Raw genomic sequence first — 144,179 nt, forward strand, 5'->3', positions numbered from 1 at the left:
AAATCCCCAGGAGATGCAACATTCAGTGAGCCCTTGAGGAATGTCTGTCCTTTCTGAGAATGCTCAGAAACTGAGAAAAGAAGGACAGAATGGTAAGAGCATGAACAGGGAAAAGCAGAAAAGTAGCTCTATGCCCCACTGTGCTAGACAGAATCAAAATCTGCCTTTCTGAGGTCTTTCACTCACTTTTTTTTAATTGAATGAACAAAATGCAATATCTCTGAGCTGTCAGCCCTCAGTCTTTCTAACTAAAACATGATTTTACTGATGATAGCTTGTTTTATCATCTACTTTTTAAAACAGAATCCAGTTGTGCTGTCTAAACTGTGGTATCAGCCAGTTGTTACTAAAACTTCATCAGCACTTTAATCTTTACAACATTTTATTGTTACAGGGCTCAAACCACACCTACCACATGAATTGGTATTGTCTCTGAACTGTGAAGTGTTAAGGCTTGTTTCTGATAAATGCAATGAATTATAATACAGATCTGTGAAAATCACAGATCACATTACTCTTCCTGCTGTGAGAAAGTGATTCTGGTTATTCATTAATTCCACTGAAATGCAATTTAAACCAAACAAACAAAAACAGATATGGATTTTTTCCCCCCTGATTTTCAGTGAAATGCTCCCATGGACAATGTCCAGCAAACCCTTAATGATCAGATACATACACAGTAGTTAATTTGGTAAGCACTCCCCCATGACTAGACAGGATGTTGCTATCAGAGAACTGTGATTCAGCATCAAAGTAGCCTCTGAAGAGAGAACTGTTTTTACATATTTTGTAATGTTTTCTAAAAGCTAGTGGTGATATAAAAGTAATAATCTTTGTCTTCTAGGAAGTTTTAATACAAATGCTTACTAGGTTCTCAGGAAGTTAATGTGAATCATTTATAACTGTGCAAGACCATAAACTATTTGGGTTACAAGAATAAGTTGTACAGAGGAATTGCTGGAGAGGAAGAATGGTTAGATGAATGAATGAAGGTGTCTTTCAAATTTATTTAATGTCATGAAGACAACTCTGTGCCAGGAAGTCATATGATCTTCTAAAAAGCTTTCAAACATGGAAGTAAGCACCAAGTCCATAAATCTAATGACAATGTATTTCTGACAGCTTGACCACATGAAGCTTTCCTGGATGTTATGCTGTGCAATAATGCTTGTTTCTACAATGCCTTTCCATTGACAGTTAGATGATTCTGTTTTTTGGTACTGAGATGATTGAATACTGTTCTTATATCAATAACAAGCAAATAAAGTACACAGGAGACTTTTTAGGCTCTTAATTTCTTTTTTAATCAACAAAGCACATGGAATACTTTTACAGGAAAAAGAAAATGGTATGCAGAATGTTGTGGTTTTCTTAAAAAGTATGTAAATCCCCGTTTATTCCTGTTAAGTGGTATAGTTAAAAGCAGTACATTCTGATTATCTTATCTGCTTTTATTTTTGAATGGGTCATCATCTATACAATAGGCAATCAAAGAAAATAACCAATTATATGATGTGGAATTCATTAGAAGAGTATGACCCCAACTCCAGCCTCTTGGTGCCAGGTGAGATGAAAACCTGTGGCTTCAGTTTAAGGTGGATTCCCCTGACTCAAGCTCTGAAGAAGAGGAACACCATGCTCAAAATGACTCAGCACAGGATATGTACTAAAGGGTTCAGGTAAGGGGTCAGGTACGTGGGCTGTGTCTGTAGTAATGGCTCATAGTAATGACTTAGAGTGAAACCAGACAAGCAAAGGAACTGCCCACAGAGCATAAGCAGCTGCTCAAGGAGATTGCTCTAATGGAGATGCTGATTCCTAAGTCTTCTAAAATCATATATGGGATCAGCAGTCTCTAGAACAACCTGATACTGATGCAGGAGTGTGCAGAGAATCCCTGCCCTATAGAAAAGTAGCTTGTCCATTCCCACTAAATTACCTACTTCAGTGCTGAAGTTAGCAATTGAGCTGGGTGGGCCAGAATCCTTTGCCTAGTCTCTGGTTACACACCCAATTTATTATTAATTTTTACACATTTTTGCTCCAATAAAAAATATTTATCTTCATAGTTATTAGAACCACATTACAAGCCCAATGTATCTGTTTTTAGGAATAAAACTGATTACATGCTGTAAAATTAGGTTCTGATACCTGCCATATTTAAGTGAGATGTTCCTGATATTTGCAATATTGCTTTGCTCAAGGCATTACTTTCAGTAGGCTTTTCTGTTGTATATTACGAAAAGCAGTAAAATACTGCTCTTCCAGTGCTGTGTGGAAAGGCTGGTATGGATAAAAATAACAACTTTACTAATAGCTAAGAATCGTGTAAGAATAATGTGCTATAGTGCTATCCCCTTGACATACTTATATGTATGTATGTATACTTATCTTTTAAATAGATATTATAATTGAAAACATGATAATAGGACACGTGAAAAGAAAGAAAGCATCATGAAAAAAGAAAGCAGTGTGGTTATAGGAAGCTTATTACTGTTTTTACAGTGCAAAGAAAGTTTAAAATGAAACACTGATCTTAAACATACTCTACAAAGATAAATACTATTGATTTATTTTTGCATAGGCTTCATCTAGGGAAATAGACTGTTTTTTTGACTTATATATTTTTCAGTTAGGCTGATGCTTTAAAATGAGATATGGAATGTCACGGGAAAAATGAAAAGCTCTGGTTAACAGCCTATTAAAACTAAATAGTGAAACACTTTAAAATATGCTGCATAAGAATTATGTGTGTCTTACACAACTTGTGAGTAATTTTACGAAGCCAGGAAAAGTGACCTCATTGTTAACAAACTGAATGAATAATAATAATAAATACAAGTATTTCCTCTGCTACCATAGACTTCCTACATGTGCATAGGCGAGTCACAATTCCTTCAAAATTCTTTTCCTTTACAAACTCATAAGAGGTTAACAACACTGCTATGCCTTCTCAGAGATAATGTGAGAAGAAAAAAAATATACAATTGTGATAAGTTCAAATGCTATGGTCACAAGTGCTATTCAAATCTTTCCAAAAAATGGGCAAAACAATACATCTTCCTGAAGTAAAACCAGCATCTTGCTTAGGGCTGAAATCACCACTGTATTAATCTATCTTCACAGTTTACCAAATAGATTTTTGGCTTCTTTCACAATGAATGAAGCAGGGTTTTTATCCTCAATTCCTCTACGTCACTTTTTTGCTTCCATTCACGTGTTCTGTGCTCAGGCCCACTCCAGGCAGGGTGCCTTTCCAGCTGTCCAGACGAGCACAGCAGCCGTGTCCCAGTGTCTCAGCAGATCTCCCAGGCTCTGCAAAGCACAGCCACCCACAGTGTTCCCACGGAGGGCTCTGCCCTCTCCTCTGACTCATACTGCTACCTTCAGCAGACTGCTGCTATGAAATAACCACCTTTCCCACACACACGAGGAGAAATTGCCAACACTTTCAAACTCAGTCCTACTTGTTGCCTTCACATAAGCCAGCCTTTCCCAATAACTTTGCTTTCTCTGGATTAGGAGCTAAATAAAAGGTTCTGAAGAGTGACAACATCTTTCAAGCCATGACGCACCTTCTGGCACACTTTCAGAGTTTTACTTGTCAGCATGTTCAACCCAATCTATATTTTCTTCCTGAAAAATAAGTCTTCATAAAATTCATTACTCTTTTTGAAGCTGTTACTATAAAGACAGTGATAAGCAAACACATTTTGCAAAATTACCCTTTTTTTTTTTTTTTGTTTTTGTTTTTTCCTCAGTGATATTTGTCCCAGGAGGAGGAACTCTCCTGGAATTTTCCTGGCTTTCTTGGCAAGGCAAAGCTTTTCTGCCAACAAGTATGTCTTACAGAACTTAGAACACCTCCTCAGCATTTTCTGATCTACTGGCAGTCAATACCGAGTCATGCTGAGGCAGCATCACGCTTTGCCAGTATGCATCCTTTTTCTACTGTTAATTTCATGTGGCTCCAAGAAACACAGGAAGCTCTCAAGGTCACGGCACAGCCGTGAGCCCCAGGGAGAGATCCTCATGGGAGGAAGACAAGTGCATGAAAGAAAGGAAGAAATTGAATGATCTAAACAGAAAGAAAAAATTTCTTAAAGAAACCTTTTGCTATCTACATTTCAGTGTATTCTCATATAAACTTTTAATCTTTGACACAAAATAAACATCATTTTTTAAGTGCTTATTTAGTATGCAAATTCTTCATCACTTCTTAAATTCCTAAGTAATAAAGATGAGCTGTGACTTATAATACTAGAAGAAGCTTGCCAGTGCTGAATTTACTATTTGATAATTTTCATTTTGTACACTTTAAATTCATTGGATTAAATAGCTACACAAGAAATTTACAGTGACAGTTTATGAAGCACCCTGCTGGCTACTCCAAGATATACAGCAAGAGTCAAACTTTCAGGGTGCCTCTAAACATTTTCCGCATAAATATGGACATTTCAATTTGCAGATACAATTATGCCCCTGCTTATTTGAGTACAGTGTGCAATCAGATAGGCTTGAATGATTTGAGAATTTTTAGGCCTGCCAAAAATATATTTAAAGTTCAAACAGTTATGTGATTTAATGGATTGACCCTTTATGGTCCACTTGACCATAAAAATCTTCTTCTTAGAGTATCCTTCATTCAGCTGGACATGCTAAAATGAACAGAAAGAGAAATCCACGGTGTTTCAGTAATTTTCGCCCAGTATTCTGGAGGTGTTTTTGTCTTCTGAGTTGCTGTTGCATCAGATATCACACAGTATTTGGTGTATTCTCAAAGTTTACATGTTCTTCCTTGTGAATTGAGAATCTGCTTCCACAGAACTGACAGTAGGAGGGAATTTTGAAAATGATGCATTTTCCTTTTGAAAATCATACAGTGATAAAAAAGACTGGGATTGCTACATATAAGCTAACCTTTTGTGTAATTTTGAATGAAAAATTATTCCACATGCATAGGTATGTAAAAATATGATTACAAACTTTCCATATTCAAAAATGTTAGAATCTTTGAACTCAGTTACTCTCCAAAAATGAGTAACGCTTAAAGGTATATTCTTGAAGATCACAAAATGCTGCAAGTTTGTTCATTCTTTTTTTGCATCATTCCTTTGCATGTGTGCTTGATTTTCTTCTTGTTTTTCTGTTTCTTGGGGGTTTTTCATGCACCAGCATTTAGAGAGTATTGTAACCACTGCATCTAAGTTTATAATTTTACAGTAACATTTTGGAGGCAGACCTGAGCAAAAATTTCTGCTTTTTTTTTTTTTTCTTTTTTTATTTTCATTTCTCCATTTTCTTCTTTAACGGCCTTTTGAAAAATCCAGCCTGCAGAAAATAAAAAAAAAAATACTAAGAACTGCTCACAGCATACAAACCATACTGGTTACACTCATGTGCCAGTTCTTACTACTATTTTAATACTTGCACTGCTGTACAAAGTTAATGAATATTTTATCATGACACTGTTTTTCCTGTAATAGAAAAACTAAGTGCAGTTAATAAACAGTAGAGTGATTGCTGAATCAGTGTTTTGCTCACATATTGTCAAGGGCTAAAGTGTTAAATAGTAGTATTTGTTACTGCATTGAATAAACAATACTTTATTTTTTAATGTGAAAATTTTCAAGAGATTATGCATGTTGAAATTTACAAGCTGTAACCTTATAATGTAATTATGAACAAAATGTTTAGCCTGGAGAAGAGTGCCCACTTGTGGCAAAACTTACACCCCAGGCCCTAGCATTTCTTGCACAACAGAGAAAACTTAGTTGACAAAGGTCACAACCAAAGCTGACAGAAAAGTCCCTTAATAAACCACTACTCATAATAAAATGTCTTGTTTTTCTTTCTTTAATATAATGGCAATATAGTTTCCAATCAGGTAGGCTGCTCTGCTCCACATCAGAAAAATGCAGTGTAATTAATTATTTTGTGATTTTTTCAAGATTTCACAATACTTATTATATAGGATTATTGTCTGTGAGGTTCTAGTTATGAGAAAGAAATGATGGAGAACTTAAGAACATTTATTTATCAAGAAATGACGACAAGGAGGTGCAGCTTACCTTCCACAGAGCGAATATAAGCAGTGCAAGAATCAAGAGTCCGGCAAAGATACTCAGCAGGATAACCCATAAGGGGACTGTACCCGGTGGGTGTTCTTTGGAAATCTTAATCATGGTCTGCAAAGTGTTCAGAACATAAGCAATAAATAATTTGTCCCTCTAAAATACCAAAACAGCATCAGTGATTGATCAGTATGCAGTGATATTCCAGTGTATCACTTCATTTTACCTACAGGAATTAATAGGAGGGAATCAAGAAAATAATCTCCAGCATGAAAGGCTGTGTTTACACAATACTTTCACTTTCTTAAGTGCATTCATTTATGAGAGTGGCCCCTGCTACAAGTCAGTAGCCATTGTTTTAAAGGACATGGGACCAAAATCATGAGCAGTGGAAGAATAAGCTAAGTATACTCTTTCTCACTCAGTGGCAGCCTCCCTGAAAGATGGAGGTAAGCATAAGTGTTAGAGCCTGTGTGGACAAGTTTGATTTTAAGCACAGAATATCTGGTATAAACTGAAGAGAAATAAGTAATATTCACTTTTAAATAAATGTGACCATGTAGGAGTTTCAATTAACTTAAGAATTTATTAGAAATCAACTTTATAGTTAAAAAGAGCATTGAAGAACTGAACACTAAGCAGGAAATTATGTCCCTAAAAAAGTAAATCTGAAATCCCTTGTCTCATTATCTGCAAGCCTCTCAGCTGTGTTTTTACTCCTGGACTGCATTAAACTAGCTAACAACAGACCTCTGGTTTTTGTATTTTCAAAAATATTGAGTGCAAGATGTAGTTCATACTGAATATTTCTTTTCTAAATTTTGGAGTTTTAACAGTGAGAATTCATAATAAGACTTTTGCTTAAAAAAATGGACATTGAAGTAAATAGGCTCCTCCATGTACAAGTTATCACCAAAGACCAATGTTTAAACATTATAAATACTTCAAATTGAGAGTATTTAAAGGATGAATAATACCTCTAACAAAATTTAAGATGTTTCTCTTTAAATCTGATGCCAGTACTACAATGTTATATATTTCCTTATCTAAGAAAATCATAGTGAACTTCTGAAAAATAAAAGATCCTGTATTAAATATATACCCTGGGTAACAAAGTGGAAAGAAAGAATAAATAAGGAAATAGTAAAGGAAATACAAAATATGGTCAATTTTAATTGATCCAGGACAATGTTCAAATACTACTGATTCCTTAAAAGAATTTTAATTATATTTTAATTTACATAGCTGCAGGAAGAATTTTTATTACAGCAAGCAGAAAAAAATCAGTTAGAACTTATCCTTACCTAGGTATATTGGTGGGTACTGGACTTTTGGTGTTATTTTCTGACTAATTTTGACATTTGTACTGTAATATGAAATCACTTTTGTTTAGAGTGGGATAATGCATTACTAAAGGTAACAATCAGTACATTAGTAATGGATGAAAATGAATGATTCCATAGCACAACAAACTATATGAAGAACAAATACATCAATTATCTCGTTCTTACCTCCAGTTTTTGATGGTCATTTCTCAAAATCAGTGATGAGTTCTCACTCCTAAGTAATGCTTTCACAACAAGGGTTAAACTGTGAATACTGGCCTGAAAAATAGAGTAGTTACTGCGGGTTACAGTTAGGTATTTTTAGGTATTTATATTTAGGTATTTTTAGGTTTAGGTACTTTTAGTAGAAAGATTTGTAGCAATGAGAAGGGTGAAAGAAAATCTTAATGCTTGGGGGGGATGCTGAGAAACATGAAAGTATGTAAGAAGGTATGTCACCTTCAGCACATCAACACATTATTGCTTCCTAGACTGCAATACTGCTTTGAACGGGTAGATTGCAGAGATTTCAAAGAAATATTAATTAGTCCTGGAATACTACTGTCTCTCTTTTTTTTTTTTTTAATCAAAAAAATCCTTTCTAGAGTTGAGAAATCTTCACAGATTAAGACCTAAAAAATATGTGCTCCTTCTTTCATCTGCTGGGTTAACCTTTGTGGATGCATAAGTAAGCATTAAAAAAGGACCATCAATACAGAATAAGTAAGGGATGTCTTCTTACTATGGTTTTAAACTCCTGCTAAATTACAGGTACTTAGTTTAAGGATAATAAAGTGCTTTTCAGTCAAGCAGTTTTAAGGAAATTTTAAAACAGCAAAAGAAACTATTTCAAATACTAGAAGGGACACTTAAAAAAATGAAAGACACAACTTGAATAGAGATTTGAAATATTGGCTTAAGTTACTCAAAAACAAAAATATTCTGAATACAAACAGGATTTACTTTACTTACTTTTATGATGGTAGGTTTCCATACTCTCAGTGAGACATTCACTTGATATACGTCAGATGGGACCAGGGCACAATTAATAGAGGCACAGCTGTACGTATCACAGTCCTGTTTAAAAGGGACCAGCATGAGGTAATAGGAAGACACTTTTCACATCATTAAAATAAAGATATGTAAACTACTATATATACGAATCACTTGCCATGACACCAATAATAAACTGGTATTAATTACTATAGTTTTTTAATGCAAAAATGACACTGCAGTATATAAAACAGGTTGAGATATTCATGCTGTGGTAGAACATACTCAGTTTTTGCAGGCTGGCAAGCCCTGAGGAATCTGTGTTGCTGCATCTATGGAGCAAAAGTCATCACGGAACTCCTAAGGGAGGCACAGCTTGTAAAAGTAAGTGTTTTTCTACAGCTTCTTCTGCAGTGTTTTTTAAATCTTGGGACACCAAGAATCTCTCAAGCAGGGCAATAAGTGTGTGTGAAAATTCAAATATCTTTACTTAGTATCATTTGCTAGCTGCAAGTACAGCAGGATTATGTCATAAAAGAATAGAAACACTTAGCCCAGACCTTTGTCACCTCTGTGAAGAACAGCAATAACCACGACAAAAGACTCTTCCCATGACATAATTTCATTTGCACCAGAAACTCCACTTGCATCTCTGTGCTGAGGACACCTTCCCCCTGACATGCTAACATAACTACAGCAGCAAAATATCTTTATAACTCTTTCCTCTAAATGTGAAGGGCTAGTCGTTTCCAAATGGGATCATCAATTACAGCTGCATGGAAAGTCTGTCAGGTCACATTTGAATGTATTTTCTATTAGTAGTCTAAACAAGTTGAAAGGGAGATAAGCATTTAAAATATTGTTATTTATTAATTACAATGGAAACATAGATGGTAACGATTTATTCAGCTGTCATATGTGCTACTGCTATCTACATATTTTTTAAATTAAAGAAACACCAAACTATCTAAATTCAGTTCCACATAGAGTTTTGCAGCCAAATAAAAAACACACTCTAGTCAACATAAAAAAGGTTTTCTAAGCTATTAAAACAAACTGAGTTTCTAAATGATACAGTTTCAGAGCAGCTTTTATACATCTTTTTCAGAAGTACTCAGCTCCAAGATCTGGATTAATGTCTGGGGTGAATATATATACTATACATAGGCTTACCATAATTGTATCCCTTGTAGGTTCTTTTATTTTTGACAACACAAATGGTTTCCCACTGCCAATCTTTAATGGATCTACAGGGTAACTAGTTTGGCAGATGGCATTCTGTAAGCAGAAATACAAATAATATTCTTATTCTTATTCTTATTCTTATTCTTATTCTTATTCTTATTCTTATATATATTAATATTCTGGATATGAAATCTGTTATGAAAAATGATCTGAAAACAAGTCAACATTAATAATATTTAATATTTAATAACAATTATAATGTTTACTAACCACTAAAATAAAATAGCATATTGCAAGAGTGCAGAATAGGAAATTCAGATGTCTATGTATCAAAGTATTATTATTCAAACAGCATATGAAATATTTATGACATAATTTAACCTACCTATTTTACTTAAACATCTGTACAAGCAAACAAGAGCTTCCTGCAAGATGACCATTATGTGAACCAGCAAGCTATTAATGGCTTGCTACCAATGGCTATTAAATCAGTTAAACAGCTTTTGCATGGGAAGCCACAGAGGTTCCACTCTAGCAAGCAGACAGGCAGGTTAAGTGCAGGATGCAGAATCCTCATTTGCAATATCCAGGGAGGGGGAGCAGATGCTAGAGCACCTCTGGATCTCCACAGGCAGCTAGGAAATCCTTTGGTGTCTTCAGTGTGGGGGAATTGATTTTTTTCAGTCAGGTTGTTGATTTTCACATTGCTAGCATGAAAAGATTACAAATACTCTGTAATGCACTTTGGCACACTACTGTCACTAGGGTGTAGGTTGCGGGACATGACATTTATCTTAGAAAAAACAAGATTTACTGAGTTAATGTCTAAACATATCAAATGTGATGATTGACTAGGAATGACAAGAATGGGGAAAGGAAATCAAGAACAGACTTTTTTTGTATTCTAAATATGATTTGCTCTTTTTCTCATTTGATATTTGTTTTGTTTTAAAGTGAACTTTGAACTTTCATTCATATATTTTGGTATATTTTTCAGTTGGGCAAAACTGCAAAACTAAGTGAAATTGTTAGCATGGAGGTACACATGTGCATGTCTCTGAGTGAAAGAGAAAAAGAAAAAAGAAAGTTTAGGTCACCACTTAGTCATATCTAGATTTTTCAGCCATATAGTTATTGATATAGCTCTAACTGTAATATCTACAGATCTAGGATAATGGAATTTGTTGGAATTGTGATCTCTGCCAGTTGCACTGGAGAAGTGAAATGGAAAACTCAAATGAGGGCTGCAGTGAAGAGCATTTGAAACATAAAACCTACCATCCCCTTCAAGATGTCTCAGTGCCCCAGAGAAGGAAGAAGCCAGAGGACTGCTAGTGGTGGAGAGCAGACATGCACAAAAGTTAATTTCAGCACCAGAAAGAAGGAGGTTGGGCTCTAGATGCACACAGCAGGATTCGAGCATTTGCAATAAGCGCTGCTGACAATGAAGAGAATACGAGGCTCATATCTGAGTCTGGACATCTCAGCACTTGCAATATAACAAACTAGCCTTGTTAGAGTGCAATTATTGTTCAACATCATTTTAAATCTGCTTGTTTCCTTCTATGAAAATTTGTCCCTCTGTCTTCTTATGCACCTCTGTACATACACTTAAGACAACAGCATCTTGTTATTTAGACTAAAAGCAATGAATAATTCCAAATGTTTGCAATTTTCCCCTCCTTACAATATAAATTTCAAATTTAGATTCGTCAGAAAAATAGAAATTTCTATCTTACCTGGGAATGTGACAATGCAGTAAGGTAGAGAAGAGTGTTTTTGGCAGCTGTTACATTGGGAAATAAGATCTGCAGTGTGAGGTTTGGCATTGGAAAGTGCTCACCTTTTTCAATCTATTAAAAAAAAAAAAAAAGTTTTGACTAGCACATTCCTCATTTTGTTAGTATTTGACTTTGAGCTTTTTTTCCTTTCCTGTGTTTTTATTTTCTTCTGTTCATTTTTACATTTTCACAGTTATGCAAAGAGTGCTTCAATGGGCAAGAAGCCACTGTATCAATGGTGGCTCCTACTAGTTATTCCTCAGGTGTCCTTAGGTAATTGCTCTTGTGCTCACCTGTCTTCTCAGAAGACAATAGAACATATCTGTAAGCAGCAGCTCTTTCTGCAAAGGCCTGCTGTGGCTAAGGACTGGGTAACCACCTAGGTGGAATTGCTGGCAGGGGAATTGATGATACCATCTCTGAAGTGGACACACTTAGTAAATGCTCAAGAACCTTTTAAACTTTTTCGTCTTGGCTACTTATTTGTGATTAGCTGCTTGCAAAGATGAGTTTTACTTTACAAGATCATAAATGGTATGCTCTGCAATCAAGTAGCTTTTTGACTCAGAAATGAAGATTGGCAAATTAGATGAATAATGCCTTAGACATCCACAGTAGACAAAAAGAAAAGACAGCTGAGTAAAACACTGCAACGGCCTAAAAGAATACAAAATCCTATGTCATTGTAAATAATTTTACCATATTCTATTTTTTACAGATGGAAGCTGATTTAGAGATTTTTATGCTTTTATATGGGACCCTTGTTCAGTTTTGGATTTGACACTGGGAAACAGGATACTCTCAAGATTACTAAATTCAGTTTTGCTGCAACTTTAAGCTGGGCTTTTAGTCACAGAATCATAGCATTGTGGACTGGTTTAGGTTGGAAGAGACCTTAAAGATCTTCTAAAATTCCTGCCATGGGTAGGGACACCCTCCTTCCACTAGAAGAGGTTGCTCAAACCTGGCCTTGAACTCTTCCAGGGATGGGGCATCCACAACTTCTCCAGTGCCTCACCACTAATAATCTAAATCTACCCCCCTTATATCTAATCTAAACCTACTCCCCTTTCATTAAAAGCCATTCCCCCTTGTCCTGTAATTACAAGTCCTTGTCGAAACAGCTTCTTCTGTTCTCTTGAAGCCCCCAGTAGGTACTGGAAGGTCCCAATGTGGTCTCCACAGAGCTTCTCTCCTACCCTGGGTTGAATAGCCTGGACTGTTCCAGACTGTCCTCACAGGATTGGTGCTCCAGCCCTGTGATCATCTTTAAGACCCTCCTCTGGACCCACTTCAGAAGGTCCATGTCCTTATTTTGGGTGTTCTAGAGCTGGATGTAATAGTCCAGCAGGGATCTCCGAAGAGCAGAGTCCATAAAATATCTTTCCCATGTGATTTTACTTTGCAGGATCCATTCAGCTAGGAAGACCACATTCTTGGAGCATGGCATCTGCCTGTTGTATACCTGACTGGATTTTGGAAATGGCTGTTCCAACCTGCAGCAGGGGTAGTCCATTTACCAGGGCATGCTCTCTTTTCCCAGCTGAGGATAGAAGGTCTAAAACCCAGCAGAGCTACTCTGCAGGAGATGGACCATCTGACCCTCTAATTCACTGTATTCCAAATGAGGGAAGGAAAAAATGGGTTTTAAGTACAAAATATGCATGTAGAGGCTTTAACATATTGTATACCTGGTATTTAAGTAATTCAAACCAAATGGAAAAAAAAATTAAGACAGTACCTATGTCACACATTTTTAATTGTTTCTTACCCTATAATGCAGAGTAACTTCATCCCCGATCTGCTCTGTTGTGTTAATAGCAGTAGGGACAGTATCATTTGCTGCAATTATAATATGGTGTTCTTTGAAAACACTGTGGGTTAAAAAAAAAACAAACACAGGAAAAAAGTCAGCACACAAATGTCATTAAAATGCCTAGGAGTTAATAGTATAGGAATTTTCATTATTTCATGAATTTCAGGACTAGTCTTGCAGTTAAGAGTACACTGCTGCATCCATTAAAGTTCAACTGCTCTGTTCTCTGAATAGACCCCACTTTTTACCACATACATTTAGAATGAATTTTATTCAGATATAACTACAAAATAAGAAAATACTATTTCTAAAATTAATACATTAGGATCTGATTTTGCTGTCCTTATTCTAATTGTGCAGTCCCTTATCCAGGGCATTGACATTGTGAAACAGGCAGGATCCTGTAAAAGACAGAATCAAGCATAAACAGAACAAAGCCAGCATGTTCCAAATTCAGCCTTATTCCCTATGGACAAAGGCTGTTTATGAACTGTGAAATGCAACCAAAATAAATTTGGCTTAATTATTTACACCTGCACAGCACAAAATATTTTTTGCCAATAATATACAGAATGCTTTTCAGGGATGGAATCTAACTGAATTCTGTCTGTTTCTGAAAATCAAATGTACTACAAGACCTGCATTAAAGTATAAGCCTGAACGTAAAAAAAACAAATGCCCAAGAACCTAAAAATTAAGGCTAATTTTTGAAGATGGAAACCAAACACCATGCCATGCAATATTATAGTGATACAAATCCATGGCCATCAAGAAGCTGGAAGTATTTGCTTTCTTATGTACTTTGAACGAATATAGTAAAATACAGGAACCAAGCAAAAGTTGCTGCTGTACTTGCAAACTTCAGACGAAATTTAAATAGATAAAACGGAACTTTATCAAGTTAGGGACAGTAACTGCTCCATTATTCCATGACTAATCTTTTCAGTGAAGCCTGTGCTTCTGCTTTATGAGCTTTGAAGTTGTTGTCTGTAGATACTGAGCACATTTCAAAAAAAAACAACACTATTCTTTGAACACCTGCAATTTACTGTGCTAGCAAGTGAAGTACAGAGAAGTGTCAGTACCTTACAAATATTAGCCCTATTTCATATTTTACTGGAATTGTAACATGTCCTCTGTTGTCACTCAGGGTCTCAGGTGGTTCTTCACTGTCACTGAAACAAAACAACATATGTCACTCAGATCAGACTGCTGCAGACAGTACAACTGGAAAGGGATCTTAGAAAATGAAATACCTACAGCTCTGGGGATTAAAGCATGCTACTCATTTCCAGATAAGTATTGTCTTCTAAAAACAAACTAAAAATACTCTTTCCAATAACTAATGATTTAAGCCCTGTGCCAGCCCCAGATCATAAATGCATCTCTGTTAAAAATTACAGACAGCAGGTGACTGAATGAAAACAGATCAGTTAAAAGCTACACCATCCCTGGTTTTGCAGGGACAGCAAACACTGAAGGCAAGTGCATTCCTTTACCCTATCAGGGACAGCTTCTGCAATGCTCTTACTCTTTGAAAGCTAAGCTTTTTGTTAACTGTGATTCATGCTAAAGTATGCAGTAATTCTCTAGGAGAATAAACCTTTGCTGAAGGTAAAACAACCGGAAATTATCACTCACTTGTAACTCTATGGCTGTAGAGAGTATCAACTATTTATTTAGTCCACTCAATCCACTGCTGGACTGAATACATCTGTAAGGCTACCAGCTCACAGAAAATTTAACTCTTTGTGAGTCCAGAAGTTTCATAGTGTTTTACTGTGAAACACAAAACCGTGGAGCTTTCAAAAAAAAAAAACCAACAGAAGGGAAAGACTACAACTAACCTTGTTGCATATACATGAATAGTTGCATTTTCCAGGAGATAAGATGCGTTGAATTGGAATGATATTTTGAAGGAAATCTGTGTAGAGAAATACATGACACATTTTGAAATGAAAAAAAAAAAAGCCTACCATAACAGGGATTGATATAATGAAAACATGTACAAACTTTTACTTTTATCTAGGGAATCCTTACTCATATTTTACTGGTTTTCTATGAATCTGAATGAATCCACTATTTGGAATTTGCCCCAGCCAAGAAGAAAATCAAATAGTTATCACTTACTAAACAGGAGCCCCAAGTTTTCACAAACATCAAGAAAAAAAATTATGTACTGTATTAGAAAATGGCTAAATAGTTCTTAATTGAAAGCAATTGGTCTTACAGTCAATTTATCAAAACCTCTTTTTTTTTTCCCTCTAATGAGGAGGAAAAAAAGCTTCAAAGCCTGACTATTGCAGTGGAGGTGACCTGTCTGTAGAAGGCTGCTGGAATATAACTTTATATATGGTAGAACCCCTAGAACACCAAAAATAAATGTTTTAAATGTAAATAAAGGAGAGACCGCTAGGTATTAAAAAAAATCTCATTGTTATTATAATCAGGGCAAATCTATCATAATCTGAAATTACACAAAGTTTAGGAACACTGTCCCAAATGTTCTTATATCCTGACACTCATTAATTTTAAATGAAGCAAAGGTGTTCTTATTTGTTACCGTATGGAATTTTCAGCTCAGATTTTATTCTTTCCTTTTAGGTGTACAAATCTTTATAACAAAATGGTCCACAGAAAGTTGTCCTAGATATTAGTTTTTAAAACAAAAAGCAGTTTTTGAAAGGAATATATTAGGAATGCTTATCAGTGAATCAGAGATTTTCTGAATGCAAAGGAAAGTGTGACATTTCTAAATTTAGGGCTTTATAGCTACAGACAAACTAACAAGCAAAGCATGAAAGGAAAACATGAAAAATCCAGTAAAGCTGGGAATGGAACACTGTGGGGAGAGGCATTGGACAATAAACTTCTTTGGCTTCAAGAAGGTAACAGCTGACTTAGTCCCTACAAGTCCAATACACAAGCTGGAATGTTTGTGTGGAAGGCAGTGTAAGAAGACATCTCTTATGATCCTCCTGGTGCATGACAGAGGCGCAAACAAGAATTGCCAGGAAAGATTGTCTTATTTGCATGCAAACTGACATTTTCCAATTCAAGTTCTAAATAAGTCTTTTTGAAGCCTTAAACTAAAGCTCCCTCTCCTTTCCAACAAGAGAGACAGACACCACTGGAACTGTTCAAGATGGAGTTTGATTTTAAGTGGACTACTTGATGGAAAAGCCTCTCATTTCCACTGAGCAGAGGTGAAGTCTTGATGCCTGACTTTAGTGGATCTGGGTTAGCACTTCCACATCACATCTTGTTCTGTCTTCAGCCAAGGGATTACATTTTATGTACAAAATAAGTAAACTTATAGGCCATGGAAAGCCTCAAGACAGACATTTCTGGCCAGGTGGGCCACTTGTGTGTCACTTGCGTTCTGACAGTGTCAAGGATGGCAATATGCATCTATTACATCCTCACATACCACATCTGACTGCCCAAGTACTGAATATCTGATGGTTTCCCATCTGGCTCTGTGCAGCTGATATCAAGGATAGCTTGGGAAACATGCATGGAGAGTTTTTGGGATGAAGACAAGCAAAAAGAACTTCAGAGGTGATATGGACTGCCCTGGATTTAGAACATGGGGGAAGGAAAACTTGCATGCAGGGGGACCTTTTACCTCTTCTGCAGGTTTTAGAAATGGATATCCCACTTTACAGGTGATGTTGTGATTAGATTCACAGCTATCTTTCTGTATATCCTGAAGGGAAAAAGACATTGAAAGCATGGCTTAGTGCAAACTCCTTTTAAATTTTGACTGAGCATCGCAGACCTGTTAAACACATATACCACTGCCACTTTTCAGTGCCAATATATTGTAAGAGTCAAAGCTTTAGTTGAACTAGAACAGAAATATGAAGCCACAAATTCTGCAAGACAATTTTCACCCATGGACATTTATACCAATTACTTGCCATTATGCTTTTCCAATGGCAGTGCTTGGAACACTTATATGACTTACAATCACAATTATATGCCTACTGGACATCATGCAAATTAGTCATGGGATCTAGCAATCAACTGTGTAATTACACAGTCTTCAAATTTTGTAAATGTGTTCCTAATGTAGCAATCAAAGTCACATTCATACTCCACCAATTATTGCCATAGAACCAGCAACAGTGCTATGGATCCCTGACTTCTCCTAATGTGCAGCATCCGGACTGCTGACAGAAAAGAAACTGCCCTAAATGCTTCCCATCTGACCTCAGATGTATTGGTACCATATCTGCTGAGGCAGGAAGGTAAAACAGCCACTTTTGAAATGCTGTCTGAGGTAGCATAGATGCAGGCACTGATACCATGACAGTGCTTTGTCTATACATGCACAAAAGGAGAATTCTAGAGGCTATGGAGTTCTACTGACAAAGAACAAGGCATTTCTGGCTATACAGATGGACAAGTGATTCATAATGCTGATGTTTGTCTAAGAGGCAGGCACTATTTCTAAGTGTCATTGTGAAATCTGCATCTGTATTTTATGGACAGGGCTAGGCAAAAGTCCACTCATGTCAAATAAATACACTCCTTTAGAGGCATAAGCAAGAAGAGCAGCCCTGGGAAATCTCTTTCAAACAGCTGAAATGATGCCCAAGCAGTCAAATTAAGATTTAATAAAAAGACTTCCTCATTATATGTTATTATAATAGCATTGTACGTTATGATAGTTGTGATATAATGTGAAAAAAAAAAATCCCACCTCAATGCCAGCAAAAATAATATTTGGAGAATACTGAACCAAAACTCTGGTATTATAGGCACTGTCTTTTTTGTTCTTCACAGAGAGCTGGATGGTGAACTTATCGTTGCGTGACTTTACAATGAATGGAGAAGAGCTGTAAAATAAAGTAAGAATGTTGGACATCCTAACTATTGTATCTGTTTTTAACATAAAGAGAAACTTCTTTCAGTCTCCAGACTACCTTGTTTCTGAATTAGAAAGGAAGCCCCAGCAGAATTTATAATTCACCAAGAAACAGGTATCAAGCAATACATTACATCCAGTGTAGTTACCTGTCTCCAGCTATGCTTGCTTTCACAATCAGAACAAGATCTGAAATGCATTTATTTTTGGCTCCACAATCTTTTGTGAAAGGAATCTGCAAAAAGAATATGTTTATTCTTAATTTTATTACATTTATTATCAAATAATTGCATTTTAATGCATTATCTAATTTTATGTAAGACTTTCTGTTTAAAAAAGAAGTCTTCCCTAATATTAAGCAGTTAAACATGCCAATATCTTGCAAAATGCATGGGTGAAACATAAGCTTGCACACCATTCCCTTCTTAATGATTCACCTAGATTCTGAAAAGAGGCATTAATAGAAGTATGAATGATGGCAAGCCCCGCCAAAGTAAATGGATAACACACTCTGCCCTATCTACCTAAAACCTGACAGTAAAATTGTCGGTAACTCTATTCTATCTTCAGTCAGATGAAGATAGAAGATACAGACAGCTTTGAAACCCCAGCATGGTTCACAAGCACAATGAATTAAGCTTTTCGTTCCTGAGTACTCATTTGGAGGAAACATCTCCTGGACAGGCTCAATGACTCCTCCTCTCTAGCCAATTTGTGGGCAATAGTTTCAGCTCTTGTGTGGGCTATGATTTTTACCTTAAATACATTGGTTATTGATACAGAATCTTTCTGACTTACATATTCTGCTATTGAATTTGGCAAGTTGGTATCAAGAACAGGTCCACTCTCTGGATCAGAAAAATTGAATTCCAGCAAAACCTTTACCGAGTCCTGAAAATCAGGCTTATCCTAGAACATAAGGAAAACAGAACTACTGTTAGGGAAATTCACTTTAGTATCTAAGAGACCCAAAAATTGCTGAGGTAAAATATTTTTCTGTCACACTGTTGCCATTCTTGCTAAAAAAGCATCTGAATGCTTGCAGTTGATGATGAAAAGTTCAATGTGCCAGGCATTCCTTATAAATACTTACAAAGATTTTTGTGCAACTTATCACAAAATTTCACATAGCCTGAGCATGTCCCACAGAGTTTCATTAAAGAATATCTCAACTGTTGCCTCACAGACTTTTCCCTTCTTGTTGTGCTCAAAGGATCAGTAAGATAAGCATCAGCAGCATCACCTTTTGTGAAGTCAAACTTTGGTCTGCTGTTAGGTGAAAAAAGTTCTGGGTATCATGTACCATTAGTTTTGCATTAAGATACAACTGTAGGTCATTAAACATTGCAAATGTGAGTAGCTTACAGTATGCAACTCCATTAACTCCACCCATTAGCTACAATCTGGGCAAATTCATACTCACAGTTGCTAATTACGCTTCTGTTTTGCATTGAATAAATATTCTCTATATCAAACCTAAAAGTTTATTTACTGTATTTTATTAGAGGGAATTGCACCAATATGCAAACTGAAATTTTCTCACACGCTGCTGCTGAATTTTGAGTGCATCTAAACTACTAACCATGACAGCTGCTTGGCTCCATCAAGTGAAGTATGCTTTTTCTTAAGACAGACACAGAGACATAGCTAAAAAGACTGTACATATAGGTAAATTGTTAATACATGTATAAACAAATAACTAAGTTTTAAACAAATTTTATGTACACTTCTTAAGATTAATTCTGAACACAGATTTTGTTGTCTGATTTGCAATTAATGGAATACATACTTGGGTTACTCTAGTGTCAGCATGAAAAAAAATATTTTAAATGATTTACTTGCCAACATGTAGAAGTTATGTTTTGTACATTCTGATCCTTTGACAGTTATATTTTTTTGCATTTTCCTCTCATGGCTTTCTGTGAATAAGCTTCGAGATATCTGTCTTTGTGCATCAAGGGTAATCCAATACTGCAGACCTACAAAGGAAGTTGAGATCAATATTATGAAGCATATTATAAAGCACTTTGTCTCTACACCTTCTTTTTTCCCAAAATATCTCAGATGCACTTTGAATACTGAATTTAGAAAAGCTGAATTCCATTTTTTAATTACTAAGTGCATGTAAGCATAGGAATTTAATAGCTTAAAGCTTCCATAGCTTAGTGCTTATCTACTTACTGGATTCAAATATATCTTCTTTTGACTTTAGTCTGGTCTTAAAACAAATTGTGGCATCTATGCATATCGTTTTTCTTATATTTATCTGACAATTTTGTTGTTGAATATTGATGCTTTTAGGTATAAATTGCATGGAAACGTTTACTTCAGCCACGTCACGAGACCTTAAAAAAAACACAAATAAAGTGCTTGGAACTTAGAAAATAGAATAATAAGAAATAAAGAAATAAGAAAATATATTTTCTTATATTCTTAAAGAAATAAGGAAATAAGAGCAGTAACTTTTTTAAATCTATGAATGAACTTACAAAATATGCAGCATTCAACATTCAGATACAGACACAGAATCACAGATTCATTGAATTGTTTAGGTTGGAAAAGACTTTAAGATCACTTGAGTCCAACTGTAAAGAAGCTTATAGCTAAAAAGAAAAAAAAATCCTTAATGTTCCAAAGAACATTATTTATTATTATTTTCCAAGAAAATAACAGAAGCATAAAATCCACAATTGAAGTGAGATTCCTGGGGCATATGTTGATGACACCATGCTGCAGTACAGTAGCAGACACAGCGTTGGCCATGTTGTGCCAATTAAGAAGCTATCTATTATTTCACATCTTCTGTCTTTGCTGTGTGATGCTACAAAAACAGCTGGCAGTTGTAATGCACTTCTCTGGCACATTTTCAGTCGGCATTTGCCTTTCTTCATTTGGACAGATTACTGCATGCCTGCTAACTGCCATCACAGAGAGAACTCATCATACAGAAAACCAAAAAGTGAGCAACAAAAAGAGGCAAAGAAATGTCCTCAGTAGCCAAAGCCTATAAAGCACTAAAGCATTTTTTAAAGCTTAGTTGTCACTCAGGAGGGAAAGCCCCTGAAGAATTTGGAACAAGAACAGCATGATGGTCTAGAAGAGTAATTAATTATATATCCTATACCTAGTACCAGTAAAAGAGGAATTATGGAGGAAACAATCACAGGATTTCTCCACAGTGCTGTGCTTGCTTCAGAAAAGATATCAGGTGAAATATTTCCAAAAGAATTTAAGCAACTCTACAGAAACAGATCCATTTTAAAAGAGACTGAAGGCCCAGACCTATCATTGACAGTATCACAGATGAGCATAACATTATATGTAAGCTGGAGGATTGCAAGCCATCCCTTAGCTTGTGAGCAGACAAACAGGCTAATATTTGCCCCCAGTTTTCTTCACTTTAAATATTTTTCACCCCTGCAATGCATTCCTGCCTCATCCCTTGTTCTGAATTGGTTACCTTTTGGCCATGAGATGCAGCATGTCAGTGTATGAAACCAGCAAAAAATTTAGCTGGCAAACTTTCTTCAGAATTGTGTTCTCAACAATGTAGTGAAGGGCGTCAGACTGTGTTTACACATGGAACATTTACAAAGAAAATACCAGGTGAAGTTCAGAAAAAGCTTGAGGATGCTAGGAAGCCTTGACAAACTTGATCACCTACCAGGTGAGCTAGGTGAAACAGCAGGACAGGGAAAGCAAGGATCTGGGCAGGCCATTTCCTTACCAGAGACAGAAATAGTTTTAGTTGTGCTTGAGAAATAAGGGATTTATGTTTAAGATTGTTTGTCTTCTCCCTTAAAAATGATAGTGCTCACTACTAGATCTGAATAATCCTCTCATATAAAGAAAATTAGTTGACTGTTACTGTAAACTGTAAACTAAGCAGAAGGCTTTGTTTAATTTTACAGATTTTCTGTAGGGACTCAAATTGCAGTTTTTCTATTTAGAACTAAAATCAATTTTCTTAGTTACCCCTTTACATTTGAACCTGTTCTTGATATTGTTAACAAAATAAAATGCAATATATTGTGAAAAAGAGAGAAATTCAGGTTTTTTTACTATTTTAATTAGTGCCACACGTGGAATCAGTTTCTATTTTGAAGGTGGTCTAGGAGGGCAAGTTCTTCATTCTAGGCCAGCAAGAGTTCTATAACATTCCAGTATTTCTAACGGTATACATTAAGTTTTATGCTTAGTCCTCTAGAGAGATGTGAGAAGATGAATATTTGCAGTCAGTGTCTAAACATGAGATGAAACCAGTAACCTTACAAAGTCCAAACAGTCATGCATGAGAGTTACACCGGTATCCCAACAAGTTTTTTTTCTGTCCCGACTTGCTGTGAGTCTCCGTACCAGAAGAGGGCAGCCCCACCAAGGCCTCCGATGGTAACATCAATCAGCCCGTCATCGTTTAAATCCATTTCTCCGTGCACAGACTGGCCAAAAAATTTCACTTTTTCCCCATCTCCACCTGATGCAATACGCTGTGAAATGCACAAAGAGGTTAATGCAGTGCACTTTGAAGGGTTTTGTAACAGTCAAGATGCATTTGATGGCAGTGAGATGGGGTTTAGGCTCTTTAACTGTATTAAATTTTCATTACAGTACTCCTAAAACAGTTACTATGGTGATGAACACACTATAAATTTTCAGATTGCAAAATATCTGCTTTTCTGGCTGTTCAGAAAATGTCAGAAGGTTTCTAATAAAAACACATGGATATATTGTTTAATATCCATTAATATTAAGACTCAGATTCAGTTAAACCAGTACGAGTTTAAAAGTATATTTCAATTTAAAAGAGAAGCTGTTACAACTGGTCAAGTCACAATCTCATCCAGTATTGGGAAGATAGGATTATAAACATTATATACATTAGAGCAGTTGGATCAACCTGTGGAGATTTACTTCATACCTGTGAATATTTTTTACTGATTGCCTTGCCACGGCCATGATAAATATAAACAGCTCCCCGATGGTCATCTTCTAAGGGAGAGCCTATCACAATGTCATTGTACCCATCCAGGTTGAGATCCTTCACTGCAGCAATCGCAGTCCCAAAGCGTGCACCACAAGGCTCATTCTTAAGAACTTTGCAGGTGTCTTGTTTTAATGGAGAGCAGCACGTTTGCTTTATGGGTTCAAGACTCATCTGATATTCAAACTTTGTCTGTGGAGGAAGAGATTTAGAGATTTTGAATTTCCACCAACATTTCAGTAATGCAGACTTTTAAGAGCTACTGTCCAGAAGACAAATGGATGAATTAAACAGAGAAATTACAAACTATTCCTAGTGATTACGTGCACTGTAGAAACTGATTCTACAACTATAATTCAAGTGTTTTTTCTGAGCAGCATGTGGCAATAACATTCTTGCTTCTTCTCTTTCTGCTTCTAGATGTTTCTGCATATTTCTTGAAATTAGAGGTCCACAGGAAAGTGCAGTATCATAACAATATTTGGATGCTGTTGTAAGTAAACTGCATTCTTTAGGCAGAATGAAGAGTTTTTCTAAAGGCATTTTCTTAATCTGAGAAGTTTCTAATGAAACACAGATGGTGTTCCACAGAGGGAGGGGAGGGGAGACTCGAGGGGAGGGGAGACTCGAGGAGAGGAGAGGAGACTCGAGGAGAGGAGACTCGAGGAGAGGAGACTCGAGGAGAGGAGACTCGAGGAGAGGAGAGGAGACTCGAGGAGAGGAGACTCGAGGAGAGGAGACTCGAGGAGAGGAGACTCGAGGAGAGGAGAGGAGACTCGAGGAGAGGAGAGGAGACTCGAGGAGAGGAGACTCGAGGAGAGGAGAGGAGACTCGAGGAGAGGAGACTCGAGGAGAGGAGAGGAGACTCGAGGAGAGGAGACTCGAGGAGAGGAGAGGAGACTCGAGGAGAGGAGACTCGAGGAGAGGAGAGGAGACTCGAGGAGAGGAGACTCGAGGAGAGGAGACTCGAGGAGAGGAGAGGAGACTCGAGGAGACTCGAGGAGAGGAGACTCGAGGAGACTCGAGGAGACTCGAGGAGAGGAGACTCGAGGAGAGGAGACTCGAGGAGAGGAGACTCGAGGAGAGGAGAGGAGAGGAGACTCGAGGAGAGGAGACTCGAGGAGAGGAGACTCGAGGAGAGGAGAGGAGAGGAGAGGAGAGGAGAGGAGAGGAGAGGAGAGGAGAGGAGAGGAGAGGAGAGGAGAGGAGAGGAGAGGAGAGGAGAGGAGAGGAGAGGAGAGGAGAGGAGAGGAGAGGAGTCATCCTCAATCTAGTCAGACATTTACAAGCTGTTGGATGTATGGAGTTTAGGTAGCTAAGCAAATAGCAAGGATATCGGAGATCACACTTTTAGAATGGATGAGCCTCATCATTCCCTAATCCATGAAAGAATAAAAATAAGTGATAGAAAAGTAATCCTGTACATTTGAATCCATGCCAAACTTGAGTTTACAGGATATAATAGTTATCTACATAATACACTCCATGCTCAAACAAGATTTCGAGAATGAAATTTAAAATTAAATTGCATTATAATCTCAGTTGTCAAAACCATTTTCCCCTATTTTCAACAGGTCATCTTCCCCAGTTCATATTACTGTATTTCTTTAAAATAAGGATAGGAAGGCAGTAAAGAACATGCTCTATTCCTGTTCAATAAAATCATCACCTTACCTTGTTCAGACTATAAACATATACCTTCCCTTGCTCCTCTTTCTCAGTTCCCATATACATAGGAGCTCCAACAAGAAGAAGGTCTGTAAATGAGTCCCTGTCAATGTCGACTGTGGTGATAACGCCCCCAAAGTATGACCCAATCTGTAGGAAAATATAAAGTATACATCAGAGACAGAGTCAGCAACATCGTCCTTAATTTCCTTTTCAGAGACCAACTTCTTGCATCAATGACAAATATTAACCACTAGGCAGAAATTTTCTTTACAAGCTAGATTTTTTTTTGTCTGTATGCCTGTAAAGCTTGTTTTCAGTTTTAGCATTTGTTGTCGGATTTTTTTTTTTAATTAAATGTTTTATTTATAGTGGGCCATTCAACTTTCAACTCCTCTGAGTCTGAAACTATAAATGGGTGATTTCTACCAGCTATGGGGATTAGGACCTCTTAAGAGAACATTGGAATAAGAGTACCTCGGGCAAGCTAGTTTTCTCAAAAAACAAGTAAAAAAAGCTTGGGCAAAAGCTCTGAGATAGCTCAGTGCAGAGAGCTGCCAAAATTCTCAAGTTACTATTTTCACAGGAACAAAATCTACATGAAGAGATGGATACATTAACAAATTGGGTACAAGCTATAGGATTTATCTGATTACTTTCACTTCACAGATAAGCAAGATACCCTGCAATTCTTTCACACTTAACAGGACAAGCAGCCTCTTCTAGTCCAAGATACATCTCCTCTCACAGAGATGTTTCAAGTAGTCCAGATGTCTCAAACCTTAAAAATCACAGAGTCAGTCAGGCTGAAAGGGACCACAGTGGGCCATCTGGTCCAACCTCTCTGCTGAAGCAGGGTCATCCCAGAGAATATGGCATGGATTGCGCCCAGATGGTTCTTGAGTATCTCCAGTGAGAGAGACTCAAAAACCTCTCTGGACAATCCATTCCAGTGCATGGTCACCCACAAAGTAAAGCATTTAAGTCCCACGTTCAGGTGGAACTTCTTGCGCATCACTCACTGCCCCTTGCCTCTTGTCCTGTTGCTCAGCACCTGGAGCCTGGTCCCTCCTCTGAACCTTCCCTTGCAGACACTGACAGACACTGCTGAGGTCCCATCTCAGAAGTCTCTTCCTGAGGCTGAGCAGGCCCAGATCCCTAATACCTACTTTAGCTCATTGACTCTAAAATGTGTTTGATTGACTGACTGATTAGCTGAGTTGCAGACATCAGCTACAGAAGAAAATTAGGTAACCTGAATGCTCCTGAGAGAAGTTGATACTGTAGCCTGGGGAGATGAGAATAGGCAGTCCTCATAAGCATAGTATTATCTTAATAATACCATCCTTAATTATGCAGTTATGTGGGGATTTTTCCTCCTACAGCAACAGCTTTCAGTGAGCTCCTACTCTGTGTAACCAGCAACTATTCAATACTTCAGTCTATCCCACAAGATGCCCTTGCACAGAACCCTGCTTGTCAAAACTCTTTCCTGCCAGTGACATGCTCTTCCACTCAGCAGACAGACAAAATTGCACATACAGAGATGGCAACAACCAGTTTGACACTGGTTAAGATTTAACCCTCAAAGACAAAATTTCCAAAGATCTACTGAACACTCTACTTCGCATTGCTAATTACACCAGAGGATCTGCCTAACTTTTCCTCCTGATCTTGCTTACAACTCCCAGTTTCATGTGCTCTTCTAATTAATTCTCATTTGAAATACTTATTATGTCTTCTGCTGTATTCCTTTTGTATGTTAATTGTGAACGTATACTTACTTGTTCTCCATTTAATCTCTGAATCACTTGCACCTCTTTTCCTTCCATCTTATAAACAATAACTTGGCCAGTGTGATTGTATCGTGGCTGTCCTGCTATGTACAGCACACCTCCAGGTGTCAGTGCTGAATTCACAGTATATCCTAGGAAGCAGAAAGAAATCAAGTTGTAATACTCACAGAATGCATCAGAAATACTTGCTGTGATTCAGAGCCTTTGTAAGGTTTATTCCACAACTAGATGTTTACCCCTATTCATGGCAGAAAGCAATAGCAGTTAATTATAAGGCCTTTTTTTATTTATCTAAAGCCTGACAGTGAGCACACTGGGTTGTTAAATCTCTTCCCAGGCTGGTGAGCCACGTTAACTTAATTCTCACACAGTGTAAGAAATAACTCATGAAAAGCTCCTTTCAAAGAAGAGTTGTCACTGGCCCACTGTCAAACTCACCGAGTCTTCAAAAAGTGACTCTGGTTATTTTGAACTCTGTTCTGCTTAACATTAACAACAATTTAACAACATTGGTGAAAGAAGACTTAGAAATTTTGCAGTGAAATCAAAACTGTGAAAGAGTTGAAAGCTTTATAGGAGGATACAATCTTAGTTTAAAAATTACCTAATTAGAATTGTAATAAAAGGCAACAGCTAAAGGCATTTGGCAATGAAGAAAGTGTACTTAGGGAAAAAATCAAAATATTCTAGCATTGATTCTTTGTCAATGGAAGTGTGACTTAAATGAGATAACAAACAGAACCATGAGGTATAGAAAGCAAGACCTAGACCAGAGAGCAAGGCTACTGAAGCTTTTTGGTAAAAAAAATAACCTGCCAATAGGCAAAACACTATTACAAAAAAAGATGTTGGTCTTGTTGGTTTTGTCCACCGAGTGAGAGAAAACAGCCTAATTTTAAGAAAACATTTGGACTTAATATTGTATAAGACTTTTTAACTTATCAAGGCATAGAAAAACTTGATAAGAATACTAGAGGAATCTGTGAAATTTTTTTTAAACAGATTGAACATCTCTGTTGAGAAAGTCTAGATATACTTAGGTCTATGTTTGGACTAGTTCTCTAGTTTTAGGAGTTATTTATTTTTTTAAAAGAACATGAAAATTAGAGAGTAGACTTTCTCCCAGGCTGCTGGAATATAAAATATTCTGTAAGATACTCCTTTTGAATGAGCTTTGAGAGAGGTCTTGTAGCATTTGTTGAAAAGTGTTGCAAGGTGGGTTATTTTTCTTACCTAGGTAGGCTGCAAGAGGTTCATTTCTCTCTGAACGCCGGTCACGAAAGGTGTCATTAGTTGGCATTGAAATACCACTGTCTTTCACCATGAGCACTGTGCCATTCCAGTCATACGCTCCAACTGCTCCGAGCATGATCCAGTCCTTGAGGAGAGGAAAACAAAAAGACAGTTCTCTACATCCATCACCTTTTCTCTGTGAATCATCTGTAGACATTCATGGTTCAGGATGCTCACATCTGGGTAATGCTTCCTGCATACTTACATAGCTGGTCTTGTTTTTCCTATTATGTTATGGATCCTACAATCATAGGGTCACAGAAAGGCTTGGGCAAAAATGTCCTCAAAGGTCACCCAGTTCCAGCCCCCATTGCCATGGGCAGGGATGTCACTAACTAGACCAGTTTGTTCAGAGCCCCATTCAACCTGTCTTTGAACACCTCCAGGGATAGGGCATCCACAGTTTCCTGGACAATCTGTTCCAGTGCCTTACTTTGCTCCATGTAAAGAATTTCCTCCTAACATCTGACATAAACCCCTGCTCCTTTAGTTTAAAACTGTTTCCCCTTGTCCTATTGCTAGCTACCCATGTAAAAAGTCATTCTCCCTCCTTTTTATCAGCCCCTTTTAAATACTAGAAGGCTGCTCTAAGGTGTCCCTGGAGTCTTCTCTTCTCCAAGCTAAATAACCCCATCTCTCTCAGCCTGTCTTCACGGGATAGGTGCATCAGATCTCTGGTCATCTTTGTGGCCCTGTGTCTTTCACCTTAAAACATTGCCCCTTGTTCTGTCACTAAAGGCTCTGGTAAAAAGTCTTTCTCAATCTTTCTTAACATATTTTTAGGCTATTTTCCTGACAGAAAATGCTATGGGAATATTAAGTTTAGAGTTCATGTGAAGTATATACGTACTCTCTTGAGCTCTTGTTGTTCATACTCTTTACATACATTTTACTCCAAAACTTCCAACAGCAAACAGGACTATACAAAGAAACCTGAAACCTGAATTTATTCCAAATTCATAGAACCACCAGCAAAAATCCACTTTGTAAAATAACTTCTATATTCAAACAATTTGTTTACCTGAGAATAATGAGCACTGAAACCAGCTTGAGACATTTCCATTTCAAAAGAGGAGGCCTGCTGGTCTGTTGTTGCTATTAAACAGAAAAAAAATAAGTTTCAAGAATAAATTTGTTCCAATCTGAAAAAGTAACTGAAGAGTGCTATGAAAATGATCTTATGATAGTAAAGGATAGCACAATTAACTAATCTATTCAGTGAATATAGTTTACCATAGATTTTTATAATAAACACAGAAATAAAGACCCATGTTGAATGCTACTATTAAGTATGGGAATTTCCATTTTAAAATCATGTCTCAGAACTTGTCAACAAAGTTTCTGGACTAAAACTGACCAGATTTGAACTCAGGCTGTTGGTAAGTATGTTTGGAATGTTTGATTAATATGGTTAAGCCATTTTCCACTTGAGCTAAGTGAACAGTAGAACACCAGCCATGTAACCCTGGCCTTGTATTCAAGCAACTAAAGTTTTGTAGGCAGCTGGAGAAACTTTAAATGAAAAACACTTGATGTTTGTATGAACCTTTGCAAAAACAACACAGGAAAATCTCTGCTGTCCAAGATTCATAAGCCTCAGTGAAGTGGTGGGGAATGGTAATCCTGCCCAGACAATTACATGGAGATCTCATTCACTCAAATGACTTTGTATAAAAAAGGTATCAGGTGATTTTTTACTAGCTTCAGTATCTTGTCAAGTAGTCATATGCTAGTTATTAAACTTTGATGGTCTGTTTTGCTCCCAGGTAAACTTGAAATACCTTTGGAGAAGAAAAAGTTCTGTCTTTCCTCCATTTAAAAGAAAGATAACCAGCCCTTAATAGTCAAGCACTATTTTGCCACTCTAAGCAGCCAAGGGAACTATATTCTGCATGTTGATTCTTCTTTGAGAGAAAGTAGAGGCAAGCTATGAAATCTGCTCTGATGCTGGTCCAGGAAGAGTTCACAGTTTGCTACCAGCTGAGTGCTGCAGCAAGCCTTCAGTGGTGTGAATGAAAATGAACCATAGCAAGCACAGTTGCATGAATTTCAGGCATCTGGACTATTAAATAATGGTGAACTTTTGATACTCAGCAACTAAACCCCAGCAGCTGCTCCCTGGGACATGATGACTTTCCTAATTACTGCAATTTACAGCCAGTTGTAGGAAGGAGACATGATCTCAAAGTGTTTGACATACAAACTTAGACTATCATGTTTCACAAGATGTAGCTGCTTTGCTAAATCTGAAAAAGTAATTTTTAGACATATAACTCTTAAGCTGCACATCTGCTGATGAACAATATTTTCATGCAGTAAAAGATGCCCCTTAATGAGCTGAGAAAGGCAGGATTCTCACAGTCTGAGGCAGAGGACAAAGCTGGTACTGTTGGTGTGTGCAGCTCAAAATACTACTTAGATAATGGCCCTTAGCCTAACTTTCCATTCAGTTCTAAACTGCCAAGCATCTTACAAAGGATATTTTGTGAAAAAACATTTGTGCCTGCCTACGGGTTGGATAAAACATAAAATTGCTGTTAAAAGCAATGTCCATGCCATGAGACACAGAGGCATATGAAAAAGATTATGTGTAAAAATCCACTGGCTGTCAAGCAGGAGTTTTTGTTGGATTTGATTTTTCAAATCTCTCTCAATTTTTCTTTGCATTTTTTGAAGAACTAAAATGAAAATAAGAAATCCAGGAAAAAAAAAAATCAAATGTACTACTACACAAGCAAGAAGCAATTGAGATTGAGAATTTAGACAGATTCAGATATGAAATTTCAACAACCAAGGCTCTTCTGACGCACAGAAGTCACTATGTACATAGCTGATTAATCTCCAATTAAACACATCCAATAAACTGGCTTGAAAGCTGCATGGTACATAATTAATCTGCCTGCTTCCACCACCAGAAAAATGCATGCATGGACACAGTTGTTAATCTAGAATACAAGTGAAGAGCTTGGGATAGGGCAGGAAACTATGCCTGAAGAATCAGCATAAATTGACTCAGTCAGCATTATCTAGCTCCAACCTACTGGAGCAGCTTGACCTTGCTATGTTTTGATAAAAAGCTAAAATATCATTTTCATTTCTATTCTGATTCTCTTGCAGACAGGTTTCTGGGACTTAGGTGGAGGAGGAGAATTTTCATGTCTCATGTTTCAGGTGTCTTATATAGAAATCTTAGTGCATCTCTGAGTTCCTACAGAAAATCTGCAAACCAAGAAGCCTTTTGGCAGTAATGAAATTATTTGGATTTCCAGAAACTCAGTCATGTTAGGTCTTACATACTTCATCTGTTGTTGTCAGGTTAACTAACTTATTCTATATTCATTATAGCTAATGGACAAAAAACTAACATTTTATTCTGACAATGAAATGTAAATATTTTTCTCACTTTTTAAGAAGTATAAAGGACAAAATGAAGACTAAGTTTTCAATTTCTGTTTGAACATGCCCACTGAAAGTGTATTCTTCCTAGTATAAAGGCTTAAGAAAAGAGCACCTTATTCAATGAACTTTGAAGTACTCAATTACCCTAAGTAGGCTAAACTTTGTGCTTTAGAGAGACTAGATTCTCCTCAAACTATTTTTTTTTGCAAAGCTGAGGAAACCAAACTGTCCAGAAAGTAAAAAAAGAACATATAAATTATATTTTAATAAACTATTTATGGCTGAAAATATTTAGTAATAGCTGAAAACATTAATATTTGATCAAACTAAATAATACATAAAAAAAGCCCCAATCTAAATATGTGTGATAAATGTAACTCCATTGTAAAAAAAATTGAAAATACTGTCTCAATTTTGTACATTCAATATTTTCTTTTGTTCCAGCTATAAACTACTCTATTGTAGCTGCTTGGAAAGTTGACGTGTTGAAAAAAATAGTCCAAATAGATGGATGTTTTCTTTGTATTACATGAATCCCATCAGAGTTGGCCAGAATAATTTATAACTAATAAACTCTGTCTCCTCTTACCAGTAGTGTACTTGAAACAAACATGGTTTGGACAATGTTGTCTCGTTTGGAAGGAGAATATAAACAGACATTATGAGAGAATGACTTTTCTGTGTTACAGTCTGAATACTGTGAATCTTCCCAAAGGAAAATTATATCTTGCTAACTTTATACAGCAAGCCCATGCTAACTTTTAGAGCAAAGTGATATGCTGTAATTGATAAATAACCAAAGAGAGACCCTAAACAACTAGGCAGAAAAACAGATGATCATGGGGTAATTGGGTTATGATCTGGCAATATTTTTTACCTAAAAGAGGGCAACTTCCTATTTACCACATTAAAACAGTTCGGGATACCTACCCTTTCAGGCTATTGTCTGTACAGGCTCTAAGTCCTATGAATATAGTCACATCTGTATTTACTATTTTGATGTGTATTATAAAGTCTTTTTGTAACAAGCATGGAAGAAATAATTGCACAATAAATTTAATGCAGCACAATTCAATCCAAAGGAAGGTAAAAACAGGTGTTCTTCTATTTGTTTCAGTTGTAATACAGGCATAAAGTAATATTTTAAATAATGTCATACCTTCCAGGGCAAATATTCTCTCTCCAAGTGCTTCAACAATGGTATAAAGAGCTAATTCATCTGAGACATTGAAAAAATGCTTTTCAGTAGGCTTACTGGCAATTGATCTTATTTCCTCTACAAATTTCTCAGTGCTTAAATTTCCTCTGCTGTAGCTGCCAAGAATCTAAAGAGAATATAAAAAAAAAAAAAACCAAACACAAAACAAAAGACAAATATATATTTCATAACCTGTTTAAAAAGATATCATTGAGGTAGGTTGCCACAGACTAGTGGAAAATCATATCTAACCTTAATTTGTTCTATTAAAACCTCACTCAAATTAATTTGAAAGCATTCTTTCTCAAGGAGAACAGAACTGTATGACAGCTCAGTTGTTTGAAAATACCATTTGACAGGAAACAAAGCAACTCTACGGTGTGATGTCTGCTATCCTCAACTGTACTTTTCACCCTTCTTCAGAAAATTCTAATAATTTATCTTCTGACTTGTTGAAGTAGGCCAAAGTTAAGAAAAAACCAAGAAAACACTGCCCAACCCAGAATTACACTGGGTTCTGCCAGTTCTTATCATAACGTGCTATACAGTCAATTAATGACAAGCTGATTAGGCATAGAATAGTCCTTTATTCTGTGAAGATTTGCACTATAAATACATATAAGAACAATACTTGCATTCAGTGTTAACAACTTCAACACAACACAAGACTTTAGATTTGGTTAGTAGTTTTAACAACACTGCTGTAACAATTCATGATACCTCAGAAAAAAACACCTCACTTCTCTAATTCCCAGACAAACAGATTTTTTTTCTTTTGAAAAGGGCTCTATAGACTAAACTTGATTTGAGAGGGAGACAAAAAACAAATTCCTATGCTCTAGCATCTCAGCCCACTGGATCAATTCAAATTTGGTTCTAAACTGGGACATTATATTAAAATTTTTTTGCAGTGTCAAGGACAACTTTTTCTTCAGTTACCTCTAATTTTTTGAAGAAAACCACTGAAAATCTGTGTGCTGCTGGACTCAACTTCTGTCTTGTATCTTTCTTTAAATCAAGTATAACACCTTTCTTTAAGTTTTGTGTTTTCATACCACCTTATTTTACCAAAAAATAAGATAGCAAAACAAAGAAAGATCACAATGGAGAGGCAACAAACCATTGTCCCTTCAAAATTAATAGCAGCAAATAGAAGATTTGTGTATAAAATACACAAATATAGTGGAGTATTAACACTAAATCCATAACTAATGCTTTCATATTTCTTGATACGGGTTAACCTCTATTCTCATTCAGCTACTGTTTGCTCAACATGAAAATGACAGCTTTAGAATGCAAGCATACAACACAGACATAATGAACATTTTTTTGATGGTTTACATTTGCTGCTTTTTTTTTTTTTAATAGGTAATGTTTCTGCAGAAGTTGCTTAGAATTGTAATAGTCCACTTTGCTCAGTGTTGCTTTTAACAAAAAAGGATTTGATTTGTCCCTCAAACTCTTCCTCCTTTTTCCTCACACAGACACACACCTGTCATCATCTGGAAGACAGATAAATTGCTTTTCTTGTATGCTATAAAATCAGAAAGCAAATTTTTAATGGTTTTTTTTCCCCAGCTTTTTCCTCTCTGAAATAATTGTATTTCCATAAAGATTCTGTGAAATGAACTTCTAAAACTGAAATTACATTTAGAAGATGAAACATGCTTTTAAGATTCTGAATTTTCCCATTAAATTTCACTTACAGCAATAGCAAATCTCTGAATGTTTTCATCTTCACAATCATCAATCACTTCTTGTAATCTGTAGTTGTCATGTGATTCCCCATCAGTCACAATAACCATTACTTTTTGTACTCCTCTTCGTGCACCGTGAGCCTCAGTAAAAGCTTCTTCCCTAAAGGGACCGTAAAGTGTTTTGGAGAAAGGCAATGTCAGCATTTAGCACATGCATCATATTTGCATAGCCAACCATAAACTAAAAGATTTTATATTAACCAGGAAGCAGGAAATTGAGATTAATGTTAACCATGAACAAATTCAAACAACTGCAATTGGAACTTACTTGACAGTTCACAGCCAAAGTTTCACAAGCATTCATTCATCGTTCACTCGAGAGCAATAGCAGAAAATACAAACCTGGGTAGTGAAAAATTCTTTCCCTCTACAAATTAAATTCTGGCACTTTAAAACAGCTTTTGGCATCTTAAAAAAAAAAAGACACCCAGCCAACACCCTCCTTTCCAAAATCCTGTGTAGAAAACCCTCACCTACTTCCACCCTTTAAAGCAGCACTTTAAGTGGTCAAACTACTCAGCTACCAGCACACCTCTGGCACCTATGCTAATTAACACTGGGTGCTGGGGATGTGGCAGAAATAGGTTGCAGGTAAGGTTGGGGCACCCACTTGAATTCTACAGTTGCAGATGGGCAAACAGGCTCTGAGGTTTTGGGCAGCTGTTCACCCAGACTCTGGACCTGACAAGACAAGGCTGGGTTAGGGCTCTGAAGGAGAAGGAAAGAAGCAGGGCTTCCTCTTTTCAGAAAAATACCATAGGATTCTAGGACTGGCCACATGAGTGAAAGCTGAAATTTACCACTGAAATGGCCAAAGGGGGATGACTGTGAGAACAAAAGAAGCTTTTGCTGACAGTTTCTGTATGTACAAGCCTGCAGTAGTTCATGGTACAAAGGGGCTTTCTGAACTAGATGTGGTTTCTGAATACTTGGCAATTCTCAACTGGCTCTGCTTTTGTGAACTTCTTCAGACTTCTCAAGCTTCTACTCGTATCTCAGGAAAACCTTAATATATAAGAATTCAATTGTACACCACATCAACAAAACTTTGGTCAGATAATCAAATTGTTCATCAGAAGGTTGCTGCATATTTCACTAAATGGTTGTTTGTAAATAGTGACTGCAAACTTTTGTGGAATAAAAGCATGCTTTTGTGGTGGAAAAAACAAACCCAGAAAAGAAAAGATACCAGGACACTGTTGTACAGTTTGAAATTTTCTGAGAGATTTTACATTTACTGCCTGTTCTGTGAAGCTCAGATTTCATTTTTTCTCATAAAAGAAGCATTTCTAAATACCGCTATTGCTACAACACATCTTTAATCTCACAATGATCAAGAAGCTTCAAAAACTTAGGATATAAAATTGTTAGGCTTTCTGACAAATGTGGGCCCAAACACTGTAATAATCAACTTCAGAATGAAAACAAATTAACATTAAAAATTCTAATTTTTTGTTTTCTTCTTCTGAAAGAAATTGATTTTCCTTATCCCTCTACATATCCCTCCATATCTATTATATTTTCCTAATTCCTCCATTCAGGAGTCAGCTGCCTTTCACACACAATTGCTCTAGGTGTTGGGTGGAGTCTGCTTATCCACCTTCCTCATAATGATGCTTGCTTAGCTAAAATGAAGTCAGTTGTTAGCCATGCCATGTTTTTAAGACATAAAATCAGAATCACCCCCCTGCCTGTGCTTGTTTCTCCCATGTGCAGGACAACATCTGTGTGCCTACCTGGCTGTGTCTATTCCCAAGGCTGTCATGGTTTGTGTGCCACCTCGCTGGCGTATTCTCGAGGCTGCAGCCATCACATCTTCTGTTGTTGAGTATGTATTCAGGAAAAATTCATGGACTACAGTCTGTCCATACTGAACAATTCCAACCTGAAACACACAGTTCATGTTTAAAACCAACTGAACTTAAAGAAAATATCCCTGCCTCTTGCAGCAGGGTAAATGTCTGTACTTACAGCCAGGAGAAGAACTGAACTCTTTGTGTTTCCTTCAGCATGAAACATCTTTATGAATTTGGGCAAGACTAGCTAGATGACAGTCTCATGAAATATTTTGAAACACACAGTTCATGTTTAAAACCAACTGAACTTAAAGAAAATATCCCTGCCTCTTGCAGCAGGGTAAATGTCTGTACTTACAGCCAGGAGAAGAACTGAACTCTTTGTGTTTCCTTCAGCATGAAACATCTTTATGAATTTGGGCAAGACTAGCTAGATGACAGTCTCATGAAATATTTTGAAGTTTCTAAATTGCATTTATTAAAAACTGGAATAAAGCCAAAAGCTGTCTCAAATCCTTGGTCTTCCTGGATTGTGGCAATCTGAATAGGAGCTCTGCTCTCCTCTAGGCCAAGGCAGACCAATGCCCCAACCATCAGTCGCAGCTCCTCAAAGCTGTTTTCCTTATAGCATATGAAGTCATGGCTCACTCACAACTCTCTTCATTCCACTCAAATAGAATATTCCTACATCCAATGGTTTATTTACCCTAAATTTGGCCTAGAAACAGGAAGACCTTTATCTTAACTCTTATCTTGATGAAGACAGCAGGGACATCCATGACATGCATGTTCTCCCAGCAGGAGATAAATTGAAGTATCACCTGACAAGTACCAGAGGGTACAACATGAAGGAAATGTTTTTTTGGATGAGGAGGGTAATGTAAAGCTTATAGATGACCTTAGCAGGATGAGTCTTTGTGCAGAAGATCAACACAATATTGTACAATAACCACAAAATGCCTGAGGAAATCAGCCGCAAAACCAAGAGTGGAATGAAAAGATGAGAAATATTCTTAAATATTAATTAATTTCTCCCATTCATCTCTGTCAGCTTTAATATTTTGGCAGGTTCCTGACAGCTTTTACTGGGAAGAAGTCACACAATGTTCCATTAGCATATTTCAATTTTACATTACACAAGGCAATTTATAGGTGTTATTTAGGATAATGCAGTATTACGTGGCATTTATGTCTCACTCATCTATTATTAAAAGCACTCTAGCATTAAGGTATTGAAGATCAATAAGACCTCTGGGATGTTTTTTGCCATCATATTACTTTAGAAATGGCTTAGTATGTACTTTACAATTGCTTTACAGGGTTTTTTTTTTTAGGTATTTTCATGGCCTCTCAGATTCTGCAAAGTACTTGTTTGCTTGTAGCAGAAGTGTTAGAATTGTATAAATATTTCACAGTAAACATCATAACGTGATCATTATGAAATGCTAGTTACATATGATTATGGGACTATAATTATAATGGCACGTGATAGCAAAATCTACCCCATTGAATTTCCGTATCTTTTTGAAAACACAGATCTGGGAGAACTGATGTAGACTCAAAGCTACAACGAGTTTCTGCCTTTAAGGTATTTGTCTCTTGGAGGCATGCCCTCTCCCATCTGCAGCAGAGAGAATGTAGAGGCTGCAATGTTCCTGTGAGCAGCGGGCTATTACCCCTGTGCAGTGTTTACAGAACCGAGCAGGGCACACTCTGTATCATCACTCAGAGCATTCATGTGGCACTGAATAAATCACAAGCTGAAGATGAAATTTTTAACCTGTTCCCTCCAAGGCAGCTATTTTGTGGCACACATCTAAAGTGACACACTACATTATCTGAATAGGATGTTGTCAGTCTTTTAAAAAAAACTGCTGTGCACTGGTGATAAACAAGAGATTTGCATCATGCTTGATTTACTGGAGAAGGAGTATTGGCTTAAGAATTCCAGTGCCAGGCACCAATTGTAGCCAGAGACTATAGTGTGCTGGGAAGCTGTCTGGTGTGGATTCATGACTCCTTCTCTGCAGCTTTTGAGGTACCAATAATTAAATCATCTATTGACTGCTGCCAGTGTGAAAAGCATCTGCCAGTCTTTCACAATTCCAGAGACCCATGTTGGTGTTGTCATTTTCCTAAAAAAAGATTACAGGCTGACACCGAGTTGCATCATTTCCTGTTTGAAAGGAAATGTCCATGATCACAGCAAGTACACATTTTGAGCATTTCCTTCTCAGGAAGTGAATGGGAAGAACATCTGAGCCTGAAAACTGTACTATGCAGCATAGCTTGTAAATCAGGAAGGAAGGGGGGCATGTGGTTATCTTATGGGATACAATTGTCAAGTGCGACCCTTCCTTAGCACTAGCTTTGAAAACACTGATCATCACGTTCTACATACTCCATGGCTTCAAAGATGAACCACTCCTCAATAAAAGGTAACAAAAAACCTCTGAGAAAACCCTACTAGGTTTCATGTTCCAGTCTCCTACAGGGTCACAGAATGATCACCTTGTAAAATTAGAGTTGTATTCTATATAACAGTAGAAAATATAACAGTTAGACAGCAATGAAGGTTTGAAGTTTTGTAGCCTTTTCATCCTATGAAAAACTAAAAGCAGCCCATCTACATGACGCAAATGTGCCTTTATGGGACTTCAGCAAGCCCCTGAGAATGATGTTTACAGGCATCATATGTTTTGATTTGCTTGTTTAATTTATATCTGGAAAATGCAATAGTACTACACAGAAGGACATAATTCTGCTCTACTCCAGAGAACCTTTTATTTTTCCCAGCATTACTGACCATAATCTATTGAACATTCTTGTAATTCTTAAGTTTATGTTCCCTTCCCTAGCATTCCATGGCTTCTACATTACACAAGGGAATAATTCTTTAATTGTCCCCAGTTCCTGTGAAAAGTGTTGTACAGAGAGAGAACAGGCCAGTGATGGACTGTTCTACTTTGGAACAAAGCAGTTCTCAGGGCTATGATTTATTGTTGTCCTATAAATGAATACAGACCCTTATTTGCAAAGTACATTCTGGTATTCCCAATAAATTATTAAGCTAATCAATTTGCCAAAAACCAACAACTAGAATAACAAAATGAAAGGAAAACCATTTGGTACATGAAATCAAATGTTAAGGTTCTCAGCATTGGGATGTAGAGAGAAATCAGAAATATTTTTAGATATACTGATACTAAATGTAAAAGAAAAGCAGAGATGGCTTGGGAAGCATTAATGGATTATGAATTTTTTAACATGACATCTTCATAAAGACATCTGAACAAACAACACAAGAAGTAATTTTTACACATTTTGTTTACTTCAAGACAGAAATTACTTGTAAACTCTTGAAAAAACCTTTCTTCATCCTTAATCTTTGTAATACCTCTTAAAAACACTTCTGTTCTTCTGAAGACAAAACTAATCATAAGATATGATTAATCATCTGGAGAAGAGGAAGGGAAGGAAAAAAATACCATAAACTTTGACTTTCTGTATCTGAAACTTTAGGCTTTCATTTTCAAATCTGCCAAACTTGGGACACTGAGTAATTTCTCTCAACTTTATACAAGTGTAATGACCATTGTTCATGGAGGAGGTAAGTGGGAAAAAAAAAACCTCAAAAGCCTCTAATCAAAACACAGTTTTGAACAAGTCACACCCAATCTGCTAAGGAGTTATTCAGTAATCACCTCATTCCTTTCCTGTGGAAAACAATCTTAAGTCAGTGAAAGTCCACTGATTTCTACACGCTCAGTAATAAAATATTAAATTGAAAAAATCAATTTAAACAGACAAGAAGTAAGTTATTGTTCCTGTACTTCTCTTCTGGGCTCCCAGAGGAGAAGGGATAAATAAGCCTGCTCTGTTGTTTCTCCTCTTCCCTATTGTATAGTCATTTAAACATATTTTCTGAGAAAGGAGACAGTGTGGGTGGAGGAAAGAGTATAAACTCCTTACGAACTTCAGATGCACCAGGGTTCCCAAGCAGGGGGCTCAGAGGAGAAGAGAGAGATGAGATGCATTTTGGGGAAGGAGGAAGGTAAGAGGGACTGAGAAAATTCCACTGAGCTTTTGTCATCCATTTCCAGTTTTTCAGCCTCTCTCCTCCTTATCCCTTTCTTATCTCCCTCTCAAATGTTTCTGCTCTGTAGGAACCAGATGCCAAGGCTGACGTCCTCAAGTGAATATGTGTACGTGTGAGAAGAAGGGTAGCTATGCCAAACTGTGGGCACCAGGGATTTTGTAGGTGGAGATGGGAGGCTGCTGGACTGCAGGCCAGAGAGGGACCTTTTGTGCATGAGCTGAGCCACACAGATGAGGCAGTATTCCAAAACTGAACATAACAGAGGTGTGGCATTGTAAAAATTTAGGAGTTGCTGGGTGAGCTAGAGGACTGAGGGTGCAGTAGAGTTGATTCCCCTGCATACCACTCCCATGAAGACCTTTGGGCAGAAGACAGTGATGATTTCCATGCAGCCAATGCCCTATAGTGGGAAGTTCAGATTCGAGTATTTTAAAATGGCACATGTTTGAGTAATCATCTGTTTAAGGGAAGAGAAAGAATTCTTTCCTTTCTGCTGAATTTGACAAAGCATTTTTCCTTCTTCCTCACAATATCTGAAGAAAAGTGTGTTTAAGATAACTGGATATGGCTGTGATGTTGACAGTTTCTAAGTAATTTTATGAGTCAGTGTTCAGCATAGAAAACAGTTACCTGGGTGGTAACTTGAAAACCCCAATTAACATGGAACATTTTGAGAGTAATACTCTCTGCAGACATCTTCTTACAGTCTCCATTGTTAAGGCAGGATCTGAATGCTAGGAGCTAACCCAAAGTTCCAAAACTGCCTGTAGCATATAATTTATTACAGGAGGTCCTGGAAAATCCTTGATTTTGGGAGGCAGAAAATAGAGAAAGGAAAGGAAGAAACAGTTTCTTCTCTGGATGTTAATAAAGCTCTTTGTGTTAATATGTATCCCAGAGTCAATGTTTCCCCCTTCCCAGAGTTCTCTTGGAACAGATATTTACATAATCTGTTCAGCAGCCTGTGGGACATATGCCAGATCCTCAGGGGGGTAATTGGTTGTAGCTCCATTAATTCTGATGGAACCACAGTGATTTATAGCAGCTGGGAATTTGGCCCTCTCCACTTATTATATAAATGCAGCTTCTGCCATTAATAACATACAGCTAAACAGCCACTCGTTAATTAGGATCTCAAGGTTTAAAAGCTGCATGCCCAGTGTTCCACAGTACTAAGAACACTGCTCCAAAAAGCTTACAATCAAAGACTGTCCAAGCCACGCATGTGTGCCTCAGAAGAGCAGAAATGACCTTTGTGCAATGAAGTACAAAGGAAGACAAGAAGGGGCTGTGGAGAGGAAGGAAGTGGGAAAGGACAGTGTTCAAACAGCCTCCCTTAATGCACTTAACTTTTGTTTCTAGGTTAGAAAGTTGGTTTCTCCAGACTGCCTGAGCAGTGGGGGGAGGGACAGTCTTCCTGACATTGCTGCTTGATGACTGAATACTGACTTAGTTGTGGTTTCAGCTATTTTGCTTTAGTATCCTGCTGCTCTAAGTTCTTGGAATCGAAGAGGTCAATAGATGACATTATTATGCCATTTCCTGCAAACTGTTTTTTCCTCTCAAATTAAAAAAGCATAAAATATCTACCATGTTACCTGTGTTTGTTGAGGACCTATATCCATGTTTCTCAGGAGGCTGTTCAGAAAGTCTGTGACACTCTCCCACGGATAAATGCTGTTTGACCCGTCAAGGACTATGACGATGTCCAACTGTGTTTTACACTCTGCAACACAAATTTCCACAAAAGAATTGACAGTAATAAGGATCAGACTTACCTCACAGCCTCAGCTACTTTTGTCATTAGTAACACATGTATATCCTTCTGCAGTGGGGCTGAATTAACATGTGTGATGCCAACTATCATTCTTCAACTTCTACACTGTATTTCACATGGCTTTTGTTCCCTTTATCAGGAAGGGATTTTCTTCAGAGCAGAAATTCAAGAATTTAATCACATAACTGGAGTATTTACCAGTGACCCCCTATCTTCTTCAGTGTCAATCTATTCTTGTACAATTTTTTTTTCAAACGACCAGTTCTTTAAGATTTTTATGTATATTTCTAAGCTGGGTTTGTATTAGGTCTTAATATGCCGTCATTATTTAAAAGGAATCTTTTGGCCATAAGTTAAAAACATAAGCAACTATTTTTAGCAATTGTGTTTGGATGTTACATAGCACTGTAATGATTGTTTATACTGAGATAAATTCCAAAAGTAGGAAGAATTTAGGTTATATACGGACAATGAAAACATTTACTTAACTTGGTAATGCTGGTAGCTAAGTTAAGCAGTTCATTTTTTTTCAGTATGCCTATGTGTATACATTTGTCTTGTTTGTCACTCTTTATTTTTGGACACACAGGAAAATTCCTGCAGCATGCATACCTTGCACAGATGGAGCAATGGCCTCAACAGTTTCAAAAGTGGAGCTGACATTAGAACAAACTCCAGTTGTGTAATGCAAACGTCCACATTTATAAGCATAAAGTGGTCCACATGCCTTTAAAAAATGAAAGAGGGTGAAATGTTTTTGTTATGATACCCGAGAAAAAAAACAGACTTTCAAAATTAGCAAAAAGTCCTTTCTTACCAGAAACCCTCCTTTTGGGTTAGTCACTAAGGTTGTTCCAAGAGTCATGTTTTCTTTTACTTCCACGACATTAGGAACTGAAGTAGAAGCTATAAATAGATTAAAATGTTAAGTATTTGGGAACATGAAAACAAAATGTTAAATTATATGTCCCCTAGTATGGAGCTTCCAGCTTCTAAAATAAAACCCAGACTGACACTGGTTTCATCAAATATTTTAGCACCCTTCCCCCTCCTTCTTCAATTGCAACAATCATGAAAAATTTCTGAGACTGGCTTTTATCCCAGAAAATTTGTCTGGGTTGCTGTCTCAAATAGTTTTCTTGAACCGCAAGAAAAGAAAAAAAAGTAAAAATAACAGCAAAATGAAAACAAGATACTACTACGCACAGAATTTTGTTAATTAGGGGGAAAAGCCCATTCATTTTTACTTTGTCATGCTATAAGTAACTTAATAGCTATTCTATTTATTACTCTTATGTTACATTACTGACATTTAGGTTTTCAAGGAACACAAGGAAATAAAAAAATATCACAACTGGTATATTTAATGAGGTTCATATTCAACAGTAATTTTCTTCCAGTCTACATCAGATATCTCTTGACTTGACCAAGAAAATTATTAATATTGATCTTTGGCATATTAAGATGCATCAGCCTAGTTACATTTCCATCAAAAGCTTATTGATGGCATTATGAAGGCTCTTGGATTCAGAGAGCTTTGGGAAGTGTAATCCATGAAATTATGATTCAAGATCTTCCAGGCTCAATGGCCAGGACTGCAAACACAGTCAATTAATGTCAGTCATAATAAAGTTTTGATAATACAACCACATACCCATTCTAAAATTATGAGCATGTTTTCCACAGGATAGTGGAAAGCTTGAAATAGGCCTTGAAATAAAATTATTATTATTTTTAATGTTATTTTTAATGTTACAAACAAAACTTCCTTCACATTTAGCTCTGGAACCCCATGCAAATTTTCACTAGAAAAACATTTCCAATGCATACTTACTAATGCATACTAATAATCTCCTAAGATCTGACCTCTGTTACTCCTCCATGTGTCACAGCTTTATTTCCTTTCATACCTGGTAAATTCAGTTTCATGCAGGGTGATGGGCTGTCCCTTCCTACAGGGCATTTGTAGACATCTCCTGTTCTTTTCGCAGGTTGTCCAACTAGTGGTGAGCCAATAAGTACCCTGCAAATTAAATAAGTTACCTGAAATACTTCTTTCTAACAAGGCACAAAAGTCAGCAAATAAAACTTATAGAGGGAGCACAGCTGCAGCAAGCTCCACACTAGCAGTACAGAATGGAGAAAAAGAAAAGTATTGATTATACCAGTGCAGATGCAAGAGAAATAATAAGGACATGAAAAGGAAATGTGCCTATATGTATATATGTACCAAAGTACAGAAAAGAATAACATTTTAAAAAGTTCCAGGGGAAAATAAAAGCAATATAGGTGGGTAGATGACAAGTCTTAGGAGCAATACAGAAGGAAAGATATGCTTTATGTAATATGTCCTTGATCTTTAAAAGATCTTAGATGATTTTCCATGCTTAGAGACCAAATGCCAACAGAGAAGCTCACAAGCTCTCAGAGGAAGAATTTAGTCTTAAATAATTTGGAGCAGCACTGTAAAAGACATGTTCTTCCCTCTCATTAATTTAAAAAAAAAAAAAAAAAAAAAAAAAAAGCTATTAAAAGAAATTTCAAGTTTGTAAAATGCAGAGAAGCTGAGTGTGCCTGACATCCCCTGGAAGGTAATCAGTGGCCATCAGGTTCAGGCCGCTGGTGCTGTTCCTTTCTCAGAAAGAAAGAGTCCCATGAAGAGTGTTACATGGTCTGAAAGGATATTTTATTTTGTCTTTTTTGCATGAGGGAATCCCCAAGTTATTGAGAAACAGTTGCAGTCAGATTCAGAGATCTTTTGTTGCTGGAAAGCTGTATTGGTGCCCTACAGGCAGCATTACAGCAGTAGAAAAATCCTCTCAAGGCTCTTTTGTATATTTTTAATTATGATCTTACACATTTAATCAGCTTACATATTTTCTGCTTTAAATGCTGACATGCTGAAAGGTTGACAACTTACAGGAGCTCTGAAGCTCAATTTCAGAGATGTCCAGATCTAGCATACTAGTTTATACCGCTGTCTAGCTACTGGTAGAGCTCATTTCCAGCTCATATTACTGTTTTCTTTCTAAAGGTTTCAGGACTGTTTACAAGAATACAACTTACTTTGCAAAATCCCAGCTCCTAGAATGGATTCCATTTCCTGGAGGTCTAAATTAGCTCAAAGAAGGTCATTATTCTTATTCTCTCATGACCCTCATACAAATGTGTATTTAAACATCCTACAATTGCAGCAGTCAAGAAAAAAGCAGGCTCTGTGGCTTCATTTCTCTGAGCACGGTGTTGCAGTGGTGGTGAGACTCTCAGAGTCTGGCAGACACAGCACTTGCAGTGGTGATTGCTCACCACAGAACAGTCTGGCCTGTCTGTCACACAGCCTCCTGCTGCCTGTCCTCTATGCCTGCAGGAGTCCCTGGGTTTACCAAGAACTATAGAAAAAAGCTCTGGGAAAACCAGAGCCAGCTGTGAAGAATGATAGAGATCTCTTTCCCAAACCTTTTACCATGCAATTGTTATTTCAGTTCTCCAGTCCAGTTGTTAGCCTCTTGGGTTTAACAAGGGAAAAGCATAGGCAGGTGTTTATCAAATGACCAAGGAGCAATGGTATGAGTGAGCATGCCAAAACACAGCCTCTACTTAGAACAATAGGAAGGAAAAGAGAGGTTAAGATAAAGGGTCCCAAATGCAAATATATTACCAGCTGCAAGACAAGAATATTTAGCCCTCCAAAAGGGAAGGCAGAAGGAATAATGTAATAATTAATATTTTGACAGGTAAATCTTCCAACCAACTGAGTTAAGAAGCTCAGTTTAGAAAACCCCTGACAGAAAACTTTTTAAAAACACTTAATGCGTATTATTTAGGTAAAACAGGAGTAATTTCATTGTAAATATATTCTCAGAAGGAAATGGTAAAGACTTAATTTGGTAGATGGTAAAAACAGAACTCAGGCAAAACACAGTACTTTCTCAGCTCTGTCAATGAAGAAATTTACCCATTTTGCAAAGTCATTTACATCTTTGAGAAGATAATTTGAGGTATACATGCAGATATTTCTCTCTCCCAGTTGTTCTGGATTTCCTAAGGACTGTGCATAAGTTTAAGAAATATGCCTGACAGAAACTGACCCTAGCTTGAAACTGAAAGTATAGCACCTGAGTTATTGAATACCTTCTAATTTGGAGTGTTCAGTTAAAAAAAAAGAGCTTACCATTTCCCTTCCTCATTTTCATACTGTTGGACTGTGTACCCGAACATGTCTTCCAGAGGCCCACTGAAGGTCAGTGCATTTTTCACATCAACATTGGAAGTGCAAACAAGCTGAAAGAGAGCTTTAAAAAAAATGGTATTTTAAAAAAAAAATTAGTATGTAGCAGTACAAATAAACCCAAATACTTCTAAAAAATCAACATTCAGTTATGACTTAATGAGAGGTACAGGACATGTTGAAAGTGGCATTTGGGGCACGCACACCACAGCTTGTAAGAGGTTTAAAACAGACTGCCTCGTATATAGATACACAGCTAAATTCTCAGTTGTTAACAGCTGGACTTCTGCATCCAAAACATGTTTTACAAACTCCCATCACTCATTCTAAAATCAATTCTAATGACAGTAAGTTAAACACTATCACCTTTAAGTATAAATAACTTTTTAGTTATTTATCTAGTTTAATTATTCTTTTACCTCCATTCATTTCTAAAGCAAGAATTTAACACAGAATGTTCCGTCCCTCTTTCAAGAAAGTAGTTCTAAGGTTATTTAAACTGGAAAATAACTAATTTTTAACAGAAAATTTTTGCAGAAAAACCACATAGGAAAAAATGAGGAAAAGCTTTCAGATGTATTTAATTTTAATCTATATTAAAGAAAAAAAAAGTATATAGTTGTCTCTTAATTCTATGGAACCATATCCTGATTTCATATAGTACCTATATGTGATTATTTGCAGAATTCCAATACTTGTGCATTTAGGAAAAGTTGCTATACAGTGGTGATCTTGGACTATGGAGAGTTCAGTCAAGAGAGTGAGTCCTTCTTCTGGCTGATTTCCCATACCCTAAAGTTCTGTGATCATCACCAATGAAAATACTGCAGAAGTTTGACTTTATAGCAAGTTTCAAAAAATTTTGAGATATAGGGTAAAAATTCAGCTTGAAGTGATACCTATAACCAACTTCAAGGATCATTAAGAAGAAAAACCCACTACTTATATATGAAAAATAAGGTTATTTATCTTTTCTTTATTTACTATTTCCTACAGTGATCTCTTCTGTCTTTGTCCTGTAAATCAGTTTCAAAAGTAGCCACTGACTCTGCTGCTGCAGAGCTGTATATTTAATTCACAAGAGTCAAAACTAGGTGAATTTGTAGAATATTGAGACTGCTTAAAAACACAAATATGCACAAATTTAATTTAAATTTAAAGAAGCATTTTATGATCATTTGATGACACTTAACAGTTACATAAAAATACCCAAATACCCAATACTTGCTGCATATCAAAGCATCGAAATAATGTCCAGCTACTAAAATACATCTGTGTTATTCACCATTGAGCTGACAAAATTCTCATGGAAAGCTTGTTACTATAATTAAGCTCCCAAGTGGTCAATGCTAATCTGTCTCTCTCAACATCTTATTTCCTGCTTAATGCAGTAAAATTATCACAGAAGACCATTTATCATTCAGTAGGCATTTCCAGTTTCACTGGACAGCAAAAAAAGGGAAAAGTTTAATTTCAGTTATTTTAGTTTTTCTCCCTCCAGTCAGAGTCAGGAAATATAAATAAGTGAAAAAAAAACCTAAAAGAGAGATTAGTTCTTCAGAAAATATTCATTGCAAGTTATAAGAAAAAAATAAGCATTGACAGCCTGGTGGGAAATAATTTGTTGGAAAATCATTTTGTCTCCCTTAAATATTTATGCTAAAAATATTCTGCTGTTCTGTTCATGTGTAATAGGCATTCTCCCTTCCCCTCCCAACCCCCCCATGGCTCAGTCATTCAAGTATAATTAAAATGAACAAACCCATCTTCTAGGAATTCAGTCATCACTAGTTCAAGTCTTTTTTTGTTAAATTTCAGTAATAACTGGAATTTACTACTAAAAGAGTAAAAACATTCACTATTATTACTTTTCAAACCATATGAGAGACAGTGACCTTACATTTACACTCACAGGCTCCCTTCTAGACAGTGAAACAGTACCAATGAGTCACCTGCTAAAGTAACTGTCTAAACTCATTATTTAGCTCAGGAAGAAAGGGAGAAGTAAAATATACCCATGTCAACTTCTCTCTTAATTATCTCCACAAGTCCATTCACTTCAGCCTCTGAACAAGGACAGATCATCCTTCTAGAGGTCTTTAGAGGCATGCTCTTCCCCTTTCTCACCTCATGATGGTGTTCAACACATACCATGACATGAAATACTAAAGTCCAGAAATGCCAGCCCATTTGCTTTCTCCTAAAGCAGCCAAAGGTTACCTGTGCACCCTGTACTCCGTTCACATGATATCCTCCACCATCATTTCTATCCTCTGCTGATACACAAGGAGTTCCATTACAGTGATGTAGTACTGACAACCATGGTTTCTTACTCTGTAGTCATTACAGGAAATGGTCTTGAAGTTTCCTGAATTGGTTATGAAACATTCACAAATCTTGTAATTTTAATGCATGTGTTTCTAAACCTCAGTTATAACAGCTGAAAATATGAAATGCTAGTAACTAAACCAGAAGATGAATTAAAAATGCCAGTGATTTACTACCAAGTACCCAAATCCTCATGCTTCTGAGTAAGGTCAAATTAGAATCAACAATAATAATGCTTTCTTTTAAAATAAACAAAGCTAGAAGAACCAGAAGAAGCTAAATGGGCCAGACTGGTCAGAAATAAATTGAGGTGGTGACTCCACACAGCAAAACAAACCTGTAGACCTTGTTGGCAAAGAATATTTTGGAGGCTAAATGTAATGAGCTCAATGGGGATCTTAATAGCTCAATGGAAGACAAAACCAGTTTACAGTTTACAACCCACACAGAATACACATCTGGTTCAGGAAATCCCTTTAGTTGCAGATACTTGGAAACTGGAACAGGAATGTTACATATGATTGCATGGTTACTTTTTGTATGTAGCTATCAGCTTACATGTGCTCCCGAAGACACAATACTGGACAAAACATGATCTTGATTTGATAAAAAATATGTACAGTATGGCTGTGCTTTTACTCTCTCATCTTCCCCTTCTATCTTAGCCAGAAGTCAGACGTTTTGAAGTTTGACTTCATACACAAACTGTTTGGCATATTTTAATATGCAAATTTATTGCATGGCCTTCTCTGTGTCCTGTGTGCTTTTTGAAACATCATGAGCATATGTTTTTGCATTAAAATAAGGGTCATGATAAGCAGTGTGAAATTAACGTACAAATAATTAATGTATTTAGAGGTAGCTTGCTGCATTTTCCATAGATCCTGTAAAAGGAAATCTTACAAGCCAAAGTGATGTTCAAAACTGCAGATGGTAAACGGAAAAGCGGAGTTTAAAGTGACCTACATTACACATGTAGCTAACAATAATCTACTGATGTATGGCAACTTGGCTTTCGTGCTTTATTTCAATTTTTAGTAGACAGAACACTGTACCCAGGAGCTAATGATTCAGAACATTTAAAAATATTACTGATTGTGACTGTGAAAATTATATTATTAACAATATCTAGCTTGAACTCCTTCAAACTTCCAGTTTCTGTATAAGATGGTATGTATTCTGTTTCTGGCTAACTTGTGCTTTAATTAAGAAAAGTATTGGCAGAAGCAGTGGAAAAAGAAGAACTACAGGGAAGTTGGAGATTATTCTCTTCAGAAGTATGGGAATTAAAGAGAAAATCCATTCTCTTATAAGGTACATAGTATTTTACTTAATCACAAATTATGTAAATAAATTAAGATTTTGAACTATTTCATTTTATGTTATCAGAATGATTGCGAACAGACCAAAAGCGACTGATACAGTCCATAAATGCAGAGTATGAAAGTTTCTCTAAGGTTAAAACTGAAGTTCCAGTTTTATCTCCATCTTTTACAAGAAATGAGGCACTGCAGAAAACCTGGGACAAAGTCCCTCTCATTGCTGACTTACACTGAGCAGAACATGAGCTGATGCATGTACCATTCTTTGCTTAGCACAGCTTGTACCTATACATGAAAGGTTAACACTCAGTCACCAAGACGACAGCACAAATATTATTTGAATTACAAACCTGGAGTAGTAGCTCATACTTGTCCAGTAGCCACTAATAAATTCTTTTCTGTTTTATTTAATGAGTTCTTTTAACTAAACATTTGCACTGTCTGGATAGTTATTCTGCCTCCAAACCATGCAAAACCAGACTTTTCTAGGACTTTGGGTATCTTGTTCACAAGCATATTGCCTGGCTGGCCACTCTAATCTTACAAATACAGAATTGGCACCCTTATTTTCCTAAAAAGGTGGATATAAACATAACCCAAACTGTAGAACAAAGCCTAACACCTGGTTCTTTACTGATGAAAAATAGATCACCATAAATCACCCACAATAAATGACATCACAAAGACCAACTTAGACAAGAGAAGAAAATAAACTGAGTTAGGATATTTTAACTGTGTATGGTCTGTGACAAATAACAATTGCATCCTCTATAAATAGAGATTACCTGGAGAAATACAAATGTTTTCTTTCAAAAACAGGAAAGGACAAATTTACACTTAGCATTGGACAAGGCTAACATATTGCCTGTGCACTACTACTCCCTGACTGCATGTGGTCAAAAGTTATTTTTGTTTCATTTCATACTTTTCACACTTCAGATGTTTTTATCAATTCATCTGCATTTTGAGGGAGACTGAAACAAAACAGCTCTAGGTGCATCAAGGAGCACCCCAAAACAAGTAGAAACTTTTTTCATAAGTATGTACATTTGGTAAATGGTGGGAAATTAAAAAAAAAACCCAAAAAAACCCCACAGTTAAAAAAATAAGACTGCTTTCATCCTGGAATATAAGAGAGAATGCAGAAATTTAAGCTGAAGACTAAAGTAAGATTGAAATGCTTTATGGGGTTCTCGTATACTGAGATATCTTGGAAAATAAATGAAAAGAAAAATTGCCTTAATGTTGGTAGAGTGGGTATTACAAACAATGGTGTTGTAAAGATATTTTAAAAACCTGCAAACAGAACAGGTGTGCAGTACAGCAACAGGGAACTGTGCATCAAAATGTATTGAAAGTTAGGTGATATTAGAAAAGATGTCCTAATTGTAAGATAGCAATCGTCTGCCTTTAAAACTATTTTACACTGATGTTGCAAAGATTACCTGTCTCATGGTGAAACCATCAGCATATGAGCACGCAGGTGGGCTGCTGGTAAATGTGACTCAGTGACAGAAGCATTGTTGTGGCTTCCCACAAAATCTTATTTTCAAAATGGTGGCATATAGTATCATGCTCTGCAATTTGAAAACTCTTTCACCTGAGGAAATTGATACTGCTGTGTGTTGTCACCTGCAAGCCCGAGCTGCAGCTCAGCTTGCTGCAATCAAGCCAGCCACAGAGAACAAACTGTGTCCCTCAGTATGTGCAGCACTGAGCCTCTGGAAATAAAACCTCCTCAAAGCTGGATCCTTTGGCTGCACCAACACAACACCATGCACTTGGGTCGGGCTGGGCTGCAACTGGCTGGTAGCAAGGAAGGCTGAACATGTGTCTTCTTGCAAAGTCATACCTACAGAAATGCTGTTTTTAAAATAATGGCTCAAACATGTGAAAATGGATTATTTTCTGGACCAGAAAATCTACACACTTTAATTTTTGCTTATGACTTTTTTTTTTTTTTTAATCACTTGTGATAATGTCACCACAGAATTACACAGCCTTTTCCTATGAAAAAAAGACTTAGCCACTGAGATGCCAAATGGAAGAAAATATGACAGCATTGTACAATTGCTGTCTGTGAGTTCGGGGGCCACAATGCTCTGGTCTTACTGCGGAAGACCAAGGAGGCTGAGGGAGGAGTTCCTGTTGCATTCAGTTCTGCCTGGTTTCAAATAAAGCTGTATGTATATATATATATATATATATATATATATCAACTTCAGAAACTTTTTCAGTACTGCTTAAATCAAGCCTCTTCTTTTTCTGGGCTACAAAAGAACCTTTGTATGATTTTTCCTCCAGCATTTTTTCTTTAATCTTTAACCTTTGAAGAGCAAAAGACTGACTTTCTGGAAAGAGACTGAATAATTAATAGACCACTTCTTATTGAAAGTAGATAAATATCCCAGAAGACTATGAAATATATATTTGAAAGTAATTCCAGATGCAGCAGCCAAAAGCTTTTCAAAACTAATTAAATGCTTTGTACAACCCATTAAATAAAGCTCTCTTTGCTGGTTTTGTACTAAGTATTTTATGCTGGAAAATAGTTTTATAATGCAGTATCAAGCCTGAAAATATACTGAATCAATGCATTGTTATGTGCTACCAAGAGTAACACAATGCAAACAGCAGAACTTTTGGAAATAAGATGGCAGAGACCAAGGATACGTCCCCCACTCAATTAGCAGTGATCGGAATAAAACTATTTTGTTCAAAATTTGGAAAGTAGTCCTCTCATCGTGACAATCCTTAGCACTTTGCAGTTTCAAAAGAAAGAAAAGAAAAAAGCCTTAGAAATATGCATGTCACATACAAAGAACTTTATGAGGTTTGCTTCTTTACTTGTGCAGATGTACAAAGTCTTAGCAAATTCAGCAATTTGATGGAAGTGAAACAACTCCTACCAAATGTTTTATCTTGTCTCCAACAACTTCCAGTCCATCTTTTGCACATAGTTCTTCCATCAACACTTAACTCCACACAAGTTCCTATAATCTTTCTATTCTCTTGACATCCACCCTCCTTTGCTGCCAAAGACCATTCCTCATGAACACTCCACTGGAACTTTCATTTCCTACCACACAGCTTTATGTGCAAGCCCCATATTCCAGACAGAAAACACAGCTAAAATGAACACATAGGTTGTTTTCTGAAATAAAACCCATCAGTAAGACTCAAATAAGACATTCAATTTGGTTTTCCTCAACCATTTGTTCAGTTATGATGAATCCCAGCTTTGCTGGCTGATGTTCTATAAGCTTTCCATTGTGTAGCCTTCTTGAAACTAGCATGATAGGTCAAGTACACCTTGTGCTGCAGGAAACACAAGATACCCAAAGCCCCAAAGCCACTTCTTCCACAGTGATTTTCTGTTTGACTTCACACTATTAGGCTGTTTTTTCACACAAGCATAGCTTGTGTATTACAGGTCAATTCTGTTGCTCTTAGCCTAAAAAAAAACCCAACTAAGCAGATCCAGTATGAACTTCACTGCGTTTTTTTAACAATTATGATAGCAATTGAGTGTTATTTTAATTATTATGTAAAATAATTAATTAATATTTTCACTATTCATTTCATGTTTCCTACAAAATTAAATTCTGTGACTCTTAATGGGAGAAAGCAAACCTAAATTATTTTTTTTTTTCATATTTAAACAAATAGTTGCCATAGCTTTTCTATTCTTTTCATATGTCACTTTGAATGTTCCTCTTTCTTTGATTCAATCCAAAGATATCGATGGCTTGTGCAATAAGAAGCACAAACAATTGAGAAGGTTACCCCATCACTGTCTGGTTAAAAAAATGATATGACCATCCTTACATAGCACCACTTTATTATGTTTAGTAATTGGTTATTGTAAATGTATCTTTGAATCAGAGATGCATTTTACGATACAGAGTTTATAATAGGGAGTTAAATTCAGAGTTGAAGCTCATAAAAAACACATGCATGGCTGTAGAATTATGTCAGAAATTTCAAGACAGAGATGGTAAGTGTAATACATGCTCAAAAGTAAGAGTCATTTGTGATTCAACAGAGGTTTATTTTGAGAAGATGGAGAATGGTGACTTTTGTCATTATGCAACATCTAAGGCCGACATCTTTCACAATTTTAGTATGCTAATATAGGGACTAAGGAAAAAGAGAGTCCTGAATACTCATGACACTGGTGAATCCTTTGATTTGAGGAAATCACTACTTGTCAGTGTTCAAATGTGAATTGCAAATGACATTGTCTACATATTTTTAAGTTTCTTTTTAAATCCATGCTTTGTACTTGTTTTTTTTTTTTCTCTTTCCCTTAGCAATTTGCAATATATCTTTGAAAAAATAACTGTCGAAACTGAGAAAAAAATGCTAAACACTTTAGGCAAATTAATGCACTTCTTAAGGTAGATATATTTCCACAGCACTGTTATTTACGTATAAAAAAATCTAAGTAGACTTTAAGAGAGTATGAACCATTGCATCAAAAAAGACCCCCAAACCAGTCACTCTATCTGATGGGTCTATGATTCACCAGTCAACTCCATCAAAATGAAAACCAACTATGTATAAAATGCCCCAGGACAGAAATTCCTTTCAAACTTTGTGGGAACTTTGATAATCTGAGAACTGGTGCAAAAAATAATGCCTAAGTGAAAACTCATGCTACTATCTCCCTGCCAGGACTGCAAGTGTACTCCTTTCTCTCTCTGAGAAGGGATTGCTCAAGATTATTCCTTGAGGAATTGAAAGACTCCTTGCAGCAGCACATTCTCAGTAAGCGATCAACAGCATGCTAAATAAACTCTGACATCTTAGCTAAGTGATACAGAAGCCTGTGCACGTACAATCCTTTGGACATAAGCATTGAAAAGTCTAGAACCAGGAGCCGCACCTAAACTAATTCCTCTCTGAGAGGAGGCTAGAAAGCAAGAGAACCTGATGATACAACAGAAGGGTCTTCCTGACAGCTTTATCTGTCTCTGCCCTCTACACTGGGAATGGTCAAGTGTCATCAGATCTTGTTAAACCACTGAATTTGTCAATGCACTGTTTTATATCAATAACATATATAGGTGTTTCCTCCTATGAGTGAAATACCTCACTCCGTTTGTTACATGGATGAAGGAAAATTATTTTTTTGCCTTCCTGATTTGGTTCTCTTACCGTTTCTTTTCCTTCCCCAGTTGTTTTTAGAGATTGTTGGGTAATTTTTCTGAAAGTCTTAAGCTAGTGCAACTTTTTCCATTTTTTTACTTCACAATGACTATAACTTCTGTCTTTCATCACCTTTGGCTGAACAAAATAATTGGATTCTCTCAACCAAATCACTCAAGGCTTCAGAAACAGAAATCCTCCAAAAGGAAGTGTGACCCACTCACATCCAGCTAGCTAGAGCATCAAATCTAAGCCAGTTTTTACATAGTACAACAAAAAGAGATTATTTCTATGAAATGCATCAATATCAATTCAGCTGTGATCCAGTTTCTTTTAGAGTGCAATGGAAGGGAAAAGATGGAAGCTTATAAATATCTAGTTTTCCTTTGGTCTTAAACAATTTTGCCATGCAGTGATTTGGCGTAAAAAAGCCCAAAAGCAGGAAAAAAATTAAAATTTTGTTTTGACCAAACAAAAATGACAGACAAGTGGGGCAAAGACACACTTCAGAATTAAATCTCAGACATGTATATTAAATCTTAGACATGTATATTAAAATGAAACATGCATATTAAAAGAAAAAATCAACTTGCATAGTCAAGATGTATAGAGACAACTTACCTATTATTTCCCATGATAAAGCAGCTATGATAATTTTTATTTAAACACAACAGAAAAGTAATTTTTAGCTGAATTGCGTTCTAGTACAATAAGTGGAAACCACTATGTTTCTGCAGCTTCTTATGTCATGGCTATATAAAGCAGAGTTCTGTTTCTCTGTATGTATTCCCATAATACAGCAGAGACCTGAAAACTCTAAAACTTCAAAGTGTTTCTCAGCACTAAGACTTAGTTTATTCTTCAGAAAACTTGTTATATAAAGCTAGCAGGTTCCAGAAAAAACATAAATCAAAATAATATTCACTAAACTGAACTCCATTTAAAAGACACACAGAAATACTACAGCAGTTTAACACAGAAAACACCTTTACAAACATCAAGTACCCTAGTAAAGTTGAAAAAATTTAAAAAAAAAAAAAGGTATGTGCAGCTTTCTGAGAGAAGAAGTGGAGAGTAAGGGATAAAACCTACTGCTGCCAAAGGCAAATTTTGAAGTTTAAAAATGCTTGATATGGAGTTTGGACTAAAAATATGAACCATCATCCAAATAATTCATTTTTCCTATTGCCTATATAAATTCTTTGTGATGCATCAAATGTACTGTCAATAATATCATTCAAGATATATTTTTTTAAAAATGTTTTCTTCTATTGGTAACCAAAAAAGTTGCTACAGTGAGAATATAGTTGATAAGAGATTGCTACAGGCAATAATGGAAAATAAGTCATGTATTTGTTGAAATGCTGGAATTTCCCCATGAATGGTCCCCAGATGCTCTCACACAAGGTCAGATGGAAATGCTTCTTCATTGCCAATTGCACAGAACTGAAATGCCTGCAAGGAAAGCCAGCCTGTCCTGCAAGAACATGAGGGAGCAGGCACTGCCTGTTTGCACACATCAGGCCTGCCCTGCTCATAGCAAAATCCTGAGCGTGCTCCAAGCATGTGCCAGCACAGTAGTGACTTTCTACTAAGACATACAGAGCTCTCCTGGTTCAAAATCTATCACTTTTCACTGCTAAAAGAGAAGATAATATTCAGTTTGTTTCCTTAGTCGTCTCTACCTATGAATTAACTCTGATGAAAAATCTTTTATTGTACTGGACAATTGAAAGAACATGGCTCTGTGATAACAAAGTTGACACTTATAACTGAGAAAAACAAGTAGATAAGAAAATGGAACTGGAAATTACCTCAGTGATCATTAAACCAATTTTCCATTAACCATAAAAATAGCTGCCTAATCTAGTAAAGACTGCAAAACCCACACATATATCATGAAAGGCACTGCATCCTAAGAAAATAAAAGTTAACTCATTTGGTCAAAGAAGACCAAGAGAGTACCTGGTATTGCACTAGTCAATTTATAAGACTGTTACAAAAGGTATTTTGCAGTTTAGCACATATTATGGTCTAAGATAATCACAAGGACTTTCACAACCTTGATGTGTCACATGATAGTAGCTCATCTCCAGTCTACCTGTGAGGTGAGCATAATTTACAGGAAATAGATAAAACTACACTTTCTGTAAATGAATTCCTATACCAGTAAGCCAGGAATTGTAAGACAGTGTTTATCTGTGACGATGAGAAAAAAGGACAAAATCAAAATGCTTTCCATCAAAATGCAACTTTTCATCAGTACCACTTATGAAATAAGAACAGAAGATGCATCCCTACCAAGAAACTTATTCCCCAAAACGATTATGAGGAACATGTTTGGAATTGAATATGGTCAATATTGGTGACCATTTCGTTGTCATTTCACAATACAGCTGAAAAATACAGCAATTTTTAAAATTGCGGTAAAATTTTACAGGTTTTTAATATTTTTCTTTTATGTGGCATATTTTTATGGTCAAGATACTTTTTTAAAATGAAATGCTAATAAATTCTCCAAAAGCAACTTCATCATGAATTACAAAAAATGATTCACAACCTACTGAAAACTTTAGCATAATATGCATCACCAACAATATCTACAAATTTTTAAAGACTCAAATACCAGTAAGAACATGAACATCTCTTTTGTTGTATCATTGCTGTAGGGATTTTTTCTGGTAAATTAATTGAAAGTGCTGCAAAATTAATCTTAGGTCTTTTTACTGCTAATGTTATTTTTTATTGGTCAATAAACAATTCAGGGAAATTTGGAACCAGCCATGAAGAAATTATAAAAGGAAGGTTCGCTTCCCCCCAAAAAAACTAGAGCTGGATTCTAGAGGTAGAAAAACATCCTGTTTTTTAGATGCAGTTTAAGATAGAGTTTTCTACATGAATTACTGGCACTAATAACTTTCATTTCCCACCCACAGCAATGAAGTACACCCATGATTTTAAAGATATCTATCTGGACCAGGCCTATTCAGAAAGTATCCTTGAGATACCCGAAGTACCATAAAGAAGCCGTTACTCCTTCTTTCAAACATCTGCATCACCCTCACAGAACTACCATGGAAGCTTAATAGGGAAGAAATTGTCCAAGCTGAATTAAAGTTTGCAAAACTAAGGTCAGTTTTGGGGTCATTTAAGAATGACTCAGTCTTCTGTAGCGAACAGGACCTGCAAGTCTTAAAAAAAGGACCTCCTAAAAAGTTAAAATTAACCTTATGCCACCAACTTATATCCCGCAACACTCCTGTTGCATGTATGCTCTACCTTACCACAGATTTAACATCAGTCTTACGCAAGTAGCACCTCAGCTATAGTTTCAGCAGAGACTGGCAGATGACTTCCAGCTTTTCCTTCCTTCCCAGCTATGAGGCAGCACAGCAGTGCTGATGCTGAGCTCTTTCTATTCTTTGGTCTACACCTCTTTGGATACCACTGCTGCCTTTTTATCAGATACCCCAGTTGCCTTTGTAGGAAACAGACTTTTCCAAGCTGTGCTGACAAATACAAAGGACCAATACATAGCTGCTCACTTCAGAACTACTGGAGAAAACATGCTTTCCAAAGGAAACACATTTAATGATCAATTACTTCAGTCTAGCACCTGTTTACAAATAAAACATTCAAAAATTATTTTTTAATAACCTTTACAGCTCCTGGAGGACATCTAACTGGCAGAGATGGAAAGTGCCCATTGAACCCTTATCAGGTACCTAATACAAGCATTTTTTTTCATCATTAGGTCAGAGCTAGACGCTGTCTGACTGTGGGTCAGAGTTGTGGTGAAGCTGGTGCCACTGTCGAGATGTAGTGTGAACATATGTGATAAGAATTAAACAGATATTGAAGAGGGCAACACAATGTTCTGATGAAAAAAACAGCAAGTGCTCTGCTTCTGTTCCAAGCATGGGTACAGAAATGGTGAATTGATTCCTATCTGTTGCTGGCAACTACATCACATTTCTCAGGGTGAACAAATTCCATATAAAAGTGACCTTTCACTCTCATTTTTTTCTGACTGGAAGGCTGTTCCAATTTCTCATTTTTTCATTAGTAGGAACTTTCTGCTCTCTAACATACATTTATTTCTTGCCAGTCCTTATGTCAAAATAAAAGTGCTTAAAGTAGGGAACAAAGTAGTATTAAAAATATTCTAGAAATAACCAAAAAAGCTCAAATTCTAATTACTACTGTCTAAAGCCCTAAGCATTTTTTCAGTGATGATTTTCTCTTTCAAAAAAAACCCCACGTCAGTTATGAATTTGTATTACCTATTTAGACAAAAAGGCAACTCTTCAAAATTAGGAAAGGTTGGACTCCCAGTTGTCAAAATTAATTGTCAACTTTGTTTTTTCTGAACACTTATCCTTGTTCATTAAAAACCACTTTGTCTCATAAGACTAATACACAGAACCATGCAAATCTACACTTGGATAAAACAAATGCAGATAGCTTAAAACAGTTTAGGCAGTCATAATTTACCAAGATCACAATGCCTGTGACTGTGTACTAACAGAGTTTTAACAACTGATTTCTGGGTCTTTCCAGAGAAAAGGCCTAAAAACCTGTCATTTGACTGATTTGACTTACTAGTCTGTTTATCTCAGTTGAAATGACATGAAAAACTGTTAAAAACCGTTAAAAAACGACCAACAAACCTTGTAACCTTGTTAAACTTTGATTTAATCTTTCTCTTTTTCTTCTAACCAGATGCCCTTTCAAAAAAAAGCAAAAAAAAAACCTGCAAGGTTTATTTCAATCAGCTTCTGTTGGTTTGAGGTTTTTTTAATGCCTGACTAGAAATTTTTCCTTTGCTTATCACACAGACTGCCAACACCACACAGTGAAGTGTTTGTTTCACAAAGAAGTATTTCTGAAAAAGAAGGTGGTTTTCAGACAGGTATGAAAGGAAAACAAAGACAGTCTTTCACAAGGTTCAAATACAGCAATAGCAGGGTGGCCCGAAATTACTCCATAGTGAGAGGATTAGCAAGGTCTCCATATCTCTAGACTCTGTCTCAGGCTTAAAGCTCCTCTCCCCCAGACACACACAGAGCTTAATCACATCAGCTGGCATCTTACCCTCAACCAAGCATGAGTTGCTAGAACTGAGTACAGATATTTCAAACACGTACTGCGTCTCCCTTTAGAGAAGAAGCCACATATCCAAAACAGCATCTCATGTTTTCCATTAAACCATAGCTTTTCATCTTTCCTCACAGCTCTGGAACTTGGAAAAGCTCCCTCAGGAGACAGCTGCTCTTTTTCTGCCTCTCACCCTGGCTGTCCTAGTAGCGCCTACATACAGCCCTGCAGCAAAGGCAGCCAGTGCCCCAGGAGACTTGACTTCCTGCCAGATTGTCAATGTTCACCCAGCACTGTTTCTGCAAATACATTTCAGCTTCTCTTAGACAACCTATCTCAGAACAGCAATTTCCACTCAGGAGAGGAATAAATTATATGGGATACACCAGTTCGCTTAATCAAATGGAAGCGGTACCTGTTTGGGAAAGATAAAAAATGAAATTAACTTCTCTCACACCTAAATGAAACTATTTATCTAAAACACTTGAACACTGCGGGTCAAAGAAAAGGCAATGTTCTTCAGCAAAACTGGCTGTAGCTTTCAGAGCTTCAGAAATATCCATGAGCATTTAAAAACTGTCAGACTTCCTGAATTTATCACTTGCTACCAAGTTCCTCCTACAGTAAACAAATCTTTGAGTCTTGCTGATAATTATCAACCCTGCATCCTGAGCCAATCCTGTAGCTACCAAAGCAACTACAAGCCAAGAATCCAGTTAGCTTTTTCTCTTACTAAAAACACACACACACATCTTTGCATATGAACCCTTTCAGTAAAAGGTGTGCTAAAAGTACTTGTTCTAATCAAACAAAAAGTACTGCATGGGAAAGAATCAGCCCATCTTCAAAAGCAGATTTGCTGGTAGCTGCCAGGTCCAAAATGTTTTTGAAACATGGAAATTCAGAACTTTTTTCTGAAAAAAAGATGAAGTGTGTTTGGTAGGTACAGTCCTAGCTTTCAATTATTTTCCTTTCATGTACAGACCAGAAATCGGAAAATTGCCTCCCTCATCACATGAGATATCATGCCTAAGCCAGTTGTGATTTAGATATCTTAGACAAGATATAAAAATATTTGTTCAGTGTGGAAGCTGTGTTTACCAATGACACTGACAGAAAAGGGAGCACCTTTAGCCAAGTGTTTACTATGAAAGAAAAAAGTCTTAAGCTTTGTATCTTCTGTTCCATTTGACTTCTTAAACCCCTACACTCTTTCTTTTCTATTCCAGGCTTGGCTTTGACTAGAAATTCCATTTTGGACCAGAGAAAACACTTCCCATCATGTCTGGTATGTACATTCCTAAAAAGGAGGACTGGTTTCAACTAATTAACATTCTCTAATGGAACAGCTACTTTGCCAGAGGATTCATGATCAGCTCTAATTTGACTTCTAAGCAATTATTCGAGCAGCATGACAGCAATTACATTAGCTGTGAATGTAGCATTTCCCAAAAAGAGGACAATAAATTAAAGACTGATATAGCAAAAAACTGACAAGACCTGGCAGGGCTTGAAAGCTGCTGCTTAATGTTGCATTTCCCAGAAGACACTGACTTGGAAGGAAGGGCTGCTCTGATACCACTCCCCTTTCTATTTCTTATACAGCACTCAAGTGGGACAAAAGGAAGAATTATTTTCAGACAACAGAAAAAACAACTATGATTTCAGAAAACTTTTCCTCACACTTTATTTTAGGCTGACACCTTAGGAGTAAATTTCTTTCTCACAGAAAAGCTGTAGAGCATCTCTAAAATAGTCAAGCTGACAGGGCATATGCAGTTTGGTTGTTAGACTAAAGACATGCCTTTCCTTTATATTCTGTATCACACAAGCATTTGATTACCCTCAAATCCAAGTCAATGCCCTATTTGAGTCAAGCATAAAATATGTGGCAAGACTAAACATTACACTTATTCAGCAAGTCTTTGGGCAACTGTCACACAAGAAGCTTCACAGCCTGCATTTGCTCTTTCCACTGCTGAAAAAGGCCAGGCTCAACCCCTGCTGGAGCCTGAATTAAGGATCATAATTATCACAAGACCCAAATGGTTAGGCATTTTCTTAACCCTAAATTTTTTGAAACTTCAAAATACTTCTTTCCCACACAAAATCTGAAAGAAACAGTCCCTAAAAACAAGTTGTGGCCATTACAGGAGAAAGATACTGGAAAATTTTCTGCTGCAATGCCCTGTCATAGCTCTCTCCCCATCATCTGCTAAATCAAATCCGAATTGAGAAATCTTCAGATTAAGGCAACCGGTGCAAGAAAAAAAAATCAAGTTTGAAGTTCTGCCTATCTAAAAAGTACATAAATAAGTACTTTCCTAAAGTCATTCCTTCATTTTTTTATGTCTCCTGTAGAGATTCCGATTTTAGGTTATAAACAAGGATTCCTAATTGGAGACCTTCTAATTGCTGCTTCACATTTTAAAAATTGCTTTCTTAGGTCTTTTGTAGAATCAATAGACTACACAGTTGAAATAAGGCTTCAAATAATGCATTCTGACAATATGGGGATTTTCCCTGCAAGACTCAGTGTCTATTCCTTTATGAAGCAGGCTTATTTTCTTTAAGAGTGCTATGAAAATCTCACTAAAAAAGTGAATGGACTGGGTGATCTAAAAGACACATGCATATGAGTACATTTTTCTAGATGTATAATCCAGCTGCCAGAAAGAAATTTGAGAGACTCAAGTGATATATCAGTCCAATGATAACTGAGCTATAATATACGTTCATTGAACAAGGTAAACCAAAGTCAGCAGCTCAGAAGTTGTAAGAAACTTTCAAAGGGTAAGGTAGTCTTAAAATTCAGGGCTATTTAATATATGAGGAAAAAGTAGCAAATGAAAATTTAGACAGTTACACAGCTTTAAAAACATCATGTCCAGTCCCATCACAAATTAAACTTAAGAACTATGAGCTCTTGTTGCACTGGTGGTCCAAAGATCATTTATTACTAGCATTTTACTGGTACAAGGGGAAAGACAGGACAAAAGAGATGAGGAATTCCCTAATCACACACTGTTAAATGCTTTACAATTTCACTGAAGGATTTATCTTTTATTTTGCCTTGTAATTAGCAGGATTATTTTAGTCTCTAGCTGGTAACAATCTTGCATTTTGCACCAAGCTTTAGCTGATTAACAACCACAAAAACGTGTAGGATAACTGGATTTAAATGCCAAAGGTGACAAAATTAACAAACTGGGGCCTGTTCCAAAATACAAATTTGCAAGAGAGGCAAACAAATAAATGAATAAATTTATTTGAATCACTGTATAGCACAGCAGGGTTCATGATCAATCAAATTTCACACTTTTTAAAGCTTTCTTCCTACCAAATGTAACAAGCTTTAGGAAGTCCTACAATGTGTCTTCATTCCTTTTGAACAGTCTAAAATTAGATGCTAAACCACACTATTAATTCACAGAATTATGTCAGAATATAATCCTAAACCAAATGGAGACACTTCAAAACACATTTTTTTAGTTCATGTATGTTTAGTTCCAAGCAATAGATAAAAAAAGTATTTTCCCATGGCTCTAGCACTCACTCCTTTGATCTGCTGGTAGCATGCCTCTTCTGTGCAAGTGTTACCTATACACAAAAACTGAGGTCTGCATTGAGCAAGCAACTTTGTCAATATGGACTTTTCAACTAATCAAAATTCCTTGAAAAGTGGAAGATATTAGCTACCCTGGAACTTAGCCAGGTCAAGCATCTGCAAATACTGAACACAGCCCACTTTCAATACCAAGCCCTTAAGCTGTTTCCTGAAACAGGATGCATTTGTATACATAGTGTTGTATATTTATTTTACAACAAAAATGCTTACCAAAAAGAAAAACCCCACTGAAAAACACCTCAAAAACAAAACAAAACAAAACCCTCCAAAACCCCCAAACAAACACATAAAACCCCCCTCTCTGGGCAACTTCATGTGTATTTCTTCAAGAGACATATCAGCATGATAGTAATAACTTAAAAAAAAAAAAAAAGAAAAAACCAAAAAATATACAGTCAAGGCAGAATTTTAATTCTAAGTGTAAATAATTAAAAGAATCACTATTGTCACATTTTTTTAGCAGATGGAACAAAAAGCAAAAATGCAACAAAATGCCCAGTTTTTTTCCTTGATGGTACCTACAGGCACAAAATACAAACTCGCCATTGTAATCACTGTAATCATGTAGGACACAGCAAAAACTGTCTAACTTCTGGTTTACAATAGAATAATTGGAACCATCTGGTTTGATAAAATAGCAATCCATACCACAACCAAAAAACAGTTTGATTTGTCTCTCAAAGAGTTTGTTGAGAAATAAACTAAGAATATCTGGTGTACTACAAATTAGAATATGTCATTTGTGTACAGCTGCAACAAACTGGCATTACTTTGAAAAAGGGAATATATTACTATACCATCCTATGTTATAAAAGCTTGGAGAAATTACTGACTTGTTTAGATATGAGTTTAAGGCCCTAATTAGCTGCATATAATTAATATTTACTGGTCAATTTTTTCTGCTTCCTACATTTTTTACATTAAACTAGATATAACAGGAATCAAGGTGCTTTCTAGCTAAATAAGTGTAAAAATAAGTAATGCAAATTAAAAAATAATAAATTAATTTAGGCAGTCTTAACTGCTAAAGAAAGCCTAGAGCAGTCTATGACATGCAGCACCCAACACCATTCAAGACAAAAATGTAAAGCGCAAATAATTTATGTGTCCAAGCTGACTGTAAACAAGTATCTCAATAGGCTTGCCCGTCTTCAGCAAAAGTAGTATTTAAGTATTACAGCGCTAATATATGTTCTGTTCAAGAATTTCTTAGACTGTGTGGATGATGTAGAAAAGGGGAGATGGCTTAAAGTCAAAAGTACCTCTCTATCAATAAGTTTAGACTGATGTTCCAGCTACCAATAAACAGCATTAAATTCAGAGGATTGGCACCCATTAACATAGGGGACAACCCTGAAAAATTATTTTCCTGAAAGTATTCTACCCAGACTAGGAGTTTTGGTGATTTTATTTTTTAATGCTCCTCTCTTATGATGCTTTCCATATTACAGTTCTGTGGTTCCTGTTCTTGCCTCTAATCACATTTAAAAAAGGAATGCCTATTTACACACACAAGCCACACCATGAAACCTTGGTTTGAAACACTACAACCATGGGTTATGTCTGAATCTGAAAGCAATTCTTGCTTCTTCAATGTACGATTTACTGCCCAGTAAAGAAACAAAACACCTGTCTCTCAGTACTTTGAGCTGATCAAATAATTGAAAAGGTGATTTTCACTTTTACAGTCCCCACTATCTTAAGCTGAAGTTTGATTCCTAATTTTATCATTACTTCTGTATTACAGTTTATGTATGTTTTTAAAAAGATATGCAAATAGAATACCAGATTATGAAGTTACGTAAACTATTTGCTATCTAAAGATTCCTTGTGGACACTAGAGTCCTGATTTTCTAAGTTTTCTCCCATGCCTTCTCAGAAATGGGTGCTAAATAATGCCAATTTAGCAGAATACATTCAATGACACCTTGTTAGTCTTCAGGACAATCTCCCAAGCTATAACACCATTTAAAAAGATAACTAAATGGGTGCACTGAGATTCAACATTTCTCCTGCATCTACTATTGTGTTAGCAAAAAAATGGTTAACTTAAAGAGTCTGGCTGCTGAAAGACTGCTTCAAGTGTTTCACAGAAATATTTAAGTGGTTAGACTTACACCACCACACAAAGCCCTAAGGGATGGTATTGACCCCATTCCTTTGACACACCTTACAAAAACCAGGGAGTTCCTATGAATATCAAGCACAGTTTTGACGGGTCTTCCAAGAAGTTTACATTTGTTTTGTAATACTCTTTTCAAGCATTTGACCAGAAATGGTCTAATGTGAATTTTTCCCTGCAATTATTTTTTCCTACACATTTCACTAACTTATCAGTCTGCCTTAACATGCAGACTAAGCAGCACTGGGGAGGCAAATTAGTTTCTTGTACTAATTGTACTTCTTGTACAGTTTCTTGGTGGTCCAGAACTGAAAAAACAGTCAGCTCAACACAGCTACCAATAATTATTACCATAGATCAGATAACAAGTAGTGTGCCAAGTAAAACTATATATATATATGTATGTATAACTTTTTGATTATATGTCACGGTACATCTGCTCACAAGTATTTAGATTGGAAGGACCTTTAAAATCATTTCAACAGGACATAGAAAAGAAACTGTAGAATGAAGTCACTGTTATTAGTCCTCTTCAGAGCTAGATTCATCTTCCTGGTCAGAGAGCTCAGCAACAGGAAAGCGCAGGATAGCTGCCACCCCTGTCAGCTGGCCCAGCTGCTCTCCAGACACATGGAGGCTGGAGAAAATGCGTACTGTGCCCATGTTCTCCCGTACGCTATCTACCAACTTCACGTATCGGGCACGTGTAGCCACGTCCTGGTGCCGAAAAAGCTCATCACTGATCAGTAGGGTATCAATGGCCATGGCTTCATTGGCCTTCTCCACATGTTTCAGGCCATAAAAAGCCCGGTCAGGCTCGTGCTGCAGCATTTTATAGAAGTCATCTAAGGCTTTGACTTCACCAGCTGCCTTAGTATCAGAAAGACGGCTAGTTACAGCTGGGTCGCAGAGTGCTTCCTTCAGTGCGTATTTATGTCCTGAGGAAGAGTGGACCTAGAGTGAAAACAAAGTCAAAGGTTTGGAGTTTTTGAAGAAAAAGGACAATTTTCTTGCTTAACCAACCACAAACACCCTCTATGATACGCCATATTAATCTTGATAATTATCTGGGGAACTTATCTCCTTGAAACACACATGATTCTATTCTTAATCTCTCCTGAAACCCAAAACCTAAACCAAATCCCTTAAACTGCCTTTCAAGCAACACAAGAAAACTGCCTCTCTTATTCAAAGGCTGGGATAAATATATGAGCTCAACTGTTCCTAAGGTAAGGCTACTTGAAACTACCAAGAAGCTAAGATCTAAGTGTAAGCTCTCGTTTTTAAAGCATTCAAGAAAAGGAAGGCCCCTCAACACTGCAGACATATAAACTTAAAGCATCAACTCTGTGCAATTATTGTAGTTGCAAAGTTGTGAAGTACACTAAAACTTCTGTTACCACTTTGCTACACATGGAAAAGGAGGGTTCTTGGTGCACTGGGTCTCCTAGGTACTTGGACCATTAAGCACTCGAACTCACTTCACTAGTGCTGCCCCCAGATCACACTAGGCCTTCTTCAACCTAAAAATTATACAATTGCCCTTATGAAAACCTATTTTAGGCTCTGAATATGCCTATTTTAGTATAAGGCTAAACTCCCACCCACTCAACCAATGAGATGAGTAAGAAACAAGAAAAAAGTATAGCCTTTAACTATGCAGTAAAAAACTAACAAAAAATTGTGGTTAATTTTTGTAATACAAAATTAACTAACCTATACCACATCCAGGTACTTTAAAAAAAATCTTTAGAAAGTTGTTATTAAACACATATGCTATAAAATGTGACAGAGTAACAGTGCAAAGTATTTTCCAACTTGCACTTCACACTTAATTGAAGAGTAAATAAGGGAGTTTGAAATATCTAACATTTTCTCTACTTCACATTAAGGTATCCCTAGGGGGAACCATCCTTGTACCATGTGTAACTTATTTACAGTTCAGGAGGCATGAGTATAATTTCCTCATGATGCTCAGTCAGAAATTTATTTCCTTTAATGACCTATTTCCCATGTAACTACCTCTTACTATCACACACAACTCCCAAGCCTCTTTTTACCCACTCTGGAGACTGCTTAGATCCTTACCTGTAGGAATTTGGACCTGTTCTCCAGCAGAAGTTTGTTGTCCGTCTTGACTGCCTGCTGGAACATGTAGTCACAAAACTGCTCCCGCACGAAGCCTGGGCTAGCCACCAGTACACACTTCACCACCTCAAAGTTGATATGCCTCTGGATGGCTTGCACCACCTGCTCGTAAAACCTCTCCAGCGCCCGGTCGTGCTGACTGCAGTTCCCTTTCCGCTTGCGGGGAATGTTCACCTCCACCTTGGCACGAGTAAGCGTCATGCTCGGGGTGACCAGACAGACGTGAGCCAACCCTTCCTGCATGACCACGGCCGCCACATCGGCGCTCCAGGCCGGGTCACAGGCCTGCTCGATGCGCTCCAGCACCACGCTGTCCCACTGTTTCTTCGCCAGGGTGAACTGCCGGTTGGGCTCCAGCTCGATGGTGTGGTAGGCGCCCATCTTCACATACTCGTTCTCTTGGATGTTCGTGCCCTTGACGCGCAGTTGGCAGGCCTGCGAGTCGAAGTCGATGGTCTCCACGCATAGGGTGAGGGTGGTGCGGATGCGGTTGCTGCCCACGCTGCCCGTGGACGACTCGGTCTGAACCTTGCGGATGGTGGAGGCGCGCAGGCTGTCACCCACCTGCAGCAGGTTGTAGGTGTGCCACATGTCCTCAGGCTCCTCGGGGATCAGCGTCACCTGCCCTGCATTATCCTTCTCCAGGTCCTTCCTCACCAGCTTCATCCTGGCGGTTCCCCGCGTCGCTCCCCGGCTTCCCCTGTGCCGCGGCGGCAGCAGGCAGCAGGCGCGCTCCGGGAGGGAAGGCTGGGGGCTGGAGCCGGCGGGACCACGCACGCCCGGACGGACGGACGGACGGATGGATGGATGGACAGTCGGTCGGTCGGACGGACGGTCGGACGGGCAGCCCTCCCGGAGCGCCTTCAATCCGCGCCTCTCCGCGCTCCCGCCGCCAACCCCAATGCGCACGCGCAGCGCACGCGCAGCGCCCACGGCCGCCCCATAGCGCATGCTCACAGACCCGAGTCCCTCCTCAGGCGCCGCCGGGGCGCGCCCGGCCCCGCCCCGATCGGTCACCGCAGGCACAGCGCATGCGCGCGGCGCCGCGCGCGGGTAACCTGGCGGCAGCTCCCGAGGCTCCGTCCTGCGGAAGGAAAAATGCCGGGGCGGTGTGAGGGCGGGGGACTGGGAAGCAGCCGCGCTGCTGCGGGGTGCTGCGAGCTCTGGAAGTCGGCAACTGCCTCGCCTGGAGGGAGTCGCCCCGCGTTCGTCCTTCCCCTCCACCCCTCCAGCGCTTCACAGTGGCGGTCCAAGCTCCTAAAGTGTCCTAACGCCGTGCCACGCGTTTCAAAATGCGAGAGGAAAAAGCCAAACCAAAACCATACGGCCAAAGCCAAGCAGTTGTGGAAAGTTACAGGCACAGATGACGAAAGAGGCGAGCGGTACAATCCCGTGTTTCAGCGAGTGCCAAGGAGCCAGGGGACCGCAGTGCCACCCCCAGCAGCTGCCGCCGCCTGAGGCGGAGAGAGGCGGCCGTCACCCATGGGAACAAAAACCAGATACAGGCAACATCAGAACCTGAACTGGTACTTGGACACTGCTCTTAAACTGGATCCCGGTTTAAAAGGTTTTTGGTTAAATTTGCAAGTTACACTTCAGCCGGTACTGAACCTTTACCGGCTGCCTTCCGGTTCTGAGATGCTAGGGAGGCAGATCAGCACGTTTCGAGCAAAGCTGGATGTTCACACATAGAAATAAGATGCCTTGGTAAAACATATATCAGTTCAATGATATTGCAAAGAAATGGGACCCGAACCATGACTACGCAGCTGAATTTGCATCCTAGACAAATTTAACAAGCCAGAAATTATGAAAAAATGTATCATTATACAAGAAGGAAGGAATATTTGAGGAGAAGGTTATGTGAGACCTAATAGCAACCTTCCAGTATCTGACAGGGAAGAGGGAAGCTGGAGAGGGATTCTTCATCAAGAACTGTAGTGACAGAACAATAAATAATGGGTACAAAATGAATGAGGGAAAATTTAGGTTACATAGCAGGAAGAAATTTTTCTTTGATGGTTAGACACTAGAATAGTGTCTAACCCCTGGTTACCCAGTGAGGTTGTGGTTGCTCCAACCCTGATTCTGGTTCAACAAGGCCTTGAAAAAGCTGATCCAGTGGGAATTGTCCCTACCCATGGTGGGGTGGGCTGGGACTATATGATCTTTAATGTCCATTCCAACTCTTTAAAAATCTATAATTCTATCATTCTAAGTTCTGTACCTTAATTTTGAAACAGCATATGACACTAAAAACTCCATTTAAGAATGAATGTTGCAAATTTAGAACAAGGAAAAGTATGATGAATAGAAAAAATGCTTGCATGAGAAATACTTAAATAAAAGCTGATTGAAAAAGTAGGTACACTAATGTGCCATGCTAATTGTGTCATGGCAATTGCAACAGATCCATTAGGTTTGTACCAGACTGTGCACTCAGTCTGGTAACAGAAAAACATGAGGGCATCTTCTAACAGATGAGAAGGTAATTTCAAACAAACAAGGAAAAAAGGAAGTTTCTGGTTTCTATTAGCTATTTTTTTTTTTTTTAATAAAAAAACAACCCACTGTGAATTATGGAATTTGCTGACTTGGAAAGGCTTTGGAGTCAAGAATTTAATGAGATACAAGGCTACTATGAGCAAAAATAATCTCCCATTATGATATACCTATAAATTTCTCTGAAGATTCTAGCTCTAGTCAGTTGTGACAGGACAGTGAACTCATCTGGCCCAGTAAGTGCGTTCCTTTTCCCTAAGCTTGATACTGGTGTAAAAACAACTTTATCAGATATTACATAATAGGATTTATTTATCAGACCTCAGACTCTCTTCCTGTGAGTACACATGCTTAACTCTATTAGCATGAATAGTTTCACAGAATCAAGCAGGACCACCCAAGGGAATATAACATAGGCACATGTGTAAGTAATTGTTTAACTAGAGCTTGTGCATGCTAATAATTTTGCATTAAAATTTTAATGCAAAAACAGAGACAAAGAACTTCTGCATTCAGCTTTTCTTTAGGAGAGAGTGTGCACTCTACTTTAAGAGTTCCTTTCACTTATCTATATAAATGCTGAAAAATTTTCTTCTTTACTTTCTTTGCAACTATAAAGTTCCAAGGGTTGACCTCCTGCTGTTCTTTCAAGAAAAAATAGTTGTGGTGCAAATTTAACTTCTACACTAAAATGCATTTTACTTTTTATTCTTTTAGTCTTGGGTATTTACAAGCTTTTCTGTGTTAATTCATTCCAGTCAAATTTTTACAAGCAGCCTCACATCCCTGGAGATTCCATATATTTTTGATAAAGGTTGCAAGTTGGCATCCAGTACCATCCAGTAGAAAATTAACATTCTATTCAGGAAAAAAGGTGAGTCGATGCATTAAAAAACTCTTGCAATAACATGCATGTGTGCACACACAGAGCATACACACACCCCACCCTACACACTCCAAAAGCAAAAAACTCACAACAAACAAAACCACAACCAAAGAAGAAAGAACAACTTTGAAACAAAGTTGCCACTCAAAATATTAAATTGACTGTTGTAGAAAGAGATATTTTGATATGGGTCTTTTCTCAAACAGCAAGTTGTAAGATTTATAGAGTTATGAACAGTGATCCACATCCATTTGCCATATTTAGTGGCAAATATAAACTTCAATGATGTATCCACTATCAGCAGGACCATTGTCAACTTACAAAGGGATGATGATGATGCTTTGCCTACTCTGGTAAAAAGTATCTGGTATTATTACTTGTTTGAGTATGTCAAAGTGTGAACAGCAGAAGAAAAACATCTCAAAAAAATTAAGAACCATAGAAGTTTCTAAATTCATTCTAATTTTGCTAATGACAGGGAGAGAGATGAATTTGACCAAGGTAGAGCCAAAACAAGTGGGTACTTTTAACTCTTCATACATTTTTAAGATAAAAGTTCAAAATTGCACAGCTTGTTCTTGACTTGGTAAAAGATTGAGACTATGTGCAGGACCTAACAGTTCTTTCAATAAATCACTTTTTAAAATACAGTTTTATAGGTATTAATAATTGCAGTAATTTGGCATCCATTTTTGGACCTTTTTAGGTACAATGCAAGATAAAATGAAAATGATGATAACATATATTCTAAGAGATTTTGGAGCCATGCTGGTTATCTAAGGTTATTATTCTGAAAATGTTTGAGACACACTTCCCTATATCTTCAGTTCTTGGTCAACCACTTCATAAAGATGGGTTATGTACAGATTTTAGAAAAGGAGAGGTAATTTTCATAGGAAATCCCATCTCCTCCATATTATAGCCACTTCAGCTAGAATTCATGCAAACATGCTTACATTCTGGATAAATAAAACTAATAGGAAAGAATCTCTAATATAGGGGGAAGACTTGTAAGAAATGTTGGACAGTATTGTTGCAAGAGCAAATGAAGATAAAAGAGAGAGATGCAGAGGGAAACTTGGGAAAAACTCTCTTTTCATGCTTTGCCTTTGTCCTGTGGCTGTCCTGCCTCTACAGGCTCTGACCAAAGACCACTTCATTTTCTCCATACAGTTCTGTCTTTTTATATTTATCTTTATTTTTTTTCTGTTATAAAGATGAGTACAAGACCATCATCAACAAGGAGAGAAGTCCAGGAGGGAACAGACTTTGTGTAACACTGTTAAGTGAAGAAGCTTTTAAAGATAATGGAACCGTTTAGACTGACTTCTTCATTCCTCATCTGTTGAAATGTAAGGCTGGAGAAAACTTCAGCAAATCCCCGGTCAAACCACTTACATAGTAGCCAGCTGAAGTATCTAAGCCATCCTTTATATCTGTTCATCCACCTTCATCAAAAGTCCTGGTGAGAGAGATTATGTAGGGGTGGGGTTTTTTTGGTAGCCTAGCAATTCTTTACCTGAAGAGTAAGAAAATTCTTCTGAATATTCCCTAAGATTTTTGCATAGTCAGTTACACTGATTTTCTTTTGTCTTTTGTTGGATTTGGAGAACCAAGTATTCATCAATATCTTTGGAAACCAACATATGCCATGTGGAAAGTCATGACTGACCTCACAAAACAAAGAAAACACTGACATCTGGAATAATATCCTCAGCAATAATACTTGGATAAAAAAAGATATATTTGAAATGTTCAACATTGCCTTAGTTTCTTTTTTCTACTAGATAAACAAGCCTAACTAATTCAGTCTTTTGTCATATATTTTTTTCTCAGCTCTTACCAGGCTTCTCAATTCTCTGTGCACTTCTGTCTGCACATCAGACTTTCTGTGGTCAAGATCCTCAGAGGTCTTATCAAACCAAGCCAAATTAAAAAAGAACAAAAATCTGTAGAAATTTACAAATATATATAACATCTGTATGTACCTCCTTCAATCTAGATTCTTTTTGTCTGCTAGGCCCTGCCAGATTATTTGCTGCTTTTAAGGAAGAGCAGCATGTAATTTATTTTTTAATTAATTTTTAAAGTCACTATATTTTTCTTTGTGAAAAAAATCATTTATCCATATTTTTATGATACTTTGACTTGTTTATGTAGGACTACTGCTCTTATTTATCCGTGAAAATTTGAATCCTTTACCTGGTACCTGAAATGCCTCCTCTTGTCTCTAAGTCTATTCTCTTTCCCACCAATCTTTTAAAAAATAAACCCTCATGACATCACCACCAAAAAAGTAATCACCTGGTAAATCCAGATGAGACTTGCTCTCAAAATGTTTTCCTGTCTGAAAGTAAACCTTTTTTTCATTACTGGTGAATTGTCTATCAGCATTACCAGTGGCAACTCTGCAACTCTGAAGGGAAGTTGTGGCACACTAAATTGTTGCTGTTTTACAAATTGTCCTTCTTTGAAGGAACACAAACAAAAGCATGTTTTGGAGTATGTCACTGTAACAACAATGAAGACAGTTAAGAACAACAGCTAAATATGGCATGCCAAATTACTATATTCAGATTTTCACGTTTTCCTGTGTTCTGTCTTGCACAATAAGCACAGAGGGAAGAGGGAGAAACTCTAGTTTTGCCTTTTCCCCACTTGCTGCTGCTGCTTGCATTTGGACAATCTTATGAAATTGATTTCTTCCCCTGTTTCAGGGGGGAACTGTTTCAGGTTCACTGTGTGCTACTTGCCTACGCAAGAGCTGCTGGGGAGTTCAATGTCCAAGTTTCCAAGCACATGAATCCCAGCATTGCCTTAGCTTCTTTACCACTTCTTGGATTCCCCTAATTTCAGATCCAAAATGTTACCACAGGCTGACTAGTTAGGGAGATTGTTACTTGTGACATTTTCTTCTAGAAAAGCAGATCAGTCACTACCAATCAATGAACAATCCTAAAAGGAAATATAACACATCCCATCTCCAGATGAACTCATCTTTCTGAAGTGAGTGACTGCTTCCTCACTTCCCTTTTTACCAGTCAGAAGTCTGAAAGCCAAACAGAGGAAAGCAAAAAATCTACGCTAATTAAAAAAAAAAAAAACACCCGCTGAAACCAACCAAAAACCAAACCAACAAAACCAAACAAACTTGTTTCTTCTAAGCCAGATTCAATTACAGTATGACTTCTCAGCCATTCATCCTCATATAGCAACCAACTCTTGCTCCCAGATTCTCAAATTGGTTTAGGGATTAAAGTTCCCAGAGAGAAGCAAACCGAGGAGGTCCCTCACGGCCTGCGGCTGGAGGGCAGCTCCGGGAAGGGCACTCCCGAGGCACGGATCGGGGCGGGAGGGCGCCGTCCCTTGGGTGCCAGACCCTACCAGCTTCACCCACTTCCCGCCCGGAGCAGGGCTGCTTTAGGGATCCGAGTCTTCAAAGCAAGGCAGAAACAGGGCTTTCCTCACCTGTCAGCATCCAGTAGGAGGCAGCCATGCCTGGGCTTCTGCGAGCCGGGGGCCGGGAGCCCGGGCGGAGGGCAGGGGTGGCGGGAGCGGTCCTGCCGCCGGCGCGCCCGGGGAAGCTGCGCTGCCGGTGGAGCTCAGCGCTCTGCACCGCCCGTCCGCCTCGCAGCCGAGTTAGGCATTTCCTGTTTGTTATCCAGTCTTTACGTTGCTTCTTCGCATTAAAAAGAATTTAGTTTCCTCCCACCGCACACAGTTTCCCCCCACCCACCCCTCTAAAGGTCTCTGAGTTTTGGAAACCTCCCCGTTGAATTAACCCAGTTAGGATGTACAAATAAAGCCAAATCTCCCCCACTAAACACTCCGGCTGCAGCTCTCGGAGAGCACAGCAGACCTTAAAGGGACATCTCCCCGTTCATAATTAATAAGTGTCTCCCGCTGGCCAGCCCCTGTCCCAGTAGGGCAGGAGTGAGCTGGGTGTGCTACACAGCCACCTCTCTCGCCTTATCAACAGGAGAAACACGTCGTTGAGGTAGAGGGGTGTGTTTGACTGCTCAAGTTTAATTTCTCTGACATCACCCCTTAAAAACGCACTCTTACGGCCGGTCATTTGCCCGCAAGAGGAAGCCAGCCACCCCCTCCCCATTCTCGGCGGCTCTGGAAACGCAGTAACTCTTCAGACAGTGGGCGATTTTCTCGAGTCTTTGCGTCCTCCTGTGCTTTGCTGCATAGAGGAAATACCAGACAGCTGCCTTTGCCCTCATCAATCGAACGTTTGCATGGCATGCCTTCCCACTCTCCCTGCCCCCAAAACGACTTCACTAGTAAATGACTGAATAAATAGCTAAGGTAATAATCAGCCAGATTCAGGCCTGTAAGCGAGGATTTTCAGGATTTGTTGCACACTCTGGAAAGGAGCAGTTTTGCAGGACCTTTTTTTACCAGACTGATTGATGCTCAAGTGGAGTGGCCCCCGTTCAGCGGTGTATGAGTTCCCACACTGGACTTGGTGGAAAATCATTTTATTGCTTATAAAACAAGGGAACCCATAGTCCTTCAAGCAAGAAAAAGGAAAACCAAAAATATAAGGATTTGGAAATTTCGGTGCTTCTATAAAAATCCTCTATCATTTCCTTGACTTGGAGCAAAGGATTTGGTGAGTGAGTAAAAGTTAGTGGAATTTTGGCAGGTTCCTTTGAGACTAATAAACTGCAGCTTTTAATAAGCTCTATAATAGCTTCTTGCATCTTCCAACATCTGTATTAATTTAATGAGAACACTTAGAGTGCACCTTGTAGATCTGTGGAAATTTTAGAAAACTTTACCATTTTAAAGCTGGTTTTAAGAGCAAAGATCCTCAGTGGGAGTACCCAAAACTGATGCAATTAAGCACATGTGTAACTTCAGCTGAATGAGAATTTTTGCTTGGTTTGTGCCAGTTTAAAAGACAAGACACATTTTTTCCAGTCAAAGGTTTTATGCATAAAATTAAAGGAAATGGAAATGGCATCCAAACTAAAAGAAGACTGAGTTTATGGAAAAACTGTCATTTCATTTTTTCTAGTCAGTTGTGTTACCACTACTGTTACTCCAAAACAGGGCTCGTAATCCAATGTGCTAGAGCCAACAACGCACAGAGTTGATGCTGTAGTTTTTTAGAGTTGCAAGGCTGGGTGCTGGGTGGTAATTCACAAAAGTCATCACCCTCAGGTTTATAAAGCTGGGGGTTTTTTATACCCTTTTTAGTAGTATATTCCACCTACCTAATACACATGGACTGCTGTATTTTCTTAAAAAAAATCAAAACCAAACAACCAGACCAAACAACCAAATCTTTGTATTCCCTGTGCCACTTGCTTCAACTAAAGGCACATGAAAGAGTTGAGCTTGCTTTCAAATAATAGTGAAGGATTTTTTAATTTTTTTTTTTTTTATTTTATTTTTGTGATTTAATATATTACATCAGTGGAAGAAGCCAGGGAGCTAAGGACTTTCTCTTGGACTAAAATAAATTCAAGCCTATATGAAATTCATGAAGCATTTGGTATATATGTGAGGACTGTACATCATGTTGGGGGATAGCACTTCTTGAGAGCAAAAAGAAAATTTTTGATGAAGAGTTATTCCTAATTTTTACAAAATTATTCTTAATATTATGATTTATTTGTTTGTTTTTGTGGTGGCATCCTATATGTCTTGCATCAGGCAATGTTGAAAGGATAACATTAGAAAAGATGAATTGCTGGACTGAGCTAGCGTTTCTTATTTATTTGAACACATTCAAGAAAGTAAAAACACTACAGGCTTACAGACAATTATTTTGGAATGTCAAACTTGAAAAAACTGCAAAACCCTCCTTTTCACAGTTCATGTTGCTTTGTTGCAGTGGCTCAAGCAATGTTAATAACATGTTGCTAAATTCTCTTCTTGGAGTTTAAAGTTTCATACATTAATAGCAAGGAGCAAATCTATTTTAAGCAGGAATCTCTAAATGAAGCTCACTCAGGCCCAGAAGTAGTTAAGATATTAGGTTATTTTAATGTGAGAAAAACAAGTATTATTAGTTTTAGTGGATTGTAATACTATACAAAATCATTACCCATAGTGATGGATAAAAGAAAAAGGTCAAATTAGTTTAAAGAATATTGTTGGCTTGCATAATTTATGTCTTTCTAAGATGTCACAGAATGCAGAGGAAGGACTTTTTCCTAGTGCTATAAATTAAACATAATTTGTAATTTTGAACTGTGCCTCCTAACTCAATTCTAGCGATTCGTTTTAGAATATCTGATACAGAATAAGTACACCAGTAGTTAATGGGATCTGATGGAAGTATTTGTGATTAAAGATTAGTTTAAAGACTTTGAAAAACTAGACTTTGAAAAGGCAATAAAAATTAAAAATATCAGAAAGATACAATTCTTCTCCCTTCTAGGTGGTGTTATTCCTGCAAAAAAAAACCCCAACCAGTGGAAATACATTTTGTCCAAAAGGGCTGAAAAAAAAAGAAACAAAAGTTTTTCAAATAGTTTCAAAGGCAGGAAGACTTCTACATAGTGTGACTATAATTTAGATAGAACTAATTTTTCATGGAGTTTTTTCTTCCCCTTTTAAAGAGGGTGTGAGAAATTTTATTTTATTTTGCTTGTTAGGTGAGAAGGATCTCTAATCTGTAACACAAGAGAGGAATGCATAATGCAAGACTGACTTCAAATAGCCAGAAGCATGTCTAACTTTCTTCCATTAAAGGAATAGTATGACAGCATCAATATTGTAAGAGAGCTGTTACATGTTTCTGTGGTGTTCACTGTTGTTATTTCACTGCATTATGCACTGAATGGAAAATACTACAGAATAGGTTCATAGAGCTTCTAAGTGAATATTTATCATTGACAGCACTTACTGTAATCTTGGATAGTTTACATTGCACTGTAGATTAGTGGTAATTTACATTTATGCTTTTTTCTTACACTTGCTTATTCGCTGTCTCCAACATGTCTTTCACCTTGATGACTTTGTTGTTCATTTTCATAGTCTCCATGTTTTCCTATCTGATTCTAGGGCCATATTAGAATTCGCTTGGCATAACTTGTGGGTCTGTAGTCTGATTTTTATTATGTCTGAAATACTCAAGGGCTTCTTCTTCAAGTACCAGAACTAAGACCTTGCAGGATTTGGTATGGTTCCAGAAGTACTCTATGCATAAATCTTTTTATGTTTTACAGCTCAGCTTTTAACTGATACTTGATATTCTTGGAGAAAGCCCATGTTTCTGCTCCATCTGTATTAACCAGGGGTACAAATGTGCCAAAAATCCTTTTTGCCATACAATAGGATCTTTATAAAATTTTTTGCAGATTGGGTTAGTTTAATTAATGTTGGTAGGAAATGTTATGGAAAATGCCCCTTGTGCTCTGTGTTTAATCTATTCCCTACAATATATTTTATTTATTCTTGTTCTTTTTTGGACTGTATATCAAATATCATAATGTAATTGTAACCAAATTAATATACAGACTGTGTTCTTACTGAAATTTCTGATTTTCCTCCTTAACAGGTTTTAGGTGCCTCAGCTGTGTGGCTTTTGTTTATGTATTTTCACTAGGTGCAAGTTTTTTTGTATTCATTCTAAATTCGTGGAGATCAAAATTAGGCCTACCACAAAATTCAGGAAGACCAGAAAGAGATGAGTTTGTACAGCATCATTTACTGCCATACATCTTCCATCAAACTCTTTAATTTTTGATTGTTGCTTTATAATCATGAAGAAGGATTTAAATATTAAAACAGATTTTAAGATCATTGCAGATTATATACTTATGCTTTTCATAATTCCTGATGCTATTTCTATTTCCTTTGAGTGAGTTTCTTACAAATTTAATCCTAATTAACCATTTTTTTCTTGCAAGAGAGAGATCCTCTGCTTGCTTATTTACTTACCTATCTACCTGTTTGTAAGTTATCTTGGAGGTCTGTAGGACATTAACAAACTTTAACATGAATATATAGTTCTTCAAACTGTACACTACAGAACACAGTTTTTTCAACATGAATGAAGTATTGATTTCTCTGATTGATTTCGCCCATCAACTTTTTTGTGTGTTAGAGCACTGTTTCTGCAGCACTGAAGCCACTGTAGCTATGGCATTAAGTCTGAGGAGAAAGGAACTGGTAACTTCAAGTATGGGGGGATGAAAACCAGAAATTAATATTGTATTATACAAAATCAAGGACCTAGAAATTGCAATCTGTTTATAGGACTTTTGACTGAGGATATGTATATCTCAGACACTGTTGGTTCATCAGTGCATTAACTCTACTGCAATATACAAAGATTTGCAACGAAGCCAGAATTTAGGTGTAGAGGTTTAATTCCTCTCATTAATACCTTGGTCTTTCTGCAGTGCACACACATTTATTTTTCTTTGTATTACTGTTTCTTACCTTAATTGTTTTTATTTGTTTGTTAGGGTTTTTTTGCTTTGTCTGTTTTTGTTTTTGTTTTATGTTTTTTTTTTAATGTGCTGCTCATGGTATGTTGAATAACCAATACTGTTCAGATAGATTTTATTTATGAAGTTGTATAAAAAATATCTCACTGAGAGCATGCTGTCAAAGGAAGATAATTGATGACATTAATTTCTCAAAATAATTGCATAGTCTGAAGAATCTTACATTATATTGCATTGCACTGTATTCATTACATTCACAGCTGGTCTGCATAATATAATTACTTATTACTGTTTGGTTACAGAAAAAAGGTAGCTTTGATTGTAATAGCTCCGTGAAAAGTAATGATATTAATTTTTTTTCTTTCCTAATAGATAGAAACATCGTCTCTTTCCTTTTTCTTTGATGCACACCATCTTCTTCCATGTCTATTGTATTGCTGTTAATGTAAAAGCAATATTTAAACATATATCACTGTCCAAGCTTTCCTTTAATCTTCTTAATCAGGAAGAAAAAACATCTTGCTTTTTTTGAGGGAACACAAAGCTGGTCATGATGACAGCCTGTTTTATGGCCTACATTAAAAAAACAAAACAAAACAACAAAAATCAACCAATCAACCAAAGTGCCCCAAAAACTAACAAACAAAACAAACCCACAAAAAACTCATAAGAAAACCCAGCACAAACACACAAACCCCACACTTAAACCAAACAAACAATTCACCCCAGCAAAACAGCACACACAAGAAAGAAAAAGATCACTGTAGTACATAAACTTCAGCTTTTAGTAAGGATTACCTCTTTATTTTTTAACTATGTGATTTTAAGACAAATTAGAAGTTTGCAAAAATCCTTCTACAATGAAGAACACATTGCTACTTTTTTAGTGAAGTTGCAAGCCAGGCTCCTGCTGGGATTTGAACTCCTGTAGATTTCAGAAATGCTTTATTTCAGGGGTGCTACAACAATTCTTTACCTGCAGAGACCTGTAATTCAGATCTCACTGCTCCATCTACCTGTCTATATAAGTAATTTGTTTTGTAGTCTGGAAGTCTGGATCTTTCTGAATGTGGATCATATTTAAGTAATGGACAGCCGACAGAGGAGGTAATATGCATAATTTTGTTAGAAGATTAAAAAAGCACTCAGCTTCAAAGTTGGAATTAAAAATTGCTGTTCTTTTTCACATTGAATGACTTTTTAAAAAGCTCCAATTTCCCAGAGTCATGTCAAAAGCTGCATGTTTTCGCCTAGCTAGCTGTAGTGTTCTGTTGAAACTAGGAGTGTGTAGTGGAGAACTGAGGTTTCTTCATGCCAGAAGCAATCTACAGAACTGTAACTCTGGAAACTGCTGCAATGAACCTTTTTTTCCCCATGCAGGCTGAGTTATGCAGCTCTTGATGTCATGAGATGTGGTCTCCTTAAGTGACCAATATATTAACACATGTGTCACATGACTGAAAACACATGTATAAGCCCTGCCAGATGAGTACTATGCAGATATATGAAGACATTGTGCTTTTGTGTATCAACCCTTTTACATATGATAGGCATGATTGTCTATGAAAGAGGTGCTGCCAGGAACTCATGAAAAGGGTTGACAAAAGGCAAAGGTCTCAAGACAATCCATTCCAGGACCACTCTGTGTACACCATGACCATCACCATAAGCCTTCAAGTAGCCAGGAAATTCTATACAGTGACTGAATTGTCACTGGACACACCCATTTTCATTTAGGTTAATTCACTTACATGAGAATGTCCTAAGCATCATATGGAATGCATATTGTCCTAGAACAGGGAACCAGAGACTAGGACTTGTCATTGGTTGAGTAAAATACTGTTAGACAGTTAGACAGAATGACAACTTAGTCTTGTCAAATAACTCAAAAGACATTTTCCCTTGCAGTGTAAATCACTGTGAATCAATTTGTTCTGAGCATACTCTGAGTGCATCTACAGGATAAGCTCTTTACTGAAACTGAAGAGTGTCTCATCTGGAGGTTTGATCCAGACACCAAACTGCTTCGGAAGCACAGTTCTAGACATGCAAAAAAAAAAAAAAAGCTAAATGTCCAGAGAACCTCACTGATAGAGCAGCATCCAAACAGAGTAGTTAACTCCAGGTTTGGAGAAGAAGAGAAAGCAGAATTTTTATTTCAAAATTTTGAATTTAAATATGCAGTTTAAGTTAGGAATTGCTTTACAGTATCAGTGGATCATGGGGCAATCATAGCTTTGGGGTTATGTTTTAATTTAGAGATTTTGTAGAGTATTTTAGTCAAATGGTGGTAATATTTGCTGATTAAAAATCCCAAGAAGCTGTGTTCCATTTCTGCAAAATGATCCTTAAGTATACCAAATATAACTTTAACAACACATAGAAATAATTTAAATATATGTAGTCATAATGAAAGAGGAAGTTTTGCTGTGATATAAGGGGTTTATGATTTCTGTTAGTTTGAAAATTCATTCATTGTGGTAAACAAAACAGTTGTCCATGCTGTATTAGTCTTTTCAGCTGCTCAGCTACTGAGTTAAAAATCAATAGAAATGATACTATAGATATGTCATTGCTATGCTACTTAGCATGTCTAAATATGCCTAAATATTTGCTTATCTAAATATTTTCTATATGTTGTAAAAGTATAATCTGAAAAAAATAAAGATACTCATGTTTCCTCCAGCTCATAGGAAATTCTGGTTTTAGAGACCAGAATGAACTCAAAATTCGAGAGGCATGTTGTTGGTTACAGAGACATTTTCAGAATTCACGGTTAACACTGTATAAACCAGGAATCCCAAAGATGCATGTGCAGTGTTTTACTGTGGATTCTATTGGCAAGTATCATTTATTCAGATGATATAACATTAACAGTGGCAGATTCAGGTGGGGGTGGATTTGTATACAGATAGATGTAAAAAAAAAGCAAAATGCCATGGCATCTAAAGAAGCAATTTTTCTTCATCTTCAAGATATTTGTCAGTGTAATAAGCATGAAAAATTTAATGTGTTTTTGCAGTCTATATAACTTTTATGTTTTCTCTCTAAAGAAATTTTGTTGCCTTCATCAGTGTTGTTTTATTACAATAAATCAGTGTCCAAGTATCAAGTGACCACATTGGGGTTATTTAAAAAATCAACATATAAGCCAGAGGCAAAGTTAATTTTATTAATATCATGCTTATTGATGAAGCAGTGGATGTGAGTGTTATGCCTGGATAAATTTGTATTTACTGTCTATGCAAATCTTATTTCTACAATAGGGCTGGGCCCAGAGCCAAGACCTTGGTTCAGGTCAGCACATTTTGCAGAGGCTTTAAAGTTAGCTCAGCAATCCAATAACTCCCTGTGGAGCAATTCAGGACATGTTTCCCCCAAACTCTGCAGCCAAACTAGCCTTTTTGACCTTGTCCAGGACTCTTAGGTTGCAGCTTCGCAATTAACTCAGTCGGGCACCATTATCAAATACCTGCGCACCTAACATACATTTAGCTGCCTGACATAATGAACCTTTTTAGAAGTTTTCCAGGCTCTAATGGAAGATCTTTTGTCACCAGAACAGAACTGAGTTTTGACTGCTCAAAGAACTGGGTTTGTTTGCTTTCAAGAGTGCTCTTTGAGTGCTCTTATTAAAATAAAATGAATGCTTATATCACTGACTATGTTCTCAGACCTATTTCATCTGATTTTAGAGTGTTTTCTGAAAAGTTTTTTCTTACATTCTTTTCTAACAATATTTTACTCAGCCAATGAGGAATACATATCTCTGATATCAAAAATGTATTTCTTCTAGTAATCTCTTTCCTCAGTACTCAGCTAAGTCATTATTACTGCTTTAAAGCTACTTGAAAAAAGTAGAATATTTCCCAAAAAAATATTTTTGAAGGGTCTCTCCTGAGATTTTGGAGTATTCTTCAGATGTCTTTTTTTTCAGAATGATCTGAGGTTGTTATCTCACCAGCTGATCCATCTGACATTTTTAGACTATTCTATAAGATGAATTTGGGACAGTAATCACAAACCTTCAGGAACAGTATTTTGTAGAATAAGAGCATCTTATCAAATGTGTTTCCTAGGTTCCTGGATTAATGGTCTGGCAAGGAGATAAAGATTTCAATCAAAGTTTCCAGGTTTATAATTACTTGGATGACACGAATGCTGCTGTACATGGATGCATGCAGATTCCTAGATACACTGTGCCAATTAGGAAAACGAGGTATGATGATATGAGCTGGTCTCCCTGAGGTATTTCTCTTGCTTTGGGGAGAATAAGAACTCGGTAGTGAACTGGAAGAAATTATACTTCACATCCCTCTGAGAAGACTCCACTGTCAACATTTACCTCTTAAGAGAATTCCCAGCAAGGGATAGATGGGAAATGTACAGCAAATCCTTCAGGCACTGCCAGGCTGAGAATGAAACATGCTTCTGTATCATCGGGAACTGCCCAGTCATTCAGGATTCAGGAATTAAATGGCATGATTACATCTGTGAACTATTATCAAAGGAAACTAAAAAGAAAGATTGGACAATGATTCAGGCCCCACATGTAAGAGATGACAACAATGAGTTATAGGAACTGGACATAAATTTTGTGAAGGAGAACCAAGCATTCCTGATGTCTGTGACTGTGTGACACGAGTATCCTGACACATCTTTAGAACAGGCTGTGATGGAAAAAGTGAAGAAATACCAACATCTTCACAAACTCATTCAGCAACGAACAAATGTGGTAGGCATTGTATTTATGGGCTTTTCCCTTGGAACTCAGGGAAAGAGGTATCATAGAAATTACGAACTTTTGAAAGCCTTGTGTCTCTCCAGATCGAGGCAAAAGAATACAGCCTGGGCCTCCAGAAAGCTCCTTGCTTCTGTAGATGTTGTATATATGTTTGCAAGTAAAGTATATACTGTTGTATCATCTTAATTCAAAATAAATTTTCAGTGAGTGGTGTGAGCACAGGGCAGCCAAATCCAACTAACACCAGGCCTGGATAGTATGTGGGGACACCAATGGACTCACACCATGATATGTCATGTATCATCAGTCTGAGACAAAATTCTATTGATTTAACCAGGGTGGATAGGCCATCTGTACCTGGAAAATGAACACATGGAAATTATGTGTGTTTGATAAATAGCCATTCCAATAACTCATGTAGAAACATTTGGAATTATTTTACAACTAGTTTTATACTTACATTTATACTACTTTTATTTCTATATTTGAGTCATGTAGCCAGTTGGTATATAGAACAGCATGAAGATCTTTCCGATTTGCAAGATAAAGGAAGGGGTACAGAAACAGGGAAGTATAGACCACACTCATAAGTGTCTTATAGTCATAGTATCTAATTTAAGATAAAGCAACCATCTGGGCTGCAGCTATGGCAACAAGATTTCCAGTAGTGATTACAATGCTGAATCAGAGCTGAGTATTTTACATGGGAAATAGTAAGGCTGGGGAGAAGTGAGCTTTGAAAAGTCACAGGATTTCTGTTTTTCAAAAGAGAGGAAGAAACTGCAAGATCAAATTTTTACTGTTTTTAATCATATGTACAATGCAAAACGACTTTATGTAGAAAATTATGTAGCAGTGTAGGTACATAGTAAGATTTTCTACAAAACATGAGCATTCAAGACAGTAAAACCCAATTTACTATTTGAAATTTTGCACATGGTATCAGTATTTCATATTTTATAAACAAATTTATGAATGTATGTCAAGAATACTCTAAACTTGATCTTTTTTTAGTTATTGTCTTTTCCAAAATATGTCTGCATAGAGAGTTTGACAAATTTGCAAGGGATTGTTTTGCGATCAGATTGATAGTAAATTAATATATTTTGTAGAAGTAAAATTAGAGTAGTATACTGATGTAAGACATATAATGACACAAGCATTTTGATGAAAATATTATGAGACTGACTTCTTATAATTTTATTTAACTGTTCTTGATAAATTATATTAGAATAATTGTTTTACATTATTTTAGCTAGTTTGAACTATTTTGGAGGGGAAAAGAAACTTGTAAGTTCAGATAATTGCTCAGTTTTGTACTTTCATCAATAAAAAAGAAATAAAATAATCCAAGCTATTAAATCAATCAATTTTAGTTAATACTTTGCATATCATTGGTTCCTAGATTTTACATTTAAAAAGGTAAGTTATTCCATGTGTTTTAGACATGATTTTGAACATATTTTACTGACTTTGTCCAAATCTTGAGGTCTGCAAAACATATAAGATGGCACGTCACAGTGAAGGAATTTCCAGTGCCATGGCCATAACTTTCTTTTAGAATGTGCAAACATTAAGTTCAAGGGAATTATTATGGTGGTCATGAGTGTTTAGTCCAAACTACTCTAGTATGCAAAATTCTCATTTAAATATTCTCTTTAAGTCTGATAAAAGTATACATTTATGTAATATTAAAAAAAATACCATTCCATAACTTTGAGAAACAAATTCTAATTCTGTTATCTTAGATCTAGCTAAGCTATTAATTATTGCTTTTTTAAACAGAGTTTAGAATCTTCAGACAGGTCTTCAAGTCAGTAAGGCTGAGGGAGAAGTTAGAAAAACAAAGAAAAGAAATGGCATTAGAACTGATACCCTTTTACAGTAAATCAAAGATTTTCCTTACTTTGAACATTGCCAATAACTTTTGTGTAAGCAGGCAGTAGTTAAGCTTAACTCGGGTCTGTTTTTCAACTTTTTAATGGATTTCATTAGACAAGCATCAACCAGTTTATGAGAGAGAATATGTGCTTAAAAGTATAACAAAGTATGTCATTAATGAACTGCTGCTTCTTACATGAAAATATTGCAACCAGCCCTTAAACTAGCTCAGCATGTTTCATGCTATTAAAAACTGAGTTCAGGCATGGGTATATTTCAACTAAGTTTAGGTGATGTGATGCAAAACCAGATTTTATATATATATATATATATATATATATATACACACATATATATACATATATATATATATATATATATACAGATATAATGCTAACCCTATATTTTGGTTAACAAGTGAAAATTGATTTGATTTCAGTAGCTCTTGGGAATTTCAAGTGGGAAAGTGAGAGGGGCTTCAAGGATAAGTTTTGCAATATCTTCCAAAGATGAGGAATATTGTGAAGAAAAGAAGAAAGAAGTGTAACCTTGCATAGCAGGAGGTAAAGAGTTAAGCTATAAAGAGTAACAACGTGAGTCTTTCTATTATGAACTCAAGCTACGTTCCTGTTAACAACCTGTTTTCTATCCACTCTCTAGTATATTAAAAAAACCCAAAAGAAACCAAGAAACACCTACTATATCTGTAAACATTAACTTAAGCTCTGTTAATATTTGTCAGAATCCCACATGTAAATGAGCCCTATTAAAGCAGCTGAGGCTGCAGAATAGCAGACATACATAGGACAGTGTATATGATTTTGACTTTTTTCCCTGTCATGAACTCATAAAATGAGTTCCTAAAAACTGTAATCTGAGCCTTTACATAGTCATAGCAACCAACAGAAAGAATTCTTCTCAGTACCTGTGAAGACAGAAATGTATTTATTTTTTGGTTTATTGGTTTGTTTGAATGACAAATATTTCTTGGGGAGGACAGTTAACATTTGAAGCAGAAAACTGACCATTTTTCCTGAAGAAGGGAAAGACTGCTCCAAAGTACTTTACATTGAAAAATTCTACTTGTAATTCACAAGGAACTCAGTACTGGCAGTCTTTACCTCCACCAGTAATAAGTTCTGGTAGTGAACTTTATTGAAATAATTGGTGGTATCTTTACCTGAGCTGGTTAGTTTAGACTTTTCCCATAACCAGTGAAGACAATCAGGCTTTTCCAGTGTCTTAATGATATCGTATCATAAGAGGTCTGAAAAAGTTTAGATAACTAGTGACCTGAAATAGTCTTTTCTCCTGTTGTTTGTAAGGTATTCTGGTGGATAGCTGAGAGGTAGAAGTCTACACTATAGATGTATAAACATAAGAGTTGAATCTATATTGGAAATTAAATCCTTAATTTAGAAAAATCCATTACTTATCTGTTGATAGCTTCATTAGGGACAGAATGTCAACAAATGTTCTGAAGGGAACGTACACATTATATAGAAGGTAGCTAGGATTGCAAGGACTGTTTTTCCAATTTTCCACCCCTATGACTGATGTAACTGTTAATTATGGATCCATTGGTAGGAAGGACAATTTTATATTGCAATGTGTCCCATAAAAATATAAAAAGTGGAGATTCCCTTGTTCAAAGAACCATGAAAAGAGAGAAAACCTCTTCTGCATCTGTTGATGAAGGAAGATTTGTCAGCATAATTAGGGAGGGAGAAAAACCTCTTTCTCTAAGGCAGACTACAAAACCCACTGTTTTCACATATCTTTGTGATGACTGATAGTATCAGAGTTCACTGTTTGGATTACATGGGTATTGGTCAAACATTGTTTTTAAGTGCGATCTCTTGTCACAGAAAGAGAAGAAGAAAAAGAATGAGTAATGAAAAGGAATAAAGGGTGTCATGATATGCAAAAGGCACTGGAAATCCACTAAACAGATTTTCCTTTCAACTTCTCTTACATGTTGGTGTATATTGATAGACTAAAACGCATGACACACTGAAAATTCACAGCCACAGTGCCTAGTCTTTTGTTACATTCCTTAAAGGAATTATTTTTCCATTTTCTTCTTTTGTCCTTGTAAGGGCCTTGCTAAAATGCAGGAGAATAATTTTGAATAACTGTGGTGACCCCGTTTGGTCAAGGAAATCTTGTTTTCAAAAGATAACAAACACATTCCCTTTTCAGCTTCTAATTTGCTGATTTTAATCACCCTTCTGGTTCTGAAGATTGTGCAATTATGCTGTCAGCTTATCAGTTCTATCACATATGTGCCATTTTCCCAAGTAATCTTTGAACCTAGCAGTCAGTTTCAGATGATTCCATCTGAGAGAGAAGCAGAGGACTAAGTATGGTCTCACAAGCCTGGGGAAATGTGGTCATATTGTGTTAAATTAGATATTCATCTTTTCCACCAGTTCCCATGTGGAATGATGTTAAGAGTCTCAATCAAGCAGCATACATAATACCAGACAGATAATTATCATGCTTAGAAGTTCAGTGTGGCAACAGCATTTTTGTCATGGCACAGGGGAAGGATTTTCATAAGAGATGTGGGTGAAGGGAAGAAAGAAGTCATAGAAGATGAAGAGCTTTCTTTGCAAGGCAAACTCACAGAAAAATAGCCCTTGCCTTGCCTTGCCTTGCCTTGCTCTTCTCTGCCCTGCCTTGCCTTGCCTTGCCTTCTTTTTCACATTTTTTTTCCCACATTACAAATAATTCACCTCATTTTTAATTAAAAATATAATAAATTTTTTTTTTTTTGGTCTAAAATGGACTTTGTGTTAGACATTGAAAGAGGAAAAAGTTTGTTCCCTTTATAGGAAACCCACTTAAAACACAGAAGCTTGTGGTAAATGTAATGGAATTCTTTGCCACCTGGATGGACACATAAGTTCAAGGATACCAAGCAATTTGGTAGAGTAATGAAAAAAAAAATATTGTAACTTTCTAGACACTGTTGTGGAAAACAAGAATAAATTCTACCATTTTCAAAAGGTATACACTTCTTTCTCAGACATACCATATTGAAAAAAATCAGATATTTTGAATACTTAATTACATCAAAAAAGATTTTTAAAGATAAAACTAAAGTCATTAATTGATGAATAATACATGATTTCATCTCTGTTGATTTTTTTTCACCTTGAGATAGGAAGTGAAGTGCCGTGACTCAAGTAACACAAGAGAGTATCTATAACTTCAACAGTATAATTATGGTATGATTTTCTTAAAGTAAATGGACAATTTGAATTCAAAGTACTTTTACTATTGGAATACATTGCTTATAATTAGGTTATATAATTTTTAATGACTCAAATGCATACTGATATATACTGAAAGGAGTTGTGTTGTATTTCTAAACTATACTGAGAAGATTGTATTTCTAAACAATATTTTGTATTGTGTACTATTTTCTTATAAGAATAAGCTAATGAAGTAGTTTTCTAAAACTAATTTTTAGATGCAGCTTAGCAGGTTCTTTTTCCAGCAACTTGCCCAAAACCACACGGTTTTTCTCCAATGTCTTTCTGTTGCATGATGTTGTGAGTTATACTGTGATACAGGACGTCCAGAAATGCAGAAAAGGCAACACAATACTAAGAAGGCAAGATGTTATTTATATTTTTTATCACCGACTTTATTGGGTCATTTGTGCTCTATTTCCTGTTACAGAGGTCAGCACAAAGGCAGATGCTATAACAATTAATAGACTGCATTTTCCCACCTATGAAAGGCCATGGAAATTTTCATACCAGCTTAATTTCTATCAAGAACAAAAATACTTGAGGGAAAACCATGTACTATGTTTTGCTGTAGGAATTAGAACTATTGGGAGATGCATATTCTCAAGAAAATAGTGTTAAGTAAGAGGTGGAAAGGCTTTAAATGCTTTATAACAAAGCAAATTCCTTGTAAACATAGTTTTCAGGAAATTTCGTACGCAAGCTATCCACGCCTTTTCCTGACAATACATTGTATGATATCTCTGAAACCACAGCTCTTTATCCCAGGTCTAGCACTTACAAGGATTATAGCTATCTTAGACAAATGCAGGGTCAAGGCTTAGTCTTTTTTTTGTTTAAATAAAAGTCACTGAGGAGTATTACAGAAAAGATGGTTGGATTTAAAACAATGTGTAGAAGTCAGCTCAAAGTGTAGGAGTTGGATCAGAGTGTGCCTTGAAGTCTGGTAGAATTTGCTTTCTCAAACAGACCACTGAGGACTCATATTTGCATCTCATGCTCCTCATATACTGGACTGTGCAAGTTTTTTGAACGTCTTGGGATATAAAAATGGTTTTCCTGAATTAAGTTCACAGAATATTTCCCATGAGAGATAAAATCAGCTAAATGAAATTTCCCTGGCTTTGTTTTTTATTGAGACAGATAATTTTTTTTTCTTATTTCTCCAATACAACAAAAGATGTTTAGCTTTTTAAAGCCCTTGTTCTATTTAACAGTTTAAGTAGTTTTTTACCTTTTAAGAAACAATATGTCTAAAATGTGCATTATTTGATTGTCATAAAATCTCATTGAGATTAATTTTATCTGACATCATAAAATTGTCTGACAACAGCTTACTCATATGCAACCAAGTGAAATAGAAATATATTCCTGTAAAGGAGTGTAGAGGGACATAAAATCTGAAAAGCAGACACAAATAAATTAGATTAATCCTTGGATGAAATCTAAGGCATTGCATATTAGATACAGAATTTTTAATCTTCATTTCTCCCACATTTCTAAACAGTCCAAACCCTAAATTCGGTAGTGGAGAGGATTCCTTAGTAAGTCATACAATTGCATTTTTTGCTAAAAATACATCTGCATTTAAATGTGTCTTTCTAATCTAAGCCATTTGTCAAGGCTCATTGAGCAGTCAGTCAAATGGAGTTCCCTCATAGCCACACCAAATCTGCTTTTCCTAGTTCAGCTGCAGTAGCTCTCTTGTACCTTCTTTTTTTCCACCAACTCTAGAGGGAGCCTAACTGCCAACGTAAGCTGAAAGTACAACATTTAAATGGTTAAAAGTAGGGGCAATGAAGTTTACCTTCTGTTATCTTCTGTCATCTGAATTTTGTGGAAATACTACCGTTGTTATTATTAAGAACATATCAATTAGTATCAGATTGATCATAATTTGATATGGATGGGCATTTTTCTTTATTGCTTGTTTCCTCCATCTCTAGTTCCATAGATTTTGAGCATCGTTTTTTTCATCACCAAATCCTTTTTTAGTATCAACATTTACCAGTGTTTTATTGGAAATTTTTCAATGGTTTGGGTGTGTTTCTTTTTGTTAGAGTTAATTAACTTGGAAGTGAAAGTAGCTAAACAATACCAGACCTTGAATAAACCAACATGATTTTAACACAATGTGAGTGAAATTCTGATCCAAAATAAACAAATGTTGTAAGTTCTTGAAATGATACAACATATTCTGTTAACCATTAAAAAAACTCGGTATGAATAACTCCACATTGGGCACTCAGGATAAAAATGTTTTGTACTTATGCCAAGGTGCTTCAACTGTCAGGGATAGAAAAGGACATTTCATTGCTTGTCCTCCAGTAGGAGACCTGCAGTGATTTACTAAATAAAAACAGAGGTCTTACCTGATGCTATGTTTCTAGCTGGGAAAATATATGGAAGATGAAAAGAGATAAAAGTATAGCTACTGAGATTTTGCCTAGAACTATAATTTAATCTGTGGGTGGTTTGAGTCTGGACTGCCCTTGAATGATGTGCTGTAGGAGAGCTTGAGAGGTTTACAAGCAGCTAAGCAGGAAATTGGAACTGAAATTACATGAATTTCTTCATTTAAGATGAAGAATTTGCAATATTGGCTTTTCTGCTTTAATGCTTGCATAGATTTGAAGGATATTTTCTGACACTGATATGATAAAACACTATATTCTTTAGACCTCAGGTTTGTTTATCCTCAAACTGGGTCAATGTTCTATGTTATATTAGGGACATGGTTTAAGTGGTGCACTTGACAGTGCTAGGTTAATGGTTACACTTAATGACCTTAGAAGTGTTCTACTGAAATGATTCTGTGATTCTATTATTCTATGTATATTTGCCAAAAATGGGCTTGACTGTATCCAATTTTTGATGTCTGAGAATGTGGTGAAAGCTATTTTTAAGGCTTCTTTTAGTGTTTAAAAAAAGAGTTTCTTTAGGAACTGATTCTTCCCACCTTACAGTAGTGATTCAGAGAACCTACATTGTCAAGTATTTCTCTCTTGGAAGTGAGCAGAAGGAGCTAAAACAGTGAAGTTTAGAAGTCATCTGAAATATAAATGGCTGCACATGGTAGGGTTACTTGTACCCAAAAGATCTAGGTACTAATAACTTCACAGAGAGAACCTTCATCTTGCCTTCAGGAACAAGTCTGTTTCACATGTAAATATTGTCCCCAGACTAATCCAGACCCTTTAGAGGAATTGTAGTCAAAGCTGCTGGACTCTTTTTGGAGAAAGCCACATCCTTTCTCTTCCTTAAAAACTGTTACTAACTTTGATATTATTTTTAGATTGGTAAATCCATTCTTACTCTGTCAATAATTTCATAAGAACTTAATAGAAAAAAATCCTGTTGATGTGTGTATTACATCACTCTGGCTGTAGTGCAATGATCATCACCAGCTCATGTATCTTTAGAATCTTTGAAAAACCTCTAGTAGTTTTTGTGAATATTCAGAAAAAAATTCACATTTCAGACATGAAATATCCATCTATGAGGCTTCTCACAAAATTGGGCAGAAAACTATTGTCCCTGAAGACCAGTTTCAGGGAAGCCTCTGAATCCATCTTACTATGAGTAGTGATTCACAACTGGCCTCACAGACAGTGTTTCTTTCAGGAAATCATTATTTGTGTCCACTCTGAAAACCAAGTATGGTCTGTACTGCATCTTCAGAAGCTGTGTCAGTTGACCTGATGATTTCTTCTGGTACTTGATAGGAAATTCTAGTGGGTTTTAGGACAACTGCTGTGCAAAATTATAGGGACTTTTCTACTGCTGTTTCAATTCCCTTTTTTTGTGTGCATTTTTTAATTTTTGACTGAAAAAAACCCAAAACCCATACAAGTCCCAAAACCCATCAAGAATTAGTCCTGTTATTTTTGTACAATTTCTACAACTTCAAACATTAAACAGTGGAACCCCCAGCCTTCACTCTTCCTGTTAAGTCACATCCTCTCATCCTTAGAAACATGGGTATGCTAATAAGAAGAGTTTTGTTTAAGCTCTAAATGACATTTTACTTTAGAGAATTATAATAATAATTAAATATTTTCTTTTGACATAGTTGAAAATACTGACATTCATAAAAAAAATAATTTGAAATAGCTTATGAACTTTAAAAGCAACAAGACCATTTTAGCTGACTGCTGACTGCAGTATGGAAATCCTTGTTGCTGAGTCAAGTAATGACCTCTAGTTTCCTTTTACAAGAAAGTTCATTAGAGATGACTCTAATTTTGCAATGTTACTGTGGAAAATACCATTTGACCTTCAAACTTGCAACAACAATATACTTCCTTGTCTTTTCTGTTGTGTAATTAATAAATACTTGTTTTCACAGGTTCACATTTATATTTGGAAGAATTACTTCTTGCTTATGCAAGTAGTCTTTTCAGACCAATTGAATTTATTCATTTAAATAAATAGTATTTTTTTAGTTAATCAAATACTGCATGACTGAACTCCAAATATAAAATGCTTTTGCATTTGCATCTTCATGGTAGGTTTATTTTTTTTAGTTTTTGTTTTTGTCTTGTTTGTTTTTAATTGAGCATGTGCTTTAACCTTGGAAAAATCTTGGAAGCTGAACTTTGTCAGTCATTGTTACATTATGGCTCCTGGAGCCCCCTAGTCACCTCTACTATAATGTCAAGGTCACAGAATAGCAAGCTGAAGGGAGCAAGTGGAACCAGAAGAGGTTTTGGATGACAGAAAGCAGAATTTCTCTGTCAGGGAAGCACCATCAGCCACAGTTGTCCTGAATGAAGAGCTATCCAAATAGCAGAGGTTATTTTTTAGCTGTGATGCTCACTGTCAATGATTTGACCCCAAATGAGCTTGTAATGAAGTGGGATGAATATGGTTTGCCAGACCCTGAGTGATAAATTTGCAATGCCCATTGACCTGTTGGTCTCATGCCCCTCCAAATAGAGAGTCCTTAGGAACAATCTTCAAATGACAATTCTCCTCTCCCTCAGTTTTTCCCACCCTGATGGTCTCAGCACTTTTGTAGCCTTTGCTCTTCTGATTGCTTCACTCAGCTTTGGTCTTAAGGTTAGGGTGGATAGCTATGGGCAGAAATATAGCATACTAGCATATACAGGATCTTGACAGCTATCAAGACAAATTTCTTTCTTTCCAGAGACTTTATGTAGAGATGCTCCCAAAATTTCTCAGCCCATCAGCCTAGAACCTGAATGAACCAAGAAGTGCCAGAGCCTAGCATATGGAGAACCCTTTCTCAGATGCAAAGAAAGGAGGGAGAGCTTGTGGACACAGAGGAAGGCTGGGCCTTCCACTGTAACAGAGTGCTACAGACTGCTCCAAATCCACTAAGACCCTGCCAATCACAGTCCTTCAGTACAGTACAGCAAGACTATACTACTACTGATGCAGGTGCACTGAGAAGGTAGAGAGTGAGGAAAAAGATAATGGAAGTGGAATTTTCATTTGGGATGTCTTCAGATCTGAACTTCCAGCTTTACTTCTTGCTCTGTGAATAAGAAGAAGTCTGAGTACCAGGAGAAATGGCAACTCCTCCAAGGGACAGAACTGATTTATTTTGCTATCTGTTCAGTTCTGACCAAATTTGTATTGATATGTGATCTATCTAAGGGACAGAAATGATAGAACAATTCCCTGAGTGTTTCCTGAACCAATATTCACTGTGTGCTGAGAGAAATGTACCACAAAGGTCTCGTTTGCATTTAAATATTTGTTGCTGGAAGAAGAACAGAGAAAGTAAGCTTGCTGGAGTTCTCTGTGTGCAATAAACATGTAATGCAGGACTCTGATTCCTCTTTGCTTTTTTTCTGAGAGTAATATACTTGCTAGACCTTTTTTTGTGTTGCTTTTTTAACACTCAATTTTATTTCTGGCAGGACACTGACAGAAATAACAGCATCAGCTGGAATGATGGAAGGTGTAATTAAATGTGTTTTTGAAACTAACTGTAAAGGCTGGCAGCAGCATCCTTGTGAAAAATACAGTACTAAATGAAGGAATATGTGATGTACTATTTATATTTGTCTCTGTGGTTTGTGCAGTAACTCGAAACAAGGAAGCAATCCCTGTTTTCACAACCCCCTTCTTATAACATTGTAAAACTTTTCAGTCCTTGATACATAGCTCTAGATATTGCTGATAAAAACCAGAGGGAAATTTCAATGAGAAGAAATCGTAAATCTAGGACTTAGCTACCAAGAAAACAGATCGGAAGCTGAAGGACAGCCAGGCTGTTTCTGGTTTAGCTAGGTTTAACTGAAAATAAAAACACAAAGCACTCTATCCTTTGCCAGATATCTTTGTCATGAAAATACCATTCTGAATAAAGGAGAGTGTTTTGAATAAAAGAGAGAATGTTTTAACTCTCATGAGAAATTGTGCGGGTACCAAGCCTGAGGACAGCCATTGTACCAATAGCAATTGTGCCCAGTTCCATTCCTTTGGATTGAGTCTGTTACAAATTTTTTGCTGTGTTTCTGGGTGTGGGGGTTGGAAAGGCTGTGCCCTCTCTTTGTCTCTCCCTCAGCTCAGAGGTGGAGAGTGGTTCCTGTCAACGCTTCCAAGGGGATTCTAGGGATATTTACAGGTCTCAAAAAGACAGGAGCAGTAGATGTTTGCTAGAAAGGTATTTATTGCATAAAAGCATCAGTCTAAAAGGCAAAGAGTTTATAAAGTTAAAGTCCTTCCTAAAAGCTTTTGGCATAAAGTCCTGAGTTCTGAGCAGCAGCTCTCTGGTATAAGGTCCTGATGTTTGAGGCAGCAGCTTTCTCAGCGTGGAGTTCTGTCATCCTGGGCTGCAAAAGCAGCTGGTGATGATGATGATGCTGCTGTTCTTCTTCCGATTTTTTTTTTTTCCAATCCCCAATACAGGGGATTAAATTCATAAATCATCCAATCAGCTAAGAACATGCTTCTAAAACAATGCGTTCTACACCAATCTGAACTTAATTCTAACATGCGAAAACAAATGTTCTTTTTACCTAAATCTTATGTATAGGGCATTATCTGTTTATGTGAATAATCCTATCTGTTCTTATCCAAGAATGCAAACTATATTTTCATTATGTCTAGAGCTAAGTTGAATCTGTGAAGGGTATTATCACTGAACTTTAAACTGGGTAAAAAGGCTTTTCACTAGCTAACACAGACTCTTAGGGCACTTCAGCTATATTTTTACCTACTTAAAATTAAAACCTATATTTTAGTTTGTGGTTTAATATATTTTAATTCTTTTCTCTCTCTGAGGAGCTCAGAGAGGCTTTTATTTTGGATTCAAACAGGTTCCATCCTTTTCCTTTAACTTAAAGTAACCTGATGTACCTCAAGAACTCTGTCAGGAGTTTCTAATTGATATTACAACAGAAATATTATGAGGGGTTTTAATATCCAAATCTACTGTGAACTGAAAAGACTGTTATTTGTGCCTACATATATCAATCATATAATCAGAAAAAGATGGGAATGTTATATGATGTAACTGTGCAGAAGTTCCTCCACTGACAGAGGTAGATTTAAGGAATAAAAGATTGGGGGATGTGGAGGGTGTGTGAGGCATTAGGAGAGAGGCAGAGAGAAAGATGGGGTGACAGAGGAGAGACACAATTTTCAGGAGATGCCATGGTTATGGTTCCATCCTGCCCACCACAAATCACTCCTCTGGGGTTCTTCATGCTTCTCCCCCCACCCTATTTCTTTTAGCATGGGAGGGAAAGAAAGAAGAGAAATGGGTTACCATGAGGGTTTTTAAAAACGTAAATTGATGGGAAATTGAACTTGTTGTAGAAGCCAAAATGAAGTGTGCTATAGAGCTACTTTATGGCCCTGTTTGTTAAATTCTGAGTGCAAACTGCTGACATTGTGGACTGTATGAGAAAGGGCATGTTCCAGTGAGGAGGAAGTCACTGAGGGCAGTGGAGCCCCTATTCTGTGGAGGCACACGTGCAAATCTACTGGGAGAAATAGTAATACTTTCTTTCTGGGCCCAGGGAAGCTCCAGGGCCCAGATGCCCTGTAAACCAGAAAAACAGCAACCAAACAGATGAGACTAAGCAATCAAAACAAGCCCAGGATGAGAACCGTGCACTGGGAGTGCTTTAATCTGTCATTTTTTAACCTGAGCAGGAACATTGTTGCTAATAAAAGTAACAACAGGTCATGTGGGCTGGATTGCGAGACCTAGCAGTGAATGCTGGTCAGCTGTTTTTCAGTTTTACCTTTTTAAATGGAAGCATAATTTATTTTTAGCTGTTTCAAAACATAGGCATACTACTTGAGACACAGTAACACGTAATGGGATTTAAAATGTAGATGCCAATGAAGCCAAGAATTAGGGAACAGCAATCCAACAAATAAATTGAAGAAAATGACTCTTATCATTACTGTGAGAATGTAAGCAGTGTCTTTAGCAAGTCAAAATTTTTGTCACTTCTAGGTTGTCTCAGGCCAGTTTCTTAGAAAATTTTAATAACCAGTGATATTAGTGGAGACTATATTGACTGATGAACACCATGAATTTGTTTCTTTCCTGTTCTACTATGAAAATCTGAATACATTTCCAGTTAAATTAACAAAGTAACAAAATTTTTTTTCACTATTTCTTCTGCACTCTCTGTTGACAGTGAATTCCCAGAAAAATAACACAATAGGCCTGAAACCAATACTGTTAAAGTCTAGGAAATCTGTTCTGTTCATTTCCCATTGGCAAAAACTGTCTATTGGATCAAGACTGTAACTTAAGAGAGGAATATAATGTAACTGTGAATGCCTGCTGAGTTGTACTAACTCTTGTTTTGGTTGCTAGCGGGAGAGTTGGCTTTTATAAACAAAGATATTTTTCATTACTTCATTGTCTTCATTTTTGCATACAGCTTCATTTTCCTTTACCCTCAGTTATAAAATCTAGGAGTTTCTATGCTCACTTGCCAGATGATGTTCACTTCCATTATGAACAACAAATATGTTAGGAAAACAAAGTTGTAAATATCTTACACAGCAACATTATTTTTCTGCGTTATTGCTCGTACTTATGTTTTACCTTAATTACTTTAACTCATGTATTAGCTAGGGACAGGCTTAGGCACAGGTGAGTGATGCTGAACACTGAGTGATGTGTAAAGTATTCTCTGACACCCCTAAAAATGCCCACTTCTTTCTGAAATTCTAATGTAATCATTTCTGCTCTTCCCCATCCTTCTAGGGAGACGTTCTGACATTGTGCTGTCTCTCATCCCCATCTTGAGCATCCAGAGGCTTCCTCAAGCTTCCCCAACTCATTTCTTTATTCTGACTTCCACTGAAATATACCAACCTACCACAACTCCCACCAACATTTCCCAGACTCCTGCCCACCTCCAGGACTTCCTGGACACCTCCCAGACACTTGCACAAAAACACTGTGCTGCTGAGCAGGAGAGTAGTTCTGTTCAGGTATCAAAGATTAAAGAGCAATGTACTGGAATGTATAAGCTTGGATTGAATAACAGTTTGAAAACTGCAGAAAAAGCTAAATTTTTTACAAGTGCTTCCTGGCTCTTAAGAATTGGAGAGCGTAAGACAATGGAATTCTACTGGGAGTTACAATAGCTATTGCCATATCATAAAAACTAGAAAATGGAATTTGTTTTACTGTTCAGTAGAATATATATATATATATATATATATATATATGTATATATTCTCTGCCTCAGAAGAGACTACTTACTCAAAGGCTTGTAGCCAGAATTGCTCTGAGGAGCAGAAGTCAATACTCAGTTAATTTTCAAATGGTCTTACTATGAGATAAGGTCAATTATTTTCACTATGCTGAGGCATTGCATTGCTAAGCAAGAGAAACATATAAAATATTTTATTGGTATTGATTGTGCATTTGTTTTACACAATGGTCTGTTCACACTCTCATGTTCTTGGTGCCTGTTTTAAATCTGTATTAAAATAACTGGAAATTAATGGGATTTTTAGATGTTTTTCTGAGTGCAGCCTCAAGAAAATTTGACTCATTCAGAAGTGAATTAAAGTGTAACATAAAGATGGAGACTTATATTCTAAACAGCAAAGCTCAGTTATCACTTTTCATTTGAATTCATCTGCAAATTTTATCACAAAAGAGAGCTCAGAAGTATGCCTACTTTTATCTGGCTTTCTTCCATGCTTTACATCAGAGAAGCAGAATATTTTGTGCTTTCGCTTTACCTGTTGCAAGAAAATTTCTGAGTTTTAGACTTAAAACCTAACCCAAACCAAACAAAGAGGTGGAATGGGACTTCAATACCATTGCATTACCCGGGAATGACAGTGAAGGCACTGATGTGTCCACCTAAAAAAGCTGCAGCTGAGTATGTTTCAGAAAGTATGTCAGTTTTTTACTCAATATTCTGCCCTTATTTTAAAACCCTGCAGAGCACCAAGTGCAGCATCCTGTGCCTTGATGCAGGAAAGTATTTGGATATGAATTTGAGTTTCATTTTTGGGGAATACAAAGAAAATATAGGTATGAAACTGCTCAAAGGAATACTATTATTGATTCTTCTTTTTTGCCTTTAAATATCTTTATATTGATAACTATTTCGTCAGTGGCTGTGATGGGACAGTCTTGGTTTTTGTAGAAAATATAACTTATATACCTTATATACCTCCCTCCTAAAACTGTTGTTATACACCAAGCTGCTGATGCAAACCATGGGCAGCAGCAGACATTTCTGTGGAAAAGTCCAGGAGTCAATTTGTTGTACCATTTTCAGGCATTGTTTTTTACCATTGACAAGATTTTATTTGATCTTAATTCATGCTTTGTTCACAAAAAGAGTATATTCAGGAATTCTGTTAATCATTCCATAAAAATATCAACACAGGAGATGACAGGACTCAAATACCTACAGGTCTTTCAGCTTTGCTTCACTGACTAGTTACTTGCAGCTTTGAATGTGGACTAGAATAAAAACACCTGGAATCAGAGCAACTATGTGATATATCTAGATTTCATACTGATGCACATGGTATATCTAAAAGACTGAATATAGTGGAAGTATTATTACTGACTCTGCAGTACTCCTTATTCAAACTGACATCAATTTCAAGGGATTTTTAACAAGAAATGGCTCTTGCCAATCCAGTACCCATGCTAGACCATTGCTAGACCATTGCTATTACTCTATAGATTTTTTTTTTGTTTGGTTTTAGTTTCTTGGGGCTTTTTTGTTCTTTTTTAAAAATAAACATGTCTTTTTTATTCTACACAGGAACCCTATTTTGTAAGAAAAAAATTACTCTAAAGCAATTCTTTCTGAAATGTTAGAAGAGCCCCTGATTTTTCATGTCATGCATAATTGTGTTTGTTTTTATACAGATCCCCAGGAACTATTACAATTTTTATTCTTAGCCTTTCAGTAAGCCAGAAAAATGAGTGTGGGAACCATCACGCTAAATCAGATCAGCGCTTCACTGTATCCATGTCACTGTCCAATCTCTAATTAAAACCAACTGGTTGAAACTGGGACACATAAAACTACAGAAGATTGTGTTTATGTCCACATCTTCTTGACTGTCTGTGTCTCATCACATCTTAAAACTCGTAGTTAATGCTAGACTCTGCTTTACAGCTGACAGTAGTGTTTTAAACAATCACTCTCTATGTGGCATTGTTTTCTTATTTTAGCTTTTCCATTAAAAATAACGTGAGAATGGATGTGGCAAAGAAATCAAAATGGTTTTAAGCTTATTGTGTTTTTCCTAGACTTAGGAAATGATTAGTTACCACATGCAGGTGCTCTCAGAGCACTAAAATATTCTAGACCTGCTGGCAGACCAGCAAACAGCAAAACACTGCTGAGTTTCTGATTAGATATGTTGGTCTAATCTGATTAGGTGACTCTTACAGAATTAGATATGTAATTGATATAATTCAGGTTTTAGTCAGTTGATATGGCACGCAGAAATTCCAAGAATGTGCACAAGATTGTAAGAGGGACTTTTAGAGTTCATTAGTGTCGTCCAAATGGCAATGGAACAGCTCTAAAATCTCTGTGCTTGGTGTGCCTGGTTCTATACACCACTGCAGTACAAAATAGCTTTTCCAGAACTGCAAATGAAATTTCTGATCACCGTGAAGTGCCATGCCAGCTCCTGCTACACCAGAAGGCAATTCATGTATCTCCAAGAAATTAAGCAGAAGGTCAAATGAAGATTGTTTATTTCTTCAGATTCGAGGATCTATGCAATATCTTTACATACAGAAATACAGATACTACAGATGCTTATTTTGCCATCTACTGATCCTCCTTTTACTTATAAAGAACAATTTTTTTTTCTCTGTAGATATTCTGTGTAGTGACTTGCCCAACTTTTAAGTAGAAAACAGTTATAATTTTCATTATATTTCTAATCTATAGCTGTAAAACATGTTTAATCTGTGGTAATAAGATTCTGCAAAATTTTATTTTTAGTCATGCCATTATTGGTAATTATAATAGTGCTGTGTTAAATGATCAGATATTAATGCCATTCTTTCATATTTATATTTATATTTACTGACTGTACTTCCTAGATATCTTTATAAGATTGTGTATTTGAAAAGTTTGCCATACTCTCTCTCAATAGAAAAAGGATAAAAAATTTCATAACATCATATAGTGTAGAAGGAAACCTGCTTCCTGACCTGGCTGGAAAGACAATTTATGCAGCCTTCTGACTGTCTCAGTAGGCCTGAAAAGAGAAAAAAAAAAAAAGAGGAGAGGGAGGGAAAGAGAATCCAAAGCCTATTCCAAACATCAAATGCTAATTGCAGCTAAAGAAAAGCACCTGAATTTCTGCCACAAAGGCAGAAGTGTTGCCAGGAGCATTGCACTGACCATTTGACATTTCAGCTGTCGGCCCTGAAGCATATAATCATAGGGTGTATTTAAGTTCTCCAGCAATTGCAGGTCTACTAAAAATGTAGTATTCTGACAGCCATCAAGCTGAAGGAATGACAGGTAAAAAATACATATGAATATAAATTGCATGGTGCTTTTTTGTTATAAAAAGCGATTGAGCTTGCATTTGAGTAAGTTGTTTTTTTTCATTCTTCTACTTTGAAATCCTTGAAGTCACTTGGTAGCAATAACACAGTGTAATTGTTTTATGAAGCTGTTATGAGTATTTAGCTTCATAATGACTACCTGTGCACTAAGTAGACAGAAATTTTTTCACTGTTGCAGGATGAGTCTTTGTGCCTTTGAATAGTGCGTGCCTTTTCCCTCAACATGTCACACAGTTTCAGGGTGGCTGTGAGAGATTTGGAAATCCACAGCTGTCTTTCATTCCTACTCCACTGGAAGCTATCTCTGCTAACAGCAGTAACCTTTGCTTCTTCACATGGTTACAGTCCCAGAAGAAATGTCTTTTAGGCGATGGCTTCCTGATCAAAGTCACTGAGTGATCTGTGTGGCAAAGCCTAAAGAAATCGAATAAAATGCCAGCTTGGTGCTGCAGGGTAGAATCCCATGTCACAGGCAAATAGCAGTTGCTTACCTCTATCCTTATGGAATTCTGTTTGAAAGCTTATCTTCAAGTGCCAGGGTACTTAGGTAGGGCCTTGCCCAACACAACATTGACACGTAGGTGTAACATGAAGTACAGCCATAATTTTACTAAGACAACAATAGTCTTCACATCATTAAAGAATTTTACAGTTTAAAGTCTCAAGTAGACAATGCAGGCAGAATGCTGGAAAATTGACTGTAAAACATTTTTTTTAACCCACTAAATCAGGAACAACATGTCCATTGTGGTCTGCATCATAAATTTTCTGTCTCTTCAGTAAATACCTTTCTTGAAATACGTTTTCTTTAGCTTCAACTCACCAGGGGCAAGGGGATGAGTTTGAACTTCAGAAGAAGAAGACCCTTTATTTCAATACTTGCAGAGATACAGCATAAAAAAAAGCTGTGCTGCAAGTCACTCTTAAATCTGGAGAAGTATTGTGGGCACAGATAAATGGGATTACTGACTGCAGCCTTAAAATAATGAATGCATTTCCTCTTTCTGACTATAACCTTGTATAATAGCTTGACTTTTGCTTTAGAGCACTTTATTGGGTTTTGGAGGTGTAGTTTACACAGCTAAATCTTAATTTCTGACTAATTTTTTTGGAAGCTGTGTCTAAATAATGACAGAAATGAAACTTCTTTGTGTAAGACTTGTGTATCCATGTGGAAAAGCACATAAATTATCTACCTTGCCAGCAAACACATATACCTGAGTTTACACAGAAATCATGTCTAGTTTACAGCTAAAATAGTCCATACCAAATTGCTACTGCAAGATTTATGAGAATATCTGCCCAAAAGCATGCCAAAAAGATAACTGAGGACCACCTACTGCAGCATTTTTCTTGAATAATAAGAGGGTAATGGAACTCACCCACCCTTCAAGATTTACCTAATGCCAGAAGCACTTGAAGGCTCAAGAAATTGCAGAATTGAGCACAGCGTGAATGTAAGAAAATACATCTTGTGTTCTGATGTGAATAGGACCTTGAGAGCAATCACAGCTACCACAGACCCAGACTGAGGGCAGGCTCTGGGCTCGACTGTGGTATGAGATGTGTTCATTCTGTGTCATGGCCACAAAGCTTCTACAAACAAGGCTGAAATGGAGATATAAAAGGAATTTAAAGTTGCTTTGCTGATTAGAAAAAAAAAAAAAAAAGAAAAAGACAGAAAGATGATATTAAATACAGGGCAAGAGGCCACATACAATCCCATAGCTAAATTCCTGAGGGGGAAAAAGAGAAAGAAAATCAGGCTGAAATAAAGAGGTGCTCCTCTATTAATCTTAAAGCAAAAATGTGTGGTGACTACTGATCTGAGATGGTTTATTCCCTATCTCTAGCTGTTAAGTTTGCAGATCTCAGCTGGGCCCATTTGGTATTTATCCTTTCTCTAGGGAGAGAAGGGAAAAAACAGAGTACAGACTTCCCAGTCTTTGAAAGCCCAAAATAATAGCTGTTACACTTCACATTGGCTGACCTTTGCAAGTGAGGACATGCCTCCAACTGGCTCAGATATTTTCTCAGTAGAGATGACAGTGTGCTGCACATACTCCACGTTACTGAAGGAAGCTTGAGGCACTTCTTAGTAATCAGGAAGCAGCTTCCATTTTCATAAGATTCCCTCCAAACTGCACCTGGTGAGTTCACTGTGTTTAAATTTTGTGGCACCATTAAACCTAAAAAATCACAAAATAAATATATGCTTTACTGCAGTAGTGCATCAAGAGATGATGCCTTAAGACAGTTCTCCACATAACTCTGTAAACACTATAAAATGATTTCTTCAAAGTATGAAAGCACAAGAAAGACTGTTCCTCCTGGCCTGTGCTACAGACTTTATGACCAAGACTTTAACTGCATCTGGTCTAGCTATTTTCTTTCGACTTCAGAAATATGACAATGAATGTAGTTTAAAAGCTAAGATTGATTTTTATTATGAGAGTATGTCTGCCTAAAAACATGTTTCTCCATAACTGTGCATCAGTCACTATTTTAAGGGCTGGGCTCAAGTTTAATTAGGCTATATCATAAATAGAAGAAGGGAAAAAACATGATAAAAATTAAATCGGCTTCAAAATAAAATTATTTCATACTCCAAAATTTTCTGCTTTTTGGGCTATATAAATATATCAAGGAAAAATGAGGGAAAATATTGAGGAAAGAAATATTATTTATAATTCATCTTTGAATGATACTGAAAAGTTACTATTTAGGTAGCAACAAGAAAACAATGTTCTATGGCCATGAAAAGCCCCTAAATTAGTAGATGGAGTGCAAAGTATGGAAATGGTGGAAAACACATTCCTAATATTGGCATAGTGGTAGGCAATATTTTAGATCCCAGTCCACAAAAAGTTAAGAGAGGTTTGGAAGATCCATTTACATTTGCCTGGGATGGTATGGGTGGACTTTAGATAAAAGTGCTGGGAGTTAAATGAGCTGGAATATCTTGAGAATGGTGTGTGGAAATCTTCCTTCTACAGTTACTGCTCAGATAAATATGTTCTATTTTTCAGCTTCTATATGGCCACCTCATATCCATTTCCAAGCAGTGACAGCCAATGGTGTGAGGTTCAAAATTATTTTTGTTCAAGACCTCTTCTACTGCAGTATTGATTTTAGTGAGCAGAATAAAAGGGTACGGAGTTCTTTCATCTTCAACCAAACACAGCAGAAGTCGAAAGCATGCAGACTGGACCTTTTGAAGACACCGATACCAGCTGAACATCTTGTGGGAAAAATCTTTGTGCTTACATGACCATGCTGCTCTGTGTTACATATCTTGGAAACATAAGATTAATGTTGTGCAGGAAATACTGTAACAGGCCAGAAAACTAAACAAACAGCAGTCATTCCCCACTCTCAGCTATTTCATCAGCTTTCTGCTATTGTTACAGATGGCTTGACTAAAACCAGAAAGAGGTGAGTCTGAGGACCCCTCCTACAAGAAAACCTGCAGAGCAGCATAACGAGTAAGGAAATCTCTTCAAACCCTAATAGAGGGTTCTTCTCAGTGATTCCAAATGGGGAGAGGAGGAGACAAGGTTTGCTTTTCTGTACAGGGACACAGCAAATTCCTGTGGATATCAGCTACAGACTGATGTCAAAGTGATCCCAGGCAATCAGTTGCAGAGCAAACCATTCAGACATGGAGATATCTAATAAACTTGCACAAAAGGTTATCCCCAGAGAGAAACCTCAGGAATAATCACACACATTCCTATTACGAAAGATGTTCCTTGTAGTTTTTTAAGGTTAAATAACATCAAGGCCCTCCCAAAATAAAAACAAAATAGATCATCAGGGAAATTGTTTCTGACTGTTGGAATATCAGAAAAATGTTGCCAGTTCAAACACTCTAAAGGAGATTTGTCTGAGAAACCATATGATACAATTTATTGGACAATGACCTGCACACACAGCAAGCTGCTGTCTAGTTGCTGATGCTGGGGTCATGAGGAGAGGAAGAAAAGAATTGCTATAAATAGAGTGACCATAGCATTGCAAGCAGAAAGTTCAGCAAATTAATTTAAATCTCATGAAAATATGGTCCACAAAAAGAAAATTTATTTTCTGAATTAAAGACTAGGAGAGGTATGTATTCCAAAAACTTAGAGTTTCAGATACATATGAAGTCTCTGTATGGAGAATACTTCACAGCTTACTGAGAATGAAGAGTTGTCCTAACAACAATCCTAATAATCCTGAAAATCCTAACCAGTCATGGTTTGGTGTTCATACTGGATTTGTGTGGCAAGGTTTTGATAGCAGGAAGGCTACAGGTGTGGCTTTGGTGAGAAGCTCCTAGCAGCTTCCCCTGTGTCTGATAAAGCCAATGCTAGCTGGCTCCAAAACCAGGCCATGAGTCAAGGCTCAGCCATCAGTGGTGGTGGTAGCACCTCTGGGATATTTAAGGAGGAGGAAGGACCCCAGCCCCATTCCAGCAGCAGCAGTCAGAAGTGATGAATGAGAATCAATGAAACAACTCTGCAGACAAGGTCAGTGCAGAGGCACAGAGAGGAACTGCTCCCGGTGCGGGAGCAGAGGTTCCCCTGCAGCCCGTGGTGACTGCCATAGGGAGAAGGCTGCGTCCCTGCAGCCCAAGGGGGTTCATAGCAGAGCAAAGATCCACTTGCAGCCCATGAAGACCCTCTGGGAAGGCCATGCTGGGACATCCTGGAAGTCCTGTGGACCCTTGGAGTGAGTAATTTTGTGAAGCAGGTTTTTTAGCATTACTTATTAGCCCATAGGGGACTCATGTCTGTTCCTGAAGGAATGCAGTCTTTTGAAGGGACCCATGCTGGGGTAGTTCATGAAGAATTGCAGCGCATGGGAAGGATTCATTACAGAAGTTAATAGAGAACTCCTGTGGGAGGAACCCCAAGCTGGAGCAGGGTAAGAATGTGAGAAGTGCTCCTTCTGAGGAGGAAGGAGCAGCAGAGACAATATGTGTGACTGCAGCCGGTACTCCCTACAGCACTGCACTGCAGTGGAGGGGGGAGTTAAGAAAATCAGAGCAAGGACAACCCTGGAAGAGGGAAGGCGTTTTAAGATTAAGTTTTTATTTTTTCATCTTACTCTGAGTTTATTGATAGTAAATTGAATTAATTTTCCTCAAGTGGAATCTGTTTTCCCTCTTTTGGTAATTGTTGAGTGATCTCTCCCTCTTCCTTTATCATGACCCATGGACTTCAGTTGTATTTTCTCTCCTCTGTCTTGCTGAGAGAAATGATACAGTGGCTGTAGTGGGCACCTGGTGTCCAGGTGATATCAACTCACCTCAGGGTGTCTTAAGCAAGGTGACATAGTATGACTTTGTTTAAATTGAAAGAAAAAATGCTACAGTGTGACAAGCAATTCATGAAGAAAGAGGAAACAAAAATGCTTACTGGAAAAGGATGGACACAAGGAACAGGTCAATATTGTGTGAAACACATGAGAACAAATCTATCCTGAAAGTAAACACTGGCTGCAGTGTGAAGACTTGTCCTTAGGATGTGATGAACCCAGTGTTAATTGCTAGTGTTGTTTCTGATGTATAAACAGCTAGTGCTGTTTATGATGTATAAATCAAATTTATGTTCAGCTGAATTCTTCAAGAACTGATAAGCCACAACTGCACGTGAAGTGTCAATAGCATCTCTAATTATTACTTTGCTTATAAAACTAGCACTTACAACCCCTAGAAGAAAAGCAGACTGAGGTAAGCTTTTCACCAGGCATTGGAGTTTCAGTTGCTAGAATGGCAGACTGGTTCACCTGCACCACCATACACCAGTCTTTAAGTTACTTTATATTTCTTAGAGTTGAGACATTTCTCCCCACCTTTACCCGCTCCTCTGGCTGCCATTATCCCACTATGCCATTCAAACACAGCTAGATCTTTTTCCATCCTGCTTTTTGCATTTGGAAGGAGATTCCCAAGGTTGAAATGTCTCTCACCAGACAAATGCACTTATTTTTTTATCTGTGATGCTCCCAAAATCTTCTGCAATAGTTATGTTAGTTATGTGCAGAGTGTTAAGATGATAAGAAAGTATCTTTGTTGCTTGTGCTGCTTCATCTGGCTCTTTCCATCTGTTGATTCCTGTAGACTGCAAGACATTTTCAGCCAGGATCATAATTTTCTTCTGTGTTTGTAAACAACATAGAGCTGAGATTCCAGCAGGGCTCTTAAGAGCTGGTAAACAGCAACAGCACCAAGCAACAACAGAATAATACATGCAGTAGAAATACTTTTGTTGATGACTCTATCTTTAATGGAGAAGATAGTAAATATTTTTCCTAATAGTTTTTTTTTGGTTTTGTTTTTTCTTTTTTTTTTTGTAATTAAGTGAATGGTGTTACCAGCATGAATAAGCTAAAAGTGCTTCACTGAAGGGATCTATGGCCAACATGTGGTTTAGAAGTTGCTTGAATTATTTGAGGGTAATAACTAAATGAAAATCATGGGGTTTTTAGTGAATTAAATGGTAGCTGGAATCTGTGCAGGCAGTCTTTAATGAATGGGAAAGGAAGTGAAGGTACAAGGGGTAATGTATCCAGTGAGAGAACACAGGAAGGAAGCATTGTCTAAAGTAAGCAGATGGTTGTCAGAATATTATATTAAGTAGTGAAACAGATAGAGGAAACAAGAAGAAATAGAAAGAGGTGTTTTGAGGGAAGAATAATTACAAAGTAGAAATGGGTATGGGGAAGTAAAGAGCATAAGTATTTGAAAATATTTAAGATGCCTGTCTTTCTGAAGAAAACGTGGGAAATTAAATGAATTGAGTATGGACTACTTCAACAGTCAATTAAAAAGCAGAATAAAAAAATTATAGTGAAGGGTTGCTTGTTTTTTTCATAAACAAAACAATCAAGGGGGTCTGCAAAGCAAAAATTGAAAGAACCAAAAATTTAAATCATTATTAATGTAGTTTGATATTAAAATTAAAGGAAGCAAATGGATCATGTTTTACATCATTGTAATCTAGAAAACCAAGTTCCACATCCAAATGTAAAAGATGGTAAACTATTGGTGAGAGCTGAAGCCCTCTACACTTTAACCTTGTTACACAGAGGACAGTTTTTGCCTGATTTGGAGGCACACTTACATTAAGATGCAGATATTCTAACATACTGCTTTGGATAATTTTTTAATAGGTGTTTCAGAATTTAGTATGTAATAGCACAATAATAACAGACAGATAATCTGCACCAAGCCCATGGTCTATCTAAGACATTTACTTCAAGAATATTAGAATTAAAGAAAACACTGAGTAATACTTTTTGTACATCATTACAGTATTAATTTATTTTCTAAGACACCTTTACATTCAATTTCTTTATTTGTGTGTGTTTGTTTGTTTTATGGCTTATTCTTTGTTTCTTTTATTTTTTTTTAAAGTATGTGTCAGAAAATTGTGGAATAGACTTTTTTCAGAGAACTTAAACTAGTTGGCTTTTTTCTGACCAGTAAGAGCTGACTCAGAGTTGGCAAATTGTGTAAAAAGCAGCTGCTGGTTTGCATCTCACTGGTAAAAAAAAAGATTACCCCCCATTATTACCCCAGGTCCAGATGCTTACTGTGACCACCAGTGATCACTGAAGTCCCCCCAGATAAGCCTCCATGTGTACCTGGAACCTGGACTGTAGGATAGACCCCCACAGTGGTAACCTGAGACAAGATAAAGGAGATACTATTGTCTGAGTGCTCTCAGACCTACAGCGAGGTTAGCAAAGCTGGAGGAGAAGACTACATCACTGATAATGGACACAAAAAATGCAGAATTCATGAGCCACCAGCTCACAACCCTTTTTCTTTCCCTAATAAAGGGAAAGACTAAACATGTGGACTAATTAGGATTAGGGGAGAGGAAATAATTTAAGTGGTAGAATAAGAGAACTCCATAGCTGATGATAATTATTTCCTTTGTTTGCTAAAACTTGTGAAAAATTTTGAACAGTCTCAAGTTCCCCACCACTGATAAGTCCTGAATAAAGAAGGACCAATAGGACACTGTGGGATCCACAATCATGTTGATCTGTGCTCTCTCTTCCTGTCTCTTCTCTATTTCTTTCTATTTCTCTACGTCTCATTTTATTGTTAAACAAAATCTGTACTATTAAATTTGGCATATGGCCTCCACACCTTAATTCAGGCAGAGGCAGCTCTCTCTAATCAGGTCTTAATAGACTCCATGCTGAGTGTATGACGAAGTTATATAGTTTGTGAACCATCCCTGTGGTCTACCATTTAGTACCTATCCTTGCTTTCTTGATGAAAAAGAAATCTGGGGATGATGCTTCAGAAAGTTTTCTCCCTTACCTTTAGTTTTGCAACTATAAAAGTCAAATTTTATTAAACATCACTTAAACCTTTCCTCTTTCAGTTTGAAGTCATTCCCCCTTGTCCTATCACTACATGCCCTTGTGAAACATTCCTCTCTAGCTCTCTTGTAGGTCCCCTTTAGGTAAAGGTACTATAAGGTCTCTCCAGAGCCTCCTCCAGGCTGAACAGCCCCCACTTGCTCAGCCTCCCTTCACAGGGAGCACAATCACATTGCTCCAGCCATGTGACCATTTTCGTGGCACCCTCTGGACTTGTGCTAATGGATCTCCTTCCTTCTTGCATCAGGTGTCCAGAGCTGGATGCAGCCCTGCAGGTGGAGTCTCACCAGGGCAGAGCAGAGCAGAGCAGAGCAGAGCAGAGCAGAGCAGAGCAGAGTGGAACAGAACAGAACAGGGCAGAGCAGAGCAGAGCAGAGCAGAGCAGAGCAGGGCTGAGCAGAGCAGAGCAGAGCAGAACTGTCTCCCTCACCCTGCTGGCCATGCTGTTTTTTCTGCAGCCCAGGGTGTGTTTGTCATTCTGGGCTGTGAGTATACATTGCTGGGTCATGTTGGACTTGTTCACCAACACCCCCAAGTTCTTGTCAGGGCTGCTCACAGTCCATTCTCTACCCAGCCTGTATTTGCACTTGGGATTACCCTGACCCAGGTGCAGGATCATTTGCTTTACATTGTTGAACTTCCAGAGGTTTGCATGTGTAAACCTCATATATATAAATCTCAGAGTAACATGTACATTTGCACAGGGACATGTTCTGCTCTCAGAGAGGAGACAGAACATTCTTCTCTGAAATAACATTCAGGCCCAAGGCCTTAGCCTGACTTGACACCCCCCCCCCCTTTTATTTTTAATAACCTGTTATTTTTAACAATAGCAGTCAGTATGTCTTAAAGCAGAGGTTAATAACCTGGTTGTGTTTTTATATTCCAGCCTAATAAAACTGGAGACTCTGAGTGTGACGAATTATTGAAGAAAACGAAAATCCTGAAGTATTTAAGGACAGGTAGTAAAGACAATGATATTGCAGTTCATAAGTACTACTGAGGTGACAAATGGTAGCTTATGATTAGTTTTCTGAAGAGCAAATTGGAACTACTACAGCCACTAAGAAAGAAAAATAATGACATAAAAAAATGTATGCTGGCTAGAAACAAAAATGTGAATATGAATTGTAAGATGCTTTATGAAAAATTGCTTTGGTAGATTTAATGATCAGTGGTCACAGAGAACACTTAGAATTCATTTTGGAGTTCAGGGGTTCTGGATAGAGCTCATCATTTCTGCTAAGAAAAGGAGGGTTTACTTATAGTTATAAAAGGTATAGGTGCATTGTGAAAACGTGTACTACCGGTCCAGTGGCTTCACATTAATTATTTTTACAGGAACAGGCTTAAAAAAATGCACAAAAATACAATAACGTAATAAACGAACAGAAATTCTTCCCTAAGACATCAGAGAGTACTATCTATACATCTGAACAATCCAGAACAGAGTAATATTTTGTAATATTAAATATGTTGAAAAGTGAAATGGAAATTTTAGAGATAAATCAGTTGCTTATTTCATTGGCTTTAGTGGCTTTGGGACAGACCAAGACAGTCTCTGCATGAAGGCAACTATGAGCTAATGAAAAAATAGCATAAGCAATGAATAGAAATACAAAAGGTTTTTAATGACAGTAATCCTTTCATAGAATTTTTAAAGACTGTTGAAAATTTTCTGCTTCTATATGTGGGGAGAATTTGGTCAGATTTCAGCATCAGAGACATTCTTCTCATCATGAAGCCCATATTTAGGCACAAATTCAAAAGCAGATGATTTACTTGACAGAAAAATTTATCTCTGCAGCTGACGCAATTTGAGTTTCCCATTGGCTCCAAACAGGAGTTGGAAGAGGCTTTGTGTGAGAAGGTAGCTGTTGATCTCTCTAGCAGACTAATTAATCGTTGCTGCTTTTTAAATTAATTTCCAACACTGCCAGATCAAGCAGTTTCAGTTGCTTTCTATTCTTTCAGACCAAGAGATTTCTAAGCTAAATGTGCTAGAAGATGGTCACTTGGTTTAGACAGCCTAGGCAAAATGTATGGATTTTGTAAAATGGGAACAAAGCCATTCAAACTAAAATAAGCCAAAAATAAAATTGACCTCAAATCCAGTATTGCTGTTATTGAAAGTATCATTTAGTGAGGTACTAGTCAAAGTAGATTTCTATTTGCATAGGTAAGGAATTTTGATATCTTGAAACTGGGAAGAGCATTTTACTCTTGCAGTGTGGCAAATTATTTCCTTCTGTTCTTCCTCCTCCCCCACTTCCTTCTCTTCTTGTGTATAATGCTGTGCTTTCCCCACTTACATTGTTAATGCTGTTTTCTGGAATAGAAAACATCTCACTGTTTTGTTGGCCTGAAAAACAATGAAGAATATTTCCAGACATTAGGAAAATCATATGCTAAACACATTTTGGATCTGAAATGTCCTCTGAACATTTATTTCTTATGCAACAATAACATAAAAATCTAAGCCTTTGGCTTAGTCTCCTACTGTTAGCAGAAGCCAATTTTTTCAGTGTCTATCAGGCTCTGTAATATTGGGTTTGGAGATTTCCCCATTTCATCACAAGAAATTAATTTCTCTCATGCTTCTGTTTCATACAGTGCTGCATAAATAATTAAGCTGGAGGAGTAAGGTCATCATTCACTAAATAGCTACACTTTTGCAGAATGAATTCCCTTACGGTATTTTCATTTGTATTTCTATTGGAATAAGTGAAAAAGGACCAGAAGTTTTCCTGACAATGGGGATATACCATTTTTTTTAATAGATGTTACAAAATGGTATATATTACTAGATTAAGTAGCAGCCAGTTTTAAGGGTAGCTAGAATGTTCAGATATGTACACTGGCACAGTGTTAAACTGTCTTGATTTCTACCTCCAAAAGATGGGAGCAATCAGTCCTTAAGAGCTGATGTAAAGTAAGATATTGTGGTGCAGCTGTGCTATGTATTGCTAATTCAGTTTTGATAATGAACTGAAATATCAAATTAGTTCAATTAATATTGAATTCAAAACTGATTTATCAAATTCATCTACGGTAGACTGTAGATGATGATGTAGATAACACTGTAGGATGTAGGGCAGGCAGTGGATGGAGAGAGAGAAAATAAATGGAAATCAGTTGGACTCAGTTTCAAACAAATTAAAGAGAGAATTCTTCATGCAATAGCTGGTGAGAGCAACTTCCTGCCAAAAGATATTGTGAATAATAAAAAATCTACACAGATTCAAGAGGAAAATGGAAAAACTTGATGGAATGGAAATTCATTGAAGATTAAAAATATATATAGAAACCATTTCTATCTCACAAAGAGCTGAAAAGACTTAGGTTTTATGGAGGGACAATGTATATCCTTGTCATGCTCCTACCTATACTAAGGTATTTGCCTGTCAGCCCTACTGAAGACCAGACTGTGGACTCAACAGATTTCTGCTGTTGTACAGCAGACAATGTTCCTATACTGTCAGAATTGAAGTTTAATATTTACTAATACAATAAATAATTTTTATGTACCATATGTTATATGTATGTATATATATATAATATTCTATAGCTGAAAAAGAAATATACACTGCAAATATGCATAGTCTCTAATTTTTAAAAATTTAAAATCCCTTTTAAAAATATTGATGTCATTGTATCATTATGTGTCTCCACATGAACAATAATTAAATTATTAGGAAAGTTTAAACTGAAGGTGCTTAGAAGATTTTCATATAGAAATCTGTGCTTTGTAGTGGCTTCATCTGACCAGAGGGAGCAATCAGACTTCTCTGAATACCAGGTATCTTCACTGAGGCATTTAAAATAGAAGCATTAAAGAATTTTGGTGGCATTATGAATGTTCTTTTTAAAGAAAAACTATTTCCTAAACAGAAATACATATGGATAAGTTCCTTTACAATGAAAATCAGTGCAGACAGAAGGATATATCCATACAGATTAAATTGTGGGACTGCATTCCGAATATGTTTTGTCAGAAAGATTATCTATCTATCTATCTATCTATCTATCTATCTATCTATCTATCTATCTATCTATCTATCTCTATCTATCTATCTATCTATCTATCTATCTATCTATCTATCTATCTATCTATCATCTATCATCTCCAAATATACTCCAAATATTCCCTGCCAGTTCCATGAACAACACACTGAAGGTTTTCCAAACAGAAAACATATGGTCAGTGATATATTTTTTTGGATGCCTTTCTGATAACACCCCATAAACCCTTTAGCAACTTCTCTGTCTGGGTATGAAAAACAGTGCCATGCATTATGGAGTGAGACCACATTGATTTATGAGCATTTCAAAGGACTAATTCATTTGGTTCATATGCAAGAACAAATTCTAGAAAATCTCATATGGTATCTTTTACACTTTTCTTCTGAAACATTGAAAAACTGAGTGTTAATATTTGAAACTTAAAAGAAAATTTGTGTTGACTTTGATTGTTTTCTGAAACGTGGTCCAAACATCTTGAAATCAATAAGAACTTTGACTTGATATTGATTAGTCTTGGATTAGCCTTTTAGTAATCATAAAGTAAATACAGACTCTATTACAGTCAGGCCATGTTACCTCAAGACCTTATATTTAGCTCTTTACTTTAGTATTAGGTTGATCTCTTTTAGCATAAATTTTATTTTAATGCTTATTCTGCATTCTGCATGTTTAAATTGATTTCTTTTATTCTCCTTTCAATTTTTAATGTCTTAATTTCTCTATTTGTGGTTGATTCTCCTTACAAATAAGCAGTTCTGTTTTGTCCTTGTAATACCCTGTTTATGTGTAGAACCATTTGTGGAATACCAAAGTTGTTTCACTGTTGTATTTATGCATGAGGAATCATGTGGCAGTAAATTAAATGATGAGTGAGTGGTGGTCAGGTATTTACTCTTTCCCTTTTTAAAGGAGTATCCAGGGGGTGTGATTAGCAGAGACTTTTTGTTCAGCATCTGTATTTAATCAACAATTATTTCCCTGTTTCCTAGACTGTTTAGCATAACCCTTCACCACTTTATCTCCCTTCTCTGCCAACCAGCCAATAAGAGCAGGTTTTCTAGCCTTCTCTTCTATTTTTGTGTCCAGCCTTGATAAAACTTAAGTATCTGATTTTCTGCAAAGAAGTGATAACAAAAGTAAAGTAAATGACTGAGCAAAACTTCCAGCTCTTTCTGGGTGTTTTGTGAAGCGTGGCACGGTAGTGACTCAGCAACACGGAGTAGATTGAAAACATTTTAAAATTACCTAAATTTAAGTTCAGGTGTTTAAGTTCAATTATAATCGGAAAAGAGCAATGTTTTTCTGGCTTTTGGTACATTCACGACATTAGTATGTATCAAGACTAATGAATTTATCTTAAAGTATTCTCAGCCCTTAATGTCCTTCTCCCTACTTGGAACAGAAGTGCTATATCTCATCCTCCACGTAAGTGGTGATGATACATATATCCATGGGAAATCACACAAAGAAACAGCAATATATCTTTTGAAATCCCCGTGTCTCTGCTTGCCATCACGGCCAAACAATATGGAAAAATTTTTATCCTATGTGCAATGTGTATAAAACATCATCAGCATAAAGATCAGGTTGGACTGGCCCATTTGACCATGCCAAGGAACTTGAGAGATAATCAGTAAAAGAATCTCAGCAGTTTTTCCTTCCTGTAGGTGAGAGGTTCGTGGGACCCTGTGGAGATTGATAACACAATGAAACTAATGGCCTGTTCACTCCAGGTCATGGGAACTGGGGAAGATGCCAACAAATTAGTCAAATATGGAAACATCTTTAGCAAATTTACAAGTTAAGAGTTTAGAATCCTGTATCAAATGTCATGATTTTAATGTGTCATAGAACTGTCTTCTGTCCATGAAAGTGAAGGACTTTAAAATGTTCTCTATGGAGGCTAAAATCTGCCTCTAAATACTTAAGATCTGAATTGCTTGAGAGCTTAAGCCCTTGAGGAAGCCTACTTTTGAAGTGAAGTGGCAACAGAAGGTAAATCATAAACTAAAATGGAGAAAAAATAATTTAAATTATTTTTTCACTCTACAATATATTGCACAAATACAGAAAGTAAGGCAGCTGTCATCCCTTAGAACTCTGCAACAAAATTGCTTGATAATGATACTCAGCTCCAAAATCTTTCTTTCTCTTATAAGAGTTTAAAGAGAGAACTGTAATTCCTGAGTTGTGAAATAAATTTTAAGTCTTTATCTTTAATGAGATTGTGTTACACATTACCCCAATTTTCCTTTCACTGAACTTCAAGGCACAGCTGAATGCTACCATACCATGTCATTAAGGAATGTCTGGGGGCTGTTTTTAAGAGTGTAAGCACAGAACTATGTGTGGTGTTTTGGGGTTTTTTTTAATATATGCTTTTCTTATCTGTTTGGCCATCCATTATGCCATAAAAGGGGCTCAAATTAAAGTTATTCTGCTACCTTGTGGCTGTAGCTTGAAATATCATGTGTTCAGTGGTTTAATTTATAAAAATTTCCATGATAATGATATTCATGCCATTTATCAAACTGCATCTGGAATACTGTACTTGATTTTAGACACCTCCCCAGAAGAGGAGATAATTCTCTTCTGCTAAAGACTTAGCAGACATAGTAAATTATTCTTTTTCCTTACCTTTCTTCAGTCTCAGAGAGCATAGAAACAGAGCACAGAGGAGAAATTTGCACTGCAGCAGTTCTTTTGCCTGAATGTATTTCAAAATAGATGAGAGCAGTCCAAGGTCAAAGGAAAATGTCATACATAATCCTGAGGAACGTCAATCTTGGACAGCTGTAATATTTAAATAAGAAAGAACTCTATTATTTCAGGATCAGAACTTTATGTACCTGAGTGTTGCAGAGATTCCAACTTAGATACCTTCTTAAACTCTTCATACCTATCCTACTTCTGAATATTTTTTACTCTTCTTGAAACAAAGCAAAACAAAACAAAATGTTTATTTCAGAGGAATCATCTACTAGGCACTTGAAGTGGCTGTGTGTAATATTTTTTTATCAGTAGAAGGCAATACACAGTCTAAAGCATTTGCCCAGTCTGTGTGAATATTTGATCCATAGGCTCTTCAAGACACTTCTGGAAAGCTCTTTAAGCACTACTTTAGAGATGAGAAAAATATGATTTTTAGAAAGCTGAATTTATCCATTGGTCTCTTCTCCCTTTTCCTGTGGGTTTTTTAGTGTGATGTCCCATCTTATGCCCAGATAAACATTTTTCTGGTAGTAAATTGAGACTGTATAGCTCATTTTAACTGCAATTTTTTGCTATTCTGATTTATTTAAAATGAGCTTAAATTTCTTATCATAAGAATTTTTATGACAATATTTTGAATCTCTGGACATTTTTAATAACCTGAACCTGAACAGATGATGCAAATTTTATTTAAATTCCTAAGTGTTCAGAATGGCCTAATTGTGGTGTCTGACTATAGCTGTGTTAACATTAAAGCACTGCTGACATAATACTTAAATAATAATAATAGTAGTAGTAGTAATAATAATAATAATAATAATAATAATAATAATAGTAAGATAATTCCAACATCCAGGGTCCAATTCTGCTCTAGGTATTCTGAAGAACACTTTAAATAACTATGTGTTACTTCATATTCAGACGACCACGAAATATCTACTCTCATTGACACCAGGTTTAAATCTGTCCTGGTATTTGTAGGTATTCATAGCACAAACTGAGTAACTTCATTAGTTTGTAAAATAGTGTAAAGTAGTGACTGAATAACATCCTAATTTCATCATCTTTCAAGCCACATTGTTCAGCAATAATTTATTTGTGGTAATATTGGTGATGATAATAAATTACTGCAATGAATCATGGCTGCTTATGATATTCCATATGTGCAGAACAGTCCTTCCATCATAATCTTCAAATCACATTGCATTGAATCAGATTTGCTAGATGAACTATTTTTATCTTGTATTTTATGTAGAAATCCATTAACAAAACTTCTCAGCATTGTTCTTCTGCAAGAGTTTTTAATTATATTTAAAGATATCCAGTGTCCTGGTGGATAGAGTCCATTAGAGACAGAGCTGTTTAACATAAAAGAATAAAAAAGCCTCAGTTTTTTTTGGTCATTGATTCAAAAATTCCATTAGATGCCCTAAATACTAATTTTACTAACTATTAGTAAAAATACTAATTTTACTAACTATTTTTTATTTTAAACATTTTAGTAAAAAAATTTTGCTTTTGAAACTTAAGGGCAAAATCTCATCCTCTGTTGGCAAAAGAACATCTAACAGAGGTAAGTATAGATCAGTGTCATACACCGAGAAATTGAAAGAAACATTATGCATCAGAAGTTGTTTCAGAAAGAATTTTCATCTGTGGAAGCTTCTGATAGAAGAGGAAAAAAACTTCCATTCATGTTACAAATAAGACATTTAGATATGGAATGACACTACCTTGTAAAACAGAAGACCCACAATTGTAGATTTGTATGAAGAGACACTGAGCAGCATATTTGTACAAGAATATACATTTGTAAACATTCTTTTATATCATTACACATAGGAGATATTCAGCTGGCATACAAGTTATTGTTTCATCTTACTGTAGGAAACTCACAGTGAAGATTTTACCTTACTGTGGAATCTCATTCACAATATATCTCGCTGCTTACTTTTGCTGGCAAGATAATTCTGTAATGTATAAAAGAAATCTTAGAAATGAGGAATATGTACATTACTTAGTATGACTATATTCATAATGGCAGGGTAACAGAATAATCTGGAATGAAACCTAAGCAAATCCATTAATCCCAAATTGCTTTTTCCAAACCTTTAAAACAAATGTTTTTCTTAAAACATGTCTGCTGTGTGGCTTGGATTTAAAGGTGCTAAGTATTTATGTTAATCCCATTCAGAGTGATATGTTAGTACAGAAATTTATGAGTCTCACTGATTTTGATAGCATTTTAACTTTTCTTTGTCCAGTCTAGAGAAAGAGTTCCTTAGCAGGGAGACAGAATATTATTTTTGTGTGGATAGCATTGGATAAAAATATGATGAAGGTTAAGTGTGTGAATTAGATATGAAAGTTATGTATTCCAAAAGAGCTGACTAAATGGCTTTTCTTTGGATGCATACCTCAAATCACAGATCAAAATTTTACCACCATGACAGAAAGAACTAGAGAATGCTCTTATGCAGACTTTCCCATACATCATATTTTAAGCAGATGAACAAGAATTGCATTCAGTTGTTTCTTCATACATGGAATCATCTTCACATGGCTAAGTGAAAGCTATTTTCCTTTTATGTCTTATTATTTTAATTACTCATGTAGTCTGCCATAAAAACTGTGCTTATTTATTATAACATTTTTGTGACTGTTGTGATTAAAGAATTCTCTTTGGTTTTTTTGGGGTTTTTTTTATATTCATCAGTGTAAGCTAAAGTCAATTTAGATCAGAAGTTTTTCACATGGAGGGGTTTTGATTGTAATTATAGTTTGATGCAAAGAGTGCATTAATTTCTGACTTCTTACTCTACAGGTCATACACCTTAGGTTTTAAATTACTACCCAATTTCAATCATGTTTAGAGCTGAAGGAAGCTTTAACAAGAAGAAATTTATGGATTTTACAATACAGCTTTACAATACAGCAGCTGAGTGAGGGAGTGGAACCCAAGTATTTGGTCCCCTGAAAAAAGTGGAAGCAGAACTCAATTTCTACACATTTTATCTGGCAGCAGAGGGCTGCTGGCCAGTCCTGCAGATAGTCACAACACTGCTGATTCTTTTCCTGGTGAGGATAGGAAAGATGTGTGTTGAATTATACCAGTGAAAAAATAAACGCAAAATCTTCTGAAGCAAAGCTTCACTGACTCTGTTTACTACAAAACCACTTTAATTTTTAGGCTTCATTCTTAACCTATGGTCAGAGAGTAAATAATAAGCTATAGTTCATCTTTAACATCAATCACATTGGACTAATGTTATCATGTTGGATTTTGATACAGTTGATATTATTTCTGCTGATCTTCTGTGTGACAAGACCAGGCTGGCAGCTTTGCAAATTACATTTGAGGATGCTGTACCTGCATCGTAGCCAAATTTCCCTGATATGACAAGTTCTATTCTGTTTCCAATATTCCTTACCACACTGCTCCTCAGCTCTTAAAATATGCAGCTGAAGAATAAAGTAGGTGAAAGGGACTTCTATGGGTCTTGTATTGCAGGCTCTTAGTGGACAACTCACATCAAACCTCAGTGTACGATTCAATGTCCAAGTGAGTTTCACAATTCCTAAGAATGTAAATTCCACACTGTCTCCAACCAATCTCTTCCAGTCCTTCAGGCACCTACCACAAAGAACCATCTAAAAAATATTTGATTACAATTTCCTCTGTTGCACCTTCTGACCTTTATCTTTTCCTCTTATGCATCTCTCAGATGAGAAGGCTAGAATTCACCTTCCAGCAGGGGAATCTGCAATCAGGTCCCCTCTTCTTCAGGCATGCATGCACAGAGTCCCCCCAGATCCTCTTAACAGCAGATTCTCCAGTCCTTGATCACCTTAGTGGCTCGTCCTCTTCTAGATTCTCACAGACTTATCACTATCACTTTGTAAAAAATTATAGAGTCATGGAATGGTTTGGGTTGGAAGGGGCCTTAAAGACAATCTAGTTCCACCCTAGTGTGGGACATGGACTTGGTTGCTCAGAGCCCCATCCCACCTGACCTTAAACCCTTCCAGGGATGGAGCATGCACAGCTTCTCTGTTCCACTGCATCATCACTCTCACAGTAAAGACTTTGTTTTTTCCTAATATCTAGTAAAAACCAGCTCCCTTGCAATCTGAAACCATTAAAGGTTATCTGTTTAAAACCAAATCCAGTATTCCATATGCAGCATTACAAATTTCTACTAATGCAGTGTCAAAATTTGCATCATTTTTTTGGTCATACTGTTAATACTGCGTGAAATATGTTTCATTTTCATACTGCAAAGGTACATTCCTCACTCATTTTTTACTATGGTGAGCATCCCTCATTCACAGTTTGTTATGAGGCAAAATTTTTAATAAGCACTGAATAACTTGCTCGAAGGAAGAATCCTCTTTATTTTTCCTTCTCTAAAGCAAAAAAACCAAATTGAAGCACTAACCGAAGCTGTTAATCACCTCCAGGTGTTTTGACTTGTCTGCTTACTGGGTAGTATAGGGTTGAAGATGTTATTGCTGCTGCTCTTCTTGTGTCTTGCCTCCATTTTTACAGTCTGTATACCATAATTACAGCATTTATTCACCTGAGGCTGACAGGCTCTGACTTCAGAGCCTTCTCTGACTTCTGACTTCTTTGTGCTCCCTCATAATTTAACTGTGCTTTGGGGGCCTGGTTTATGAGCCTGAGGAACAGCAATTCCCATGTTAGGAACCATAGGTAAGAATTTCTGTTGAGACATTTTACCAGGAGGCTTGTTAGTGAACAGAGATCTTCTGACAGGTTGTTTCTGTCTTTGAAATGTACTTGGTGCATCTTCTGCTTCTAAATGTTAAATCTGTTAATCAGCCAGCTTGCTCTCAAGGCCAATTTCACCTGCTATGAAACACTGCTGACCTTGAGGAGGGTTCACTATGCATTTTCCTTTCTTCTTTGGAAAGACATAGCCCCTTGCTATGTGCATGGGTCAAGTACTTCCTAGAAATCCCATTCTTAGTTTAGTAGGCTGGGCCCTGGTCTCATTTCAGTTACATGGATCAAAAAGGTAAGAAAAACCCATAGCTTTTATGAGTTTGAGCCTTTTCATTCCTTAAATTTTCTCAGTCTATTTTTTAGTTGTTTTTTGTGAATCAGAATATTTAAAAGGTGTTCAGGCTTCTTGAGAGAGCTTTTTCTTTGAATATTTGATTCTTATTAAGGGTAATAATTCTTATTAATAATATCATTGAGGTAATAATATCTGACTCATAATCTCTGTAACTGTCATCCTTTTCTACATCTTCTAATCAGGGATCAGGATACATACTGTTTTAGAATTTGTATGGATGCAGGAAAATGATAGAGGAAACAAGTTGATTCAGCAGTGATTTGTGTAAGGAAGCAGAACACAAGAACCGTATAGGACCTCTAATGAGGCAGATCAGCCACCTGCTCTTCATTTCAGCTTTATGTAGGTAACTCATAAATCAAGAGAGAAAATCTTTTGGAAGGCCCAGGGGAAGTCAGACTTTCCCCTTCTTCTGAGGTTCATAGAGTTACAGAGAGGGGAGTTACTACCTATTGCATCCAGATGCTGGGAATTAAGTGCTTGTCACTCCTCCATCAGTATCTTTAAGTTCTAGCACTATCTACTGCCCACGAGCCTGTGGACTTCCATCACGTTCCTGCCTTCATTCAGGGTATTTTGAATTCAGAGTATCAAAAAAGTGGATTTAATTCTTTCAGCTTCCTGCAATTAGGATTTTCCTACAGTTATTAACGTACTGTGACTGAATGATAAAATTTCCACATCGTTCCTTCTCTGAACATAACACTGGTATTTCTAAAATATAAATTTGATTACAACATAAGAGAAAATGTCTTTTCAAGTAAATTAATATTTATAAACTCTCTACATTAAGCTATTTTTCCGTTTTTACTTAGATATATGCATTTTCTTCAGCAGCCACAAGATGGGAGTATTGACCCTTAAAGCTCTCGTTTCCGTCTTTGGTTTTTATTCTTTACTCTTGTGCTGTGCCAGGCAGAGACTTAGAGAATATGTTTTGCTCCTTCCTGAACAAGTTCTCTCATAAACTATAGAGAATTTCTGGGATGTTTAGAGAATGTTAGTCTGCCTTATTTCCTATATTAATTCAGGAGGCAAAGGTCACATGTACATTAAAAGAATTTGTTGTGACTAAGAATCACATTTCTCTGATACAAATTTCAGAGTCGTTCTTTTTCAGTTCTGCACTGATTTGCCACCTTTTCAGATAATGGGCTCCCTTTAGTATTCTCACAAGGCTGTAATGATAAATGGAGCAACAGATCAAAACACTTCTTGCTGCATTTACAGGTCACCATCTGCAAGTTGGAAAGAACAGAACTTACGTGATGAGATGACTGACTGAGCAATTTGGGGGATGAGACCTTATTATTATTATGAGGCCTTAAGAAAACATTAAGGACAAGAAAATCCCAGCTAAATGTTATTATATGGGCAACTGGACAAAGACTTGTTCTGCCTTTAGGCTTATTTCTGAAAGGTTTGAGCATGCAGAGATGTCCTCCCATGTGTCATGTGGCCCATAGTGCCTGTGGAGGCACTGCAAGAAAATGGACCAATTCAAAAATTTTTGAGCATTGAGGAATGCTGATATGAATGTTCTTGGCCTGTTCTCAAAGAATTCAGAACTTTATCTGCACATAATGTGATCCATACCCCTCTTGCATTTGAAACACAGAGTCATCCATTGTTATTTCAAATTGTTTTTTTCAAATTTTTGAAAAAAATTTGTCACACCAGTGCTCCCCTTCTCCTTTGGTTAAAGAGCTAAGTATTTTATAAAAGAGTGTGTAGGTGATACATACTTGCTACCTGTTAGAGGAGTTTTTTAGGTATTCAAAAATTTATGAACAGCCTTGAAAAAATGTTATTATGCTTGATGCATCTGGTACAAAAAAGAGAGACTATTATATAACCATTACATGATGTGTGCAGGTATTAAAACAAATCTAATCAGACAACATAATTTCTGGTTTTATTAATTAGATGTGTGCTATAAACAAGCACTATTCTACTGTATTTTCCAAAGAACTTGACTCCTATTGAAATAATTAAAAGAAAAAGTAGGTTTTTTTCAGAAGTCACTGAAATTTTAAATCAGACTGTAGGGTTTGGTGGTTTGTTTGTTTATTTGTATGGTTTTTCGTTAAGTAACATGCTGAATTTTCTTTCTGCTTTGTTCATTTTCCATCAGAAAATCTTAGAATTTATGTTGGGCTTAAACTAGTTTATTAGTAGTAGGAAAGAAGACACTGTTTGTTTGGGTTTTTTTCTTTGTATAGATGATGTGAATGAAAAGCAATATAGCCATTACACTTTGCCTTGGTAAAGACCATCTTTTCAGAGTTTGACATCTCTACCTAGCTACAAATAATTAGCCAGCTTTGGTCTGCATTTTAGCAAGATGAAAACTTCAACCTTCTTGTTCCCGTATTGTGGACACACTGATAACTTTAGTGCTAATGGTCCTTCTGTGTACACAATAATGAAAACAAAGACTGAGCTGACTTGTGGCAAGCAGTAACAAAACTGCAGCAGATATATTCATGCTCTCCCCACATGCCTGGGCCTCCAACTAAATCTGAAACCTTGTCTTCCCTCACTGTGATCCTAATAGAAACTTGATATTTTGGCCTCTACAAGGATAAAAGAAACTTGTCTTAAATATACAAGAATTGCTGAAGAAATGTACCTTAGACTTGGACCCACATTTAAGCAATTAAAAAAAGAAATCTCACTGAGAGAGGAGGAAAGGAAATACAGCATTTTCATGGCAAATAGCATGGTGCCTGCTTGGCAGAAGTGACCTTGGAACAGTGTTTTTTCTGCCCTCCTTCTCTCATTGCCTGTTTTTCCTCTGGATGTGTAGTACTATGATAAATGGCTGGCAGTAGGTTTCACAAAAGACTACTTCAGTGCCTCCTGAGTCTGACACTACAGCTCTTCTGTAGAGTGCCCTTTCAGGCCTTCCCAAGGCCCTCCTCAGCCATCTGGTACATATTTATGGAGGAGAGGGATTAATTCCCAGGTGAGAAGCAGATGCAGCTCAAGGAGTACAGAAAATTTAGAACTCATTGTTAGTGTGGTTACATCTTGGGATTGCTTCCAGAAAAGCAGAGCTGGTTTTCCTCTTTTTTACCAGTACATTTTAATTGGGATTTTAAGTTCCTGGCTGTTAAACTGCCTGTAGGAAGATATATATGAATATTTTTGCTTAAATGAGAACACTTTGGATGTACATGTAGAAACAGTGAATCAGAAAATATAATATTGGAGATGTGACTTTATTTAAAAATGTTATCTGATTGAAGGAGCCACCTTATATTACCCGGCTGTGTTACCTCTCTAATGACTTCTAGTGAAATCAATGTTTTATACATACAGAAAAATGAAGGTAATCATGAAAATCATGTTCCTGTGTATCCCCAGACCTGGAAGGCTGCATTCAAGTCCATTTCCACATTCTGTGATGAGATTGGATCCAAAGGAGAATCACAATTTGGTGAGACTGGAGATGGAAGCTGACAGGCAATGCCAGGTCTGGGGCAGCTGACAGCCATGAGAAGCTTCAATGTCCACCTCATTTCTGGGCAGATTTAATAAAGTGTTTGTAGCTGCCTCACACAGAGGACTTTCTACTGTATTTTATTATAAGCAAAACAATTCCAGGCCTGCCTCAGAGCTTATGAGACAGTTCAGTAAGGTATTAAATGACTTCTATCTTTACCTCATTAATTTTAAATGCATTGGCAATCCAAAAGAAACTAATGGTCCTTGTTAGATATAGAGCCAAAAAGGGTATTCTGTATTCCTGACATGTCACCCAAAAGTAAGATAACTTGCTATTGTAAGGACAATGTTGATGAGATATATGATTCTTTACTGTAGTTTGATTTACCTGGTTTTGTCTAGTTATCTTATCATAATGAATTTTGAGTAGTGTTTGGTCACTTTTTTCTTTTTTTTCAGTATGGAGAAGAGTATGTTAGCAAAGAAGCATCACAGAAATATGAAAGAGAGGGGCATAATAGTGTGAAGAGCTCTGGAGTATTTCAGTTTTTCATCACCAGTGGTGACTAAAAAGTGGCAAAAAAGAATTTCCTCCCCAGGTCTAAAGGCAAATGGATTAAAATGATGAAGCGTTTTTAATTCACTGAAGGCTGCAGAAAACCAAAAATATTTCCCATATCTTCTACAGCTTTAGGAAGTGTTGTGGAAGAGATCTATAATGCAAACCCTGTAGAGGTGGAGCAGCAACATAAGGCATTTCTGATCTCTCCCCAGTTATTTTTCTGTCATCAGGTTCCTATCTGCGTGCAGCTGTAGCGCTCAAGGAGCCTGTCTGATGGACCGAGATCATACAGGCCGTGTGCAACATGGCTTTTTCACAGTCCCTAGAACAGCCAAGGGAGAACAAGGAAGGGACTGTGGGGGCTCCAGTGGAACTGAAATTCAATTACATGCCTCCTGTAGACCTAACCTCACTGTAAAAATTGGCCTGACAATTTTACCTTTAATTGTGCCTATGTGAAATCTCTTTGATGTTAAAGATGGTCTGCCCTCATCCACCTTTCTTGTCATACTGTGAGCAAGCCTCACTAAATTGGGTAGCAAGATGCAGACCTTTCAGGAACCCAGACATGAACAGCTTTCTCCAGCCCTTGAAAGTACATGGGATTGATCTGTTTGCTGTACAATCCCCAAGCCCCAGGCTATGGATAAAATTTCTTAGAAGAGAGGCAAAGTAAATCAATTCTGTTCTGTTTCTGGGGTAAAGTTGGTCAATAGATGATATTTTAAAGCACCTCCATCAACAATTTATGAGATTTATTCAGTTTATGCGAAAGAGCACTCCATAATCATCACTACACAGCGATGGCCCAACAGGGTGTTGCTAACTGGATATCATTTAATAAAAGTTTTTCAAGTGCTCAGCATGCTTTCATCAGAGGGTGATTTTTGTTTTTATCCTTGTTTTGTATGAACGTTAGGAGGTAATCAAGAAGTTATAAAAGTTGATGATTTATGAAGCTTTTGAAGTGGTGGGTGAAATTGTAGGCTAGATATAATGCTTATATTGATCACACTGTTGGTAAAAGCATGATAAGACTGTTGACTAAAAGTACTATTAAAATAAATTTCATGACAGGCTGTTAAATAAAGATCTAGTATTATTTTAATAACTTGATTTTGGTTAATAGTGGTCATGGTTAATGCTGGGCAGTATTGTGCTGGTAGGCACATAAACATCACAAATATTACCATATTGACACTGAGTTTTCATAATTGGAAAATTAGTTACATAGTTACCAGTTTCTCCAACACCAGCCCTATATTTTCTTATATTTCCAGCAGTATTCTTGTCTCTTATAGTAGCAACCTTTTGAAATTTTTGTTCCATGGCCATGGCTTCATCACAATCTGCTTTTCCAGCAACTTCTCCTGCTTTTTTATAAGTTTTTGAGTTTTTTTTAAATACAATTCTACTTTTACTTCCTTTTTATTTTTTCATATTCTGAAATTATTTTGATTATGGTATTGATAGTTCCAGTCTTGAAAGCACAAGGGAGAACAAAGTAATAATTTTTTACCTTTTTTCTTTGACTGTGCTTTTATTTCCATTTCTAACTACTTGCATTCTGAAGAGTGTCAGAATTAACAACTCTCTTCAAGGAAAATCAATACCCCCTCAAACAAACAAACAAATAAACAGCCCCCTCCCCAGCAACCACCCCAAAACAAACAAAAAAAAACCCCAAAACCAAACACAGCAGAAAATTTTTACAAATATTTTTTTTCTCATTTTGATTTTGCTTTTATATCTCCTTCCTCTAATTCATTTGCACTGTGTTTCACTGCATCCACTTGAAGGGCTGGTATGTTCATACCAGTGTCTTTTCAATTTACTAGTTGTAATTTAAGTTAATATATGCAAAGAACCCCAAAGTTTGCAGAACAATCCAATTGTTATCCATCAGTGCTGCTCAGCTTCCTTCTATCTGTTAAATGCGCAGAATTTTGTTTCTTTATTTTTCTCATATGGGTGCTGGCTGACATTTTTCAGATAAAATTACTGGTTTGTATCCTTTTGGAATGAGATCTCTGTTTTTTGGCTGCTTTATTTCTCACACATGTGATGTACACGTCACAACCTTGTCATGATATGAGAAAGTCCAATCTTGTTAAGAAAAAGGTGAAAAACTTTTTTTATACCCTGGAATCATTTTTCAAAGTAAAAAAAATATGTGTCATGAAAAACACTTTTCAAGGACCTGATCTGAGAACATTGCTGCCCTAGTCTCTATTTGTGGGTGATCATCTGAGGCATGGTATAGATTTCTACAAGTTATGTTGTGCTTCTCTTGAACAGCAATTCCTCTTCAATCTAATCCGTACAAGCCATTTATGTTTTGGCCTTTTCTTTTCATATATAAGTAAACTAAGTAAAAACACTAAAATTGTAAGTCTCAGAAAACTAATCTGAAAAGGATTAATTTACTCTCTTAATGCTTGACTTGGTATTTTGCTATTCTCCTACAATCTTCTTTTGACAATTATTTTAGGTTGTTGTTTTTGTCTTTTTTTCCAGAGGCATTTCAGAAGCTCACTCACTGGTATGGATAAAGCATCATTCGCTGGTGTTATTTCTTGTATTCATTATATAACTGAAAAAATGTCTTATGAGCAAAATTGATGAAAAAACACAGTGCTGCTACTGCAAGCTTTTTTCTAATTAATTTGGAAACTGTTGCTGTCAATAGAAGTTTCTTCATTACTCATATAACCACAGATATCAGGATTAATATGGCAAAATCTTAGCATGTGAAAAAATGCTGTCAAATCTGTGTGTACCTTTAAAATCTTTTGAAAATATGGTTCTTCTGAAGCTGGAAATTCTAGGTCATATTGGAAGGATTTTTCAAAACAGCAAGTGTATGTCTGTATTGAAAGGTTTGATTCCAAGAACCATAGAAATTCAGACTGCGTTAAATATACAGAAATAATATCATATATCATATATCATAAATTATATCATATTCTGTAACTGTGGCTAAAGAGTAAGAATAACTTTTATGTCTGTAGCTGATACACTTTAAATAGTCTTTCCTGAAGCACATAGAGTAGTATAGAACATAAAAAAGTAATAAATATCAATAAAGAGCAACTAGATTTCCCAGAAAATTTAGTAAATATCACTCCAATAATAAAAAAACCCAAACAACTTAGTTGTTCAATAACTTGTGCTGTTTTAAAATTCTTATTTTGCATATGCTTGCTGAAATTTGACACAGCAATATAACCATTCCTTTTTTGATAGAAGAGAAATAATGGTGAAGGGGAATTAAACTTATAAAGACAGTAGGTAGTCTAGGGTTTATTAGGCATATATATGCAAAGTCACTTTGATAACAAGAATTGTGAATTTAACAAGGAAAAATTATGAAATCCTTGAGTTTCTGTAAGACATGCTATGAAAGATTAGCAACAGTGAGACAATTACTGTAGACATTAAACATTAGGAAAAAATTGTGAAACAGAACACAAAGGGCTGGGGAGTGGCTGGCATTAAGAATGACATTACTTCATATTCACGTATGTGAACTTGAAATGTATGTCCATTTATAGAAATTAGATCAGTATGCAATCCTGTGAAAAATCATTTAAACAGTATGGGACTTCTCCATGTTTTGATTCTTGATGACATAAATGAAAACACCTTTGATAAGCCAAAATAAAAACAAAAAAAAGAAGGGAGTGAAGATTATATTATTGTTGACTTTCTTTTCCTTGCTATAACATTTAACTGAACCATCCTGCATAAATTCACTAAGCTTCTAGATCATCTGGCTTGAACTTTACAGGTTCAAGCTAGGGAATTGCACCATTTTCTCTTCGTAAAGGTCTTTATTTTCACCTGAACAGATGTGATAATAATCTTTTTAGGTGTGTTAGAAAATTGGCAATAACATTTCTATATTTTTGCACTGGACACTGATCTTTTTTAGCATGGATTCCCACATGATATAAACCAGAACAGCTCTGTCGAATTCACTGGAGCAAATCAATCAATACTGGCTAAGAATTTTGTCCCCAGTCAGTGTTTTGATGGGAAGGCAGCAAAGAGACTCTTCACTGTCATGTATGGAGAAAAATCATGTGTCTTACTGGGTTAGGCTAAAGACTGCCCTTTGGAAAAAAAAATATGAAAAAAATCACTGCCTCTTGGCTAAGCAAAAGAATTGTACAATTTTGAGTTCAAACAATAGAGCCTTTGAACTAAGGATATGCAGGCATGAAACTGTTTATTTACAAGGAAAAATGACCCACTTCTCTAGGAACATGACCCAATTTAATCTGCTAGGAAAAAAAGAAATTGAAATGCTATTTGACCTAAATTTTCTGAAGCAAAAGTTGTGTGGAAAACAGAGAAGTGTCTATATAGTTTGTGAGGCAGCTTCATTTACAGGTCATTTGCTCCATGTGTCAGACAGGATTGTGTTTCTTATAATAGGCTGTGATTAGGATTACCTGAAAACTTCCACAGAGCTTTGATCTGTCATATCACTCTTTTGCAGCTGTCTTAGGGATTCAAGTACACTGTAAACACTGATATCACTTAAGTACACTCAGAGTCTCAGGACAGGCTAAGATAACATTTGGTGAGAATGAAGTACCTTTCTCAGACAGATGTGCAGAGGCAGGAAAACCTGATTCTTGAACTGTCAGGTCTGAGATAATTTGTTATAATTTGTTCATAAGAGATCAGCCTATAATGCCACTGCTTTTTAGAAATAGGCAAAAAAAATTATCTTTTGATTAGTTCAGATGGTCAGTATGGTGAAAATCTCATATGCCTGCTTGTTCTGAAGAAATTCATGCTCCCTTGTCCATGCAGGATTCTTTTCTGGGAACAAACCTCCTCTGACTCTGACCTATTTCTTTTTATCTGCATATCCACGAATGTACTGAATCTTCAGAGACAGTCAGAACTGGGTCACTGCAGAAGTATTTCTCACTACATTTCAATGGCAAGTTTTTCAGTGTACTCTTCTCAATGTGAATACCAATCCTGAAATTTTAGACAACAATGTAAGTGACCTGTGGTATTCAAATCAGGTTGTAGTTTTAATTGAAAGATCAGATATATCCATTACTCTTCTCATATAAATCAAAAGTTGGAATGCTTGTGAATGCTTGATGGTCACTTCTCCCCTGCCTCAACAAAACTGTAAATGCAAAATGACTAATAGCTGCTTCAAACATTTTGCTTGCAGAATTACGATGAGATCAAATAATTTGGAGCAAAGAACAGTATGAGTACTTTATCATCCAAGTTTTTGGTAAAACTGACTACATGAGATAGCAGTAGCAAAAACTGGTTTGCTACTGTGACCTTTGGCCACAACTGCAATCAGTAAAATTTGAGGTATGAGACTCCATCATGTAAATTTCAGTGTTAATCTGTAGTTGTTTCTTCCTGTATGTGTGCAGGCCATGTGCAACAAATAGGAGAATTCGTTCTTTTAATAAATACTTTTGCTCATTTGTTATTTTGTAGGTGTTTGTATTACCTCTGTTTGATACTTGTGCTGCCTCTGGATGGGCAGCAAAACATCCGATGTGAACTTGGGAAGAAACTAAAAGATGCTCGGGAGTAAAAGAAGACTGAAGAATGTCCTCAAAGTACATGGTGACCAGAGGTAGGTGGACATTAAAGAATTTCATTAGATGTCAGTAATCCTGCCTTTCTTGGTGATTTACCTTACTATGGGTAATTCTTTTGGTGTCATAAAACTTCAGCTTTAAGTCCCTAGTTCAGTGGCTAGTACAGCTGTGATTTTTACTGCTATCATGATAAACAAAATGATAACCTTTTTTGCTGAAGATGTGTAGTAAAACATAGCAGCCTGTTGGAGAGCAACAGATTTTCAATCTGCAAAAATCTTAACTTTATCTACTTCCTTTAACAGAGGAACAACAATTTTCAGTGGCTGGATGAACTGTGTGGTTCTTCCATCTGCTGTAAATGACTTTATGTAAGTGTATAGATGCAACTGTGTGACATGTACAAGGCCTGAGCTGGCCTTTCCTGTTACCCCTACTCAGCTCTATCTATATTGCATAAATAACTAACTCTAATAACAAATTCTAGTTGAAGTCAAATGGGTCCAAGATTAGCAGAAGTAGATAGAAGTTATCTCAAGCACAGAAGTGGACCGCATGACAAAACTCTCCCAGCCCAGGTGTGCATATATCACAAATAAAATGTTTTAGGAATGCCATCATAGCAAATTCATTCCTTTCATTTGCAAAAATTTTCAGATACAAAATAATTTTCACTATCTGTCCAATCGGTGCAACTGAAATGCTTGCTTTTTCTGAAGAGATAATTATCCAGCACTATCAATTTTGACAGTGATTCTCAACAGATAAATGATTTATCTCAGAATTTTTTGTATCTTCCGTGAATTGATGGCTATTTTAAGATACAGGGCTTAACTCCTCTAAACTAAACAAGAGGTCTCTAATTAGTGTTTGGAAATATCTGATTGTTTTCTTCACAATACTATTCTACAAGTTTTCTGCTTTCATATTTGCCCTTGTGCTAATTGTGGAGCCGAACATTTCTTGAATGTCACAATGACAGATTTACAGGCTTGATTACTCATGGTTGTTGTAGTCATCAAAAATACTCATTTGCATACGAAATTTTCACAACAGACTCATCTTATTTACAGAGCATGTGGCTAGCCATGGTCTTTCAAATCTTAAACAGGGATTTAACATTAGAAATTGAAGATAATTAAGTAAAGATAGGAGCACTGCCCCTTGTTATACAGTTTGAAATAAATAATTTAGATTAGTGGCAGAAATTAGTGGAGTATTGGATTGTTGAGACTACAAAAGGTTTTAATTACTTAATGGAAAAAATACTTTAGAATTATTAATTTAGCCAGTTTTACTACTAAAAGCATATGTTCAGAATTTCCTCTGACAAGCACATAGCAAAAAAGAACTCTGCTTGTAGAAGAGTTTCCTGTTGAGAAAGGATTGTGGCAATACAGGGTGGACAAAAGCCTCCACCTTCAAGGTCACCTGCAGTTTCATCTTCCCCCTTCTGTCCCTCTGGGACAAACTTCTGCACTTTTGCTCAAAGTGGTGCTTGCATTGTGGTACAACTCCTAGAAACTATGAATGAAAAAACTTCTTTTGGGCACTTTTGATTATCAGGTATAATTGTGCAGCAATTACTTTCTTTTTCTATTATTTTAAATCAGAGTTATTTCTTTACGTTTGCCTACTACACACCTCCAGTATCTACACTTTAAAAACCTGAATTCTGGCACTTATTTTAGGTACATTTATTTTAAAATTATTATTTGAATTTTTTTTTTCTTTGAAGAGTACCTATGGTTTATACAGTGTTAGCCAATAGAACATACTTTCCATTACTGTTTATTTAAAAATACTTCTTGTGTTTATTAGCAGATGAATTCTTCTTCAAATTCCTCTCTGAAGAATTTGTTTAAATATAACTCCTGCAGGTGAAGCATAGAAGGCTATTTTTAAGAGAAAAAATTGATTTATGCATGTACTAAGTGCTTCTGGAATAGAATTTGCAGATTCAATCTTACAGTACTGCACAATTTCTTATAGAGCTGTGATTCAGCCACTGGCTTAGGAGTAAGGAATGAGATAAAAAATAGGAAAAGAGGGGACTCTCCCATATACAAAAGATACAAAGTAAATTAACATTTACCCTGTTCTCTAAATCATCTTCTAGAATCTAATAACATCTTTAATAGACATAACAGCACGACTGCTAAATAGCTTTTATTTTCCACTGTTGCTTTAGTGTCATACTTTTTGCCAAATCTCATTCCAGGAGTGCACAAATATCACTGCTGTGGGTGGAAGTGTGGTTTGTTCCCATAGTTTTCTATTTGGGAAGATGAGTGAAGTAGAAGCTGCAGTAGTCCTATGGTCTTCATCTTGCTCAATTTGTTTTAAGCACCCTGCCCTTCCTGCTACTGAATGAAACCATGGCTTGCTTTCCTCCACTTGAAATAATAACGTGTCTTCTGATGATTAATTTAGTTATGCAGATTTTGTGCTGTTTGTTTTTGAAGCCACAGCCTCCCTGAGCTTTTAATCATCCAATCCATCGCTCGTAACTCTTTTTTTTCATGCAGAACTTTGCTACCTCCAGCATGGGTGGTATATTCTGAGCAGTGCACCCCTCACTCGGCAATGAAGAGATCACACACCGCATCCAAGTCCTCGTGGTCAGTTCTGATGTAGCTGTTAAACCCAAATCCAGCTCGTTCCTGTTCATTTTCCGAAAGTACTCCTTCCACTAACCGACTATCTTTGTTACAGACCCTTATCCAAAGCTTTTCCTCTCCAAAATTTTTTTTTCCCAAATCCTTGTTCCAGGAAAGGCACAGAAAATCAACAGTTCTGACCATTGTTTACTTGGGAGGAAATGGGATCTTTTCCCCAGTTTTCATCTAGGAGGAGAGGTGCTCTAGGCCTAAGAAATTTCCTTCATCATTTGATGACCCTACCAGCAGGTTATGTGTTCTGCAGCTTCCCCTCTCAGAGGAAAAAAACCCAAACATTTTATTTTAATAAAATATTTTCCTCCTTTCCAGTCAGCCTCACTAGAATCCTGCAGTTCTTTTTGCTTTTGGCAGCTCTCCCAGAACTCTGGGCTGAAGGCAGAAAGAAACCACACCGATTCTGTGGTTTCTAGAAGAGACCAAGGCTCCTTATTACATATTGCATGCAGCTGTGCTTTCTTGGCCATCTCTCTCACTTCCCTAGTTAAATCCCAGTCTTTTTTCTTCCATTAGCACATATGGTTTTCTAAGATGATCAGGTCAATGACTCATTGTACACACTTGTTAAGCGGGATCATTTTGAAGGTGTTTGCAGTGAAGTGGTCTGGTTCAGTTTGGGTATATTGCAATACAGAACTGCTAGTCTCGACATTGGAAAGAGTAGATGATTTTATCTTGTGTCTCCTTTTATATTGGTAGGCAGCTTTTCATGCTAAAATACACTAATTTATCAATTTCCAAGCCGTATTAATCACCACTAAATATTTTTAAATACTTTTGCTTCCTTCAGGGTTCTGTTAAGGAGGTTGTGGAAATACAGATTTCATCTCTCTGACTGAATATGTGTGTGAATCTGAACATTTCCATACATATGTACACAGAGAAAATACTTTTGCTTTAACATATTTTTTTCAGGATACATAATGACAGTAACTCACAATCAATGGTTGCAGTATAAATTCCAAGAAGGACCTTAAATTACTATTAAAATTAAATTGCTATTGGAATATGTACCAGATGCACACCCACATAAAAAATGAAATTTTTGAAGACAGGTAATCCAAATTTTATTTGTATTGTAAGGGAAAAAAGAGGTATCAAATCTGCCCATTTACATTACAGAGACTGCACACCTCTAAACAGATTTTTGGAGAAAATAAAACATTTTACAAATATAAGTGTTTAACTTCAGAAACATTTTGGAAAAAAAATTACTTGGACAATAAAAGGCCACATTTGAGTTAGAAAAAAATGTTTATATTGAAGGTCAATGAACATAGTTTTAGATTTATGTTTTCCTGTGATAGTCTCTTTATTTCTTTTTCATAATCACCATGTTCCTACAAAAGAAACAAGTGGTTGCTCTGCATTTGGAGGTGCTCAGAGAGCAGTAGAAATGTGTTACAGGAACCTGTCACCCTGTGAATTCTCAGAGCTGTTTCCTGGTGTAGTTCTGCAGATTCTATAGAAGTGAAATACTTTTTTGGGGTCATTATAAACATGTGTTTTAGGAAGGAGAAATCACCAGACTTTATGAATTGAAGAATTGTTACTATGACTTAGTGTCACAGGTTTTCCTACAAAGATTGAAATGGCTCTCCCTGTCCAGATGGCTGCTCCCATCTCATCCCTACCTTCCAGTCCCTTTTGTGTGCAGGTGTCAGTCCAATTACATTTCCTGACACCTGATAGCTGTGTTTAGCTGTGGTTTCCAGATCACAGATTTTTCAGTGGATACAGTGAAAATGGTAGGGAAGTGCAAGCAGCAACTTCATTTATATTAAAATTTGCATTCTAAATGTAAGGAAAACACTGTTGCTTTAAATAGTACTGTGTTATGAGAAGCAAAAATGCAAAGAATCATGAAATCAGCGTTTCTAAGAGTGAATGTGTGGCATAGCTTGTTCCTGTACCATAGAGAAGGGACCCTATGTCATGCAGCAGCAGAAGTTTGAGCAGATCTTCAGATAAGTTTGAGCAGGGCTTCAGGTAAGTAGGCTCCTGGAAAAAATAATAACTGTTGCACTACAGTTCTGGTGTTTGGGGTTGTGCAGTATGAACAATCTTGCTAGGTCCATTACATTTTTAATTCCTAGGGTTAAGACCTGAGAGAATGAACTAAGGGCTTTACAGAGCTAATAACCCATCCTGATTTTTTTCTTGAAGAAAGGGCAGAGGGATGCATGTAGGATTTTTCTTCATTTGGCTGACTAATTCTCTCTCTGTTTCATTGACTAATTTTGTAGGCCATCTTCTAACTCTTCCTAGCCTCTTATACCTCTTCCTAGCTTCTTGTATGGGCATGGGTCTCATAGTAGCTCCTAACTTCACACTTTTGTAAATGCTAAAATTCACTTCAACACAGGGTTTTTATGTGGCTTTATATGAATACATGGCTTCATCTTGAGGATGTGATATGTCAGCATTCCAGCACTGGGTAAGAAGATTGTATGAAAAGGAAAACCACAAATATTTACAGCAAAGCTCTGCATTCTTATTTGGTACAGGATTTCTTGACCCTGTGGCACACCAGGGAAGGCACCCTTCTTCAGATTCAGGCTGCCATTTCTTTGCAGCTGTTCTCTAATATGAATTTTTGAAAAGACTGCATGAACTATGGCTGAACTTCTCTTGGCTACTTCGCTGCTGAAAATTTTCCTTCATCACAGAATTCCCAATTAAGTTTTGGTTCATAAATGCCCCATAGTATCAACTATGGTTGCTGGATGCAGCTGTGTGTGTTAACTAAATACGAAGTTCAAGAATGTAACATTTTTAATGGATAAGACATTCTTATAGCAGAAAGGAAACAAGTACCTTACTTACATTTACAGTATTCTAGCCTAAAAGAGTTGGGAAGAAATTTTTCTTCCCTTATGTAATTATCTAGTTACATTAAAAGGGTGAAAGGGGATTTGATTTCCACTGAAATCTCAGGTGCTAGCCTCTGTAGGAAATATGATGATGACTAGATTAGATGAAGTAGCAGTCTACGTTAGGATGGAGACACCGATTATTCATGGGTTTTAAGACCCAGAAGGGACCATTATGATAATTTAGTCTGACCTCTTGTATAACATAAGCCTTATAATTTCACACAGTAATTCTTGTGCTGAGCTTCTAACACATTCCTGTGCATTAGGAGACCCGTCCTGAAGCCTTACTTTGGCACAGAACAGAAAGTGGAAGTCACTGTGACAGAAGAATATTTTAGTTCTTTCCCTATTCTACTGAAAAGAGTGATAATTTCACCTGACTACATAAGAAAAGACAGTCAGTAAAGGTTTTAAGAGCACAGATCCGTATTTATATCCTGAAATTTGAATATCATTATATTCCAAAGTTTAAACATAGTGGTTTATTTTAAACTGGTGAAAAAAATTATGGAATATTATATCTTAGACTAGCTGGAAATGGCTCATTACTATTTCTGTTGGTTTTTTTTTTTTTTTTTCTGCATCACCCTTAGGTCCATCTAGGCAGCTGGGGCACAGCTGGTTTATATGGTGGTGAAGGCTCCAAAATGCTTTTCCCTTTCCCTTTCCCTTTCCCTTTCCCTTTCCCTTTCCCTTTCCCTTTCCCTTTCCCTTTCCCTTTCCCTTTCCCTTTCCCTTTCCCTTTCCCTTTCCCTTTCCCTTTCCCTTTCCCTTTCCCTTTCCCTTTCCCTTTCCCTTTCCCTTTCCCTTTCCCTTTCCCTTTCCCTTTCCCTTTCCCTTTCCCTTTCCCTTTCCCTTTCCCTTTCCCTTTCCCTCTCCCTCTCCCTCTCCCTCTCCCTCTCCCTCTCCCTCTCCCTCTCCCTCTCCCTCTCCCTCTCCCTCTCCCTCTCCCTCTCCCTCTCCCTCTCCCTCTCCCTCTCCCTCTCCCTCTCCCTTTCCCTCTCCCTTTCCCTCTCCCTTTTTCCCCTTCCCCCATCCATTTCTAGTAATAATGCAGAGTCAAATTTTAATTTTAGTTACAATGAGGAGTAAACAGGCTGTATTCTTGGGTCCAGATGGATCAGATCACATGCCAATTTGCACATAATTGCTTCTGTTTATACTTCTGTACATAAGGTCCTTAGAAAAAATTGGGTGAGGAGAGGCTGTGGGGAAATGTGTTTTTCTTGTCATCTATCTTAGCTGCAGGTTTGTTTGTTTGTTGGTTTGGTCAGGTTTTATCCCTTTACATGTTTTTTTCCCTGCAAAGTAAACCTCAACTGATTGTTTTCCCTTTCACTTGACACTCAGTTTCCTTCATATTTCTCAGGTGCTTGTGTTCTCTGAGAGTGTGTTTTTGGATGTTTGCAGCAGGGAATGTATGCTTTTTTTGCTTGTACTGCTTTTTATTTAAAGTGTATGGAAAATATTACTGTGTTCACAATGTAGCATTTTCTTAAAAATACCTACATAGTTGCATTTAAGTGCACCGATCTACTCACATTCGATCTCAAAAATGTTCTGCTTGTATGACATGAGATGATAATGCCAGAATAAAGCACAAAAGAGAAAGAGGAAATAATATATGGGTTATGTTTTTATTTAATTTTCTCTTTCTTGGGTGCCCACTAGAGGAACGACACCATCTAACTTGAGGAAAAGAGTAGGATTTAATCTGCTGCATCATTAGTTCTGAACATCTTCCTTTTCCACTGCTGATACATGCCTATTTGTCATATGCACCAGAACAGTCTGAACTTTATTCAAACATGAGAAAAATTAAAGAGACATGGCAGACTGACACATGGTCTTGACACCTATACTTCTCTAGCATAAAAATTTGTAGGTGTAGATGAATTCCACTCTGTGTGACCAAGCTGTGAGTGCGTCTGCATATATGACAGCTGAGAGTCATCAAGTTTGGAGATGATGCAAAGCTTCAGGCTTTATGAATGTACATTTTTTTAGGAAATTAACTGCTCTTTGAAATGGAGCTTCTCAGTTTACAAGCTGAGTGCCTCAGGCAGCTTGCCAAGAGAATTGTGATCATTAACTTACAAAAATTTATTTCCTGAGGAGTTTTGAGCCCTGATCTAGGCCATACTGGAGATATCAATGATGTTAGCCTTCTCTTGGTTGCTTTCTCGCTTGGATCATTGCTCAACTCCTTTACATTTTTGAACTAATGCAGAGCAAAGAAAATGTGTATGAATTTCGCCATACATCATCGAATGACCTGAGTTCTTCAGTTAACTAGACTAAAATTGCACCAGCAGGCACAGAACTGGAAACTAATAGCATGAGAATAGGACTTGGGAGTAAGACCCAGAATGATGAGTATTTTCCATTGATGCCCATTATGATGTAATTACCCATTTCAGAATGGTTCTTTTATTATTTTTGTATTTTTTCATTATTCTTAATTCACATAAAGATAAGCACAAAACAAATTCTAACTGCAATTACTCTTAATATTATAGTATAATATTATCATCAAGATGTTATTTCTATTTTTTTCTGATTTTTCTAATTTTACTATTTTTGTTAGAAGTAGCCATAAAGGAAGGCAATCACTCACTTTGGTGACTGTATTTCTTTATTATTTCCTCAGCTGTTCTTATCTCTGAAAATAAAATCCATTATGCTTTTTATGTCCTAGAAACATGACATTTTATTGTTATTTTATCATATATTTTTGTTCTTGAGTTTGATTTTTTAGAAATATATAGAAATTATGTTTGTTCTGTAGCTACCTCAGCCAGCTAATGCGTATAAGCAACCTACAACATAAAAAATAAAGAAATCAGGATTCTGTCTTAGTCTTTGCTGACTTTTAAGCACAGAATTAAATGTAAAGATGTTTGTGAAACTGTAGCCTCTTTCTGAATTTAACATGGAAGTATGTAAAACCACGATGCATCAACTACCTGGAACTAAAAATGAGTCTAATTCCCAGTAGTTTTTGCATCCTAATTCTTCAGCAATTAGTTTATATATAATAGGAAATATATTTCCTTAGAAGAAAAAAGAAATCCTCATCCTATCACGCACAACTAAACCCTCCCCAAGCAGAAGAGAAGGAACACCTAAAACTTAACCTCTAAAAAGGAACCAGATATCTCTAGTCTGATGCTTTCAGCGAAACACAATTATAAGCCAAATAATTTCCCATTTTGTCTTCACTCTTATAATCTGTGCAGGGCTAGCTACCAAAGGGAAATAACAGTGTGCTGAGACAATGAAGCTGAGGGCAGCCTGTGTGAATGGTGTAGGTATTTCAAGATTTTTCCTACAATTCCTTATAATTAGGCTCCTGCTGACACATTGTCTTCCAGTGATGATTCTCACTTTGAAATGAAACGGTCAAAACTGTGATGACCCAAAGGAGCATTGGGCTTCTTAAATGATGGGAAAAGAATCTTTATTTTTTATTTTCTCAGATGTGTCTCTATCACCAGAAAGAGCCATCTTCTGTGCACTTGCATTTTCCACATATCATGAGTTTACTCAGAGCATTCAGTGTAGCAGATGGCTAGGGACCTTAAACTGCATGATATGAGTTTTATTTAACGACAGTCTGGACCACAATATGAAAACCCAAACAGTAAAGAGTGTGATAGCACTGGAAGAAAAAAAAGAGATATAATGTCACAAATATAGATACATTTTGAAGCAAATATGACCCCCTCCACCCAAAAAATTAATTTAAACTGGTTTGTGCAAGAATAAAGGGAAAATGGGGTGGAAATTTTAGCCTTCAATAGTCAGAAAAATTGTAATTTTCCAGAATAGCAGGCTAATTTTATTTTTTTAATCCTTTAGACTGATTTAATGATAAAAATTTTAAAGACTGGAAAGAAAAGGAAAATGAAAGATGCATAAATTTATAGACTTTTTTCACAACTTGTTCAAAAGCAGTTTCCTCTCAGTTTAATTGCACTTTGAAATCTAAAACTTTGTTAGTAATATAACATCCATATTTAGGAATCATGGATCAACTTCTATTGGGAAAATGTGAATTTTAAATCATATTCTGTATTGTAAAATATCCTAATTTGTTTAATGTGTTTTTATCTCTTAAGATCATATCAACCCTGATTCAATTATCTCAGCAGTGACTCCCCAGTTTTACTGCAATAGGATTTTTCTATTCGGCATATCTGATATGCAGCAGACTTGCCTCCTGTCATTTCATTCAGAGATGGATGGAAATGCTAATTTTTCTATGGGGGGAAATCTTTGTCTGCTGTTTTATTAGTAATATGACTCCAAATCATCTTACAGGTGTTTTTCAGTGATAGGGTTAGAATCCATCTCAATCTGATAAGGAGTTCCTAATAAGAGGAAATTAGGTCAGTACTTGCAGAAAAAATTAAGTGCCATATGTCCTGACTCTTAATGATCATTAAATCTCAAAAGGACATCTACACAATACATGCAATTTTGAGAAAATAAAGAAAGTCTTCATGAAGCGGTTACAGTTTTCTAAGAGCTAATTAGGATCAAGATATTAGGTACTCTTGTTAATATGAGAAGATGAAAAAAAGAACATGCTGTAAACAGAGAATTATGCAAACTGATCTCTTTTACCATCCTTGATAGGTTTATTTTTATGCATGAATATAACCAATTATGAAGTAAATTGGTATATTCAATGATATAATTTGAATTATTGTCCCATGTTTATAAACGTTTTATAAAGGTCTCCTTCATTTAAAAAAGCTCTTACTTTTATTTTTTTATTAAAATTTTCCAAATCTCACAGACCATATTTATAAGCAATATGATATAAACTGTTCAGGGACTGTAAGTCATCTAAATTCATCTAAATTTGAAGAATGAAATATTCCAAGTATCTTATCATTTCCTATTTGCTTTATATTTATGAAATTATAAACCACAAATATGGTTTATAATTATAAACCACAATGACATTGGAGACAACACCATTGTCAGATTTTATACCAGGTTTTAATGTCACATAGTTCCATGATCAGATACTGTTGCCTTTTGGCAGCCTATCTACAAAAAAGAACATCAGTATTCTATGAAAAAGAGAATCACTGATCTCATGTGGGTTGCCCTTACTACAACCAGTGTTCATCCAGTGTGTTTTATATAATGTTTGTATGCATGTTACAGTTTAGTTTTAAAAAAAGTGTTGTAACTTAGTGATTTGAAACACAATTTGGGTTTGCTCTTCATATCTATAACTACAAAATGGCACTTTATTTCAGCCTACTAACAGTATAAAAAGGAGTAGAAAGAAAGTGAAAAATGCACTATTAGGGAAATTAGATTATCCTTTATTCTTTAAAGCAGCACAAAATTGTGCCCTGTGGATTTTTTTTTTTAATACAGGTAAATGTAAAAACCCTACAAACATTGAGAATATGTTTTCTTTTTAGACTGTAGTGAAGCACTGACTGCAAATGTGTCATAAATATAATTTAGACAATGTAAATGCAAACTGCAGAAGTCAATTGTTTTAGTTTTCAGCAGCAGTAAAATTTACTAACACAAGTATTGAAAAATCCTAACTGTACTGTGGAAAATATACAGGTAACTGTGTTAACACATTTTGGAAAGGTAAAAGCTAATGTAGATGCTTAAACTCAGAGCAAATAACTCAGAAACAAAGGGAAACATGGTAATTCTCTGGAAGAAAAACATTCCCTTGTTTTAGGAAGACACATTTTTCTGCTACAGAATAAAACATGTATTCTAAAGAAGTATGATGGTTCTATTTGTCTTTGATTTATCTTAGTATAAAAAACGCTATTCAGAGAGAGATTTATTAACAGAGGAATTACATTTTCTCACCCCTAATTAGCTCTAGGGACAAATTAAAGTTTATAGCCTCCAGGAAAGTGCAGTGTATATGTAAGTCAGGATGATCCAGTGGTGACATTACTATTTCTACACAGATCATTACCTCTTTCTAGTTTGGAATCAAATTTTGAAAACATTTTGGTTAGAATTGGGTGTTACACAAATAATTGTTTGAGTTTTTATATTCTCACCACCACTGAAAAATCAAGAAGTTCAATGAGGTCTTGTCCTGGTTTCAACTAGGGTAGAGCCAATTTCTTCTCAGTAGGTGTTAAAATGCTGTGGCTTGGATTCAGAATGAGAATGGTATTTAGAGCACACTGATGTTTGGGTTTTTGCTAAAGCAAAGCTTGTTTTTCCTAAGTCAAGGATTCTCT

General features: G+C 36.7%; 2 protein-coding genes and 2 long non-coding RNA genes across 6 annotated transcripts; 2 read left to right on the forward strand and 2 right to left on the reverse strand.

Moving 5' to 3' along the window:
- Window positions 1-1,279: 1,279 nt before the first annotated feature.
- ITGA1 (integrin subunit alpha 1) lies at window positions 1,280-74,880 on the reverse strand. Of its 2 annotated transcripts, none has more exons than XM_086869862.1 (30): window positions 74,692-74,880; window positions 45,983-46,103; window positions 43,722-43,834; window positions 42,629-42,717; window positions 42,424-42,538; window positions 41,633-41,760; window positions 35,876-36,024; window positions 34,089-34,239; window positions 32,344-32,509; window positions 28,807-28,880; window positions 27,726-27,870; window positions 26,481-26,623; window positions 24,703-24,846; window positions 22,966-23,220; window positions 22,404-22,534; window positions 20,229-20,392; window positions 19,890-20,026; window positions 18,846-18,956; window positions 18,197-18,282; window positions 17,883-18,018; window positions 16,803-16,883; window positions 15,022-15,098; window positions 14,260-14,349; window positions 13,130-13,232; window positions 11,317-11,430; window positions 9,566-9,670; window positions 8,372-8,476; window positions 7,586-7,678; window positions 6,072-6,188; window positions 1,280-5,331 (listed from the first exon to the last, which is right to left on the reverse strand). In XM_086869862.1, exons 1-30 carry the CDS (start codon window positions 74,717-74,719, stop codon window positions 5,287-5,289), a joined length of 3,516 nt encoding a protein of 1,171 aa, XP_086725988.1. In that variant the 5' UTR covers window positions 74,720-74,880; the 3' UTR covers window positions 1,280-5,286. The 2 variants fall into 2 exon arrangements, with proteins under 2 accessions (XP_086725988.1, XP_086725989.1); XM_086869863.1 differs by lacking the exon at window positions 74,692-74,880 and adding an exon at window positions 59,443-59,506.
- PELO (pelota mRNA surveillance and ribosome rescue factor) lies at window positions 62,867-74,837 on the reverse strand. The gene is made up of 3 exons (XM_023944666.2): window positions 74,692-74,837; window positions 67,776-68,919; window positions 62,867-66,641 (listed from the first exon to the last, which is right to left on the reverse strand). The coding sequence occupies exons 2-3, from the start codon at window positions 68,784-68,786 to the stop codon at window positions 66,210-66,212; spliced, it is 1,443 nt and encodes a 480-aa protein (XP_023800434.2). The 5' UTR covers window positions 68,787-68,919; window positions 74,692-74,837; the 3' UTR covers window positions 62,867-66,209.
- On the forward strand, window positions 68,867-72,575 carry LOC147648527 (uncharacterized). Its single transcript, XR_015281171.1, has 3 exons — window positions 68,867-70,573; window positions 71,096-71,211; window positions 72,441-72,575. It is a non-coding gene; the product is annotated as an uncharacterized LOC147648527 (long non-coding RNA).
- Window positions 74,881-122,227: 47,347 nt separating the features above from the next.
- On the forward strand, window positions 122,228-127,896 carry LOC111941508 (uncharacterized). Of its 2 annotated transcripts, none has more exons than XR_015280658.1 (3): window positions 122,228-122,383; window positions 126,141-126,414; window positions 126,681-127,896. It is a non-coding gene; the product is annotated as an uncharacterized LOC111941508 (long non-coding RNA). The 2 variants fall into 2 exon arrangements; XR_002870065.2 differs by having other exon boundaries at window positions 126,141-126,213; window positions 126,681-127,755.
- Window positions 127,897-144,179: the final 16,283 nt, after the last annotated feature.

The sequence above is a fragment of the Cyanistes caeruleus genome, chromosome Z, assembly GCF_971803275.1.
Source record: "Cyanistes caeruleus chromosome Z, bCyaCae1.hap1.1, whole genome shotgun sequence".
NCBI lineage: Eukaryota > Metazoa > Chordata > Aves > Passeriformes > Paridae > Cyanistes > Cyanistes caeruleus.

Bases quoted from the DNA above. Each gene is read 5' to 3' on its own strand.
- ITGA1 (XM_086869862.1), bottom strand. From the start codon at position 74,719: ATGGCTGCCTCCTACTGGATGCTGACAG. The intron at 20,027-20,228 runs GTAAGTAGATAA...CTTCCTTTGTAG, and splicing joins AGAAGATATATTTGAATCCA to GTCTGCAGTATTGGATTACC. The intron at 7,679-8,371 runs GTAAGTAAAGTA...TCTATTTTTCAG, and splicing joins GGAAACCTACCATCATAAAA to GCCAGTATTCACAGTTTAAC.
- PELO (XM_023944666.2), bottom strand. From the start codon at position 68,786: ATGCGCTATGGGGCGGCCGTGGGCGCTGCGCGTGCGCTGCGCGTGCGC. The intron at 66,642-67,775 runs GTAAGGATCTAA...TTTTCACTCTAG, and splicing joins ACAGGTCCAAATTCCTACAG to GTCCACTCTTCCTCAGGACA.